The sequence below is a fragment of the Aulonocara stuartgranti genome, assembly GCF_965226115.1.
Source record: "Aulonocara stuartgranti genome assembly, chromosome: 17".
Lineage (NCBI taxonomy): Eukaryota > Metazoa > Chordata > Actinopteri > Cichliformes > Cichlidae > Aulonocara > Aulonocara stuartgranti.
Window position 1 is genome coordinate 31,414,910 of NC_138953.1, and position 124,672 is coordinate 31,539,581.

At 40.1% G+C, this 124,672-nt stretch overlaps 3 protein-coding genes across 8 annotated transcripts; all 3 read right to left on the minus strand.

Moving 5' to 3' along the window:
* Nucleotides 1-53,294: 53,294 nt before the first annotated feature.
* On the minus strand, nt 53,295-90,750 carry rassf8b (Ras association domain family member 8b). Of its 4 annotated transcripts, none has more exons than XM_082511332.1 (9): nt 90,626-90,750; nt 63,661-63,817; nt 60,075-60,425; nt 59,757-59,962; nt 59,405-59,608; nt 59,174-59,248; nt 58,262-58,384; nt 57,462-57,588; nt 53,295-56,958 (listed from the first exon to the last, which is right to left on the minus strand). In XM_082511332.1, the coding sequence occupies exons 2-9, from the start codon at nt 63,770-63,772 to the stop codon at nt 56,843-56,845; spliced, it is 1,314 nt and encodes a 437-aa protein (XP_082367458.1). In that variant the 5' UTR covers nt 63,773-63,817; nt 90,626-90,750; the 3' UTR covers nt 53,295-56,842. The 4 variants fall into 4 exon arrangements, with proteins under 4 accessions (XP_082367458.1, XP_082367459.1, XP_082367457.1 ...); XM_082511333.1 differs by lacking the exon at nt 90,626-90,750 and adding an exon at nt 83,853-83,933; XM_082511331.1 differs by lacking the exon at nt 90,626-90,750 and adding an exon at nt 77,776-78,128.
* Nucleotides 90,751-91,181: 431 nt separating this feature from the next.
* Nucleotides 91,182-105,867, minus strand: pkp2 (plakophilin 2). The gene is made up of 13 exons (XM_082511947.1): nt 105,483-105,867; nt 102,984-103,054; nt 100,716-101,335; nt 100,489-100,627; nt 100,171-100,378; nt 99,771-99,948; nt 97,673-97,790; nt 96,946-97,107; nt 94,792-94,974; nt 94,345-94,498; nt 94,048-94,240; nt 93,216-93,297; nt 91,182-92,459 (listed from the first exon to the last, which is right to left on the minus strand). Exons 1-13 carry the CDS (start codon nt 105,664-105,666, stop codon nt 92,400-92,402), a joined length of 2,352 nt encoding a protein of 783 aa, XP_082368073.1. The 5' UTR covers nt 105,667-105,867; the 3' UTR covers nt 91,182-92,399.
* Nucleotides 105,868-107,488: 1,621 nt separating this feature from the next.
* nudt4b (nudix (nucleoside diphosphate linked moiety X)-type motif 4b) lies at nt 107,489-120,592 on the minus strand. Of its 3 annotated transcripts, none has more exons than XM_082511384.1 (5): nt 120,090-120,592; nt 112,345-112,455; nt 111,459-111,503; nt 111,215-111,302; nt 107,489-110,514 (listed from the first exon to the last, which is right to left on the minus strand). In XM_082511384.1, exons 1-5 carry the CDS (start codon nt 120,186-120,188, stop codon nt 110,294-110,296), a joined length of 564 nt encoding a protein of 187 aa, XP_082367510.1. In that variant the 5' UTR covers nt 120,189-120,592; the 3' UTR covers nt 107,489-110,293. The 3 variants fall into 3 exon arrangements, with proteins under 3 accessions (XP_082367510.1, XP_082367512.1, XP_082367511.1); XM_082511386.1 differs by lacking the exon at nt 120,090-120,592 and adding an exon at nt 119,507-119,586; XM_082511385.1 differs by lacking the exon at nt 120,090-120,592 and adding an exon at nt 119,272-119,480.
* Nucleotides 120,593-124,672: the final 4,080 nt, after the last annotated feature.

Sequence of the window (124,672 nt, forward strand, 5' to 3'; positions counted from 1 at the left end):
CATGTAGTTGTACTGTTGGCATCATTTTGACTTTGTAAATAAAGATTTTAATAAAGCTGAAAATGATATTTTAAACATAGATGACACACAAAGAATAGCTTGGTTAATTACTCAGAGAAAGACTAGGAGGCCAGGAGATGAGAAAAAGCCCTCGGGCAGGATCAACTTTAGGCTGGAAACACAGACATTTTGACTTGTCATACTATGGAACAGCACAGGTGTTGCTGACAATAATGATGGCTCAATTCTATTTGAGCTTTCTAGTAACTCACAACAGTGTGTGACAATGAGGGAGCACCCACATCTTTATCATGACTCACAGCAGACATTTTTAGCAGTTTATGGAAAAAGCGCAGGGGTAATAGATAAAATGTATTTTGCCTAGTAGACTGCATTGCTCACTTAAAGCAGTGAGTTATTCTAAACTTGTTTCACCTGTACTTTCTTGCTGCTGCTGAGGACAAAATGTATGCCAAGTAAAGTCTGATAACAGAAAAATGAAATCTAAAGTAACTAAAATATTAAGTCACAAAAACCAAAATCACACTGCTCAAGAAATTGGTTTTCTTCTTTGTCGGTTTTGACAAATTGCCAACATTTGGAGGCGTTGGTGGATATGTTTAATGAATATCTAATATTGTATCACACGCTGGCAGTTTCGCCATCAAGAGAACTGTGCGCTCGTCTGGACACCTGCTGCAGCCATAAAGTAGATCTCACCGTAAGATGCCGAATCTGAAGCTAACGAGGTATCCTCTACAGGTGAGACGTGAAACGAAGTTCACCTGTGGGAATTCCTGCTACAGCTGCTCTGTGAGTTCCCCTCACTGCAGCCTGTGCATCCTCAGGCTAAACAAAGAGAGCGATAAATCTAAAATGGAAGGCTCAGCTCAGCTTGCCAGGCTTTGGGGGATCCACCCAGTTATAAACTATTGTTTGCTCCTTTTAATTAATTAATAAAGAAGACATCCACAAGAAGACATCAAATCTGAAGTTAATGAAGATTCCCCTGTAGGTGAGATGTGCCACTTCCTCAGCCAGCCAGCCAACTTACCTGTGGGAGTTTCTCCACAAGCCCCATTACCACAGCTGCTATATCCGCTGGCCAAACAAGGAGATTTTAAAATAGCTCAGGTAGCCAGGCCATTGGAGCGTCCAGCAATAAAACCTGCCAAACTGAGGCACTTTCTCAGCCAGCAGGCTTTGGGGCAGCAGAGTCTCCCCATACATTTGTTCCTTTCTTTTTTTTTTTTTTCATTAATATACTTTTGGATTTCAGTGCTCTTGCAAAATTTTGATTTACCGCCACATTTCGAACTCCTCAAACTTTGGTGATAGGCTCCAGGCGTCAGACCGCACCTTTAGGAAAGCAGATATTAATGACTGATACTTTAAGCAGCAAAAATGCATTGCTTGCAACTTCAATCTAATTTCAAGTCATGCAAAACATTATAGCCTGTAGACTCTTAACCTTCCACATAAGGAAATAATAAGTAAAATTTATGCACAACGGCCCTGAGACTGCCACTCTTACTTGGTCTCTGCGTCTCTACCTCTAGTTTTACCTCTCTAAAGCTCGCCTCATTCCCTCTAATGAAGGCGTCTTCTCCATCTACATCACTGCCTTGCCTCAACTTTTGTGCAGCCACTTCTTTGGCTTGCTCTGAGTTGAAGCAACTCTCCGCTGTGGCTGAGAACAAAACACTGGGATGTGATATGAAAGGCAGAAGAGTCCTCAGTGTCCACAGAGGAAGAAGCAGACTCAAACACATTCACTTTCTGATTTATTTCTGCAGATTCCTTTTAAAATTGTTCCCACACCTTATTTAAAGCAAAACCTGCATTTTTTTTTTTATCAACTCATATTTCGACTTATCTAAAAACTTTCACCATGTGCCTCGTTTTGTGCAATCTCATCCATTATAGCAAACTAGAAAGAACACAGAGGGCAGGGGAACAAGAGAATAGTGTTCCAGCACTCACCAGTGCATTGAAAAAGACAAAGTTTTTCCTCTGTGCTTTCCTCACTATCTAAATACTGAATCTTGGCAACCAACCTAAAACCACACACAAGTGTTCCTGAGCAAACTTCGGCTCAGAAGCTTCAACTCCATGCACTGAACTCAAGTTCCTGACTCTCGACATCTTCAACTTTCTACTGTTAAACAGAAAAAGCTCTCTGTTTAATCCAGTCTCCCGGCAAAACTATCTATTGTTCATGTTTGCGGACATGAATAGGGCTGTTTTTTCCTTTTCTTTTCTTTGTGTATGTGTGTGTCAGTCAGCATGTTTCTGTAACTGATAGGAAGTATGCATTTTGTTGTTTCTGCAGAGATATGCTCTGCAAGTTAACAAGTATTCCATAACCAAACCAGTCTTTTGACACAAAAGAAAACAAATGAAAAAAGCTATTCAGGCATTTTTAAAGCCTAAAAGTGTAACTGAGTACTTTCTAATGACAAGCATCTTGCAATAACACAAATGGAATGTATGTAGCGCTCTAACTGTGGTCTCTTGTGTGAGCAGCACACTGCGTTGCCAACATCCTGCAGACTTTTTTGCCCCTTAAAAGTGGAATATATGTATTTTGTTTACATGGACACCACAGAATGGAAAATTTGTATCCACAAATATAAATCAGTGGATTAAGTTGTGACTATTTTACAAACTGCTGTGCCACTTTGTTGAATTGAACTGAACAGCTAGCAGATCACTAGACCTCACTCAACAAGAATGAAAAATATTTGATTTTATTGATGTAAGGTTAAAACCTGAAGGTCATGAAGGTCAGTAGATGTGCTACTAAATGGCCTATGTGGACAGCAGGTTTTAATGACTGATGACCAAGGAATGGCATGTGGTGTGAATATGGCACAGACAAAAATGCATAAGAGTCCATGGGAAGGTGGAATGTAAATAGCCCTGCAGAACCCTTGTCCGGTGTTCTCTTTTATAGCTAAACCTCCTCAGCTCCACCCATTAAATCCCGCAGCAGGTGGACATGCACCACCACTGCATACCAGATTATTCTAAGTCCAATATTTATTTTACTTCTGTCTTTGGTGTTTTCCAGCTCCTGAGGGAAATACTGACTCCTTTGAAGCTGTGATCCACAGCAAGGCTGTGTCTGTGTTCTGGTGCTTAGAAAGGTGGAGCGCATTTGGATTTTAGAATTTTTTGTTGTTGTTGAGAAAAACAGTTGAAAGTGGTGAGAAAGAATAAATAGCTGGGCAGCTACACAAGCTGACAAAGAGCCAAAGAGAGCTCCGTTTTCACAGGAGACTCTTAAGTACAGTCATTGCTGTTATAACATTCTGTATCCACATGTTCATTAATACACTGTCAATCATAACAATGTTCTTCTTACTGGATTTTATTGAGACAGATCTGCCAATGATGATGACAAATTTCTGGTGCATGTTGTAAAGATATTTCTTATATCTCTGTGAATGAAAGCATATATAAATTTTATGCATTTTCTACAGAATTCCTTGTATGTATATGCTATAAGCTACAACTGGAGCACTGTGTAACATTCAACAGGTTAAAATAAAATTTTAATGGATTCTGTTTGGAAAAAACAAGATAAGAAACATGAGACTTCATTGTCATTGTGTCACTGCTCAAAGCATCTCAATGAAATGAATGCTGAAGAAAAAAAGCTGCTAAATAATTCAATTCAATACAATTTTTCTTTATATGGCACAAAATCAAAACCACAATCGTCTCAAGGCACTTTATATTGTAAGGTAAAGACCATCCGATAATACAGAGAAAACCCCAACAAACAGACAACCCCCGACTGAACAAGCACTTGGCGACAGTGGGAAAGAAAAACTTTCTTTTAACAGGAAGAAACCTGGAGGGAGATGGAGATATATATAATATAAATACAAATACTATATTCTTAAATACTGTGATTTATCAAACAAGTTAAGAAAAATACACACATTCAGTTTACTTTCACTTGTTTCAGACTATCAGTAAATGTCCTTCCTTTACCCTTTGTGCATTTTCATGTGTCTGCTTTTATCCAAGCAATTTAACTTGGAACATGCATGTATTAGTTGTTTTATTGTGTAGCTTGAGTGTATGTTGATTTCCAATCCTGTGCTGCAGTTTCACTTTCTAAATCGAAATCTACTTCCACAAATTTAGCTTATCGTGTTAACTGACCTGAACATGGTATACACGACTTATAATTTACGATGCCCTTTCTCAAACGGCCCTTTGCATCATATTTTTAGTAGGTGTTTTATGGCGGTATAGTGAGCGAAATATGTTGATGTGATTTTACAAAACTTCTCAGCTGGATATCTTTAAAAGATGCTTTCCACTGAGAGTGAATTCATGCCTCAGCTCTTCAAAGGACATGAAAGCATCAGTGTTTGGATGAAACAGATCTTGAATCGTTTAAGCTCTTTAGAGGCCCAAGGATTGAATGTAGCATCTGTTCTTTCTGGTTAAAATAAAAAAAAGGTTACTCATTACTGGAGAAAGAGATTTTAACCATACCTGTCTTCTGGTTTAAACACATAGGAAGAAGTAAAATAGAGCCAAGTAAATCCTAATGCCACTATAGACACTTGTTTTCTTGTCAAAATAGGCCTCCCCAATAACGACTGATTTGATTATGATCCTTGTGCTAAGCCACACTTACTTAAAATGAAAATTCAGCTATTTTAAGTACCAGCAGTTGCATATTTACCTCATTCCCTTAGGAAATGTGTGCATGATCTTAAACCTGAGAAACAGCTCAGGAGGATCTCTGTGTGCTTTTGCTTATTCTACGCAACAAGCCAAGCCATGCACATGTGTCAGATCAGCAGTATGGTTTCTGGCAGTCTGAAAAGTCCATTAATTTTCTGCAATCAAGATCATGGATCTTTTCATTGCTTATCAAGAGCAGACATCTTCTTGGATGGAAAAAGTTGTCCCCGTTGGTGGATTATTGAGCAACATTTCCCATCAGCTCATCATGTGATGAGCAGCGCACATGTATTACCTCATTTATTGCCTGGAGTCTGCAGCAACAATGCCTTATACAACTACCAGTTATCAGCTACCTCAAATCAGCCAGCGCATTGTACCAAATGTGAGCACTATTAGCCGTCTGCAGGAGAAGGTTACAGCGGATGTTGGTACAGAACAGCAGCCAGATAAAGTCGAGCAAATCTGGACAAATTGAACCCACAGCAACCTGAAGATAAAATTGTAAATTTTCGAAAATGACAGCATAATGAAGCTTTAAAATGCCCACCCAAAAGAAAGATCATCATATATATATATATATATATATATATATATATATATATATATATATATATGGCCTTCTTGTTAACTCTGAATGAAAAAACAAAAACTATCTAGGACTCTTCAGAAGTGTAACAGCCTTTAGGGCAGCAAAAATAATACAACTATAAATGTCAATAAAAATCCAGTCCTTAAAGCACAAACTCATCCCAGAACTTAAAATGAACTTCAAACTTTTGTGGAGTGTGCCTGCAGTGTACTGAAAATCAAATATTCATTATCTCACCATAAGAGAAACCTATGGATCAGTCACACTGATGCTAACAAGGGGGATATGAAGTAGATGTAACAGACGGATGGCGAAGCACAGTAAACACTGCGGCAGCAGCTGCTCTCTGCAGTACAACCATTAAGAGGAGGCGACACTCCTAGGAGGAGGCACGTAATGAATGTGCATTGGTGGCGCGCCTCAACATCTGTGCACCCCAAAGCCCCGCCATGCCTTCATCTACTCGTCTCTGACTCCATTTCGTTGTTTTAAACCACACCCTGCTTGTCTGTTTGTTCAATTTTCATCTTTATTCTGTTTGCTCTTAACTGCATTTTCCTGTGCAAAAGTGGCAGCGACAAGGGAAAGGTGGATGTGTTAAAAGGTAAGAGACATAGTGACACAGAGAGAGAGAGAGACCGGGGAATGGAAGGAGAGAGAGGAAACAGGAAGAGCATCCCCATCCCCCCCAAAGCCCTCCACCCCTCCTTACAACTTTTCTTTGGGGGCTTCTTATAAACCAACCATCTATCTCCATTATGCCCCCGAAATTGCTATTTGTCGCTTTGCGGGGAAGAAATAATCAATATGTCTTGTGGGGGCAGCGAGCGCATTAGAGGAAGCAAATTGATGTCTCTCGCCCCAGCGCTCCTCACCCAGCACACTGCACCACAGCTAATGGGAAGCCTCGCTGGCTGGCAGACAGGGAGCCACTGTGTGTGTGTGTGTGTGTGTGTCAGTGCACATGAGTGAATGAATGAGCGAGTGGTCAGGCAATGGGGAATTTGTTCATGCAAAGTGAATGCCAGTGTTGTGGCTGTGTGTTTGTGCATCTGTGTGCGTGTGTGTGCGTGGGCAAGTATGGCTGCATCCTGTCTCTGTGTGTGTGTGTCCTCTCTGTTTGTGTGTGTCCACTGCCGACAGAGCCTTATCTCTCCCAGCCATCCGGTTTTAGGTCTTTGGGCTGTCAGAGGCAGATAGCCCTGTCACTACCGCAGCATCCCCTTTCCCCGAGAGCCTTGAAGGCTTCCTATACCGACTGACACTTCCAGAAAATCCCCACCTGATAAGTGCATTGCAGACGGACGTGACTTGCCCAGTAGTCTATCTCCTCTGCCTGGCTTTTATTTCATTACACTTCTCTATCGTTCTCGATCACAGGCCAAAGAAAGTAAATGTCCTTTTCTCGATTTCAAAAAGACACCCCACCCCCCTCTCCCAAGGTTTCAGCTAAAAGTGCAAATTGTTCAATGTGCTCCGTTAATCTTGCCCATCATTAATATGATCTAATTTAGAAGTTTTGTGCAATGCAGAAGCTTCATTTTTTGCTTTATGTCATATTGTTGCATTATGCTTGAATACCTAGAGTTTTATTTGATCAGATGGCTGTATCACCTTATTTGAGTTTTGTTTCATTTGAATTTTCCTCTTTAGAGAAGGTATAAAGACAAGGTCACTGTTAGACTGAGGGATTTCCCTGGGATCTGCAGAAACCCCTACAGAAACTCGCTCTCATGCTAAAATAGTTTTATTTTTATTAGTGTTATATTTAAAACAAAAACAAATGAATGCATGTTTTTTTTTCCTTCCAGTCTTTAATATTCTGCACCTCAACAATGGATTAAAAAGAAAAAGAAATCCAGAAACAAGGAAAAGAAAAAGAAAATGAAAGATCAGATCAATAAGATTTAGAGCAACAACATGATTAATGCACAGAATCTAACCGCTAGTAATGTAATCTGTATATAAAGTTAATAAAGATTTCCAGTTTGTTGCTGGGCACTGTAAACTGTTTGACTACGATCTGCGTTGCAAGTCTCTCTAGTTTATTGACTCAGTCTATCTAACCATACGATCTTTCCAGTAGTAGTTTTTGGAGCATTCTATCATATTATGCAGTCTTCTTTGGCCAGGCTGGAATTGCACATCTGCAAATTTCCAATTTACCAAGAACCACAAGGGCAATAATACCAACTAGCACTCATTAGCTCCAAGTCCGATCCTGGAGAAGTTTTTCCTTCTCATCGTATCGGTTTGTGTCTGAGCGGGTAAGAGATAACACTGCGAGAGGTCTAAGCTTGACACGTGTCCCTGCCTGTTCATCAGAGGTCTGCAGTAAATGCAAAGCCGACAACATGGAGGCAGCAACAGAATAACATTGCTGTCACTGCATTATAATATGAGGAATGAATATGTAAATAGTGTGACTGACACTACAAAACTAGAATAAATTCATCTTTCTGTCACTCTCACGAACACACATGCAAAATCAATCTCTGGCTGTGTCACTGGAGTGCTCAGATGTCTGTGCGTCTCATCTCAGGCGCAGGACGGGGGGCGTCACAACAGGATTCTCGATTATCCATTCATTCGCTGCAGAGGGCATTAGGGGCCTGTCAGTCCTCATTTAGCCAAGGCTGCACTTGCACAGTGCTGGAACCGTGAAACATATTTGGCATTGCTACTTTTAGCACAAAACCCATGTGTCACTTTCATAAACCAGAGTATTTTGACTTTGACATGGACTGGATAGATAGAGCCAGATAATGCATTAAAAGTACAAATGCATCAACATTGTGAGTGTGTGCCTGTCTCTCAAGACTTTTTCTGTTATATTTGTGTTTGTAATCCTTAGTTCTTCTCACTTCTGCTATTTTTCCCTCCAATTTTCTGCACCTAATTAGTTAATCACTCCACCCAGTCCTCTGCTGTATCCTTCTGTCACTTACCAGGGCTTGTGGTAACTCGTGTTCTAATTTCTTGTTTGCATTTGTTGTGTTTTCTTTTCTTTCTTTCTTTTCTTTTGCCGAGCCCCTTTGCTGGTTTGTTGGCATCGTTGACTGCCTACCCGTGCATGACCTCGGCCTGGATTAAAGATTTGAATTTTAAACGTTTACATCCGCCTTCTGTGTCCTGCTTTTGGATTTGCTTTCCTTCTTCACCAGCGCTACTTGCAACACTATTGCACTCAGCCCTAAGCGTAAATCTTTTAAAACAACTACAAAAAAACCTGGGAAAAAACCTTTAAACACAAGGAAATATAGCATTTGTTGGACTATTTTCAGTCTCACACACATTACACTACAGTATTTACAGCCTCAGAACTGACTTTAAATAAAACATGTTCATTATAATGAAGGAACATGTCTCCAAGTGTCACAACAGTGTGATTTATTAATGGTGTTTTATTAGTGTGTACACTACAGTGAAACTCTTTGGCACAGTGGAGTAAGATAGGGCTGTTTAGTTTAGTTCATTTGGTGCCACATTTTAACAAGCAAATATGAAATTACTTTTGCTGCCATTAGTCGAAATGATTGACTGGAGTGTATTTTTTTGCCACCATTAGCTCAGTGACATCTAGCATCTTTCTTTGTTGCAACATTTTGGTTCTAACCGAATGCTTTTTGTGCTGTGTGCTCAGTGCACTTCCCAGACATCACCTGTCAGTCACACAGTGCCTCCACTACTGCGGTGTTTTCCTTTGGATTTTCCTTTGATGAACTTTCGGGTGTGAAATGTGTTGCTCTCCTCGCTTTGCTCCAGGTGCTCCAGTTTTCTCCTCACAGTCCAAACACATGCGGGTTGGCTTAATTACACACTCTAAAGCCTGCGAGTGTGAAAAGGCTTTTTTTCTTCCTCTTTTCCACAGGGGTTGCACAGGTGTTTCTAATAATATTAAAGGTGGTTTCATTCTTTTTAACTTTGTCATGACAGTACATCCAGGTACACAGTAACAGATCCCCGATTTTAAAGCAATATATATATTATATATATACCTGCTTTCAACTGTGCATTTGCTTTATGCATGAATAGATGCATCATGGTTCCAGGGTCAACGGGCACATGCATGAACAGTGACAAATGTTTTAAAGTCTGCAGTTTTCTCATGTGTGTGAGCACAACAACAGCAGCGCTGTTATAAAAAACCTCCAGTTATAAAAGGGTAACACGTCCGCTTATTGCTCGGTAACAATGTGGTAATAGTGGGGTAACAAGGCAGAAAGAGGAAGATAATAATATGGACATATTAAGTTATTACTACTTAATTCCAAAATAGTCAAATAATAACATTCTGTGGTTGAGCTAATTTTTTAAGCTAGAAGAAAGACACTATTGCCAAGAAATAAAACATATTAAATACAAACATTGCTTAAATACATTGAGTTAAAGCTTCACTCTTGGTTATATATCCTAATAATTTCACAATATTATTTTCTTATTTCAAGATGAATTGCCCTCCCACTAACAGTTAAGCAAAGATGTCATTAATAGGCTGATTAGAGTAGTGTTGAAAACCAACGATTATCATTAATGTGAAATCGGACTCATTTTTGGGGAACGTTTTCTTTATTAGCCAAAGGCAGCTACTGTAAACTTAAGTACCATGTGGTCAGGAGACACCTTATTTGTGCAAAAACACAATTTTATGCCTGCCAAACTGTATTATGAAAGAGCTAGAGAACTCTTCCCCAAGACCACTTTAAAAAAAGTTGGAAGAAAGTTTGGTCTTAGCAGCAAAAATACAAAGAAAAGACTGGGAGCTCAGGACTTTTGCACAATACTGTATTCTCCTGATATGTTAAGCTAGTATTTCTTTATTATCATGAAACTACCAGTGCTTTAGAGTCAATACGTAAAAATTTTAAATCACCAGATGTTACTATTTTAGTGCTTACAGATTATCATACTGTTACCTGTATATTACTATGCTATTACTAATTGGTTTTGTTTCATAGGCAAAAAATAATCAGGACATATAATCAAGTCTGAAATAAAGTTTTACTGAAGTGAATTAACCACATTTGAGCTTCAGTATGCTTCATTTTTTCTAGCTTACAAAATAAACTCACAAAATATTAGCTGGTTATTACTTGTATATTTGTTACCTTCTCGTTTCCACCTTATTACATCACCATTTCTGCATTAATATCGAGCTGTAACAGAAAGTGCGACCAAAAAAAATGGACAGAGTCTGAGACAGTTTTGTTTGTGCTTGGTGGAAGATGTTGGAAACAGTGGGAACGGTGCCAATGGTGTGTTTTGCTTCACTAGTCATTGGATGCATCTGTTTTGTCAATCACAAGTCTACTGTTGCCAGTCTAAAGCCAATCCCCAATCCCAGTCCACGAGGGCCGGTGTCCCTGCAGGTTTTAGATCTCACCTTGGGTCAACACACCTAAATCACATGACTAGTTCATTACCAGGCCTCTGGAGTACTTCAAGACATGTTGAGAAGGTAATTTATCCATTTAAATCAGCTGTGATGGATCAAGGACACATCTAAAACCTGCAGGGACACTGGCCCTCGTGGACTGGGATTGGGGACCCCTGGTCTAAAGAGTTGCCATTTTGCTGTTTATATCTAGAAGTTTTGTATGGTGTTTTTTTTTTTTTTTTTGGAATAAGCTCTTTAATGGAGTCTTCTAGGAGTACATGTTGTACACTGGTAAGTATGTGATCAATTCTGTTCACAACAGAGCCACTTGTCTATGAAGAAGCATGGTTAAAAAGCAAGTATATGTCCTTCCTAATGGCCTTTAGTGGAAACCGCATCGACTTGTTTGTGTACACATGTCTGTCCTATGAGAGACTGATAAGTTATCTAATACTATATATTTTTTGCCCTGTGAGAGCCCTGTGAGAGCCCTGTGTGTTCCCGCGCAACAGTACAACGTTGAGATAATTTAATGATACTGTAGACGAAGCTTTGATAATTTTGCGTGGGTGGATTTGAGTGTGTTTGTGTGGAACTTGTTTCTTGTTTCTTCCATTTAGGGCATGTTTTATTGGATGCTGTTTCCATATCTCTCTCCCCTAATTTCCTGTCATCTCTCCGCTGACTGCCATTTAATAAGGGCACATAATACAGCCGCGAAAAACACAAAATCTAAATTACTTAGGAGTCATCACTCATTTTTCAATGCAACATTGCGCTGCAACTAGTGGGCACAAACTCTTTCAATCACTTATGCATTTTTTATTTTTTGGGGAGGTGGAGATGGAAAAACCAAGGGTTTAAAAAATGTTGCCTGCATAATGTGTCAAGTCAGGTGCAAATGTACAAGAGGAAAAACATGAACGCCACCATTGTGTTGTAGGTCATGCATCCCTGGATCTGGATGCTTAATGCATGCTTCAAGAGACTATTTTCTGTGCTTGCTTTTAGTAAACTTTTGAAATTGATTTATGCAAAAATAACTCTTGGGATTGATGCAGTAAACTCCTGTTATTTATCCAAATATAGTGCTCTGTGTGACTCATCTCTGCAACAGGTGACAAGGGCAAAGAGAGCGTGACCTGTAAAATAATTATAGCTATATTAATTGTGAAATAAACTTCAATTATGCTTTAAGTGTGTCATCGTGTTTCGTTTTACCAGTTTGCAATGAAACCTTTCAGCTATTCTGTGCACAGGTGAAGAAAAACCTGCCTATTGTTCCGAATTTCTCCATCTCGCTGTAAAACTCTCAGCAGTGCCTCCCACAATGTAACACTACTGTGTCAGAAAAATAATTCCACTTCCAGCTGCATGTGACGAACAGAACAATTGCGCGGCGCCGCAGGTTAATTCACCGCTTTGATGGATGCTGAATCAAGGCTGTCGCTGCGAGCACAGAAGAAACCATGGCAATTAGGAAAGCCCTGTGTGTGAGAGTTGGCTGCTGCATGCACCGCTGGGCATAAATGAGTCTAGCAGCCCGGGCAACGTAGGCAGGGCTTTAACACAACACCACAGACACGCCTAAGACTCCCATTGTGCCTCTCGCTAATCCATTTCCACCCTAACAAGCTGCTGCCTTCGAACCCAGCCATCCAACCGCAAGCCTGTCCACCGTCTGCTGGGCTTGGTTCAGCGCCAGTATTCTGACTTTCAGCAGCCATTTTAAGCTCTCTTTGGCAACACTCGCCCTCCTCTGTGTTGAGACAAAGCTGCTTTTGCATTGAAGTGCTGTTACTGTACACGTTTGAATGTATGTGAGAAAAGGGGCTGTTGTTACCGTGTGTGTGTGTGTGTGTGTGTGTGTATTAATCTGTTTTTAACCTTTGCATGAAAATTGAAATCCTGGCTTCTGAAAGACGAAATCAGATTTATCCTCATGAAATGTACATCTTGAGATCGGCTGCTGTTGGAGAGACTAGAACTGGAAAGACAGCAAGGAGACACTATTATCTACTGACAATACACAGCTGTCCTCTGAATCACCCTGAAGTTTTATTATTTGGGGTGCATGTTGATTGCTTCTGCAACCAGGAGGCATTCGCAGTGTGAACGGAGCTCAAGAGACAGTTTCTTTTTTTTTTCACTGACAGAGGAATAAACAGAAGGGAAAAATGTGCCTTTAGTTCTTTGCTAATAAAGCAGCTTAGACACTGCCGAGAAATCAACAGTGCATTTTCTCTATTGAGCTGAAAATTGTAGAGGCACTTGAACAGCACTATTTATCGTCCCCGCAGCCGACATGGTTTCCTCAGGTGAAAGAGCTGAGTAGCCGACAAACAAACGAAATTAATAAGAGCATCCAAGCCCTTCCTTCGTCTGGCTTTAAATAACGCAAATCTCTGAAGAAATGAAAAACAAGTTTCCCCTCTCCCCCTCTCTCTCAGTTTAGCAGCATTAGCAACTTTCTGAACAAAATCTGCTTTTGCCTGAACGCACCTCTTATCCCACCTGTTTTCAAAGTGACAAACGTCCCTGTGAACATGATTACCGACACACACCCACACCGAGACAGTGGGTGTGATGAGATAAAATGATATAGGAGATAATACGGGGTGATTTCACAGGCGTGCAGGGGCGGGCAGCTTCCTGTGAGTCAGCTCCATGAGGTATAAATCCAAAGTCTTAGAAGCAAAAAGTTTTGTTGGTGTGTTTTTCTTTCTCGGGGCTGTTTCCCAGAGATGTTGTGTGCCTTACTAGGCATCTAATAAACTAAATTTAAACAAGATAAGAACTCCTTGTGTTGCGGTAATACACATTCTCTTGTATTATAACAGCAAGAGGATGGGTAAAGATTTAAAAGCACAATATAGCTATTATGTGTATGCTACACCCAAAAATATGAACATGAAGATTTCCCAGTAGTCATGACAATGATATGTTAGCTCCTTTTAAAAATGCTTGTAAAGTCTAGAGATGGTCCTAAAACAGCAAGATGTTAGCATGTTACATAAACAGGGGTAAGTGCAATCTTTGGGGACTATATTGATGAGCATATTTGGTGCTTAAGTGGATATGATGACCAGAAGGATGGTATTATTTAAAGCAGTTATCACAAAGGGTGAACCTTCACACTTTGTCATTATAAAAATGTTCATTTAAAATTTTGTCATTAAGTTTGAAATGTATATAAAACATCAGCTCATCCATTTTCTTATATGCTTATGTAACTTAATGGGAGAATGGAGCCTATCAGAGCTGTAGGGTGAAAGGTGGGCAGATTAAATATTTACATGTTTAAAAACTGATCAGAGGTAATTAAACAAAGCTTGGGATATTAATTACATATTATTCTTTGCTAACTCGATCTATTTTTGATCCAGAGCACATCTTACATTTTGTCACTGATGGGGAAAGTCAAAAATGAGCTGTGCCTGTCAGCTGGCAAGAAGAAGCTGTTAATAAGGAATCAACCAAAGCAAGTAAAACATGGGAGGAGATCAGAAAATTTTCCATTTCAAAATGATTGGCAATACTTTTGTTGTACACATGACTATAGAAGTATTTAATATAAAGAGTAATAAATGTCAGTATAAAAGTCAATGATATAAAGTTGCAAATGTTATCTCCTCCCCCTCCAGTGGCAGGCATCAGTTCAAACTGATGGGTGAGTGTGTAATTTTCAGTGTAATAGTAAAAAAGCCACCAGTGGCTTCAGATTTTTTACACTGAATGCCTTTCCCGACACAACCCCCCAAGGGAATTGTCCCTTTCTTGGAATTTTCACTTATTAAACAAACGTATGGCCCACTATGCTATGAAGCCACAAATTTCAGTGTAACAATATGTAGTGTAAATGTCTGTATATCTGCTTAGGTACAGATGGCTGTTGTAGTGTTTTAGCTAGAATAACTACACAATTACATTCTATCTGTGTTTAATAATTTCAAATACATTGTTTGCTTCTGCACCACTGTATCAATATAAGCACAAAAGCCTCGAGGCTGAAAATTAAGGGCCATTTGATTGCATTTTGGGTTGCACTTCATCAAAATGTGACTTTGCTGTAAGTAAAAATATAATAAATGAAAAATTAGCTGATAAAAGGAAGCAGGGTGGGGGTTTAAATTGCATTTTTTTTTTGGTTGTACTCATTTCTTAGTGCAGTTGTATCCAAATTAACTCAAAACTATAACTTCCAGAAAATGGAACATGAATAAATTCATTAAGGATTCACTGAGTAGGCACACAGCTGATCAGTGTAAGCTGCTGGGAAGCCGTTAGGTGTTTGCTGGTTTAAAGTCCCCTTTATCATGATTGGGTGTAATGTTCCTTTTCTAGCTGAAAATTCCCCTTTAATTTTGTTCTGTTCCACAAAATAAAGCATTAATATGTATTTGTGTCCTGAAACAATTGCATGAACTAATAAAAATGCTATCAGAGGATTAATGTGATTTCTGCAGCATATTTGTTGCCTGAAATTCCACAGCTGCCTGTGTGTCTCTGAGCCCCTCGGTGTCAGCCTGCTTAAAGTAACTGCTTCTTGGCACAAAGGCAGACACAGTGAATATGAACAGAATAAACTCCAGACAATAATAAGGCAGCACATCAATAACTACTAGGCTGGGCTTAGCAGGGGGGCTTATTGGTTTAATTCTCAAAATACACCAAGATGGGAGAGTATGTAAGAACAAACAACTGAAGGGGTTTTTTTATGTGTGTGAGGGTGTGCTCGAAATCCAATCCACCATATTTTTCAACACGTACAGCCGGCCTAGTGCAAATATTAGCACCACATCTATTGGGAAGCAATCTGGCTGTCACCATATTGTTGGGTGGGTGTTTTTTTTCTGTGCAGAAGAGTTTGCAAACAGCTGAACAGACACGAAATATTGCCTCAGTTGTTTTGCAGCTCCAGGAGAGGTTGTACTGGTAATGAGCAGTAAGTTCAATGGCTTCCATCCTTACCGCCGCAGTGCCTCAGCTGGCTTGTGCAGTGTACTGGAACAATAGCATTGCTTGTGTGCTGTTTCACTTGACTGTCATTTTGTTTACAATGTTATAACATGAGCAGAACAGAGTATGGGATGGCATGGCAGAGTTATCCCATTACTTCTGTGTGGCAGCTAGTTGCCTTTTGTGTTGGATTTTTAATTATAATTTAAATTGGACTATTATCGCTTCAACATGGTTTACGTTGAGCAAACAAATAGTATTATTCAGAACACTTGCGTTCAGTGTTAGCTTAGCTTCAAAACTTGGAAATGTTTACTGGTAGAAATGAAAAGGAAAAACTGAGGTTGTTCTTTGCAATTATGTTGCTAATGGAAAAAAAATTACAGTTTAGATTGTCTCATCTTGCATTATTATTGCCTGCAATTAAGTATTACATTATAATATTACTATGCACGTAACGGTGGAAGCTATAAAACCGACTGGAAATACAAAGTTATTGAGCAGACATCAATATAAAGACAGTTTAATAAATTAAACCTGTGTTCACGTAACCATCAACCATTCATTTCAGTTTAATTCTGTTTATATAGCGCCATATCACAACAACAGTTGGCTCAAGGAGCTTTAGTTTAAACCATCAGTTTCTTTGATACTGATAATTGGTCCCCAGTGGATGTTCCATGCTCTGGTTGCCTAGGTAATCCTCTGATGTATTTACTATCCTGCCATATGTCAGTCATTAGTATCATGCACCGACATTGATAATCACTTCAAAATGAGACAAGTTTATCTCGTGATCTTCCCACTTTAGAGTTGCCAATGGTCTTTTCACTAGTAGTTGCTTGAAAATGCCAAATGGCTTGAACCATTTGCTAAGAAGCTTAAGAAAGAAAATTGTGAAATTTCCCACTTTAGCTAGGTTGGTGGTCATTTTTTGTGTTGGTCTGAATGAGCTTGGATTTATGGTCTTAAAGCAAAAAGGACCTAGGTTCTAAACCAGGCTGGGGTTTTGAACCTCCCAGTGTTCATCCTAAAAATGCATGGGTTAGGCTAGGTGATCCCAGTTTGGCTAGGATTTGGAGAGGATCAGTTAACTTGTTCACTTCTTAAATTTTATATCTGTTGCTACTGGTGACTGTCATGAATAGGGATGGGTATCGTTTAGGTTTTATCCGATACCGGTGCCAAATCGGTACTTTTGAAACGGTGCTGGTGCTCAAACCGGTGCGTAAAGAATGGAGAACACAAAATTGGTCCAAAAACCTCTCATGTTCAGCTGGTTTTTTGTAAAAAGATAATAATGTTAGCCTTTTCTGCAGCTATGGGGCATATATGGTATCACTCTTGGCTGGAAGCAGTGCTTAATCAATGGAAAAAACACAAACTTTGTCCAAAACCTCTCATGTTTAGCTGTTTTCCACTTTTTCTTTGGTCATTTTAGCCTTTTTGGCCAGGGTGAAGGGAGTATCTGCCATCAAACAAGAAGACAGCCGCATGTAGCTATGATGATGTTTGCTAGTTCACCTTACATGCATTAATGTAATAACGTGGTTAGCCTACTCAACGTAAATTACACACAAACAACATTAAGCTACTCACGCAGAGAAGAACGGCTGCTGCTGCCATCATCATCCTCATCATTTCTGCTACACTGGCAGGGCTAGGGGCCAGGACTCTCCTCTTCGGGGTTTTTGGGGGATATTGCTAACTCCGGGTCAGATAACAGGCAACCCACGCACAGTAGATGCGCTCGGTGTGAGGTCTCGCAGCAAGCTATCATACGGCGCATTTCTGGGCTTTAAAAAAAAAACACGCTATGCGTCGCCAGGTGTTTCATCAGATTTGAGGTGTTACCTCCTTTGACAGTATCACAGTATCATCTTAAAGCACTTGTTGCAGGCTGCTGAGTTTGCATATTTTGCTGTGAAGTACAGCCAGACTTTTGACCGCTTCGCCTTGGGCATTTTTAATCTGTAGCTCTGCTCTAAAAGAACGTACGTACCTGGCCCCGCCTACTATCCTCGGAAACGTAAAATTATTGGCTAGAAGTGTATCACAGCTCAGGAAAAAAAAGCACCGAAATAAAGCACCGAAATGTGCGCTGCTTTTCGGTCTGGTTACTACCGTTTATGTCAGAACCGGTGCCATCATGGCACCGGACACGGTACCCATCCCTAGTCATGAAAGGGAAAGGTTTTGTTCCTAAGAGTCCAAAAAAAACCAAAACGTTTTGGTCGAAATGCATTTAAGTCTTTTAGAATAATCATGACCACTCCATACTTGAAAACTGACAGAAAGTAAGTGAATAAATTAAAATAAAACAGAGTTATTTGATGATTTAGTCTATGTAGTTGAATTGCTGAATGTTAAGGCTGTTATTTGTCCTCTAATTAGCTGTGCTTTGGCATCCAACAACTACATGGCTCTTTATCAACATTAGTGAATGTCCATCAGCTAGTCGCAAACTGATTGCTAGTTACTTCGAAATATGTAGTGTTAAAACCAAAACAGCAGTGAAGCCAGAAAACCAAAAGTGCACAGGTGAAAAGCTGGGTAATAACCAGTTGACGATACATGATGCCTTGAATCGCCCAATGATCTATTGTTGCATTGTATTGTTATATTGTATACAAACATAAACTATTTCCGCTCTTAAGATAAGGTATCTGTGCACACGCTGATGTCTTCATGCATTGAAGCATTAGCATGTCACACACACATACAAACACATGCAGAAACATCTAAGAAGCTGTCTCTGTATTGTTGCCCTCTTGAACGGATGACTTTCCTTCTGTGATAATGTGAAGGCTCTATCTTAGGCGGGAGCGCTGACGACTATTAGATCTATAAATCATGTTAGCTGAGGGGTTGGGGGGGGATGAGTGTGAGAGGGGTGCGCAGTGAGAGCTCAGGGTCGTAAATCTCATTACCTGAGACTGCTGCCGACCCCCCCGCCGCCTCACCCTGTCCTCAATCTCTCCCATTATCAGCTGACCTTGACCGCCAACGCAGACACTTTCACTCAATCAGAGCTGCAGAGAGAGAAAGAGCGAGAATGTGTGTGTGTGTTTACCTGACATATTTCTGCCTGGTGTTTGGAGCTCCACCCAACTCAAATGAGGTGCTGGGATTTTTCAAATTAAAATATCACTTTATTCTTGCGCCTGTCATCTTGCCATCGGCTTGTTTTTATCTAGACTGTCTGTCAGTGCTTCTTAAAGGTGAACGCCCACATTTCACTTTACAATGCCTGCATGTTATTGACAACACCTTTAAAACCAAAGAAAATTATTATTTTTTAAATGCAGAAACAACCTACATGTTGAACTTGAGCTGATGAATTTACTCATTGGTCAAATAGCTTCAATATCTCAGGAGAATAGGAGTGAACCTTACATTATAAATCAGATCTGTTTTATTTCTATAGTGATTAAACAGATTGCTTTGGTCCTTACTTCTGGTTAGCTGAGTCACTTTTGAAGCTGCTGTAAAACGGCCAATAAATGCACACCTGTAAGCACATCATGGCTCATTTGAAATCTACGAATCTAATGTTGGAACACAGACCTGTGGCTATGTAACACTCGCGCTTTAACGACTACCCATCTGTCAGATATGTGGAGCAGATTATGAGAGGTTTCTTGGAACACAAACATCTCAGGTGATTGGATTTTTATGTGTTGCCAACTGCTGTTAGAGAGGAAAAACAATTCCTATTGAATTACCTGTGTGATTCTACAGATAGCACTCTGGCTCAATCTGCTATTTTGGTTTAGTCTGAATACTATTAAAATTTAATTGTTCACCATAATGGCTCCCTCATGACTCTGTCAGTCCTTGGATTTGTTCTCTTAACACAGCAATAAAGTTGTCATTTGTATAGTTTTTTTGCTTTGTTTGTTTGACAAACATATCTCTACACTAATTGGACAGACAACTTGTTAAATACATTGCAAAAAAACTGCAATAACCTATGCTGCTGGCATCAGGAAGGGCAGGGTGGTTAGCACCCTCATTACAAAGCAATGGTTCAAATCCACTGACTGGCCTTCCTTTTAAAGTTTGACTATTCTCTTGAGGTGATTGGTGATTCTAAAATGTCCATAGATGTGACTGTGTGTGAGTCTGTCTCTCTGTGTTATGGGTCCATTATATTTGCCGGATTGGACGTGTTGCGAGCAAACACTGGTCCAAATCAGCGCCGGTATAGGAAGAGAAGAAGTCAAAGCTGAAGGCAAAGAAATTGCTTTTCAAACTGTTGCAACATCTCCCTCTGTATAATCTGATATAAACTGGCAGTAAGAACTGACACAGTCACATACTCATGCCTTTAACCTGGTGGAGGTTTGACCTGCACGAAGGGCCAAAACGACACAAAAGCACAGCTCGCATCACGTGTTTGCTGACGTCATATTTGCTGTTCATGACAGTGAGACGAGACCGCTCCTGGCTCTCATCCTAAGACAGCCCACAAGGGCCAATATGAATTGGCTAAATGGAATTAAATGGATGGACGTTTGCAGCCAAATACCTGAAAAATCAAAGATATTCTTATAATCTTTAACTCTGCTTTGTGCTAAAGTGTTAAGACTGCCTGTCAAATACTCTATTAGCATGCCAGCACTGTTCTTGTAAGTATATTAGCTGATGCAAGCCAAAGACTCTTAGTCATGTTGCATTTATTTATGGCATTAAAGTTTATTTATCAAGATAAAAACAGTGATATCAACAGGTCAGTTAATATATTGCAAAGGCATAACACAATACCTGCGCCATTTCCTATATTCTACCAGTTGTCAGCTTTATTCTTATGCATTCTTCTTGTGTAATGCACTTCCATAATGCTCCAGGCTCCAAAATAATTTGATTTTTAAGTGAAGAAAGGGAATGAGAGAGGAAACCACATTCACAGAAATGATATAATTACATGATTTGTGCTTTGCGAGCTGCGTGGTGCTGTTGTGTCTCGGTTTATTACTGTTGTTTATAAAGGCAATCACTGGGTTGAACTATTTTCTGCTCTGCGCAATGCCAAGTAACTCTTGACTCCTCTATAACGACAGACCTCAGTGTCTTTTTGCAGCTTAAGTAAAGTTCAAACTTCATGTACTTGTTGACAGAAGTTGGAGCTGCAATCAACACAGATGCAGCAAGAATAGATGGATGCAGCGGGGGCACAGCGGCCAACATTCACAGCTCGTTCTAGCGGAGTTTCCTTTTGGCAGCTGCAACTACATAAACTTGGCAAAACTTTGAGAAACAATGTTAAAGTCCTGTCCAGGTCACATAGGGTGAAATGTCTTTTTGTTGTGTAAATCAAGCCTCTGGCAGTGCCCTTGGTTCCTCTGCTGGCTGGCTGCGATCTCCTACTAAGCTCTGACTAACAGCACCAGTGAAACAGACATAATGAATGTTAGACTTCCAAACAGAGTCTGGCGCTGCATGCAGTCTCCATATTTCTCTGAGTTTGTCTTTTCTATTGCTTTCCGTCTTTTCTTAATGTTTTTCTATCTTTCTCTCTCTCTCTCAAAAGTAAAAATGCATATTGCAGCCATTAAAAAAATCATTCCACATAATTACATCTGTCACTTCAAGAACGTGGCAGTATGCCGTTATGTAATCAACATTGGTCTTGGAAAAAAAAACAAAACCCAGAAATGATTTGACTGCTGACAGAAAAATCGTTTAATTAGAATTAATGATATTAAAGGCAGCCTTGTGTAGAAGTGGTAATAATTCTGTCTGCTGCCTCCTCCTTACATCATTTCTTCAACTTTTCTGCAATGCATCTTAATGGGTTTTCGTGCCTGGAGCGGAATCAAGGCCAGAGCGGGAATGTGCTGCATTGTGGTATGTCTGGCTGGTTCAATAATAACTCATATGACAACACTCTCAGCTATCACACAACCCCCAAACTGTCACCGTTCCACCATTGCGCCTTTGGGTAGACGAGTTCACCCTGAATAATTTCACCACAGAAGCAGTGAGCGAGTTCACCCAGAGGAAGCTCCTGAAAAGTACATCATGTTTACCCCAAGGCACGATTCATGGGATGCTGACAGCTTCAGTCATGTTTGATAGCTGACGACGTGCACAGCACTAATCACTTGTAAATCCAGATATGTCACTCTATAATAGAGGACATGACCTGGGGCATCAGAGTCTAACACTAATAAGGAAGTGGATCCTGAAGTCATCACTCTCCTGCGACAGGACAGTTTGAGTACAGCTGACGGACATATACAGGTTTTATTTTTGACAATATGTTCTCACATTAGGGTGGAACTACAACTCCCACAAACAGATGCAAACGTCTTTGTGGCTCTATAGTGTTATGGATAACTGGGACTGACATTTTCCAAAATTTCAACCAGGCTGCTTACCATAAACTGTATATAAAAGATTGACATGGCTATTCTTAGCCCTTTTTTTAAAAGTTTTTTTTAATCCTGAATTGATTGTATTTGCCTTGAAGCAGGACCAGGACATAATAGAGAGATTATATCTGGCTTGGGAACACCTTGGTGTGCCCCTAGATGAGCTGCAGGAGGTGGCTGGGGAGAGGTGGGGCGCCTCTGCTTAAGCTGCAGAAAGGATGAAACTGACCCTTTATGGACATGTGCTAGAAAGGCTAATCTAGCAAATGAAATTTACACATGTAACGGCTCTTGAGTGCTAAGTAATACAAACAAATACTATAATTTCAGTCAAAAAGCATGAAAAATCTTTTTTTTTTAAATTTTCAAAAGATTAAATTTTCAAAAAATTGCAACACAATTCGCTGCCGTGCAGCCTAGCGGACTATGTTGTCACCCATCTTTTTCCTCCTCAGCTGCTCCCAATATTTCAGAACTCTATGCCTCAATATTTTTTGATTGAGGGCCTTTAACAAAAAATTCCCCCCACATAAAGTTGTTGTGTCATCATGACCATACATGGTTGTAAACATGATCATGGACTACTCAAGTTGTGCCTTTTAATATAGGAGTCATTGGGGATTGACCTACTCTTGGGAGTCAGCCTCAAGTGGCCAGTTGATGAACTGCAGTTTTTGGCTGCCCCTTGGCTAATTTTTCAGACTAATTTTCCTGCTTGGTCAGGTTTAATAAAACCAAAAATTACAACCTCCAAAAATTTGCAGATGTACTTTTGCTTGTTTGTCACTCTCTTTGCTTCCATAGCAACTAAATCCTGCCATTACACTCCTTGCAGTTCATAGCTACGTTTGTAGTTGCTTCTTTTACACTTTAAACCACCGTGTGTGGGATTTAAATTCTGCTTTCTGTAGCTTGCTTTATGAAATGTGAAATTTTTGAGAACATTAGTAAACTGTAGTTGTTCAGCACAGTGAATCGAATGCACAAAATCATTACAGATCTAATCAATGGCTTTTGAAAGTTGCTGTCAGCTCAGCTGTGATTCAGAGCATTTCGAACAATCACCAAGCCGATGACTCATTTGTAAGTGCTATTTTATGTACAGAGCTTGTAAGTACTGAGGTACCTCTGAATGTGATTTGCAATTTTAGAGTGATGCAATGGTTATGAGGAGGTGGGGGCTGGTTTACTATCTGTTACTTTCTCTGCACATATAGCAAACTCTGCTGTGATGGACTCTTAGGGGCACCTGAGGGTATTACAATGCAGCTTTGTTTTTCCTGTATCTGCTTCATCAGAGAATAGCGGGGCTCATTAGCGTGTGGCCCCTGTAGGGTCCTGAGGCCCCAGAACCCACCCAGCCAACCTCCAGCAGCCCCTTGGGCCCTGAGCCACAAACACAACAAATCATTGAAACAAAAACGCGTGCTAGCATCCCTAATGCCCGAATCTTTACACTTCAAAAACACAATTATGCTAATGCCAGGAATCATTTGCCATTCCAACTCTGATTTAATGCGGCCTTTTAGTACGGGAAGCTAATTAGAGGCTTTAATTAACATGTGCGACACAAACTGGAGAGAAGTGTGAAGGAGCCTGTCGATCACGGAGGAGCACAGCGAGAGCGATGAAACAGGGAGAGTGAGGAAGGGAAGTCTGAAAGCTATGCAAATGAGGCGAGGACGCACCGCAGGGAGGCGCGGATCTCTGCCGCTACAACGGTTTCTGTAAATATCACCGTGACCCGTAGACGGAGTGGAGTCATCTCATTAACACAGATTGGAAGGTGTTACCAGAGCTCAGCCCACGAGGGTCAGCGCTGATACGTCGCAACCTGAGCTTAGTGAGGGCACGATCATTAAAAATGTGACAAAACACAGCATTTAAGGCTGTGTCGGTAATGCGGATATTTTGCTCCACTTGCATCATCCTTTCCCGCGTAACTACCTCAGGGAGGATGAGCTCGCCGCACAGCTGGACATTCAGACATTCACTAGTGGCATACTCAGCGTCGAAAGCTGCATATATTCTATAATGCACACAATGACTGCACTGACCATCTTCATACCGGCAGCATGCAGGTTTCTGCAAATTAAACAGCAGCATATGGGTGCAGGAGTCATCTCATTAACACAGACTGGAAGGTGAACTCTGCATAACGCAGTGTTTTTGTTGCATCTTAAGCTCCAGATATCATCATCATCATCATTATTGGGAGATACAAACAGATACCGAAAGTAATCACCTCGGCTTTCTACACCGGTGCAGCTCCCCCCTGAAAATAGAAGATTGAATCTGAAAATAGAAAAAGTCAAGGAAATGTAGCTATTAACGTGTGTGCTTTCCACTTAGATTCACACCCTCACAAAGTTCTGCTGCACAGCCAGTGCACTTTAGAAAGCAATATAAAGATATTTCAGGACTTATTTCATTTCTCATTTTACTGCTTAAACTACCCTTTAAAGTTTAAAGTGGTTCTTTCTTAGAGTTTCATTAAAACACATTAGGCTGTCTTTTCATGCTTTCTAAAAGCGACAATAGTTCTTGCTAACTCTGTTTTCTCCTGATAAGTAGTTTATTGCTTGGCAAAGACTTCAGCACCATTGCCTTTGCAATACTTTCAATACCTTATAATAGTGTTTCATTATGCAGGGCAGCCACTGAGTCATTTCATTTACTTAATTTGATCATGTAACTTCTCATTTATTTATTTATGCCAGAGTTGGTTTGGTATGGGCACCTATGCATGGATTGTTTTATATATTCCGAGAAAATGTGCACTTTGCAAAAGGTATATGTCGTAGGAAGTAATCATTATTCTTACAGACTTTGTGTCTCTGCAGGCTGAATTCACTTTGTTCTCAGGGATAGACCTGATAATGGCTTCAGTGCAGTATGGGCACAACATGTTTTCCTTATGGAAGTGACTGCTGCAGGCGAAGGATATGGATAAATGGCGCAGCTTCTCTGATGGTTACACGTGTTTAACTTTAAAATTCATAGAAAGAAGAGTCCAGCTAACTCAAAGACAAGAATAGTTCGAGTATTGATCTCTGAGACTCGTCTTTTTCACTTATTTGATGTGTTTTTGCCCTGACGCCATGCAGACGTCTGTAAATGGCAAATGCATGATTGATTTTTAAATTTTAATCATGTTTCTGTTCCAGTAGATTACATGGAGGTGAATCAATGTAATAAAAATGTCAGATCCCTTCTGGTATAAAACACTATAAATATTCTGAGGGATTACTTGACTTATCATCCAGGCATTGCTCACACTTCACAATGTCTGATGTTAACTTCGTACTACCATCCATCATTTCAAGGATCCTTGTTATTAGGAGACAGCAAGAACAGTGAGACTCACCTGTGTGTTCAGGACGATCAGTCTTTTCAGGTTCAGTCACAAACTCTCTTAGTACATCGTGTACGCTTGACCTGCAAAAAAAATTGCAAGAAAATTCAACACCAAGTACACACTATTCTCATTCTCGTCAAACTAAATTATTATTTTTTTTTGGGTAGAAGCTTTTAGCCCGGAGGTTGAAATCTTTGCAAGGCTGGTGTTTCTGTTTAATAATTTTTAGGAAACAGTCTTCAGAGTTTAAGCAAACATGACAGGAAATCTTTAGGTAGACAGTGAGTTAGGCTTTTGCTACGTTTCTTCTGCGCCTATACAGTGTATGCAGTTCATCTTGGCTAATGAGGTGATTATATGCTTTGAACTAAAATATGAACTACACATAAACATCTTCTGGCAAAGAATGGCAAATTGCACAAATTCAAATAGTGTAACATTTTAACAAAAGCAGCTCTAAAGAGTGTTTTTATGACAACAAAGAATCAAATCATCCTATCTTGGTTTGCATTTTGGTTGAAGCAGGTAGCCGTTTGCATTGAACAGCTCCACTAAACCTGGTGTGCATTATTTACAGCAAGAAAACACAAAAGATTAACCTGCATGTACACTCTATATTTAGTTTCTTGGGAAACTAGTTTTGTATTACTCACAGTGCAAAATAATCCTTCTTTATCTTATCTTGGTTCTCCGATGAAGGCGCACATTAAAGATTAAAAGTCAAAGTCTGAAAGGCCACATTTGCAACATTTTTGCCGTGTTCTGTTAACAAAATCAACAGATCACCTTACTCGCAGGTCCTAGAAAATGCATGAATAATTACTGATGTTTCCTTGCTTGCTTGTCATTTGATGCCACGCTGAAGCACTTGGACACACATCTGCAATGTGTCAAACAAGGTGCTCTTGTTGAAACGGCGCCTGAATTACCAATGCAGCAGGGAAACATTCATATGCACTTCGCTTTCAAGGTCAGTGACTGTTAAGTGGTTCTACAATATGTTCTTTACTAATTTAATACAGCAGAAACTTATTTCCTCCGAGGACATCAAGAGGAGGCACAAGTGCTGAAAGTGCTTAAGAAGAGTTCAAACTGAGTGTGCGCAAAAAAAAAAAAAAAAAAAAAATATCAAGCATAATCACAGAATTACAATTACTAAAAATGCAATTTTGGAGTAATTTCACATTATAAATCATCTGAGAGTGTTTAAAAAGCTTTTCCAGGATTAGGATTTTCTCTTTTATTAAGATTGATCTGTTGGGCACTTTTTCAACTCCATATTTTTTATTCTTGAACTCTACTAGAGTGGACTTACATGGAGGGTAGTTCCAAATTTTTTAACTGTGCCTTGGCACAGTTCCTGAACAAGGCTGCTTTGGCTCCTTTCCCTTTGTGGCCTCCCCCTCATTTAACCAAATTTCTTCTAATTGTCTGACTGGTTTGAACAGCAGGTGGGTGGGGCAGTGAAAGCTACGTGCCTGAGATGACCATATAAGGCAGGGGTGGGGAACACCAGGCCTCAACGCCCAGTGTCCTGCAGGTTTTAGATATCACCCTGGGTCAACACACCTGAATCAGATGATTAGTTCGTTACCAGGACTCTGGAGATCTTCAAGACATGTCGAGGAGTTCATTTAGCCATTTAAATCAGCTATGTTGGATCTTTGATATCCACAGGTAAAAAACATCTATAAACTTGAACATTAAGATCAGCTTTTGGCTCAAATGGACTACTAGTGCATGCGGTGATTTCATAATTTAAAACATTTGCCCTGTTTAATGAGAGCATCCACCACTGAACCGGTGTATATGTGACAGATAATAAAGAAAAGTATGATAGATCCCCTTTAAAAACACATTAACTCATAAAATTCCACAATTATAGCACATTTAAAGTGTTTACATCTTTAATGATTCCACCAAGAAATTCCAAGAGTGATCTCCTCTGTAAACCTCTGTTTTAGGCCTGTTATCTGTTTTTTAAACAGTTATTTTTAGGCCAACCCGACCACATACAGCAATAAAATGGATACAGTTGCAGTTCTTTCAGTATCTCTTTAATTAACAGAGTCAAACATTTGCTGGTTTATTTATGGAAAATCTCTTCCACAGAATATTTTTAGGCTTCAGTAAATTTCAGTAGACTCAAATTTATTCTGCGCTTATAGACATTTTCAGAAAAGGTGATGAAAATAAGTGCTGCAGACCTTTAAAACTATTTCAAATTTGAAACCATCCAACAGCGCAACACCATTTGCATCTGTCCAGAAAGAGCAATAAACTCTGCAAATTCTCTTTCTGAGGTAAACAGCATTTCATATTGCTCATAAAGAAATCAATGGATGGAGCTGGGAAAAAACCCCAAAATGGTAGTGTTGCTCAGGTTGGCATCAGAGGGGCTTTTATAGTGAACTTGATTAAAAGAAAATTGCTTTCAAGTGCTCTCAGCAGGCTGGAGGTTGAGTGGGTGTGCTCTTGTGTGCAGCGACGGTGGTGTTTCACAAACTAGGCTCGCAGGGGGAGGAAACAAGATGAAGAAACACTCTGAAACTGCCCGAGGACAAAGAATATGGAAGCACTGGTGACATGGTGGCGCAATATTACTTCTATTATCAGTTTCAGTGCGTTGTCATTTACATGACTCGTCCATGGCCATCGAGATTGAATTCATTTTTCTGTAATGTGGGGACTGTTGTGTTGATGTGCTTTTCTTCAGACACTTAAAACTCATTTTAAATTGCACTTTTGATTACGCTTTAGCATCTGCTACCATAAATCAAATACGCATTTAAATTGGTGCAAGCTTTTGTCAAATAACCAAAGTGTGGAAAAAAAAAAAACACCTAATTGTAGATTTTATCTGGATAAGTGACAGGAGATCTGACAGGGAGAGGTGGAGGAATGGGCTTTTTAATTTTGGAATTTGTGTAATTTATTCCCTCTTGAATTCAAAATGACATCAGGAGATCAAATGCTGTCCCCGATTTCCATGAAACCTTCACCTAATTGGCTTTCAAAGAGTGAAAAGAGCGCTGGTGAATATTTTAACTACTTGGTTTTAAAGTAGTTTGACTTTGGTGAGAATACTATCGGAGATCCGTTGGTATACAATGTTATTTTTTAGGAGCACTGTTCATAAATTGAATTTGCATTTGATTGAACTTTGAAATTTTTCACCACAGCACTCATTGCAACATAATGTCATTCTCACCATGTACGAACTCCAGCAGGGGACATACCAAGAAAATAAAGATGTAGCCACAGCACAGAATCAATGAAGTCAGGGTGTTGCATCACCATGTCATTTTGTTTTAAGGCTTTCTTAGAGCATCATGAGCTTTGTTTACTTGCTTTACAGGTCAAATGGATCACAGAATCTGCACATAATGAGAATTATTCACGGTTTCACCCCTCTGCATCGGGTTCACTTTGATACACACTGTCTCAGCATAACATTCATTGGCGCCTGAACATCATCTGATATGCATTAACATATGCACTGTAGCATAGTAAACAGTGAATCCACAGGGGCTTTTTACTACAAATAGTTGTCTTAGTGAATAATTAATAGGTTTGCTTCTACAAACATGCTGTAAGTGCGTTCTTTCTTTTGACATTTGCATATTCATTAATTTTGTTGGTGTTTTCATTATTATATAGTTTAGAAACAGATTTAATGTAGAGAGTTTTTATGGTATCCTTGTTTAAGTATCAAGTTTTAGTTTAGCAAAGCCGATGGTTATCTCTTATGTAAGCTACACATCAGTAGGAACCATCACCAAGGAACATTTGATGAAACTTAACTGTCATAAAAAACTCACAAAAACACTTTCTTTCAATTCTAAGGCCATATCAAGACATAATAAAACTCATCCAGTTCTCACCAGGTTTTATATTCAGTAAATACAAAATGATATAGTACACAATGTCAATATTTATTTACCAAAAACTTAGGGAAAATTCAGAAGCCGTTTAGGAAATATTAGGTATATCCTATGATTCAAAAGCTGGTAGAATCACCTTTAGCAGCAATAACTTATACTACAGAGCACTATCATTCCCAGTGCTTAACATACCAACAATCTGTCACACCCCTAGGTGTCTCATAGTAAGGCAAAAAGTACCCTTCTACGTCCTTATGAAACGCTCTGGGTTATCAATTGAAACCAATAGAAAGCCACTCGTGGCATTAAGACACACCTAGAGCAGAGGCTCCAGCCCTAACCCTAACCTTAACTCTATCAAATAGTGTTTTCCAAAGCGATTCAAGATCCGAAAGTGAACTTATTTTAACGTACATAATGCTTTGTTAGGTTGATTTTCATGTCACACATAAAACACATTTATAGCTCTCATGCCTCCGAACACGTAGCATACTGACGATTTGTCACATTCGTCAGTTTGTTACACGTTGGGATGAGAATGTATACTAACAGTAGTCTAACAGTATTTTGTGTTCTGTATAACCCTCTCACATCACTGGGCAGGACTTTTGTTGCTTCAGTTCACTGAGGTTAGTGGGCTATCATTAATGCACGGCTCTCTGGACCTTGACTGGGTCATTGCAGCACCTTGATTATTTACTTTTTCAGCGATTCTCTTGTAGATTTATTGCTGTCTTGTTGTATGAGCCAATTCAGACCAAGCTTTAGCTGTTGGCTAGATGGCGTCACATTTGAATCTTTAATAATTTACTTTGGAGACTTAAAATTGTTTGGAAATGGTCTTTTAACCCTTCCAATATTGGTTGCTTCTTGCAGATACATTGCTGATATCTTTACCTCCGTGGTGTTGTGTTACACAGACCTGAATGCTCTCAGATCTTCTGCTTTTATAGAGCTGCTCACACAGTGATGATGTTGTTGAAGATTGATTAGTGGCACCTGGCTGATACTATTTCAGATACCTATTTTGTAGTTCATCTAAGGTTGTATTTACATAGTTTTAAGACCAAAAACCAGTAATAATTTTTGATCATGTGCTGATGAATAATTCCTGACAATTGAAACGTGTTGTGTATGTTCTTTTTTTTTCACCAGGTTTTACATTATCCACACAAAATGAATTAACAAAGTACATTAAAACTTAAAGCTAGGATGAATGTAAACTCCTCAGAGATCTTAAAATTGAGCAATAAATGAAGATTAAAACTTTAACATTAAAAGGTATATTAACAGTTAAAAAATGTTTTTTAAATGAGTTTTGTTGAATTTATCCTAAAAATATCAGGCTATAGCATGAAACTGTTTAGCTTAGCTGAGTTTAGTATAAAGTCTAACACAGTAGGCAGCAACATTTTTTATCTTGTAGTAACAAAAGCTGTTTAATAGCACCTCTAAAGGTCATTAAACAACATGATGCCAATTGTTTGTCCAATACAGTCTTGAAATTATTTCCTGAAATCTTGACCAGATGCCTGAAAAATAGTCCCAGCCCAAAGATTTCGGGATACCCATTTCATTTGAGTATCAATTTTAAAAAATCGTTGTTTTAAATAGCATTTTAATAATTTTTTTTCTTTAATTTGAATATTTAAAACAACAAAAAATAGTAATACATTAAATCTAAATTATTGCTTTGGGAGGAAAATGGAGAAATAAATAAATATTAAATACATACATAAAACGCTGTCATTGTAGCTTGTTTGCCAATCGTTGACTGAAAATATCCAGAGCTTCTTAAATTGGTGAGGTTATAGCTGGCTGCCGGCAGAGCCGGCCAGTGCAACCCCCTCTGGCTTCTGCTCCGTGGCTGCTGGGTGACCCCTCGTCTGGGGCTCTCCTCAGCTCTTCCCAGGAGGGTGGCACGGATGCCCCTCCGGTGGGCCTCCTTGGGCTCTCGCACTCTGGGGCCTCTGGATGTCTGGGGCCTGGATCTCCTCCATGCCTGCTTCATGCCCTGGGGCACAGGGCTATGGCTCCCTACACCCTCTAGCAGACCGTTACATGGGGAAAACTTTTGAATACAAGCGCGCTGATCCACACAGGTGTGCACACGGGTGTTCACTGTCCATAGACATAAACTACACCTTTCTTGGCTGCTACCTCAAAGCACATTGTGTGCTGTCGGTCCTGCGTGCTGCACCACAACATTCAATATTTAGCATTTACTGCTGTTTACACTTAGCTAGATTAATGTGATGGTGTTGTGTTTATTATGTTGCTCTCTTTTTTTTTTGCTTGTTTTCTCTTCTTTTTCTCTCAACAGGTGATCCAGGAGGTTTTTTTTCTCTCTCTTTCTCTTTTTAAGTGCCCTTTCTCACTGTCCCTCTTCCCCTCTGTTTTTCTTTTCCTTCATCTTTCTTTCTCCCTTTCCTTTCCCCTAGTCATGTCTGTCCCGTCTGTAACAACTGAAAATAAAATAAAATAAATAATAACAACAAAGGTCGATCGAATGGACCAATACGGCAAGGCCGTGATGATCCACTTGGTAAAGTAAATCCATTGGGTATCCTTGTTGGCCTTCAGACAACAATTCTGACGGCTAAAGAACCAAATGGGACAGGCAAAAAAAACCCCTTTTTTAAAAACTGGTGGGGTTAAAAGCAGAATTGCTTTGCCCAGACATAACAATCAGACAGCAGACTAAAGGATAAGATTAAACATAGAGGTACTGGTAAAACCAAACAATATCAAAAATATCTGCAAAATGCATGAAAGCAATCAAAAAAAAAAACAAGATGATTAGTAAAGTACATGTTAAGTATTAAAGTGCTAAGACTATCAAGGACCACCATTAAACCTCTTAAATATGTAAATTAGCAGCAGAGGAAGGTTCTTCTCTCTATAAAATCTCCCTTAACCACTAACATCAATGGTCAAAATGTCTAAAAGCAGTTTTTGCCACATACCTTTTACATAAGTACTGGTACTAGGCGTGGTATTGCACATAGTAAAGCTTTCCTAAGATATGAACCTCATATGAAGACGTAACGTTTATAAGTTTTAGAGGTGCCTGAAAACATTCAGGCTAGCTACTGCTAGTTTCCAGTGTGTACTATATGCTAAGGAATGCTAATTGACTAACTGCAACCCGAATGTGCAAAATGTATCTACAAATTCAATCAATAATCTTTAACCAGAAAGTGTTTGTGTAGCTGGATTTGTAGTGAGCTTGGGGTGGTGGTGTGGTTAGTACTGTTGGCTTGCAGCTCGGGCCTTTGTGTCCTCCTACAGCAATGAAACGCTTGTTAGGTTAACTGGTGATTCAGTGGTCGGTAGGTGTGTATGTGAGAGTGTTTGCTCCTTCTGCCTCTGTTGGCCTTGTGATGGACTGGCGCTCTGTCCAAGGCGTACCCTGCCTCCTTCCCTATTACAGCTGGGATTGGCTCCAGTGACCCTAAGTTAAATAAACAGTTAACAGATGATCTGAAATTGACCAGTAAACAGTTTGGCAGACAGCTGTGACGTGGCAATCATAAACAGTAACTGAATTATTTTTGTAAGCCCTCACCCTAAGCGGGCAATAATTTTTAAAAATATAGTGTTATTCTAACTTATTGTTACACGTCACATTAGCCTTCTGTAATATTAAATACACATAAATGGGTAAACACTAAAAACAAATAAAGAAGTTAAAAAAGAAATAAACAGCAAAGCTTTTTTACTTTTTTATCTGATTTCTGTCCACTTATTGCCATTAATGTATGCTATCTAATGCCAATGTAATTTTCCTATTTATTTATTCCTTCACTCCAAGCACTGTCTCCAGTGCTGCAAATCTACTCTTGCTTTGCTTGTTTGTTTGTTTGTTGGTTTTCTTTGCAGCCTAACATGATTTCTATCGAGGCTTGCTGCTGCTGGTGGTGATAAGAGTTGCTTTCCAGCCGTTTTAGCCACCGTTAGCAGTTCAGATAATGGGAATAACTGTCCTTCGCATATCTGCCTTTTCATCGGCATTTCTTATTCTGTTCTCTTGTTGGAGTGGACATCACACGGACATTACATCATCATGTTATTACACAAAAGTCTGCTCCATACAAAACCATTGTGCATAATACATTAATGTTTTTGACATAACATCATAGCAAATGTTTCTTATGCAATCTGCTGAAAGCAATAGGTATATCTGGAAGGCTGCAAACCATTTTAGTGGTTAAATTAGAACTCTTAACACTACTTGTTCTTGCTTTAAACTATTTTTTATTGTATATAAGTTTGGGGCTATTTGAGTCTGAAAGCAGATCAAATAGTTTGCCCCTAGCAGTCTATTGAAGTTTTAACAGACCGAGGAAAATATCTTTAAAAGGTCCAGTCTATAAAGCATTCTAATTTTATCACCCAAAACATCTGTAGTCCTTCTTTTTACTTTGCAGCTCACATTTTGGACCAAAACTGTGCGAGATTCAGCTGACAGGAGCTCGTAATGACTTGGCATTCGACAGAACATGTAGCCCGCAGACAGACAGAGACAAGACAGAACACTTCAGTGACCACGCTCAGATGGGTGAAATCCCCCGGTCCGACAAACTCATCCCACACGATCGATAGCTGCTGTGACAACAGCCCTTCCCGTCACAGGCTGGAGAACAAGCTGTTGTGAAGGTCTGAGAATGGGAGATAGGCCCCGGAGGGGAGAGCTGATTTACGACCCCAAGTCAAGATGGAAGCACAGTCGCCCACATACTGTAGACGGCCTTCCTGCTACATCACTCTCCCGCTCCCTGCCTGACTGCCTGCCTGCCTGCCTCTTTACTTGTCCTCCTTCCAGTGTCTATTTGCCTGCCTGCTGACAGCAGGAATGGTCTGAAGTGACATACCGGCAAGAAAAACATTTCATTGTGTTCTTTACCTTCACCTGGATTTAGTGGATGGCGAAAATCCTAAATGTCACCTTTGGCTTGTTTTAGTTATTTATTTTTTATAAACTTAGCCAGAGAGGGGGCGGGGGAAGATGTTCAGAAGGAGAATGCTGGAGAAGGACCTAATTTTAAAATGCCATGTAGCCATCGATCAGCAGGAGAAACAAAGGAATGACACTCAGGAGGTGCTGCTAGACAAATAACCACCCTGCAGTAAGAAACATGGAGGGAACATGTCACCTGCAGGCAGTGGTACACTGCACAACACAGTGGCATGTGTTGAAGCAACAGCTTTGCACAGGCAGAATGCTTTGGTCCACCACTCCAGCTACTTAGAGATGGATTTTTCATGTTATCTCAAGTAAAGAAAGCCAAAGGAGACTTTTTGGATTCGGTTTTAGATTATATATCTCGCTTGAGTTTTAAATATATATAACATCACTGATTTTTCTGGTGATATATTAGCAGTTCTTAGATTTGGTTGTTTCTATCGTGGGAGTTGTTGTAGGAGTTTAATGTTCTGCTCATTGAAATTCAAGTTAAAGTATTGATGGCTTTAGCAACACGAGCGTTTTACCCATTCTAGGGGAGGTTTGTCGTCAACCTCTTCAGCAGTCGTCCACCTATTCTAGCATGGTTTAAACCCCAAAGCATTTCCAATGTACATTTGGACCCCCCACTCGCTCCCCCACCCTCTTCTTGTTTTGTTTTTTTTTTCTTTTAAAAAAAAAAAACACTTTTCTGGATGCTGTTGAGCAAGGGAAGATACCCTGCCTCCCTCTCTCTCCCTCCTGAGCGGTATCAATATTCATGGGTCTGCCGGGTGCGTTTGTGCGATGGCTTTCTCATTAGCCTTTGATCCCCTTGCGCGAGGCCTGCCGGAGCGTTGCGGCGCCAACAACAGAGCAGCGTTTGAAGTGTAGAGAGAACAGCTGCTTGCATTGATCTCCATATACTTTCTTTGCCATCCACAAGCACGTCCACACATATGCAGATGCTGCCCACGGGCACATGAATACATGCATCTACTGTAGGACTACACTTGCAAGAGCGCGGATAGATGGAGCTGACAGCAATCGATAAGAAAATCAATCGTGAAAGTTGATAAGCCTTTTAAGCTCAGCGTCTTTGAGTTTTAACAGTCAACACAAACCGAGTTATCACCTTGGGTTGTGGAAACTTTAATGCCCATTTTTCAATATTTTATTTCCCACTGTTTAGACCAAAAGATTAATAGATTAAGTCAGAAAGAAATTACCAAGTTATAAACATGAGCAAATTAAAATTTTATTTATTTAGTGGGAAACGCTCCTATTTAAGGCTTATCAACAGGTATTATGCAACGCACACTCTATCTTCTCATAGAGGACAAAAGTGTTATTTTAAAACTGAGCTGACATGACGCAGAGAACATTATGATGCTCATTGAAAATTAATAATGAGGTACTTCTTCTAACAAAATAGGGATTCTAAGCCGCTAAATTATACAGCAAGCTGGAGCAAAGCAGCACAAAGCTTGGGGAATAGCTCTTATTTGCTACTGCGAGGCTGGGTAAATTATGATGATTACAGAATTATTTGCTAAAGCCAGGAATGCTTTGTTGGGAAAAAAGAAATGTACACACACAAATAATCAACTGGGGCTCTATTTTAAAGCATAATCCACCTTCTGGCTGTGAAATAGCATCAGCATTTTGCAGCCGAAAATAAATGACATCATCCCACATTAAGCCCTTTAGCACAATTTCTGCCATATCACAATGTCAAAAACACAGGCTCATGTCACAGGCTGTGTGGTCCATGATGAATCTTCAAACTACCACCCACCCCTCTTTTTTTGTTGTTTGACTTCTTTTTTGTTCCCTTTTGTTCATTAATGTGAAAACATGTTCTCCTGTACAGCCAGGAAGGACAAGGTCCAGCTACTATGACATCATAACATCTGCACAAAGACAATCCCTGCGCTATTGCACTCAATAACTCTCCCCTCTCCTCTGGTATCCGCTGCATAAAAAGCACAGTAAAAGATTAAGACTGGGAGCTCGTCTGGGCTATTGCTCCACTGGGAACGGGTCAGCAGATCAATACAGCCAATGTGTCTGATAACATTAGACCACCCTTAATGGCACTAATGAAGAGAGAGTTAGGTCAGGGAAAGAGTTACAGCAAAGATGGGTTCATTAGATACGATGTAGTTTTGCCACTTTGGGGTTTTTTTTTTTTGCACTTTGAATTTTGTTGTTACTTTTTAGCACAAATCAAACATGGCATTATATTAATTAAGTGTGAAAAATGATCAGCGTGACTCTTTTAAACCAATAAAGATTAACGCCTATCAAAAGAATAGCATTTAAAGCAAGCTTCACAAGAAATAGAGCCAACAAGCCTTTCCCCCCAGTTTTTGCTCAGTTGTGTGCCAGTAGAAAGAAGAAAAGATGAAAGCAGAAGCACCATCAGAGTCAAGTTTCTAAACTAACCAACTCTTGTCGGTGTCCTTTGTGACAATAGGTCACAGTGTGCCGAGAAGGACTCTGATTGAAGGGAGTGTTATCAGTGTTCAAATGTCAAGAGAAACTACATCTCAGCAGACTCGCCTCTGACATTATAATAAATCACACCCCATTGTGCTCCATGTAGTCTCACTCACACACAGGCACACACATAGACACATATAAAGAGAGAGAGAGCAACCTGCTGCTGAAAAAGCCTTGTACTTGGCAGGATCTCTGCACACACACACACACACACACACACACTACTTAACATCACCAGCGCCTGACTGCTGCTGCTGGCTCACAGTTTTGATAAAGATGAAAGGAGGTGATGCACAAAAGGAGGCAGTGAGAGGCAACGTACCTCACAACGGATGTCTCGGTTTTAACTTCAGGAGCTGCAGGAGACGCGCCGGTGAGGCGGGACTGTCGACTTCTCTCTGTCTTCTCCCTCTCTGTCTTCTCTGGGATGGAGGCTCAGGAGGAGAGCTGCTCCTTCGCTGCCTCCTCCCTGCCTCTGGCTCACTCTGCTACTGTCTCAACCCCTCTCACTATCATACCTCCCCTCCCTCCCGCCCATGCGGCTGCCCCCACCCCATCCTTTTCCCCCTCCTCTTTCAACTCCTCCCCTTTTCTAACCTGCTCCTTTCTGTCTTTCCTTTCTCCTACACCACCCTCAAACTCAAGGGTGACAAAAGAAATCAAGGCTTTTATCATTACTTTCAGCTTTGCTGCAAAGTATGTTGCCTTGGAACTGAAATTGCATCCAAAACTCATCGGCTAAGGTGAGTTTTCTGTACTCCAAGGTTAAGAAAATCCAATTTCTGAAACTCATGAGGCTGATTTTAACAATCTGATTATTTAAGAACGGACTAATGCTTAAAACTAACTAATAAAAATGTTTTTAAAAAAGGCACTATGGTTCCCCTGAATCAAACTTTACACAATTTTAAAAAACTATCCAGTCAATCAAATATATTTAATTTGCAGTATTCACCAAAGAAAGGATAGATTTCAGGAACAACATTTTTCATTCATTTTCTGCCCATCAACATATCTTTTAATCAATTCAACTCCATATTTTATTGATGCTCCAGTGTAACATTGGTGAATGACTTTATCATTTATTGATCGGTATCTTTTTAATAAGGGAAATCAATCCCAGAAGAGACAGGGGAGGATTAAAAATTGGTTGAGGGGATATTTAAGGATTCGAGAATGTCTGACTGTGAAGAGAAACTGCTAAAGTAGTGGACTGAAATAAGAAAGGTTGGTACTTATTGCACAAAGAATTAAAAAAATCCAACAAAGATTTGCATCTGGATTTTCCACATCAAAAATACAAAGAATCATTTGCTCCCTGCTTTTTATTTGAATATCTGCATCTGAAGACCACTCCTGGATTCCTCAGCACCGACCAGTTCTTAGTCTTTTTTGTCTCCTTTTCCCCTCTCTCACATCGACAGCCCTTCGCTGCCTCGGCCCCTGTTTCCATAGTGACACTTTCCCCGACTCTGGCTCGACATAATCAAGTGAACGGGATGGGGGTGGAGGTGGGGGCTGGGGGTGAGAGAGGGAACTGTGAGCAGGGTGCGGGCGTGAGAGGTTGAAGTAATGGCCAAGATGAAAAAGATTGGAAAAAAGAACATCCCCAAAAAACTGGCAAATAGCGAGAGAGATAAAGGAGCAAATAATGAATTAAGAGAATGTCAATAAAGAGAGTTTGTCAATGGCAAACAGTGTCTTTGCCTCGAGTCCATCTCCGCCTGATGTTGGGTTCTGATCAGGTGCTTTGCAAAGCCTTGGCATATGGCTAAAATAATTATCATGCTCATCAAACATCTAGATGGCCACTTGTTCTCTGTCACAATGCTCCCACCAGAGCAGAAATGAATTATGGGAGGGTTGATCCATCTGAATTTTAATGGGAGAGGTGCTCAGCAGGGGTTTACCGCATGATGCCAGGGAGAGATAGTGTGAACCCACTTGAATGTCAGAATAAAATTATGTACACCATGCAGACTAAATGTGAGAAAACTAAACTAGAGTTTTAGCCATGCTATCGATGTAGTATAGCAGGGCTAACTCGTGGCACATCAATATTTTTGCTGGCTTTTTTGGACATTTGTGTCGCTGTAACGACAAATCTGGTTTGGTTATCCACTAACTTTTCCCGTTGCTCAAAAATGAAGTTAACATTTCTGGTTTGCAGTGAAATGTGTCAGCAAGATGGACTGCCATGAAATGTTGTGCAGACTGGACGAAAATATCCAAGTTTCTACTGGATCACAGACTTAATATAAATATAGATGCTGAGTCACTACTTTCTGTGACTGTGCAAAAGTTAAGGGAGAATTTTGTAGAAACAGGTCATACTTTTCTCGGTCATTTGCAACTGGAGCATTGGTGAAGTAAGCCCATTAGGGCTGCCATGATGACTGGTGTTTTTAGGCCTCTAGTCAAAAATGCTGCCCCTTGTCACCTCTGAATTTTTCAACTGGGCATGACAAGCCTCTGATTGAGGAGACTGTATGCTCATACGGGGACCAGGCCCTACCCTGATGCTATTGACTTTTTTCTCTAAATGGGACCATTATTTACAAAATAGACTTAACTCTGTTTAAAATAAATTTCTGGCTCTCACTGGGTGAAATCAGGTGCTGTAGGCCTGGCTGGGGCTTTCTCAGTCATTTTCCCAGTCACCGTCATCAAACTAGCGACCACTCACAACTGGTCAGGGAATATATATTCATCCTCATGGTTGTGATAGTTGTGGGCTCATCTCTAGGCCTTATTCACTTAATCCTATATTGTCACCATGGTTGTCACACATCCACAATGGGGGACAAGTTAACATTACATAGTTAGTCTGCAAAACCTCAGCAGACATCTACATCATTCCAATCAGAGCTTTTTAGGCGAACCAGGAATCACCCCCTGCTGGCCAATACAAAGAATGCACATTTAAGTCACTTGCACATTGCCTGCAAATTTCTGGAGACTGGATGGTGTAGAAAGGTGTACGTTAATGTTTAACTGTGCTTTATGTTTTAGATTGTAAAACAAATGCAGCCACTGTCACTTTGCGTTTTGAAGCCTTAATGTTCGTGTTTCTAGTGCCTCCCATTTTGGTTTTGTGGAGCCAGAAGTGACCTTACATGGAAAAAAGAGTGGCAGGATAATTTATCAGCTAGCGCTAACAGGCATGGTCAGCAAACTGCATTCATGAACTCCATGAGGACCAAAGCCAGAGACACATATATGCTAATTAGTCCTCGGTAACAGACCAGTAAAATACAAGAAAGAGAAAAAAAATCAGACTGCTTAGATGGGCTGTACCACTCAGGTGTTACTTTCAGAAGGACCAGCACCTCAAACGCTGAGGAGTTTAATGACTCCAGCTGCCTGTTTCAGGACACCTGTCAATCAGAGGGCCACACTCTTAACTATATTATCCAAATGGATGAGTTAATTAAAAAAAAAAGAATTTGTAATTAAAGTTGTTTTTTGTTTTTTTTACCATGCTGTAAACACATTTTTTTTTATAAGTAATGTTAAAACTGTTAAAACTGGACTTCACTGGAATAACAGTGCTTTTAGATTCAGCTTTAAGTGGCCACTGTAAGATCCGCAATTTTTGCCAGTTCCACATCATTTTTTACCCTGGATGTTGCAGCTTGGCCCCAACTGCTAATATAAAAGGGGAGTAGTTTATTACCTATCAGTAATAAAACAGAGACGCATCCTTATTAAAACACACAGCTTCCACTGTCTTCTTTACTGTGATTCTGCTCATTGCAGGGACAAATGCTTAACAAATCTGTGCAAATAGCACAAATACACAAGTATATGTGTGCTATAATTACTATTGTTTACTTTACAAACATCAGTGAATGTCCCCAAGAGGGATAAGAGAAGATTGTGTCGCTGCAGATTGTCATTTTGCAGGATTAATAACAATTGAAAGGGATTACTGTCAACTGCCATCCTTCCTGTGTGATCAAGGAGCAGAAGCAATATGGCTTGTGAATCTTCTAATTCTCTATCGATCCCCGAGCTGCTGTGTTAATGCCTGCCTCCCCCCACGACGAAGGTCAGGTGGCAGGGTCAGCCACTCATGGACCCAGAACAGATTTAGAGCTGTGATTAAAAGGACACTTCTGCTGGCAGGATGCTAAGGGTCACGGAGATCAAAGGTGAAACTTTATAGCTTACATGATGCTTTTTTTTTTACAGCACAGTTTTTCTGCTGCTGTTTTCCTCAAGGGAAACCAGCACTTTGAACACAAAAAGAAAATAAATTACACTTTATTACTGGTTTGAAAAGCAGAGCTGGTTATTATGCTACCACTTTGGAGCATATCGTCCTTTAACAAACAGCCAACCAGAAATTTTAAAAAAAAGAAGAGAAAACCCCCTTTTTTTCTCACCCTTTTGTAAAAATAAATTACATGTTTATCCACACTTTCATTTAGAAAGCATAACTGTGAGTGTGTCGGCAGAAAAAACAAAAGGGAAAATATCTGGGGTATGTTGGTAATATCTTGCTTGTTGACAATTACCTCATAGGGTATAGATAATATTAGCTAATGTTAAGCCACATACCTGAATTCACAACCATTTATAACAAGTCTTTGTTTCATTACTGTTTGGATTATTATCAAGAATCTTTATGACGATATAATGAAAACAATACGTTTTTCCTTTAAAACAAACTCTTTGTTATTAAGCATATTCAAAGTTCCCTTGAGAGTAGAGGGCTTAAGCATTTGTTGATAGCATATTTATTTTAAGAATAAGTAGTTTATGATCTGAGGGTGCTATATACGTTCACTGACCACTTAATCAGGTATGCCTGTTAACTGCTTGTTAACACAAATATCTAATTAGCCAATCATATGGCAGCAGCTCGGTGAAAATACATATGTAGACATGTTCCACATGGCGATTGTGGCTCAAGAGTTGGGAGTTCGCCTTGTAATCAGAAGGTTGCCGGTTTGAGCCCCAGCTTGGACAGTCTTGGTCGTTGTGTCCTTGGGTAAGACACTTCACCTGTTGCCTACTGGTGGTGGCGCCAGTGTCCGGCAGCCTCGCCTCTGTCAGTGCGCCCCAGGGTGGCTGTGGCTACAATGTAGCTTGCCATCACCAGTGTGTGAATGTGTGTGTGAATGGGTGGATGACTGGATATGTAAAGCGCTTTGGGGTCCTTAGGGACTAGTAAAGCGCTATACAAATACAGGCCATTTACCAGGCCATTTTACTGAAGTTCTAAAGCATCCGAATGGGGAAGATAGGTGATTCAAGTCACTTTGAATGTTCTGTTCCACTCCTTTATAACGAAGAACAGGAAACTGAGGCAACATCAAAATTTGGAAAAATGTTGCTTTATTTGGATGGTAAGGTCAGAATTTGGCATGAACAACATAAAAGCATGACTCCATCTTGCTTTGTATCAGTTGTTCAATGGTAGTAGTGAGTGGCTCCCCCTTCTGTCCATGAAGCCAGGTAACACACACCAATTAGTTAAACTGCAGGAATGTCTTAAAGACATAAAGACCTGGATGGCCGCTAACTTTCTGCTTCTTAATTCAGATAAAACTGAGGTTATTGTACTCGGCCCTGAAAATCTTAGAAATATGGTATCTAACCAGATTCTTACTCTAGATGGCATTACCTTGGCCTCCAGTAACGCTGTGAGGAACCTTGGAGTCATTTTTGACCAAGACATGTCCTTCAATGCACATATTAAACAAGTATGTAAGACTGCTTTCTTCCATTTGCGCAACATCTCTAAAATTAGAAATATCCTGTCTCAGAGTGACGCTGAAAAACTAGATCATGCATTTATTACTTCTAGGCTGGACGACTGTAATTCATTATTATCAGGAAGTCCTAAAAACTCCCTGAAAAGCCTTCAGCTAATCCAAAATGCTGCAGCAAGAGTACTAACAGGGACTAGAATGAGAGAGCATATTTCTCCCGTTTTGGCTTCCCTTCATTGGCTTCCTGTTAAATCTATAATTGAATTCAAAATCCTGCTCCTCACATACAAGGTGTTAAATAATCAGGCCCCATCTTATCTTAATGACCTTGTAGTACCATATCACCCTATTAGAGCACTTCGCTCTTGCACTGCAGGCCTACTTGTTGTTCCTAGAGTATTTAAAAGTAGAATGGGAGGGAGAGCCTTCAGTTTTCAGGCCCCTCTTCTGTGGAACCAGCTTCCAGTTTGGATTCAGGAGACAGACACTAGCTCTACTTTCAAGATTAGGCTTAAAACTTTCCTCTTTGGTAAAGCATATATTTAGGGCTGGACCAGGTGACCCTGAATCCTCCCTTAGTTATGCTGCAATAGACGTTGGCTGCCGGAGGATTTCCATGATGCATTGAGTTTTTCCTTTCCAGTCACCTTTCTCACTCACTATGTGTTAATAGACCTCTCTGCATTGAATCATATCTGTTATTAACCTCTGTCTCTCTTCCACAGCATGTTTTTATCCTGTTTTCCTTCTCTCACCCCAACCGGTCGTAGCAGATGGCCCCGCCCCTCCCTGAGTCTGGTTCTGCCAGAGGTTTTCTTCCTGTTAAAAGGGAGTTTTTCCTTCCCACTGTCGCCAAAGTGCTTGCTCATAGGGGGTCATATGATTGTTGGGTTTTTCTCTGTATCTATTATTGTACGATCTACTGTACAATATAAAACACCTTGTGGCGACTGCTGTTGTGATGTGGCGCTATATAAATAAAACTGAATTGAATTGGCGCACTAGTCTGGGGGAGATTTTCTTGGTACAGTGGAGCCATTAGTACCAAATGAGCATGCCATAGCCCACCTGGGTATTGGCCATCCCTTTATAACCACAGTGTACCCATATTCTGATGGCTGTTTCCAGAAGAATAACTCACCATGTCAAAAAGCTCAGATCATTTCACACTGGTGTCTTGAACATGGCAGTGAGTTCGCTGTACTCAAATTGCTTCCAGTCGAGATCTCAATCCAACAGAGCACCTTTGGGAGGCGGTGGGACAGGAAATTCACATTATAGTTGCTGCCACCAAATCTGCATCAAGTGTTTGATGCTGTCATGTCAATATGGACCAAAATCTCAGAGGAATGTTTCCAACACCTTGTTAAATCTATGACATGAAGAATTAAGGCAGCTCTCAAGGTACTAGGGGTCCAGCCTGTTAGTAACAAGGTGTAAATAAGAATGTGGCTACTGAATGTATCAGATATATTTGGTTTCTTTTAAATCAGGACACTTTTTATTTTAATGGCTGGTGGAGAAAGTTCAAAAACATGTAACACAAAGTTAGAGTTTGATTTCTATTAATTGGCAGCAACGTTTTAATAATGTATTTGGTATATATATATATATATATATATATATATATATATATATATATATATATATGTATATATATGTGTGTGTGTGTGCTCTATACCAAAAAGGCTGAGACGGAGCTGAAAATGAAGTGTTTATGTAAATGTTTAGGCCTCCCTATTGGAGCTAAATGCCCATTCAGTCTTACTTCGGCTGTCTTGTTGTTGTCACCTTTACATATTTGTAAAAAGAAAATTGCAAACCCACTTACTGTGAAAAAAAAATTATCTGTTGGGCTTTCCCCTAACGACCATGTTGGCAACATCCGTATCATCTAATTTGGTGATACCTCTGCCTCTAAGAGTGCTACCTGGCCAAGCACAAAGTTGTCGGAAAGATTTATGTCTCTCTAACTCTAAATTCCAATCTCAGCCTGTTAGTTATCCCCGGCTTTAGTTTAGTTGGCAGAATGATTGACAGCCAGCTGATTGGGGAGCTGCGGATTTCTGTGCCCTCAAGTCAGATTCTGGGGGGATTCAACCAATTACCGCTCAAGGGCATCAAGACAAGGTGCAGAGGGTTGACGCCAGTGCAGGTTCTACTCTAACCTCTAATGGCGTTTGTGCACGCCAGAGGGTACAGTAGGATGCAGAGAAATGTAGCAGCAGATATTACGGTAACACAATGAGACCTGGCAGGTTATGTTTCTTGTAATTGGAAGAAAGAAATTGTTTCAAGGTTTCTTTCCCAGGCTTTAGAAACAAAGAGGCAAGAGGTGAACGATGAGCATGTGTCATTGTTGTTTACTATACAGTGTGCACTGTATCTGCTGGAAGCAAGCAATGAGCAAATGCATGCAAATTTGCAAATTCTTAATCATTTCCTTGTAATTTCAGTGTAAATTGTCCAGGGGGTACCCCGCCTTTCTTCCTCATCCAACCTTGAATTGGATAAGCAGAGAAAGATGGATGGATGGTTGGAATATGGGCATAGAGCCGTTTTCAGTTGCTTTTTGGTTGGATTTAGGTTTAATGTGGTTTGGTTTAGCAAAATCTCTTGGTTTAAACTGAAATGCATCCTTTCCCACCAACAACTTTAAACATGCAAAAAGCTTCACCTTCTTTTTCTTTATCACCAGGGTGACACTCCATTATACCCACCCACTCCAACCAACTCATCCTAATATATGCTCCTGAAAAGGAGGCACCAGTTTTATATGCCATTTTTTGCACAACTGCAAGAGATCACCAGTATCACTATTGCACATACACTGTGCAATGACTTAAAGACTCTTAATATGCAAGCAATTAATTGGAGGTTAGGTAGCTGAGTAGTCACTGTCCCCAACATCCAAGTAAAGTTCTTTGAAGGAAACTTGATTGGGAAAGTTCAAAAGAATCTCAGATATTGCATTACTAATATGTCAGTATGGGAATTTTATAGCAAAATATAAAGACTGTCCTCACTCAGCTAAAATGTTAAATCCCATCTTTAGGAAATTTATGAATCTGTTATAAAAAGCTACAGCAAAACAGTATAAATATAGAGCATCTATATTATATTAACACCTCTGGAGCAACTATTTAATGGCAGTGTGGACTTCTATGTTCTATTAAAAGGTGTAACTCAGCTTGTGCCAACTTGAGTTATTAGAGCATCTGTCTTTACACCCAGTTAGTACATTTGGCTTTCATGCTGGAGATTTACAATTAAAAATTAACTGCAACAGAAAAGTAAAAAAAAAAAAACATAAATAAAATCAATAAAAATAGTTTTACGAAGGATTCACGTTGATTTAAAGCGACCACAGTAACAAAATGTCACTGAATATGTGACAGAGACTGAAAATGTTCATTCTTTGATATCATCGCGTATTAGAGATGCCGTGGTCTGCTGCTGCATAGGGTGTGTGCACACATGTGTGTGAAAAATGGAGCACAGAGGGAGAGCAGACACCAACTTGTAAATGATGTCTTTCATCTCTTGACTTCAGATGTGGCTGTCATCCACTTCCATTATACGGCAGGATGAAGTGGGACACACACGACAGACTGTAAGACTGGAGTGTGAGAACAAAGGAAGCTGAGACGTGTGTGCATATGTACACACACACACACCTTCTTGGTTTGGTTATGCGCGTCATAATCACAGATACTGGAAGGAATTCTTCTTCTTACTTGAACTTGCAATAGAAGATTTCAGAGCAGATAATCTCAGGGATGTCTAGGTGTGGAAAATGAATGAGCAATACTCTCAACACCCTCGGCAAACACCACTGTGGTGCCCTTGAGGAAGCCACTTAAACCCCAAATCGCTCCAGTGGAGCTGCTCTTTGGCCAGCAGCAGCAGACTGTGGCTGCACTGAGTGAATGTCTGCATGAAGTTGAAGAAGGCTGAAAAGGAGCCAGCAAAAACCCTCCTAGGATATATATATATATATATATATATATATATATATATATATATATATATATATATATATATTATAAGGAATCTCAATTGGGGCATTACTCAGAAATGGCAATTCATTCAAGGCAAAGCCACAAGGTGTAAAATAAAAGTCCCTCTGGGAAATTAAAGTCTGATAAAACAGGACATTCCCATATTACAGTAATACAGCCATCTGTGTTCACCTTAGGTATCCCGGATCTCTGGGAAATTCCTTTCACTCTGTGCTATCTGAATATTTTCAGCGGTGGCTTGGACAGCTGTCAGCAGGAACCACCTGGAAACTAGTGTCTTGAAAATCCAATTTACAAGAAAATTTCCATTTGACTGAGTAAATGGCTGCTCTACAGGTGGAAAAATACAGCACAGTATATCCAAATACAACATTTAACATTGAGTTTTTCCTTTCCAGTCACCTTTCTCACTCACTATGTGTTAATAGACCTCTCTGCATTTAATCATATCTGTTATTAATCTCTGTCTCTCTTCCACAGCATGTCTTTATCCTGTCTTCCTTCTCTCACCACAACCGGTCGCAGCAGATGGCCCCCCCCCCTCCCTGAGCCTGGTTCCGCTGGAGGTTTCTTCCTGTTAAAAGGAAGTTTTTCCTTCTCACTGTCACCAAAGTGCTTGCTCATAGGGGGTCATATAATCGTTGGGTTTTTCTCTGTATCTATTATTGTACGATCTACTATACAATATAAAGCACCTTGAGGCGACTGCTGTTGTGATTTGGTGCTATATAAATACAATTGAATTGAATTGAATTGAATTGAACAAATGTAATAAGTGCTCAGAGCGCATGCTGGCAATGTCTTTGATACTTTACCAAGCGTGTGAACTCCTATAATAACAGTCTGACATTTCTCTTCTGATATGTCAGGTCATTGTAGAGATATGTTCCCAAAGACACACATATAATACCTAAAATCAGCACACACAAAAAAAACAAAAGTGCAAGAATGACATTGAAAAGCTGACATATTTCCATAATTTTGAAATATGCTTTTCGATTAGAAATGATTCAAATTAAGTAAAGAATTAAAAATGTATCCACATAAGAGAGATTACTTATATAAATAAAAAGAACAGGAAGGAACTTCAGTTAGTTATTAATAATTTCAAATACTTATATTAGCAAAACATTATATTCAAATTCGTAAATTAAAGAATTAGTGACATTAGAGCTCACCTATAGTACCTGGGTCAAAGTCCAGCAAATCTGTCATGGATAGTATTGGTTAATAATAATACTAAGCTTCATGAAGCTTATAATAATAAGCTTCATGATATACTACCCTACCTCTTGGTTAACACATTGTCATGGCATAAAAAGTTTCTGGTTTGATTAACATGCTTTGGATGGTTCATGGGTGTAGAAACTACTAGTTGTCTCAAAATAACCAAGATATAACAGATCTGGGTTTATAAGTACTTTAGAAATGCCTTAAAGCCCCTTAATCCAATAATTCAATGGATAATAAGTTGATAGATTCATCTCTTTTACTCTTTTTCTTTAGGAACAGATGAGCGTCCGGTGATCTAATGTGACATTCCGACTAGTTATTTTTTTAAATGGATGAGAAGTTTTGGTGGGGGGGGGGCTTTTTCTGGGTGTTTGTTCAGCTTTGTTTGATAAAAGAAAAATCCTATTTCCTAAGGCAGTCTCTTATTCTGGTTTAATCTGAGCTGAAAACACAATTAGATAAACCAAAATACTTACAATTTACAGAGCATCAGGGCGACAGTGTTAAATAAGTTTCGTAGACATGAGCTTGAGGAAAGAGACAGAGGAGAAGGGGGGCTGCAAAACTGATCTTAATGAGAGCTGCAGAAGAGGATAAGCAGCACTCTTCACCTTACATACCAAGACCCTGGCTGCTGAGACGGCTTCATTAAGCCCACCAGACTATGGACTGTCACTCTTGAAAACGGCCAAGGCGGCTAAAGGAATGGGAAACAACAACACAGTAATAACGTTGACATTTACAATAGGCGTTGGATATCATATCCAATTTCTCCCTGCACACCCTTAATTCCTTTTTAATTGCTTTTCCGTGTTGGTTCCGGGATAAGGCTGTCTCTCTTCATTTGTGAAAGTTGAGAGATGGGGACAGTGGTGTGTATATGAACAGCTGATGATGGTGTGGTGGCGTGCATGTGTGTGCAGTAGTGGGTGAGGGGCTGGGGTATCAGATGCTAAAGCGGGGCTGTTGCAGAGAAAGCTGAGATAATTGCGAGCGGTTTCAAACAAATCAAATACTGTTTAAAAGAGTTTTGATTTAACGCTCCAAATCTAACTCTGTAAAAACGTAAGAATTAAACGATTATCATACAGTCTGCATGATTAATTATCAGGCAGCATGCTACTGAACACTCATCCTTAAAGGATGAATTATGGTGCTAAGGAGAACCAAGAGCCAAATACTTCTTATATTCATAGTATACTCCCAGAACAGAGCCCACAGGACCGTTAATAACCTGCATAAATCAATATAATTTGACCAGAAAGTAAGTCTGGATCTAGCAGTGAATTTAACGTGGTTGAACCCTGCACTTCAAGGAATAGTTCAACATTTTGGGAAACGTGCATTTTCAATTCATACAGCAGGCTCCATGCCACTTTCGTGTTTGTACATTATGAAGCTGGAAGCAGTGGACAGTTAGCTCATATCCACAAACACTGGAGGGAGACAGCTAGCCTGGCTCTGCCCGAGCCAAGTGGAGCAAAGTGTTTGTCAACCAGCAGCTCCACGACTCAACAATAAAACCAGCTTATTTTATGTGTCAAAAATAAATAAATACATAAAGCAAACCAACAAATTAAAAAAAATAAATAAAAATGATGTAGTTTTTTGTGTGATTATCATTTGAAAGTGCGTCTGGCTTTGTCTAGTATGTAAATCTAAACAAGGTGTTATTTACGGTGCTTATGGGAGAGGTTTAAATCTTCTGTTTCAGCAACAAATGCATTTCCCCCCAAAACCTATAATAATAATAATAATAATAATAATGTTTTTTTTTTAAAAAAAATCATTCTAATAATTTGGCGGACATAGTGTAGTGTTATAACAAAGTTCCATAAAACCACAACTTGTTTTTGACAAGAGAAACACAGGTTAACTGTTAGCAGTGAACTTCTTCTTGTACATCCTCACATTTTCTGCACACATATCCGATTTTTCCACCAAAGTTAGGTACCCAATTCCACCAAAAAGTGCCTGCAAAGCTCCAGCAAAGGATTGAAACCATCAAAATTTGGAAGTGCATTTTCCCTTGGACAAAACCTAACAGGAAGCATAGTATGAACAAAGCGTCCGTTTTACTTTATGTTCTTTTAAACACTGAACAGTAAACAACATCAATCAAGCATCAGGTCCATCACGCTGCTGAGTGACTGACGGCACAGCCCACTGCACCACATAACTTGGCAACCCTGGAGTTACTTTTATCCAGCAGAGTGTGTGGTGGTTAATCAAAGCCCATAATTTCCATAATTCATGGATGCCCATCTGTTTGCCACCTACTCCCATGCCCAGTGCAGAATAAACAAATTCAGGAGCGGGGCCAGGGGGCTATTTAATGACAGCATCAGCCGTGGCTTGTGCAAATATCCACACATACACACACGGCAGGGAACGCGCGCTCGCCACGCGCACACGCAGCATAGCCTAATCAATCTTCCGGCATGAACTATAATTTATTCTCAACACAACTGTTCAATCTATCTAAGGTGTGATATCTGCATTGTAATTTACAAAGTGAGGTTAAATAATTAGGCTTCACCAGACTACCACTCATCCCATTCACACTGTGCCTTTACAACGTTCTCTCGCAACCGATCTCCGCCCAGACGATTTCTCACAGAAGTCTTGTCATAGTTCGTCACTGTGCAGAGTTTCTTCTGATAAAACACTTGATGTTTTTGCAACCCTGTGGAGAGCTCTGCTTTTGAATCCAGAGAGCTCAAGATAGAGAAATACGTCGATGTGGGAGGAGGATTTGTTGTGTGATTTAGAGATAAATACCCCTCTAAGCTGACATGTTAGTGGTAATAAAGCCTAAATCTGACTATATCTGACTATAACTGACTGGGATGATTCAACTTTTCTTATTTTACAACATTTTGTAGAGTGTAATCAGTTTTTTATATTCACTGAGTAGCACTAATAACAAGGTAACATAACATACAAACAGTGGTGTTGTTAGGATAAAACAATGCACCTATTTATATGCTCACTGGCCAGTTTATTAGGTACACCTTCCTAGTACTTAGCAAGGTGTAACCTTTGATCAACTGTACTGCAGCTTAACTCAAGATTCATCCGACCAGGAAATGTTTTTCCAGTCTTCTGTTCACCAATTTTGCCAACCCACTGTGGTCTTCTGCTGCCTTGGCCCATCTGCTTCAAGGTGTCATGTGTTATGCATTAAGAGATGCTCTTCTGCATACCTTGATTGTAAGGAACAGTTATTTGAGTTGCTGTTGCCTTCTTGTCAGGTCTAGCATCAACAAAACATCTTATTTCATTGTTATCAGACCATTACCTTCTTTGTAAACCTGAGATGTTGTTGTTTCTGCAGTTTCTGAAATACTTAGATCAGCCTGTGTGGCACCAACAACTGTGCCACATTCAAAGTCACTTAAATCACCTTATTTTCCCCCATTCTCATGCTCATGTTGAACTTCAGGAGGTCTTCTTAACCATGTCTACATGTCTAAATGCACACTGAGCCATGATGTTTGCTGATTACATATTTGCATTAAGAAGCAGTTTAGCAGGTATAGCTAATGCTGTGGCCGGTGAGTGTATGTTTGAGGTATATAGGTTGCAAAATTAAGTCATCTTTGATAATCCCTTTAAATGAAGTGTAGGTTTCCGTTAGCACTTACCTTGCACAAAATGTTTACACTGGAGTTTGTGAGCTGCAATCTAAACTCTAATCCCATTTTCTCCTCAAGCGTCCATTAAAAATCACTCACACTAAACATGTTCTAAAAATAGTTTTAACTGAAGAAGATGGTCGTGTTTTAATGGCTGGAGGCTTAGCTGGTGCCTGCGTGCTCAGGGCTGCTGTCATTTACTTATGAGATTTATTCCCTAATGATATATACAGTATGGCACAGTAAAAATAGCAAACTGGTGAATGTAATGATGGTACCTGATAAACAATAGGAGACAAGTGGGGTTTAGAAGTAATCAGGTCAGATAAAGTTAACAGCATTTAAGGCTACAAATCTTCAAGTATCTTCTGGTGTGAGAAGGTCACCAATGTAATCAGAGCCCCTCTGACCCAGCTGTTGAGCTCCATTTGAAGTATTAAAGTTATATTACAGTGGTGAGAGCGGGAGAAAGGACTTCTGCTAAAAACACCTGGTGCGATAACCCAAGTTTGCTAACTTTGTAAAGTATCAAAAGTATGCCTCCAAAGTTGAAAACAACCCTTTGAAATTGGGTCCTTTTGGAGAAACTTTTATTCCAGTCGATCTCAACTCTCTGTCTCCAAAACAAAGCCTGCTGGCCAGAAAGCTCAGAATGATTCTGACAGTTACTCGATTTGCGGAGTGAAAAATAAGGAGACTACTGCGGCTGTGCTTCCTACAATTCAGAAACATATTAAAAATTAAGTTGTTTTTATCCTTCACAGATTTAGAGAAGGTCATCGCGCTTGTATCTTATCTTGTTTAACTGCACGAGTTGCCCACGCATCTGCAGCTTGGTCAGGAGGACTTTTTTTCTGCTGGAAAACTGAGTGCTAAATATTCAGAAGTAGACCTGGCACACACAAATGTAAATGTACCATTCCTCAGATGAAAAGTCACTTTGTTTTTGCTTTTTTCATTTATTTTTAAGCTCATACTACCAGGATTGGGAATGTTGGTTGCAATTTAAACTTTTGGGAATGATGCTAGCAGCACACATTTCTTCTCTCTTAAGTAATCTCTGTCCATCAAATACTGAATTGCCACCTAGGCAGTTGCCCCAGGATGCTACTTCAGCCTCCAACCCCCCCACGTTTGCAGCGTGTCACTTGGGTTTCAGTAATTGACCAGTTGCTAAATCCCTCCCCACATGGCTACAACAGCTGTCGTGTAACTATTAGATTTCTTCACATGGTGAAGCTGTGTTCACTGTATGCAGCCTTGTTTTGTTTTAACAAAGAATACAGTAAAAGTTTAAAAAATGATTACATTTCCTCTTTTTTCTGCACTAAAATTCACCTTCAGCAGTTAAAATAGTAAGCTAACAAGCTTGCTAGCTTAGCAATAAAAATGCAATTACATGTGTCATTTTATATGATCTATCATTTAAAAGAAGCCAGTTGGAAATAATAAAAATCTACCAGAAAAACCATTCAAACCAATTCTTGGCAGTAACATGAGCTATATTGATATATTAGCCAATAAACATGTTTGCTTATTGCATTTCTTCTATTGGTCACATGCAACAAAAGATGCAGAAGTGCTTTTTGAGCTTTCTCAGACCGGAGTCCAAGTACCAAATTTGTTTTTTGCAGACCATTGTGTTTCTAAGACGTGGCCTCCACCAGTTTTGATTGGCTATAATGGACAAAATATTGTAAACATTAAAAGTACAATAAATAGTTTACTCCTGCGAGCCTTGGTCTATTTTTTTTCTCAAGATTGGTGAAAATTGTGCCACCTGTGAACTGGATCCTAATAACATACCATCCTATAGTGCAATAATCTCATTGTGGTCCAAGTAACACAATGACCCATCATCTTTCAAAAACATTTTTTTCCCTGTCCACTTCCACATTCTCTGGCAGAATGTGAAATTTCCAGCTTTTTCTCGTCAAAAATGAAAGAAAAAAATGGAGAAAAGTTAGCACAATAGTAGCACGGCATAGAAGTTTATTGATTTCTGGCATCTTGTTACAGTAGATAATAATTTCTTTATATATTTTACATTGTTCTCGATAGTTTTTATTTCTTCCATAAATAGTGGCTTAACAGTGACCCAAAGACTAAAACAGAATCAGTTCTAGTTCTGACAAAAATATTATTAATGATTTCATAGTTAAAGAATACAAAACCATAACATTTTGAATATACAATTTGTCATGATGTTAGCCAAGCACAGTCCATCCAACAGTGTTTTGTAAATGCTTTAAGATGCGTTTCAAAAGCACGATTGCACTGCAAAATCATCGGCTTGAACGAAACCCCGGATTATGCCTCTTATTCTTGCCTCGTCTGGTGTATGTCTCCATAATACATGAGATACAAATTGCACTATATTCCATGTGAATCACCAGGCAACAGAAACACTTCACTTTGAGTACATCTCTTACTTTGGGGATGTGTGTTGTGTCGTATCTAGGACCCCGTGCTACACGTTATACTTGTCAAACAGCTGTTGAAGTCCCCGAGAGACCAAACAACCACTTTAACTTGTCAAATGGCTCGAGACATCGTGAACGGCGTTTATCCATAATTACTTTCAGTCCATTCTTGTCTGGGTAATTCTGTGTATCCCTGAGCCACAACATTTTTTTTTTTTAAATAGCTTTCAAAACCTCTTGATGGCTGTTTCCATAATGGCTCCATCATCTCATTTGTATATGCACTTTTGATAGCATTATAGACACCAATTATTGGCAATGTCTCTAAACATGAAAACAAGGAAAAGAAAAAAAGAGCAATGCAGGTAAACGTATTGCCATCTCTCTTTTACATTCGTGAATGTTATTGTTTGTTTGTTTTTTGCCAAAGTTAAATGAAAAGGCATGAAAACGCCATTTTTTGACTAAGCTCATTCGTCATCTACGAGGCAGAAGGGACAGTGCAAACCAAAACCAAAATGAGTCACGGCTTGCTGGGAAACCAGTGAAACCAGTCGCACATTATTGCATGCACACGCTGCCTATTGAGCTACAGCATTATAATCTAACATCTTAAGCACTCTGCATTTATCTGACTTCAATCTACTTTAGAAACAGTCCGTAGATTGATGTGATATGTAGAAATGTACAGTTTTTGTTCTCTTTATAAGGCATGCCATTGTGATTCCTTTCTCAGCAGGTCACAGCGTCTGTGTCACAGCTGGAGTTGCTGATAATGCTGCAATCCTCTGTAAGTGTCCCCGGACAGTTTCAGAAGGCCACGGGTCGCCTTTGCACAGCAAAGCAAACAGTCAAGCGAGGCTCTTCACACCGGAGGGAGGGTTTCACTTTATTATACACCTGCAGCTTCTTCACATGGGTTCAAATAATAGTCGATAAGATTTGGAGCCTGCGAAATGAAGTTAGCTACACAGAGAACACAGCGAGGGAAATTCAGGTTTGTAAATGAGTGGAAAAGATTTGTTGTCGCCCAAATTAAATCAGCTCGAAAAACAGAGGGAACGTGCTTCTTCTGAAGACGGGATTCAAAGCATTAAACTGCGAGTGATATTCTCGGCTCTGAAACTTTAGTTATATTTGCCCACACACTTTTGCAATAAGCACCCGCAAGTTGCAAGTGGGAAATTTTGGCTCCCATCTTTGGTCTGGGGGACAAAAAACACACACACACCAAAAAAAAAACAAAAACAAAAAAAACAGGGCCAATATTGATTTTTTATTTAACATCTGCAATTTTTTGCAGTTTTCTGAGCCCATACTGAGGATCCACAAGCAGTTTGGGTTTCTCCAATTCAGCTGGCAAAGGTTCATACTAACATCTTCTATCTCAGACTTCTAATACTGTCTTTTGTGATATAAATGTCGTCTTTCTGCGTGAAAGAGCTGACCGTAAAATATAAAATATGTATGGTGTGCAGCGCAGCCACCATTTGAATGAAGCTGGTATTTTTATTAAGCACAAGCTGCACATACACAAAAAAATACATTCATTTAACCATCTGTTGTGTGACACTAACTTTGGTTCATAGAAGACATCTTAAGTTTGTTAGAAATCATAGGATGGTGTGTTGATATGTGTGCGTGTGTGTTCCTGAACACAGTACACAGTGAAACATATCAAACACTCTCACCTTAACACAATTAAAGCTAAAGTGCAGAGGCTTTGTTACAACAACAACAACAACAACAACAACAGGCATACAGTAAGTGACTCCTAAACACGCACTAATCAGATGACTTAAAGAGCCTTTCGCCTACCTGAATAAAATATGTTTTGCTGCCACCTGGTGGTCACAGTGATAAATTATTTGAGCCTGGATTTACACCCAAGTGTGGAACTTTGTTTGCACCGCCGTTTTTTTGTTTGTTTTTTAAATTCTTTTGTTTTTTGCACAAGTCATCTGTAAGGAAAAAAAATCTGGTTCTTATCTCAAAACTGTAACATGCTTAAACTTCTTAGAAAATAACTGAGATAAAAAGCTGAAATTCTGACTTACAGATGACAAAAAAACCCTTTTTTCAGTGGCAGAAACAAGCTTCCATACTAAAGACATTTTCATTATGAGAAAAACAACAGATGCATGCCTACTGCACAACACATAATACTTAAATTGGACCACATTACAGCCACCATGTTCTACTTAAAATATCACTTCATTGGCCTCTTTAGTCGCCCTCTTTTAACTCTGACATACATTTTATGAGAAATGTTTTCAATCGCCGTCTAAACATACACACGAAGCAAACTCACTAGTTAATTAAAACAAAAAGAAAAGTTCAAACTCTTTTAGAAAAAAAAGACTAACCCCACATGGAGTTGTACTGACATCAGTTACCGTGACAAGGAGTCACCTGAATTGGAGCATTTTATCAAATTCACACTGCGCACAGTACTCAGTAGCTACCTTGAGTTCTGTTTCAATATTACATTTACTAACATCTAGTTTTAAGGCAATCAGATATGGCTATGCTTATAGCACAGGAGTCACTGTTTGTGCATGCTCATGCATCTGTCTCTTTTTTTGGATGGAGACGAGTACGCGTGTCAAACTACTGCACTGTGAAATTCTCTCATGATTTACTGCACGTGTTATAGTTTTTTTGCCGGGAATCGCTTGACTAATAAATGATTGTGTATTCAGAGTGTGTCCGGAAGTGCTAAAAAACCCCAAACAAACAAAAATAAAAACACAGTAGCTGGTATGTAGAGAAAAATGGTGCTGTTGCACTTATCCTTACTCACTCATGGGAGCTCAGACTGTGCATTAAACGGCAGATGATGACATCAGTTTAAGTTTAAGTTCAATTCTAGTGAAGAGGAGGCAGTGCAGTTTTCTTGTCACACTCTTTTTTTTTTTTTTTTTTTTTTTGGGCAAAAACCCTCCATATTGAAGTGCCACTCTGACACTCTGTTGCCTTGTAAGAAAAACATCTATTTGTGGAGTCATTTCTTTGCTTTTCTGTGTGTGGAAATAGTTTCAGTAGCATAAAGCTGCCTTGCTGCCGCCACAAAAGAATATGCCTCCTGGACATTTAGGGTCAAACGTAGATGCCTTCAGGGTTGAGGGTGGACGAGACGGCGCTCTGAAGGGCACGAAGGTCACTGGGTAAGAGACGGGAGGAGCCGAGTCGTTTCAGGGAACCGCACTCCGTCTCTGCAGCACACAAAAAAGAGATGGTCATTTAGCTGTGAGGGGTACGAACATCACTGATATATGATTCTGATCTGACATCCCACAAGTGATTAAGTATCAAATGAGAAAAAAAACAAACTATGTTACAGCAACCCAGAAAGAGGAAGATGCAAGGAAAGAAGACGACGATGCTAAGGAGCAGCCAAAATAAATAAAGAAGACAAAGAGAATGGAGAAAGTTTTTTTATGTAAAAAATGATGTGATTAAAATAAAAACAGAGGATTTTTCTTTGGCTTTATATTGAGAATTCCATTGCTGGTCCATGTAATGGGGCAGTCCTGCCTCACGTAGTCTAACAGGTCATTCTCAGTATGACCATAAGGTGGCACTGTGTCCATACACATCTAAAAGCAATACAGTATGTAGAATGCCTCAGCTGCAATCAGCATTTACAGTAAACTAAATGCTTTCAAGAAGGTGGTGATCTTGTAGAGTTTCTGTCAGTGTGTACGTGTATTTATACCGCTGCTGATGTCTTCTGATGGTTCAGCCGGCAGCACAGTGACCTTGGTACCAGTCTGCTGAATGAACTGCTGTAGGTTGACCTGTCGAAGCTCTTTTGTCAGCTGCTCCAGCTCCTGCTCTTTCTCCTATAAAGGAAAAAAAACACCAGGATAATAAAATGAACTGTATGCCTAGTCTGATAAAAGTACTGCACATGAACAAATCCACAGCTTACCAAAGCTTTCGAGTGCAGGAAGTTACTCTAATGGAGGTGAATTTATTAGGTCAAAATGAAAAAAAGATTGATGTTCTGCTCAGGATCTCTCCAGAGTCATAGTGTAGTTAAGCCAGCCAAAGAAAAGTATCAGCTCACAGATGATTACACAACTTCAGGCAGGGGATTGCGTACTTATTCAGGCCCCTCTCTAATCAGGCAAAGAATGCTGCTAATTCCCTCCCTCCCATTCCCTTCTCGTTACCTCACGCTTCCCACATCTTACTGGACTTCACCCGACTTCATACTAGGATGCATGCAGGCAAAGATCCATCGCACATTGCTGCGAGCCAGAGATAAGGCTTTGCTTCACTGCCCACAACTTAATGAGCTTAGATTTCTATGGTTCCACCTGTGTGCTGAGGACTAAATTTTTAAACCAGCGTCAGCGGAGCCAAAGTTTTCCGACTTCTTAATAAGATTTTTTAAAACACTTTCTTGAAATCTGAATTCTTCAGCCTCTTCCAAAGTTAATGGGAACACAATATTTTAAGCAAAATGCCAGGATGGGCCTCTAAAATAAACAACTAAACAGTTGAGCTGACCTGTAATCTCTTGCCTGACTGGCTGAGCGAGCGTTCCAATGCCCTGCAGCTGTTCTCCAGCCGTGCTGTTTGTTGGCTCTGCATTTCCAACTCTGCCCTCACTTTCTCCAGCTGGGCTTGTACCTGAAAGCCAGAGTGGAAGGGAAGTCAGGAAGCCAGCGCTCATCGCAATTTTCCAGGAGAAATATGCAAAAGAAACTCAACCATGTAGGAAGACTTTTTCATGCTTTGACATGTTTTGAACTTGAATAAAAAGTTTTTTAGCTCTGCAAAACTATTCATCCAAGTTTAGAACACATGTGTCGGTTTAACAAAACATTTTTCTCAACACAACTTTATTTAAATAGCATCAAAACACAGCAGCAGTTGCCTCAATGTGCTTTATATTGTAAGGTAAAGACAATAATACAGGACAAAGATATGGTGTGGAAGAAAGACCGATTAATAAAAACTAATGACTAAATGCAAAGTGGTGTATTAAAACATAGTAAGTGACAAAGGTGACCGAAGAAGAAACGCTCAGTGCATCATGGGAATCCCCCAGCAGGCTAGACTAACTGCACCATAAGTAAGAGAGGATTCAGGGTCACCTGATCCAACCCTATATGCTTTATCAAAAAGTTTCAGAGTAACATTTGAGAGTGAAGTGCTCTGTTGGAGTGATACGGTACTATCAGGTCATTAAGATAAGATAGGGCCTGATTATTCAAGACCTGTATGTGAGGAGCAGGGTTTTAAATTCGATTCTGGATTTAACTGGGAGCCAGTAAAGGGGAGCCAATATAGGAGAAATATGCTCTCTCTTTCTAGTCCTCACAGTGTTACTGGAGGCCAGGGTAATGCCATCCACAGTAAGTATCTGTTTATGAGATCGGTAGAATGTCCCAAATGTTAATTTTTCAATGACTGCACCTCTTCCTCATTGACCCTTTGTTTCAGCTCAGCCTCCTGCTGCAGTCGCTCCTGCTCCACACCTGCCTCCATGCTCTGGAAAGTAAATAAAAATCTCATTTTTCCCAGCTTCCTTCTTCAGTTAAAGCAGCGTGTTTGTGTTTTACTGACATTTATAGATAAGAGGTTTAACTCGTAAAACCATCAAAACAGGATCTGGTGAAATCAGGCAGCTCGTGATGCTAAGTTCACCTGTATGCGAGCTAGATACTCCGAAAGCTTGGCTTCACAGTCGCGTACGCGGCCCTGCAGCTCGGCTAGCTGTTGCCGCAGCTGCCACTCGCTCTCCTGCTCTATCTGCAACTCGTTCTGCCAGAATTCCTCCTCCTCCATCTCGGCGTCATTCCTCCTCACCTGCTGCTCTAAAAGCAGCAGCTCTTCCTCCAGGTTTCCTTCCTGTAAGGCATGGGATTAAAATATGATGTAGGGATGTAAAAATAAAGATATTGGAAGACATGAAAGTTTAGGGTGCAGACGATCTGAAGATCAGCACATATGCAAAGTTTCTCTCAGTGACTGCACTGGCAGCTGTGGTTTTACTCACATCGCTGGCCTCGCCTGTGGCCTCCTCCCAGTCTCGCAGCTCAGCCTCGCAGCCCAGCAGGCGGCTTTCCAGGGCCTGGAGTTTGTTTCTCTGCAGCTGCACCAGTCGGCTCAGCTCTCTGGCCGGACTCCCAGGTACAGATGCTATTCCACCTCCTCCAACTCTGCTGAGGTTTAAACTCACACCGCGCTGCTGGAACTGTTTGACTAGATGCACAGACAAAAAGGGAAGACTAAGATTAAAAGAAGGAAACTGAACCATTGAAGCTAGCAAAGAAATGACTGGTAAGATCATGGCTAATATTTCAGCTATACACACCATCAGTATCTCTGCTTTTTCCAAATATTTCCCGCAGACCCTTGGTGCTTCCTGTGAAGGTCAAAGATTTGCGTTTGGGTTCCTTTCGTTTGAGCGACCTGTCTGTCCCCGATGGACGGAGCTTGGCCAGAGGTGGAAGGCTCTGGCGGTATAGACCTCGTTCTGGGACACGAGCCAGCCCTTCAGAGGTTGGCCGCTCGCTGACAGACGGGCCGGTCCGCTGGAGGATGAGCTGCACGTCACTGGCATACTGGCCCCACTTGTTCAGGGACACTACAGGGTTTTCATTTGGAGCCAGGTGGCGCTCTGTCTCCCGCCATTTCTCGATCAAAGTGTATCTGCCCGTCCGTCCTGGGACAAAACAAGAAGTAGTTGAAAGGTCCTGACATTTTATGACAGCTTTTCACAATCAGTGGAAGGGAATCCTACACGAAGGGTTTGTTTTTCTGGGCTCTTTTCATTGCAATGGAAGGGGTTCTGCTGGAAGAAGGAGATGTGATGTTAATTTACCCCTCCTTCCCTTGATGTTCAACAGGTTTCAGTTGAAACAACCTTTATATGGTGCAAGCATTTAAAAAGTTTTCAATTTGTGGGTGAAAATTAAGTTTTACTTGCAAAGTATGTATAATGCATAATACTGGAAGTTTGCCCCACTCTTCTTTAATTTGAGTCAGTTCTGTCAGAGGCTGGGTGTGTGACCCAGTGCTTTCAGTTGGTTTTGATCACTTTTGTTATATTTTGAAGATCATGTGGAGTTTTGGATTATTATTAATTGGCTGTGAATTGTAGTCTGTTTCACCCTGGCCTTCTGTTCTAGTTGTTATGTATTTCCTGTCTGCGTGTTTCATGTTGTCAAGTCTGTGTTGTCTACGTCTCACCATGTTTCCTGTTTTATTTTGAAAGTCTTGTATTTCTTTGTTCGATGCATTTAGTTTAAATCTTCTCCTGTGACGTCGTTATTTTCATTTGTGTCAGCTGTTTCCATATGTGTTTCCGCTTCCCCTGATCACCTCCTGTGTGTATTTAGTCTGTGCGTTTCACTCAGTCGTGGTTAGGTAGACTGTTTACCCTCCCACCATGTCAGTTCCTCGTCCGGCATGAGTCAGCTCAGGTCGTGTTCATGCCTCATGTTCTTGCTTCTTCATAGTTTTCTGCACGTTCCTGCTCTGAATCATATTTATGTTAGTTAAGACAGTTTTGTCATAGTTATCATTTTTCAGTTTTCCCAGTGTAGGTTTTAGTTTACGCCCTTTATTCTTTATCCATGTTCAACCAGCCTGTAATAAACTGCTCGCTTTTTGTTTAAAACTTCAGTTCCTCTCTTCAGTGTCTGCTTTTGGGTCTTCTTCCTCTCTTCTCATGGTCTGACAGTGCAAACCACGACAAGTTCAATGATGTTTGCAGGCATTTGTTTATGCACCGCTCTCTTAAGGTCGTGCTACAGCATTTCAGTCACCTTGAGATCTGGACTTTGACAGGCTTTGATTCTTTTCTTTTTCAGTCATTCTGTTTTAAATTAGCAACAGATTTTGCCGCAGATTTGCTGCTACGCTCAATATCATTGTCCTGAGGTATGACCCAGCCCAAGCTTTAGCTGTTGAATAGATGTCCTCACATTTCTCTAGAGTATTTTGATATACAGATGAGTTCACGCTCGAGTTGGTGATCTCATACACTTGATATGAGGTGTTTGGGTTTTCTCCAAACATGGAGCTGTGTATTATGGCCAAATATCTCCATTTTAGTCTCATCTGTCTAAGGGACAGAAGTTAAAAGTTACAGAAGTGGTTTTCTCTCGGCAGCCCTCCCAAACAAGCCTAGTTTGTTCTGTAACTTTCTAATTGTGCTGTCATGAATATTTCACATGCTAACCAAGGCCTGTGGAGTCTGAGATGTAGCTCTTAGGTTCTCGCAGCCTCTCTAAAAAAAATTGCATGGTCTGACCTTGGGGTGAATATCCTGGGATGTCCACTCCTGAGAACATTAGCATTATCCAAACGCATACCTTTATGCTCAGACCATCAAATTGCCAAATCTTATGCTTTTAAATAAGTGCTCACACTTGCGATTAATCCGTTAATCAAGTGAATTTGATTAGTAGCACCTGGCTACTACTTGCTTAACTCTTGTGGAACCAATACAACTTTTCCACAAGACTATAAGAAAGTTTGGTGCAAACTTTCTTTTTGACATGACCACACTAGCTGTGATGTCCCCAAACTAACTTGTTTAAAGATGATAAAAAAAGAAATAAAATGTTGTCTAGTCTTTCTGGAAATGTAAGTGAACATCAGTTTTCATGTTGACAATTTCTTTTCTGAAGTAAAAACAATCACAGTGTTAACACATTCAAATCTGGGTTCACATTACTTTAGAGGGAAAACTATTCACTTAAATTCCACAGTGAGTGATAAAGAGAGTCATTTATCTGTGCTCTCTTTAAATCTTTTACCAGATCACAGTTTTGCCTTTGTCCGTGTCATCCCTCAGCTTTAAACATTTGCTGAGTAACATCAACAAGGGCTGAGAATGATTCAGCTCACAGATATCCATTAAACACCCTTCTGTATCTGGTTGTGCACCCTGAGATGTTTCAAAAATCACATTGCATGCTGTCAGAGTAAACACCCCGTGGAACCTGTGAAAAAAATCAATCCAGCCTTGTTAAAATGATCAAAATAAAGTTCAATGTGTTTTTGCAAAAAACGACAGACGAAACAATGACAAAAGGCTTTTTCACAGCTCTCCCACAGGCTGCACCACTGGCAGATATAAAGGACTTTACCACGGTGTCTAATGCAGTGGGAAAATTCAAGTCAACAAACAGCGTTTGTGTTAGCCAAAGAACGGGGTTCAGTGGTTCAGGGCCTTTTGTGTGTGTCTCCTGTATTTGTATCTGTACACATAAAGATAAGAGAAAACACTGCCAACTGCACAGCCAACCCCCTTCTTCCACAGTAAGGGTCCTTATAAAAAGAGCTGCATTCATCACTACAGCCATTCAGACTTCAAAGCAGCTTGGCCAGGACAAAAGGCACAGCGAGCACAAAGGACCGTGCCATAACTCTTCCTCTGCTGTCACTGTGAAAGACCCCCACATTTTAACTCTAACCACTGGGGCTACTGAAAAATCAAATATTGAATGTGTTCCTCTAAAAAATGTGTACACATGACTAAATGTCATGATGCCAGTCTTAAATTCACAAATGCAAACGAAGAGGCTGAGCCTGAACTTATTTCTATCAACTGTCAACAAAGGAAAGACTGCAGTATGACTCATCGTGTTTCACAGAGTCCCGTTATGGTGAAAATCTATTTGTGCCCTCTAGTCACTTTTCATTTTCAAGCCACTTATTTCCTCAAGTGTCTGCATGTATGTGGCCTGCCAAATACTGGATGCAACCCACATAACAGAACATCCCAGCATTGATTTATGCAGGACAAAATATAATTTGCACTGCTTTTCCTGGACTTAAGCAGTAAGCAATATTATTTTACTTTCTAGAGACACAGGAAGTAACATAATGTTTCTAAGCATTTGCTACCTGTGAACAGGTTATGTTGTAGTGAGTAATTTGTAGCTTACCAATGGCTTGTGCCAAAGCGATGACCACTTCCTGGCATGTGGTGAACTCCGTGACCCCGCACACAATGCGCTGCACTCCGTCCACCCACACTTTTAGCTCCATGGCCTTCATTCCTCCACACCACAGGGAGCCGCTAGAGATTCTTTATTTTGCATCCTGGAGAGCGAAAAAATAAAAAGTTCGGTAAAATAAATCATGTTTAACTGTTAAGCATCACTTAACCACTATTCACTCCTACACAAGACCCTTAAAGGTTCGATTATAAATATTTTTAGTGGTGGATCCAACCTGATATTACACGCAAAGTGTGTAATAGACAAACTTTGCTTCTCTTAGGTGTGAAATGGACGTGCATGCTTAAGTTGCAGTATATAAGCCAACACTACTGACCAAGGAAAGTATGAAGTACATTCCAGGCTCTTTCTATGCCAGGTAAGATGACGTTTCTTTAAAAGTTTGACTGTTTTAATGTTTCCTTTAAATAAATAAGTGTATGTGTGTGTGTAGGACTATTGTACAGCTTCACCTTATTAACTAGAGATAGTTTATCTGAATTTCAGGAGCAGGACCACACCCCAAACACTCCTCTTCCAGTTATACGTCTATAAATAACTACTTGTGCCACACACACACACACACACACACACACACACACACACACACACACACACACGTTCTGTTGACTCTTCTATGGAGGCATAAGTGGTCAAGAGATCGAATTATACTTATACAGACAAGCCAACCTTTTTCACACGATCAACTAAGATGGAAGCAAATCCCATCTTTGGCTTCAGCTAATGTGGCTAATTTAAAAACCTTTCACTTCTTTTCATTCCACTTTTCAAAATGCCTTTTCTGCTTCCACAATCTGTTGTCACTGCTAATCAGTGTTGGGACTAACGCGTTATTAAGTAACGCGTTACAGTAACTACGTTATTATTGTGGTAACGAGCACAGTAACTAGTTATTATGCCAAAACCGGGAACGCGTTACTCGTTACTGGGATTTAAATAGGCTCGTTATTCGTTACTTCGTGTGGTGGCTATCGCGGAGCTTCCACAGATTCAATAACATTAGCAAGTGGTGGAGGCCAGCAGGTGGATGAAGGAAAAGGGAGGCAAGAGGAGAGACCCGAAGCGGCCGCTGGTCCGAGAGTGTCAGGTGAACTGAACTTCAGGTAAGAAGTTATGACCTGCAGTCCATCTGGGTCAGATATGAACCAAGTTTAGGTGGAGTTTATTTTCATTGTGCTGACTTTTTCGTACTGCGTGCTAGCTAGCATGACGGAGTTTCTATACAGCTGGGTGGGTGCTATGTTACTGATGTTGAACTTTATTTTGTTCATAAGGTTAATTATTAGAGTTGCCAACCGTCCCGTAAAAAACGGAATCATCTCGTATTCAGAGAAAATATTACGTGTTTCGTATTGAGGTGAAAAGGAACAGTTTGTCCCGGACTTCAGCTACAATGAAAAAGACACAAAGCTGGAGTTACTCTGTGTCTTTGCTGCACAGCTGCCTCTTCTTCTCTCATCCTCTTACCCTCCCTCTCCTGTTTCTACTTCAATCATGAAACTGATCAATGATCAGCTGATCGGCTTTTCTCTCTTGTTTATTTATTGCCCACTTTGCGCCAGAAAGAGGAAACCAGCGGATGTCGCGGTAAACAACAGCAGCACTTTTAAGCTTGATCAGCTGTTGCTAGAATTTATTTAATATTAATTTCTAGTATCAGCTTATGTTTGCTGGAGCCACAGCTGTAAAGCTGCTGGTCATGATATCGGTTTGGTTATGTGGTGAGAGGGAAACATGAAGATGAAACCAGGAGATGTCCTTATTGAATCATCAGAGCTGTGATGGAGAAACAGGTTTACCTTTTAGGTGACATGAATGAGTTGAAGGGAAGTTATGAACTGTTTCTGAGAGACAAATAACACCAGGATCCTTTTCCAAGTAGCTGACAGCTGGTAACTGTGCAGGGGCGGGTCTAGCAAAGTGTTGCCAGGGGTCCATGTAGGGCATTAAAAGGGAAAGGGGGGCACAAGGAAATACTTTCTTATTCTCATTTAAAATGTCTCACTTTTAAAAAAATAATTATCTGAGTCTTACAACAAACGATTGATAGATTGATAGATATATACCATCAGAACAGTGTACATCACTGTCACAACAGTGTTTATTTTCATTCAAAGTCTTTATGATTTTTCCTGTAATGGTGGGCCGGTCTCTAGTCAAAATGCCCGGGACGATTTTTTTGTCCCAGTCCAGCTCTGTATGCAGCTCATCTTCAGTCTGGTCTACATCTTCCTATTCAGAAGGCAGAATTTCCGAGTTCTGAGTACAATCGAAAGCACCACGACTGCAGTTTTTGTGTTGATGTAAAAAGCAGGCTAGGATAGAATCAGGCGTGGGATTTCTCCCGTGGAAATGTGCACATTATTTTTTCCTTTCTATTGGTAGGTGGCACAGTGCACTTGTGGCAAGTAAGCAAGCTAGAAGACTGGCAAACTTGCTGGGTATCCAGTTACGGAAGCAACACATTAACAAGAGAATTCTGAGTTAAACCAAACTTACTTTCCCTAGTAACTAGTTACTCTGAAAGTAACGAGTAACTTGAAGTAACTGAGTTACTTTTGATAGAAGTAACTAGTAATGTAACTAAGTTACTAATTTAAAGTAACTTACCCAACACTGCTGCTAATTATGTATGAATAAATCCATTCTGTTACTGGGAGTATGTCTGTGAAGGTTCTCAGTCATCCAGGTCATCATAGTCTAAGGAGCTTGGGAAGAAAAGCGTCTGGTCTTCTTTTCAAGCAACTTAAAGAAGTCCAGATGCTTTTCTTTCCAAGCTCCTTAGACTGTTACTGGGAGGCTTTCTGTGGGGATCTGACAGGCCTGGAAGAGCCTGGAAGAGGCCTTCCCCAAACTGCAGCTTCTGGTCTAAAGCTACAACTTAATTTAAGGGCTAAAAATCTAACATAAAAAAAAACCCCTGTAATAACTCAAGGCCTCTTATGAGTTATCTGCACCAGTCAGCTACCTATATTAAGAATTTGGAAATTCAGACACCAAAAGCCAATTTTCTACAGCTGGGATAACTCAGACATGGACCCATGTAGGTGCACTATCCAAACCTTAGGCTATTCTTCGTATACATGGGCCAGACTGTCACAGATGTTCCAGCAAATTGAGCAGTAACTGCACTGAATTGGGATGGGAAAGTGACCAACACATCTTCAGCTGTGCAGAACGCAGCACTTGACCAGACCGTAAGTGAATGTCCTGCCATGCCAACAAAAAGGATTCATGCCCTAAAAATTGAAAATCTCAACAGCTAGTTTTGACTTGTCACAAATACCTGAAACACTGGAGCATAGATAAGTTGTTGGGTTGTCAGGGCTTGGAGAAATATTACAGACTACACACAGAAACAGCGATGCCCTCCTCAGTCACTTCAGCATCCCTGAGGCGTACACCAAATGTGAGTTATACAGCAGCGCTGTGAGAAACAACACCATGCTGCAATTGTAAATGATGCACAGGCTGCAGGTATTCAGACATACACAAGGCAGTAGCAAAAGTCTTCTGCTTGATATTCATATCAGGCTGGAAAAAGTACAGCTTGAAATATGCAGATGCCACCAGAGTGACAGTTATGACACAGGTGTGCAACCCACACTGCACGGTGCCAGCCACTCACACCAAATGGAGTGTCAAGCACGAGATGGAAGCTTAAAAAGCCACCCTTTGAAGCACAGCTCCCATCACAGAAATCTACAAGTTGAACAGTGTGGGGGTTTTTTAATAATTAACATCAGCTCAGAATTCTGAGCCGCTAATGATGGAGTAGCATGTGATTTCTTTCCTTTTAAATACAGAACACGTAGCATCCAGACGTCTTTGGAAACAAAAACAAAAAAAAAGTATTTCTGCTTTCAGTTGTGCAATGATGCTCTTGAAGTGCATCATTGAATGATACATTGTCTCCACACATAAGGATAATTATATATAACCTGTTATGCAGAGATGGATGTAGCCATACAGATGTGTAAGAGAGCCAGAGCCAGAGATTTCTGGCTCTCTTCCACAGCATGTCTCTCATCCTGTCTTCCTTCTCTCACCCCAACCGATCACAGCAGATGGCTGCCCCTCCCTGAGCCTGGTTCAGGGAGGGGGTTCAAGGGAGTTTTTTCTTTCCACTGTCGCCAAAGTGCTTGCTCAAAGGGGGTCATATGATTGTTGGGTTTTTCTCTGAATGTATTATTGTAGGGTCTACCCTACAATATAAAGTGCCTCGAGGCGACTGTTGTTATGATTTGGCGCTATATAAATAAACTTGAATTGAATTGAATGTGTAAAACCCCCCAAAAAACTACACTCTTAAAGGCAAGTTCCCGAGATCTGCAACATGCATTTGGTTGAGTTTACAGAGGTTGCACACTGAGTGAGAAGTGGGGTCATTTTCTCAAACTCCTGTACAGTTTGACTTCTTTTTTTCTTACCTCCTGCTGACAGAAATAATGCAGTTTTCAGGCACTTCTGCATTGGCTTCACTTTTCAAAACCTTCAGGCTTTGTCTGTTTTTTATATAATGTCTATAATTTTAACGGTCTCTCAGGTTATTGATTGACAGAGCCGGCGAATAACTTCAGTTAAATGGCTCTACCAGCTGAATATAATGGAGCGCATAGCAGCTAAAGAGATCTCCCAACATTCATTACATGTACTCTATCAGGTGAACACAACAGTGATTCAGAAGTGGTGCTAATTCTGGAGCTGCACCACCTTTGAGCATTTAACAAATGTGACTAACATTTCTTCTGCAGCAGGTAGATTCAGGTGGAACAACATGATATTATGACCAAATTATCCAGTCAACTTAATCACCCTTGTTTTAGTTAAGTGTTTCCTAAATGGGTTAAGGGCCACTAAAGAGCTAAAACCTGATGCTCCCAACAACAACACACAACACTAGTTCTCTGTAAGAGATTTCATGTAACGCTGCTGGTGAAATGTTGTACCATCAAATGCCTGTGGTAATGTAATTGTGTTGTGATCGAACTCTTCCGATATATTTTTCATTTCCTGGTGTTCAGTGCAGAAAAGCTTACAGGCACACAGAATGAGAGTCATTTCAAACTGCTGACACAAGCGCCTCAGCAGCGAGGCAGTCATTATGGCCCTTGCAAGCCTGAGCAACAGAGCAGTGAAAGAGCAGGTGGCTAATACTCAGTCTTGCAACCATACTGGGCAGCATTGCTTCCTGTCTCCTGACTGGGCCATCAGCTCAGCTCTGATCCTTGACTTGCCTATCGCTTGAGGCGATAACAATTTAAGCACCTTGCATCTTCGTCACAGCTGGAATGGGAATCCCATCTCTCCTCCAATTTAACTACTGGCCCCCCCTGGAGGCCTTTTTCTACAGAGACCGCATTATGCTGCACACTCCTCTGCGCTGAAGGCATCTGTTATGGGCAAGGTGTGCATTTGGAGTGAAACTGGGCGATTTGTTAAACGAGACAGTATGCATTCGAATTGAGATAGATCCAGCAAATGAGATTATTCTCAAAGGAGCTCAGCGGCTTGGGGAATAGAAAGGAGACAATAAGAAAACAAAGAGGCACAGTGAAGGTGAAAGAGTAGGGGTGCAGATGAATAAACAAAACCAAGCAGGATAAAATTAAAAGGAAAAGGTTGGATCGTTTGAAGAAGGAGTGCAAACCCTTTTGAGATGAATACCTTGCGTTCTCCTGAACAGGTCAACTGTTCTGAACTGGATTGACTGCAAAGAGTGTGCTGCACCATTAACCTACTTGTGTTTGCTTTGGTCACCTGGAGATTAAAACAGTCGTAAGACGCCGACTTGTCTGCAAACACTCAGCATTTACTCTCCGAGATATAGTAAAACTTGAAAAAGTGTGATGCAAAGCAAAAATAGTTTGGAATGGATAATATGGCCTTAACTCTACTGAAAATTTGTGGACTACACTTAAAATGCAGCTCCATCCCAGGAAACCAACCAACTTAAATGAATTCTACTAATTCTGCCAAGAAGAGTTGTCAAATATCCGATCAGAATTATACCAGAAGCTTGTTGATTGCTACAAAAAGCATCTGGTTGAGGTTCAACATGTTGATGGACATTTAACCAGATATGACTGGGGATGTATGTACATATTTGAACCTGCATTGATTACAGAAAATGAAAAATAAACTTGTGCACCCAATTATTGTTTTTAAAGTCATTAAAGATGCATGCTGCACAATTAATTCACTGTGGAAAAACATTAAAAAAAAAATTTGAATTTAGACATTTGATCACACCTGTATCTTTAATACAAGGTTTAAGACAGAAGCCAGGTGAGGCTGAAATGTTGTCACTGAATTTTTATTATGATGAGTAACATCCACTGAAGTTTAACCCACATATGTGGTAATCTTTCGCACACTTTTATGATACTCTGCTCACACTAATGTGCATACTCACACTTTCTATGAGCACTTCTATGTGAGACATTTGGATTTCATTTACTCCACTGTGATGCATTTATTATAAATATATCAAAACAGAGCAGAGGGTTAACGTTGAGACGGTCGACTTTCTCGTGAGGCTTTACTTTGCAATGCTCATATTGAAAGTGAAGGAGTTATTTTGGGGCAGTTAACACTTGATAAATGTATTTTTATGTAAATGTAAAGATGGGAAATGTTGACATAAAACTGGCACAGCAGTGAGTGGTTGCAGCACCTTTTCAGCACTGCAACATGTTTTCCACTAAACTAGCAGTTATGTTCAATTAGAAGATGATTTGCATAAACACTTTAAGGCCACATGTGCAGACAGAGTTGTGAAAAATATCAAATAAGATATCAAACTGCCTAAAACATATTAGATTCAAACTGACCTCGCTAACATGGTTCCTGGGTTTTTTTTCCTTTTGATGAATTTTCATTCCTTTACTCATAGAGCTCTTACGGTTCCCTTGACACAAACAGCATATGCTGATAGATGTTTGCTTTTATCAGGAGCGACACACAGGACCACAGGAGCAGGCGGCTGTGCAGAAGCAGATGTTCAGATCATTTTTAGTCAAAACTTTATGCCCTATAGTTTTGATCCAAAAACAATCAAATTGCAACAACTTAGATGCTCCAAGTAGGTCAAACTCATTTTACATGCATACTTTTTGATCTTAAGTGGGACAGACCAGTGAAGCATGAAAAATGTGTCCAACTTGTGACGGTGGACACTTTCCACCCAAATCACATGCAAAAAACTTTATTTTACTGTTTCTACATTTTGCACAGGCTCACAGTGCTGGATATTTTTCCACATGGACAGTTAATAAAGAATCAATCAGGGAACCAATAAAGAATTAAACCGTATGACCAGAATCAATAATAGCATTGGTGTCAGTATACTCTCATTAGTCTCTATCCTAAATCACCATCATTCAGTTCTGAGCTGAACTTAACAGGTTATTGAAGGTCTAAACTGGAAACCTGAAGGTCAGAACAACAAACTGTCGACAGAGTCAATAACTAATTGAATTCTCTGCTCAACTGCTCCAACAACATGGCCTGTGAAGCCCGTCACCTTGTGCAAAGTAGCTTTGATTTTCTTTTCCTCCTTGCTGATAAGTTCCACCAATTCCTCCAGAGACTTACCTCAGCCACACCGATCACTTTCTCTCTCTCGCTCTCTCCTTTTTTACAGCTATTGCTATTACTGCTCTGAATTTGCATCATGCAATTTCCCTTTCCTCCCTGGTTATGACTTTAATCTAAATCACATTTACTTTGATGATCCCGCTGCCAGCGTGTGAATTAATAAATCATACAGGCGGGTATAAACTAATTAGTATGCGGCGACACTGGTTTCTATTTTGATTCGGCTTCATTGTAAATGTATACTTCCATATTTAGATGTGTTCAGTGAGCCACAAGTCCGCACAGTCATAGTTTCTAGAAAAGGAAGTGCAGGTGCAGGATATTCTTAATAACAACAGCCTGGACCAGAGCAGGTTTTGAAATCAGATAAATAAAACCTCAGATGAACTCCAGATGTGACATTACACTGTGTCATTGTTTAACACAAACTAAGCTAAAATGCAGTAGCAGTGTGTGAAACAGTAAGTACACTCTTACCGTTTCAATAGGAATTAAAAGGATAAGTAACAGCCAGGAGTTGGTAATCAAATGTGCTTGATTAAGGAGTCATCAACAAGTATGAGCACCTCTATCAAAGCAGGAGTTTTGGCAGTTTACAGGCCTGGAGCATTCAGGTGTGCGTTAACACAAAGCCAAGGAGGAAAGGCATCAGCTGTGATCTCTCAGAAGTGATTGTTGCTCAGTCTGGGAAAGGTTATAAGGCCATTTCCCCCCAAAATTAAGTCCATCATTCCACAGTGAGAAAGATTATTCACAAGCAGAAAATATTCAAGACAACTGCCTATCTTTCCCAGAATTGATATCCCACCAAATCACCCCTAACGGTGAAGGCTAAGAGCTACATCTCAGATTCCTCAGTTAACATGTTAAATGTTTACGTTCATGACAGTCAAAATTAGAAAAAGGACTCAACACGGATGACTTGTTTGGAAGAGAAAGACTCTTCTCTCTAAAAAGAACATGGTAGCATGGCTTAGGTTTACAAAGTGGCATCTAAACAAACCACAAGACTTCTGGAACAATATCCTGTAGACCAGCGGTCCCCAACCTTTTTTGCGCCACTGACCGGTTTATGTCCAACAATATTTTCACGGACTGGCCTTTAAGGTGTTGTGGATAAATACAACAAAATAAAACCAGTATCGGTACCAAAAAGAAAAAGAAGATTTATTCATAACACACGGGAAAAGACCTAGGGAAAGAGAGTTAACGATAAAAAAAATTTATGCTAAAAACCGATCAGAACCATGAAAACCATAAATTTCACACCCGAGCCTCAACTCTTCCGACCCGGTACCAAACGACTCACAGACCGGTACCGGTCCATGGCCCGGGGGTTGGGGACCGCTGCTATATACAGAAGAGATGTCCACGTTTGGAGAACGAGACACTAACAACTCATACCCACGGTCAAGCATGGTGGATGATGGCTGATAATTTGGGTGTGTTTTGCAGCCACAGGACCTGGGCACCTTGCAGTCATTGAGTTGACCATGAATGCCAAAGTATTCAAGGGTCTAATGTGAGGCCATCTGGGCGACAGCACAGCAACAAATCTACAACAGCATAGCTAAGAAGGAATCAAGGTGTTGCAATGCCCAGATCTGAGCCTTATTGAAATGGACCTTAAGAGATTCGTGCATTAGTCACTGTTGTAAAGAAGAGTGGAGCAAAATTCCTCCACAATGATGTGAGCGACTGATAAAGTGAATCAGAAAACAATTACTTCAAGTTAGTGCTAAACCTGCTTCCACAAGCTACTGAATGACGGTGTGCACTTAGTTCTTCCACACACTCGTCATGCATTTATTCCATTCATCCATCTTCTTCCGCTTATCCGGGGCTGGGGTCGCGGGGGCAGAGCCTAAGCACAGAAGCCCAGACCTCCATCTTCTCAGCCACCTCCTCCAGCTTGTCCGGGGGAACATGAAGGCATTCCCAGTCCAGCCAAGAGATATAATCTCTCCAGCGTGTCCTGGGTTTGCATTTATTTATTTATTTGTAATGATGTCCCAGTATGTAAAACCTTTGAACTGAAAAACTGTGTCTGTATACTGTTAGAGTTGTGGCTGATCACATTAACACGCGATTTTCTACTGTTGGCTCAGAGAAATCCAAAATATGGTTTCTTTCTTTTTTTTATGCATTCTTGGCAAATTGATTTAGCATTTAACTACCATGGAATTTATTTATTTGACCTGTTTTATGACTAAACACTGAAATAACTGTGCTTTTATTTAGATCTATTTCTGATGCTACATATAATATGCTTTCTACTTATTGTTAGAGTTTCTAATGTTTTTTTTTTAAATCTTAAACAGTTGTATTACTGGAGCTTGCTGTGTTTGCATTCATGTATATTTTCCTTCAACGAGCAGAAAAACACGTTGCATAAGAGACAGAATAAACAAATATAAACAACACAATGATCCGAAGGGAGATCGAACCACGAAGACAGAACATGCTCGATATAGGAGATGTTACACTCATGCGAGTCATAATCTCAGGAAATGCTTGAAAAGATTGAAAACGACTGATGTGGGAAGGAAAGGCTGCAGCTATCAGTACAAATCCTTGCTGTCAGACAACTTCTGCCACAGCCATTTGGTTTCAGACATGAAAAATATTGTGTTGTCTGGGCTGTGAACCGTTGAGCTAAACTTAGTTATGACTCCAGTCTAACTCCCCTGAAGTTTCATTCTCAGGATGCCAGAGGAAGGCAGAGTTAGGGAGGGGACGCAGCGCGAGAAGTCCAGGCTTCTTATTTATATTTCCTCAAACATGGATAGCAGCTCATGAGAGGGATCAGCACAAAAATGAAGCTAAAAGCTCCTTTAATAAGCCGTGGATGAGCATTGAAGGAACAGACTGAGAAATGTTAACTAAAAGCTTTTCATTTCACACCGACTTAAAGGTGGAATTTAAATCCAATATACAAACCTAATAGTTAATCTCCAAAAGTTGATTCTGTTTATCTGGACGTAGCGTTTTGTGGGAGAAACGTTTCGTCACTCATCCAAGTGACTTCTTCAGTCTCGATAATAGTTAATAGTTAATAGTTCATTTCCTGCCTTGGTCAGCTCTGTGCCATCTCAGCCTCTTGCTAAATTACAGTTTAATAGACTCAATGCCAATCTTGTTGCTGTGTGTACCCTCAAACATCTGATTAAACAGACACATTTGCTTTGAAAAATCAAAACTCGATCATATTTTTTTTTTTAAAAACACGACTGTCAGTCAAAAATCTAATTACTAATGGAGACATGGCACTCAGTAGATGAGACTTATAGCAGTTCAAAAAACAGACGATGCCAATTTTTTTTATACGCAACAAGGAGGTTGTGGAAGCTGGAGGGGATCCACTGAAAAACAACAAGTGGTGCACAAACAAAAGAGCACGCTGTAATGTGCATGCGTGAGTCCACATGGCCAGCAGCATGACTGGATGCAAACAATCCCTCACCATGGTGACGCAGCTCAGGCTTTGTCCCGACCTTACACAGCTGACCGGAGTGATTGGAGGGTACGGTCTGGGAAAGTAGACCACACAATCGGCAACAATTAAGAAGCAGTCCGTGCTTTCCTGTCACTTCCTCTTTGTTTCCTTTGAATGTGGGCTGCGAGAAAACATGAAGGTGTGCTCTGCAGTGGGGGTTCTTGTTGGAGATGTAGTGGAGTTTTGCTGGAACATCTCAGAGTTGGCCTTATGGTGGATATTGTCTAGTTTTAGCTGGAGCGGTCATGCCAAACAGATAAACTCTATCCTCTATGTTAAGAGGTCAATGGCCTGCATACAATTTAAAAACTTACTCCTAATAAAAATGTCCAGGCTCTATGAGCTTGCTAAAAATCACTGGATAAAAGAAATCTTCTGCTGAGAGTTTTTACTTCACAATTGTGTAAGCTGCCTAAAATGATCCACAATGACTCCCAAACTAGTTGTGAGACTACAATAGTAGCTCACAGACACATAGCTTTAGCTCAGATTTTAGCTGTGTTAGTTAGCTCATTCAAAGCTCAACGTCAGAAGGTTACTAATGTTCAGATGATCAACCCTCTGGCACCTAAAACTTCCCTACTAATATCTTGCCACAGTTGTAAAGACTAAAGCCTGCAGCCGTCATACAGTGACCCACATTTGCATCCAATTTAGCAATTTAGAATGAACAATTAAGCTAATGTGCATGTCTTTGGATTGTTGGAGAAAACCCACGCAATCACGGGTAGAACGTGCAAACTTCATGCAAGAAATGTACCAGCCAACCATATTCAAACCCAAGATCTTCTTGCTTTGAACAACAGGAAGGCTAAAATGCTAACGTCAGCAGGTAATCCAAATATAAACCCTAAATGAAATTACATTTCGACCTCTGTGCTCACACAAGATGTCACTGTTCTTGATGGAACATCCTGGAGGTTCACAGGCCCTTCAATACAGCAATAAACTCATGACTCTGCTTTTAAGTTGGCACACAGCCTTCATATTATACACCAATTTCCCACTCCCCCTGCCTGTTTCTCTTTACTTATATACTAATATAATGTAATGCTTTTAAGAGTCCATGAGAACACAGCGGTCCTCCTAAAACTGATAATGCATATTGCAATCTATAAATGAAACCTCCACCTTCTAGCCTCCTGTGCAGCTTAATGCTGCACAGGAGGCTTGATGTGAAGATTACCTCCACATCAATTTTGTCAGCTGAAGACAGTGAGATGGCTGCATATTCAGCAAAAGCTTGCATAAGCTGAGTGAAAAGCTTGAGAACAGCTTTGCAATCAGATACTATCAATCATCTATTGTGTCATAAACAGTGTAAGAGTTCCCTGTTATTAAGCAAGCAGTGGTATTCACACGAATGCAACATGCAGTCCTTTGTGGGTAACAATTTAAAGGCAGCTGCAGGTTTTTGTCACAACTGCTGGTGTCATGGGTAACAAAGCAGTGTACTCACATTCACACTTCAGCTGTATCACTGGATGTTATTATTTTTTACTGTTACAGGAAAAAAAAATCACTATGTTGAAGCAGAGTGACCAAAGTGCCCTCTTGCAGTTTCAAAAGTTAAAACTAATCAGCTTGCTGAAGACAATAAGCCTTTAACCCGGTAAGACCTGCAGCTTAACTGACCGCAAGGTGCTGGGAGGGGGAGTCTGCTGAAAGATAAACTGGACTGGATTTACACTGCAAAGTCTGTTACGAGTCTTCCCACTTGGGTAGCATGGTTCTGACATCTCAGGCAAATGCAGACACAGTGTGAATGAATATCAATAATGCAAAAATATTGGTGCTTAGCTGGCATGGGAACTTGTGTGAACGGGGAGATTTTTTTTGGTCAGGATCTCTTTGTCTTATGATGGTAAACTGAATCCGTGGACAAAATTGTAGCTTTTAAGTAGATGTGGGCAGATTGATCCAAATATTGAAATTATCCATACCAATGCTGGTATTGGTATTGGATCTATACTGTTTACATTGCAGGTCTTCAAAAAAGAAAAGAAAAAACTGTTTCAAAATACATGAAAAGCTGAAAGGTGTGTTTTGCTAACTAAGTATAGTGGAAAGTAAAAGTCACAGTCATTTAGTAATCATTAAAATGTATTCATTTTGTAAACTGATGATGATTGATCTTATAAATCACGAACCACTACTCTTCCCTATAAGCTGCCTTTATAGGCTAAAAGTATTGTATCAGTATAAATACTCTGTATCTGATCATACCAAAAGTTGCAATATGGCACTACTTTTTAGAAATAATGACAGGAATTTTTAAAAATAATAATAATAATTACTGACACACTGAAAAAGGCACAAGATTCACTGATAATGAAGATATCTGTAACAGTTTCTCAAAAGGTTTAACCGTTACCAATATATCAGGAAACAACAGTTTAGTAGCAGAGTATACTTCTCAGAGCAAAGTATTCCTACTACAAACAGTTTACCCTTGCGTCCGCCACACGTGTGCTTCAAGGACTTCTTCCTGTGTGCTGTAGCTGCATGACTCAGTTGAAGGAACTTGATTAAAAAACCACTGCTGAGTGCGCGCTTACAGCCCAACTCTATAAATTGCATTGCAGGGCTCAGCAGACAGATCCCACTCACGCACTGACCACTAACTCACTTCCTGGATGGCTCATGGATCTGGTATTTTGTGTCAGGAACACTGACCGAGGATGTGGGTTAGATTTCTTTGAAAGGGAGGACGAGAAGGGCGTGAATAAATCTGTCAAATAAAGTTACGCAACTGCAGTTGATCGGTCATTTTAGTCTCTCTTCTGCGTTTGTCCTCCTCACAGGCTTTAACACAAAACTGCCAACAGTGAACTTATTAGCCCATAACAGTCTACAAGCTTGTCTAAAGGACAGCAGCTTTTAAATGTTGGCGTGACTGACGCATTCACTGCGTTCAATCCAGTGCAACAAACACGACAACATACCTCTTTCCAGCCGCAGCTCACTGTGTCTTAGACGATTAAGAACTCTCTTGTTCTGTAGCCACCGAATATCTCTCTGGGATAAAATCCAGTACTTTCTTCGTCATGGTATGCGGGCCACTTGAGGGAGATCCCTGTTTATTCTGTGCCGATCGGCGCCTGCATCACAGTTAACGGTGTGCGCGCATCCCCGCCTCTTCTAGAAACCGAGTGGATATAAACACGAGTCCGTCCACTCATCGGACATCCTACAAGGGGGCTTGTAGGCTTGCTATCAGTGAAGGAGACCTCACGTGTAAATCACGATCGGAACAGAACTAGGACACCGCAAGGCATGACGGACCGGTTAAAGCTGCACCGCACTGGCGACGCAAATGGACCGAGACCCGCGCAGTTACACGGAGGGTTCTGATGGAAATAACAGGCTTTGCACGTGTTTATAGTGCTGAACAAACCCTTAGCGTTACACATCTGCAGCATATGTTTACATGAAGCCCCGTATTTGCATGACAGCAGCTTGTAAAGCCCAAAACAGACTAAAAATGCCTTAATCAAAATAAAAAGTGGAGTGACTTTACCTTCTACAATGCCATTTAGTAAAGAAAAAATAAATAATAACATAAAATGACACTGAAATATATTTGACAATACACTGAAGAGCAACATGTGCTAGTACAACTATGTAGTTTTAATCCTTGGTCCCCTCCAGCAGTACTTGAAGCCTTAAAACAGTCTGCTTTTAATGCCTGCGTGCCTGCCTGTGATAAAAAAAAAAACTGATTGTCTTACATTGAAATGTAATGTAGGCTTTCCTGCAGAGCAGAGATCAAGATCGAGAACCAGGTTTTAGTGCACTTATTAAATTAAATTCTATTGGACAAGCACAAGGTACAGTTTTTTGTGTAGGTTTGGTTAATGTATGCCTATACATATTGACCTTGAACACTGACCTTGATATACCAGGTGCACTGCTCCTGCTTTAGTTGGAACAATTTTCAGAGGCTCAAATGTTCAAGATTAAAAACCACTAAACCAGTACGGCTGTTATGTTTAGCTCCCCATGCAAGTCTTGCCTTTGCTTATCTTTGACGTATAATTGATCTCCACCGTGCCAAAACAACAACCTGCATGTCATCTCAGGGAAGAAGCTGGAGTCACAGCAAGACTAGTAAGTAAGGTGTGTGAAGGTCAAAGGTTGTGTTTGTGTACGCCAAATAAAGTAGATGGGTGCACAATGGCATGAACTACAGTTCAGACCTTATCTGCCAACACTTTTCCTTCAAGAGCAGGAAAAGTGTATTGCATACATTAGCCTGGGTGACAGATTTATGGTGCACAATGAGCGTTAGAAAATAAGCAGAATGCTCCCAGCCTTTTGGCTTGGACACTGTGGGCAATTCCACTGAAAACAGTCGTTTGGTCTGTGGTTTGGAGATCCGGCTCTCATGACCAGTAAAAATCCTCAGTATGAAGTTCACATCAGCTTGACACTGAAGTCTGTACAAGTTTGACATCCTTCCCTTTCAAATACTTGAATGGGAGTTTGGCCATATTTAAATCATGTACAATTTTGCTTCTTTTAAGCAGAACTCCTGATAAAACAAACAGCTTTTTAAATCTCAAACTCTGCACATGCACATTGAATGTTATGTGTGTGCAAAAATGCACGTGCAGGGGGCTTAACAAAAATGTTTGAGTATCTTAAGAAGAATCAACCTCCTTAATGTATCGTTCCCATAATTGTATTAATGTTCTAAACATAACTGATTTGAAGTACGTCACTACTGAAATTAACTTATTAAATTAAAAAAAGAAACATAATTTCAAAGCACATATTTAAACTATACTTTTATTTAATTGCCAAATAAATGATTGACTTATATATTTGAATCAGTTTAGAGGCTGTCCCACATTGTCAGATGATCTGGAATGACTATCTCAAATATCATGTTGCAAATGTCACACATGTATGTAAAAGTAGAAAGGAGGCAGAGCCTACAGGCCCCTCTTCTGTGGGGCCAGCTTCCAGTTTGTCAAAAAAGACAAGTTTTAGGCACGATGGTAAAGGCAGAGAGGGTATCTGTCTCCCCAGTCCAAAGCATATAGTTTGGGATATGCTCCCCCTCCCTCAGCCGGTTTCTGCTGGAGCTTGCTTCCTATTAACAGGGAGTTTTTCCCTTCCCACATGTCGCCAAAGCACTCGCTCATAGGTGGTGGTGATGGTGATTAGGGACAGGTGTAATATGACTGTTGGGGCTGTCTCTGTTTTCTGTGGATAATTGTATGGCTGTACTTTACAACAGAAAGCACCTTCAGGCAACTGTTGTTGTGATTTGCCTCTTTATACACAACACAAGCGCCAGTCTTTCGGCTCACAATGCACAAACTACAGGCGCAACATTAGAGACAAAGTTCTGGTTGCTCATGACCCATGACTCCTTTACTCAAGTGTGCTGTGCGTGGCTGTGGAGGAGCTCTGTAAGCTGTGGAACGGAAAAAAAATCCAGTGAAAAGTCCCACATTTATGCATCCCTTCTCAGTTTTAGGTGGGCCAGACTGGAATCTGTGATGGGCCTGTTCTGGCCCCTGGGTCTGATGTTTGACTCTCTGGTCTAACTTGTCATGAATGCGGCAGAGTTCGTTACGCTGCCTTCCCACTGTTGTCAGAAGAACGTCAACTCTCTGCATTTGCTTTTTGTTGTTGTTTTTGTTGTTATGTTTTTGTTTCCTTTGCCTTCTCTTTGCAAACTGTGTGTCTAAGTGTGTGTAAGTGTGTGAGAGAGAGATCAGTGGTTACAATAGGTATTCCCTCACAGGTCACCGTGGCTTTGGAATTACGGCAGACTGGGGCACATTGAAGTAGAACATGGCAGACAGCTAACAAGAGGACTGAGCTTTCAGATTGGTTGTTGGTGATTTTAGTCAAAGGAAGGCAAATACAGTCAGAGCTCAGGAAAACATGGCCATGCTGATTCCGATACTTTGGGAGGTCATTTCAGCCCACGCAATCCCATATTCACCTGCAAGGGGAGGAAAGCCCGTAAGGCGCACGGATGGGATAGGGTTGGGTCTCCCGGGCTCCCCCTGCATTTGTGTGTGTGTGTGTGTGTGTGTGTGTGTGTGTGTGTGTGTGTGTGTGTGTGTGTGTGTGTGTGTGTGTGTGTGTGTGTGTGTGTGTGTGTATTTGCACAGGGATGGACACATTGCATTCACAGGGTAGACATCCAGCAGACGGCTTAAATGACTTAAATGACTGAGCCCTGGTACCACTGGAAACCCCTGCACACGCAAACGGCACCAGCGGTGTGATGGCAGCGAGAGCATTCAGACGTGTGCCACAGGCAGATGCTGGCAAGCTCATGATGAACCTGATTGGTGGGGGTCTTTGTCCATTTCCCCTGGTTGAACACGCTGCTTTTCGAGAACTTTTATTCACACTGAATCCTCAATGGCAGCTCATTGCCAGACCCAAATACAGCCAGTCCCCATTCGGGCAAAGAAGACTTCAGCGTCACATCTCAGTCCGGTCTCTGTGAATGCAGCGTACACATGCTGAGCTGTTTAGTGAATCCTACAGGAGACGGGCGAAGACTTCAGCGTCAACGTCTGAGTGTCAAAGCATGACGTGGCAATGAGGAGCGCAAAGCAGTGCCTGAGCCTCAGACGCTTACTTATTTGTTTGATACTCGCGTGAAACGGTCACAATTTCCACACTCTGCCACACGTTCAGCACATATTTGTGCATGACATTTGCCAACGTCTCTTTGTGTCTGCTTCCTGTAAACAGGCCGAGTCCAGCTGACACTGCTTTCCTGATTAGCTGCTGCACTGAGACCAAGCCCGCGGCCACGGCTCTCCGAAGCAAGGAGAAAAAAAAAAGAAGAAGGATGCTCTACAGAATCCAGTCGATGCCTCATTTGTGTGGTTTGTGACACCCAGTTTTGTGGGATTGCGTGCACTGAAATGACCTTCCAAAGTATTGCAAGTGTCCTGCATGGCCGTGTATTCCCGAGTTCCTACACTGAAATTTCCAGTCCTTTGATAAAATTCACAAACAACCAATCTGACATTCACATGCTCTCCCCCCACAACTTCTCCTGTTTAAAAAAGGCAATACTTTGAGTACAGTTGAATTAAACTACTTTTTCCGTTTGCTGAAGCCCATTTATAAGAGCACTGATTGTTCTTAACCTCTTAGGACCTGACGTCCACATATGTAGACAACACATTTTGGGTTGTCTTGACCAAAATGCTAAATTTTGCTCTACAAGAGCCTGATTTCCACTTATGAGGACATTATACTGCCACTGTTCTCTAGAAATTTAAAATGAATGTCTTCATTTGTGGATCTCTTTTTTCCACAAAACAAAAATCATGTATAAAAAAATCTGGTAATTCTTAGTTTTTACACTCATCAGGTCCCAATCAGCTCAAATAGCAAAGAGAAATTAAAAATGCATGCCATGAAAGAGTTCGGGTCTTAGGAGGTTAATGTTGGAGTAATAGTGCTTCTACTGGAGTAGAATACTTTTGTCTTTCCACCTCTGCTGTTCAGATAAAATGTCCTGAGGCCAAAGGTGATTGAGTGACTGACAGCACGTGAACGACAACAACAGCAAATACACTTCAGGTCAGCAACCACGCAAAGCGCTGAAGCCAAACGCAGATCTTGCGGTGACAGTTCCGATTGAGGCTCCAATTGACTTGAGATGATTCGAATGCCAGAAAGCCATCGGAAGATGTTCACGAGCGTTGACACAACAACAGCCGATGGAGTCCTTTGAGAAAGGTCCAAGTGAGAGTCAGGTGGGCAGAAGTAAGGACTCTGCAGGGCTGCATGGACTCATCTTAGAAGACTGTTTCTGCTCACTCAGTGCAAAACTTGCAGTTGCAAAAAGCGGCCATTGAGAAGAATGGAATAGAATAGAATAGAATAGAATAGCCCTTTACTGTCCTTGTGCAAGCACAGCAACATTACGGATGGTGCAGGAGTAAAATACAAAGAGTAAGACAGCAGGAATAAATAACAAACAGTATTGATTCAAGGGGACTACTTTCTACTGGAACGTAAATGCATGTGTGTTTTAGCAATGCTATAATGCACAGCAGATGGACTCACTGAAGGTTTGTAGACAAATGTAGAAGATATACCACCAAATGAGTTCTGTTTTCCTTTCAGTATGCACCCTATCAACAGAATTAAAATAATGCAAAAAGGGCATTTATATCACATACATGCTCCTTGAAATGTTAAATAATTGAAGCATTAAGTGTTATTTTTCCCCCTTGTCCTGTCCATGCAGCAACTTGTTTCATTTACAGAACATTTTCTTTTGAACACTTTGTATGTGTCCTTATTTAAAATTCTACTGAGCACTCAAGCATTCATGTCTCACAGTGTTAATCATGACAGCTGCCTGTTGTGCTGATCAGGCAGAAACACAAATGACCTTCAGTATAGTGTAATTTAATTGTGGTTCTGCTGCTGATGGTCCCAACTGGAAGAAAAGCAGTTTTTTTTCTTTTTTTGCTCTTCTTCCTACATAATCTGTATTTCCCATTCATTTTCTCCACTGTTGTAGGTCTGTATATCCATTTAGAGCCAAACTCTGCAATTAATCCCCAACACGAGCTTCAGCTGTAGCAGTGATTTGTTTTCTTCCAGGCAGTGGTGTCGAGATTTGACAGATGCTTTCAAGATTTAAAGCCCATCTTCAAACACCATGCAGGGTACAGCCAGAGTGCCACTGATAGAGTCATAGCTCTGATTTAGACGCAAACTGGGCTTAGTTAATTAGAGAGTTGGAGCATCCCCTGGCATGAATTTGTTATGAAGAAAAAGGATTTGAGTTAGATTCTGGATAGAGATGTTTAAGCCCAAAACACCTTGTTTCCATGAGGAAAACACGTGTTGATGCAATAATTTCTTCTAAGTAGCTTGTTTCAGATCGGATATAAACAAAGGGGGTGCAGCAAGTCTCAAATATAAATTGGATTGTTTTGAATGTAATCATGTAAAGCTACTACAGTAAAGTCCAAGAATAAAAGCATGGAGGGGGACATGAGGACAGTGGACTCACCCACACACAAGTTCTCGTTTCTCTTCAGCACTCTGACAAATTCTTGAAATTTCTTTCTGGCACAACCAGCTACTTTCTCCAACAGCATCCCCTTCATCAGACCACTGCCGCTGACCTTCTGTCCTTCCCTATATCTGTGAGGGAGCGCTTTGTTTGCAATCAGGCCAAGAAGCCAGCTCCTGACCCCTCTGCTGTCAGGCCTACATACCAAAATCCAACTCTTTTTCTCAAACTCTTCAGCATGCCTTCTTCTAACCAGCCTTCTGTGTACCAGCCACAACACAACCTCCTTGACCCCAAATCAGTTAGGAGTCAAGCAAGCACTCGCACTTGCTGAATTTCAAAAGCGCTCCACTCTTCTCGCACTGCCTCCCTTTTCCTGGTCTTCATCCTTGTTGACCTGTCTGCTGTGTGTGGCTCAGCCAGCCACCAATTACTTCTTGTTGCAGTGACATGTGCATGAAAGCAGACCTTGAGGTTTGAGGACTTAAAAGAATATGGTCTCTCTCTACCTGGCTGACTCCTATCGGGTTGGGCTCCCTCAAGTGCTCAGTCCTCAGCTCTCCCTCCTGCCCTCACAGGAGTATTGAGCTGATCTTTTCTTCTTAGGTAAAAATTTCATATTATGTCTCAGAGTGGAAACGTTTAAACTGACATGTCTGTGAAGGTTCTCAGTCATCCTCTCAGTTTAAACTGACAGATTATACTAGGCCCAGGTTTTTCACATGCAGAGGTGTTTGCACACAAATAAATAAAAGCAGCACAAGAGTGACCAAAAACCAGTCACAGGGGCCACGGCATAGCAGAAAATTCTACGAGATATAAATACCACTGCACGTGTAAAAGTGGCTGAATGTTCAATGAGTAATAATGATTGTGACCGTACCTGCTGCCTCCATAAAAATGCATTTGGATACGTGGCTGTCCTGTAACAATAAGTCTGCTACTATTTGGACGTTACGGTTTGTATCTGGAGTGGAAATGAGATTTACATAGGGTTTAAAGTGACTTTTTAAATCTTAAATTAGGAGTCTGCATAGTTTCAATATGTCCCCATAATTCACTATTATCATTCACCTTTAAAGACTGACATACACACACGTTCACCTTTTTTCTTTGTGTAATTTGAACAAAGCTTACGCACAAAGCTTGCATTCTGGTGGAATCAACAAAGTCACAGATGTAGTTTTTCCCCCCTGTTGGCCTCTGCATCTAAAATCTCACATTTTAAGAACATTTTTTGCTCAAGCACCTCTGATTTTCATGAAAATTGTTATTGTTATGCCTTTTTTGTTATATTTTATCTATATCTACTGATTCATTTTCATATTAAGAAAAGCCAGTGAAAATTTCAGGCTTTTATCTTTAATAGTTTTTGAAATATTCACATTAAAACATTTTCTCAGCAAAAAAAGATGCTGGAGGTTAGTTGACAGACCATTAAAAAAGGCATTCTGAAAAGTATTTGATAAAAGGAGCCAAAATTTCACAACTGCCACATATATATCCACATCTTATACTTTAAAATGTTTAGGCAAACTGGAGATGGTTAAGCAGAAGATCCACATTGATTTGAGATTGCATATATTTGAAATCAACTCAGGGATATCTTAGAGTAGATTTTGCTTTGGGCTTTATACCTTGGGCCTTGAAGATGATGCAAATGCACCAGTTATACTTAGGTTAGTTGACGAGTTCAACTAAACTGATTTTATTAGTAACTGGATAAATTATCCTCCCCCCACAGGAAAAACTGTGATGGGTAAATCTGCAGCTTTACAGCTAAGACCACATTTTCTACATCACACTTTTTTTTTTTATTCCTAGCTTCAATTCAGGTGAGCTGGTGTCTGCACAGACTTGAGAAGCTCTGCTTTGTCTGAGACGTGTCTTTGTCCCACTTTTATAAGATCTCTCTGTTCTGCCTCAAGACAAGTGTGTGCACACACAACACACCCTTTCAGCCTAAGAACAAGTGCCCATGTGTTCAAGCAGGATGAAGATCTTCAAAAGCTAAGCACAGCTGCAGGTTATACCACCTAATGAGCAGGTAGTGCCTCCAGCATAGCTTGTTAACAATAGCTGCCTCTAAAACCAACACGAGTTAAGTTTTTGATGAATTACTCCTTTTATACCAGTCGAAACAGGATAAGCTGTCGCTCAACAGTCAGGTATCATTTAAAATTTAACAGACCAATTATGATCTAAACTAAATTTTACTGTAAACGTGATTAGATATGCCTCGGAAGATCCGATGTAACTTTAGTGGTTTCTTAATAAAGGTTACAATTATAGATTTAATTCATAGTTTACTCAAGGGGTCAAAGCATAAACTATATGTTGAAAGCAAGATCAGCTCAGGTTTCTCATGCTGCTTTGGACATGTGAATTTTTTAAGCTCTGTTGCATCATCTAGCTGTTATTGACGTTTTTCACAGAAGCTGTTTTAACATAAATTAGCAGGCAAACACAGGTGTTACTAATTACAATAATATCTGTTTATGCACAGAGTGTTCATTAATGTGTTTAGCAACACCTGTGTTTACCTGGTATTTGTCAAAACAGCTTCTGTGGAAAACGTCAATAACGGGTAGATTATGCAGAACAGAACTTATAAAATTCACATGTGCATTTACAGAAGATACTTGCTAATCACCTGAACTACATCAATAAAGCAGCCATTAAAACAAAGATTTCCTTTCAGATCAAGAGCAATGACTCCGAACACTTAGGCCATTTATTACTCCACTCCTAAGAGATAACGAGACATAAACAATGTGTGCATATAAAGAAGAAATAATCACTAGAACACCTTTGCATTCACTCATTCCAAATGTAGCATGTCAGATAATTGTTTTGATGCTAAATTCTGCAGTTACACCCAACAACCTTTGCTACACCTTTTAAGCCAGGGTGTAAGGACTATCCAAACGAAAGACGCTAACATTGATTTCATTTTGTATTTTAAGATCAAAGTCAAACCAGTTTAAATCATGTCAAGGTCATGTTTTGACTTATCTAAAAATTTCAACTGATCTCAGAATTCTGAGTTGAACTTTTGAGACTACTTAGTAAGTCAAAATTTAGATATCAACTCTAAATTTCTCATTATTATATCAACATTTTTAGATAGGCAACTTGGAATTTTGAGTTATTATATAAGAATATTTAGATATTAGCCCCCCAAAAAACAAATGCCAAGCAAAATCAGTATCAGTAACAAGCTTTCATACAACTTCAGCCTAGGTTAAAAACAAAGGACTTCCTTCAGACTTAAAGCAGTGATTCAGTTTGGCAGCTAGGGTTGCCAACCGTCCCTTAAAATACGGAATCGTCCCGTATTTCGAAACAAAAGCACACGTCCCGTATTGAGCTAATAAGGGACGCACTTTGTCCCGTAATACAGTGAGAATCAAAAGTAGTCTATAAATGTTAATGGAATTAACGCTTTGTTTGAAAACATAATTCCCAGCCCCTCTCCTGCTTTGTGACCAATGAGCTGACAGCACACTTATGACAATTCGAGTATGACAATTCAGATTACCGCTCATCTCATTGGTCGAGGAAAGGTCGCTTACGGAGAAAATACCGGAAGACAACAGATGACCACAACAAGAAGCATGGCCAACAGGGAAACAAACGCCGTCACTGCGGTGCAAGTCTCGGACGACAGTACACCTAAAGCTGGGCAGACACTGTGCGATTTTTTCAGTCGCGTTATTCAGCTCCTGCTCAAACTGCACGATTGACTCGCAGGGGTTAGAAGTTGGTAGGTCACGATGCAGGTCTCACACTATACCGCCCGATGCTCTGATGCGACTTGAGTGCTCATACTGTGCCTCCATAACATGAAGGTTATAACAGAAAATCTGTCGCTCTCTCTCTGTCTCTCACTCACACAGACACACCACCACCATCAACTTTGCTAAATTGCTAATGAAAAACATGATCAGGCAGCTGTGATTTAGCAGCGATGTAGATCCAACTATTTTCACGGTTGTTGTGGTCGTGATAATTTTGTGAGGCCACATCGAAAAGGCTCGGATGAGCTTTTCAAAGTTCTACAAGTTGTGCCTTCATCGCTTGTGTCCAGATCACACGCTGCACAGCCGTGCTGCTCCGTCTTTTTCACGGCGTTTACGTGTTTGCGCGCGAGCAATGTGAGCGGCTCACGAGCGATTGATGATCGGGAGCTGGTCGTGAGGTGTTAATCACTTCTCGTTACCCCACGTATACTACACGACGCACGATGAAGGCCAAAATCGGTCCGATCACTCAAAAATCGGCTCAAAATGGGCCTAAAACCGCACAGTGTAAGCCCAGCATTAGAGCAGCAATGTTTGTTCCCCTCAGAGAAAGGGAAGAATGGGAAAAGGAAAACACCTGGCTGGAAAAAGTTAATATGGGCATGTGCAGTGAATATCAGCGCTATGTGGCCAGAAGTGTGATAATATAATTTATTTTGTGTAATAAACAACTGCAAGAATAGATGATTACAACAAATAGATGACTAATACATAAAAGTAATACATAGATGAATAATGATGATGAGTTAAGATGCGTAATCATGGGAACAAGCGGGTTTTCAAACGGGAGCAGCTGATTAGCATTAGAAAAGCTGAAATAATACCTCAGCTGAAGCCAATTGTACTAAATGCACTAAATGTGCACTGTTACAAGAATATTTTTCTTTCTATTGTTTTCTATTATTTTAAGTTAAGCAGGACAGAGTGCTTTTAAAGAAAGATTTACTTATATTCTCAAAAGTTAAGCATGACAGGCTTCTGTTTAAGAAAGAGACCTGTTTTACTGTGTTAATGTTGTCATTTTGAGCTAAAAATAAATGGCTAAATGATCATTTGTTTCACATGTGTTCATATCACAAAGAATACACATCTACTTAAATCAAATTCAAGTCAAAGGGTTAAAAAAAATAATTTCACACACAAAAAAAGAGCTAGAAAATTCACCACACTGGGAAGGGTGAAGACAACTGGGTCGCCCGGCCCTGGCCACGAGGTGTCCCTTATTTATTTTTCAGGGAGTTGGCAACCCTATTGGCAGCTAACGTAACATTTTCATTTCTCTCAAAATGTTACCTTACTTCTGAGTAAGTTAATTTTCTTAAATATTAGGCCTATTACCTAATTCGAAAGTTTCTGTTATTAAGTCTAAAATTTGAGATGCTAAAGAGTGAGAAGGAAAAATAGTGGCAAATGTAGCATGCTAATGCCATCAACTGAAGGTGTTAGCATGCTCACGATGCTATTCTTGGTATGAAAAGAGCCTGAAGACTTAAAGCTTAATTTTCACTATATCTTATTGGGCAGTAAACACTGCATCATTTTCGTGCTTTTCATTGCCAAGTGAGGTTGTAGCAAATAAGCTGCTAATCTAAAACATCTAGCATACTCAGCATTTACTATAACACTGCCTTTCTTGCTGTGTACTTTATTCCAGACATTATTAAAAGATCTGAGGGGTAAAGAAATTTCTAGTTTCAGTAAAGCATGAACTTCTGGTTTATTCACGCCAGTGGATAGGAGTTTCCCCTGGCTGCTGACATCCCTGACAATAGCCTCAGTGTAAAGCAAAAGCTGGCCTCTCTTGTGCCTGTTTACCACTGCTGCAGCTCTGTGAATAAATCCTTTCTTTCTCTGTGTATTAAACATGTTCAGTTGAGATGTGTCAGTGTGGCCCACTTCCCTGCTCTACTCCAGCAGCAAACAAACCTCATGTTTCTTGGCACCTGTTCCTGTTGGTTATTTAGACATATATTATTTCTCTGCTGGTCTATAAATAACATGGGCTTCTTGTATTATCCATCATTATGACATCATTTTTGAGTCTGCTCACCATTAGCTAAGTCATGAGGAAGATGTAAGAAACTAGATCATTTCTCAAAAGCGCATAAGCTGTGAACAGACAAGGAAGCTATTGTTGAAAGGATCTGGATCTTACTTAGCTTTTTCAACTCCTGTTAAAACCAGGGCTTGGAAATTGTGGTATTTGTCACCAAAACAGTTCAAAGAGCTGGTGAATTAGGGGTGATTAGCAAAAAGAGACGATAGTATTGAAATGTATTTAATATGAGAGCTAATCCATTTTAAAACGTGCATGATGACGAATTTTATATTTATTAAAAGACAAAGTCAACTTGAGTACAGTGTTTGAGCTTTAGCCACGTAACTAAAGCTTTTATGGTACACCACTGCCCCCTGGAGGATAACAGCCTGACTTCATTTTCATGCCCTAAAAATGGGCTTCTAGCTCTGAAATTAGCATATTGCTATTTGACAAGTAGACTCATTAAATTATTAAGTATGTTTTGAGGTGATGGATTTTCTGTCTTATGTTACATGTTACCAACAAGCTTGGATCATAAGATATGCTCTTTAAATCTGGTCTCTGCTTAAGATATGTAGAACGTGTACAAAACCTCAGCACTGAACAAGAAAAATACATTCATATTAGTCCTCAAAGCAGGCATATCGTGGCTACATTATATCTTATGCACTTGCAGAAGCACACTATGTGTCTTTTCTTTGCTGTGTCCAGGGTGGTTTTGTAGATGTAGACGGAACCGTTGTCACTGAGCTTTAATTGCTTTGTGGGTTATTGTTAATTAGATTTTAAAAAATGTAACCACCGCCTGAAATCACGTGGGGCTTTGATAGATTTCCCAGTGAATCCCTAAAGGAATTTTGCTCTCAAATATAGTCTGAATAAGATCACCATTTCTCTGAAAAAATGGTTTGACAGGGTTTTCTTACCTCTGAGTTTTAACTCTCTCTCTCCTCTATATTTAACGCACCATCTCCTTCTTCTCATTTCTGATCTGTTTCATAAGGCAGAATATTGAGAACTGAATGATGTGCAAAAGCTGTGCACGTACCCCCTGCAGTTTTGACCTTAAAATCCTTGTCCGGGAGGGCTGATGTTGATTGGCACTCAACCTCCCAACTCCTCCCCCTTTTAGCTGTACCGCAGTGCAGCTCGTGCTGGCAGGCCCCTGCAAGGTTACCGCTGCTTCACCGAGAGGGCTGACAAATGAACATAGAAGGCAAACATCTGAGTATTTCCTCCCACTAGCACTTGCCCCATCTTGCACAATTTATTAGCGAATGATGGAGCGGACCATTTACTGTGGTGCTAATCTTCCTTTGTTTACTGTCTGCAGTTTTCTCATAGGGAAATGAAAGCTTAGGGAATACATAGCAGACTGTGGTCATTTGTCATTCTGTAATGCAAAGCTATAGTGAGTCATATAAATATTGTATGAGCTGTAATATTCTGATATGTTCTTAAATAAATGAGGGAGACAACGAGTAGTAGATTTGATATATTTCTGGTGACAACTCAAACTAGTTTTCTTTTCTTTTTGTACATAACAGTTTAAAAGTGGCCCAAACAATCTTATAAACTAATACTGGAAAATCAAAACTATGTCAGTGTGTGTTGTAATATATCTACCAAGCTACATGCACAATTTCTAACACAGCATAATGTAGAAACTACTATAGAACAATCTGCAAAGCAAATTCAAGGCATTTCTTTGTGACCAGTTTCTGACCGTACTCTAAAACACATTCATAAGAAGTTGGTCTCTCATTTTAGCTCTAAAATAACCACATATCAGCTCCATAAATTGGTATCAGAATTCTTTATGATGTACACCTTGCTAGTACCAGGTTGGAACCCCTTTTGCCTTCAGAGATGCCCGTGCAGGACAGCATGTGCAAATTGTAGCCTCAGTTTCCTATTCTTAGGTGACGGATGCGGCCTCCTGGTGCAGGTCGAAGCAGTCTATCCGTTCTCCTCAGACATCAACAAGGCATTTTCACATAGAGAACAGGTTAACAATCATTTGAGCCACGGTAATGAGTCTTTGAGCGCATTCTGTATTCTTTAATGTACAGCTTCATTTGGTTTGTCTTAAAAAAAGAACTTCTTCATTTTAAAGATTTCATTTGTCTTACAACATCGACTATTATAAACTGACAAGCTGCCGTTATAGAAAGGAGGGGGAAAAAACCCATACAACATAAACAGAAAGAAATACTTCAAATTTCAATAGGTGTCTTATGATTAGTGTAATTTCTGCTATAAAAAACATTCTACATTCATCTGTCATTTTTATCATAAGGCACTATAACAATGATATGCTACACAAGGATTATTAACAACTAAAAGGTGCTTTAAAGGTCACAAAAAGTGTGGTACAGTTCTTCATGAATCAGCAGGTTTACCTCTTTTTAAATAAAACATCTCATTCATTTTGTGGTATCAGAAACATAAATTTGAGAACATGAATCCAACTAATGCAAACATTAGGGCAAATAGCTGGAGAGAGATTTCCAAATATATAACAAACAACCAAAAAAAGTCTATCCTTTTTTAAAAAAAGAGTTTCAGTGTTGTTTCCAATGTTTGGTTGTAGCATGACAAAAAACCCCAACAAAACAAAAACAACAGCAATAAAAAAAAAAACCAAACAGTCGCTACATACAGATGAGATGAGATTTATGAATCCACGGCTGAGTTTCATCAGGAGCTCAAAGCTCTTTTTGTCCTTGCATTGACGAAATCGTATTTCTTGAACCCCCGCTGATGAAAAAGTGTAGGTTAGCGTGCTGTATTTCAGACGTTCAAAAAACATAATGTATGTCTTCTCGCTGCACCGAACTAAAAACTTAAATATCAAAAAGTTATTTAACGAACTGAATGATGCAAATGTGCAGTTTAGTGCTGTGGAATACTACAAATTTTGATATCGATCTGATACTAATAAATATAGGGGCAGTATTGCCGATATCAATACAGACAGCGATACTTTTAATCTATAATGGTGGCTTATATAAGAGAGAGCAGTGCGGCATGAGTTATGAGATGAGTCATGACCAATTTGCCAATTCTGAACACACTAAAAATACTACATGTTTTACTTTTCTCAATAATTAGTTAATAGAAACATTTCAGCATGTTCAAGCTAGTGCATGTCTGACCTATATTTTTCACTTGGCTACGTACTTAACATAGAAACAAAGTATCAGTCCTGTCATGCTAGTATTGATCTGATACCAATATCAGCTTTGGTATCGATACTATGGATATTTAGATCAATCCTCTGAAAGACACAGCTGAATAATGTAACATGCAGCAATGTATCAATAACTAGCAGCTCAGTTCTTTGTTTAAATTAAACAACTTAAAGAGGAAAAGAAGCCATTTCAACCCTCTAAGCCTAAAACACATTTTTAAGTGCTGAGACAGCAACTTAAAGTGCTCATAATGAAGTGTAAAGACATGAAGAAAATCATGTGCAACATGATATGATAGGATGCGATGTGTGCAGGAACTCACTTTCTTGAGGGTCTCATGGACTTCATTGTTTTTCCATATTTCGTGCAGCAGAAGGCACGCTGCCTTTTGCATACGACTGGGTCTGTAACGAGGAGAAGGAAAAGGTAAAAATAATACATGCTGTTTTTCTGAACCGTGAGTACTTTTACTTTTTATGCTTATGGTGAACTTTGGATTGACTCCAAAAGTGAAGCAATCCTCATAGATTCCTTTGCTAAAATTACACAATTTATATATTATATTATTGAATTATATTTTGGGCTCTGTACTTAACTTCCACCTTCATAACAACTAACCTTCACAACCATGCCTGTTTGGATTTTGTCAAGACTCTAAAATAAATCGAGGGGCAGCATTAATTGCTTCCTGTCTTCTTGGCATCACTTCAGACAAAATTGAATCTTGTTGTGTGTGTGCCCCTTTTCCACGCTTTTTAAAAACTTCCAGTTGCATGAATTCTGGGCTTTACCTTTTCCCGCTAGTACGATTCTAGCATTTGTTAGTATGTTAATTAGGCATGTGGAATGTGGCATGCACCCATACAACCTACGAAAGCAGTTCCCTCATAACTTTGCGCTAGCCTGTTCATAACTTTGCATGGCTATAGCATTTATTCACATCAGTTTTTTAATTATTCACTTTTATCTGAAGTACCGAGACTCTGAAGAAGTTACTTTATGTTATTGCTACTTAAAGGAACTAAATACAATGGATTAGGTAAATAATGACATAAAAATAAACTAAACAAAATAATGGCACATATATCATTATCTTGCATTGGACATACAACTTCTCATGTCTTGTATCTGAGTGGTTTAGTAATGTAACTAACCCTTTGTCTGTCTTGCTGATGTTGATGATCTTTGGGATGCCGCGGTTTTCGATTATTGCGTCAGCATTCTTCGCATCACTCAGGCACAGGTAAGTCAGGATTTCACATAAAGAAATCGTCACCTCACTAGTCTGGTTGACGTCGGTGCTGTCAAAGGGCAGCATTTTCACCATCTCTGACAACACCTGGTTTGCTTTAGGAGTAAAACAAGTCATGTAAAAGAGCCGTTCAAAAGTGCGGTTTGTGGTCGTGGTGGAACGATAATGGGAAAAGCTTAGAGGAGACATCAAAAGTTACCAATGGCAGGACGAAGTTGATCGTAGCGTGAGATGTTTTTGATTAGAGATACAGCAGGTATCTTTAGATTACTACTTTCACCGTTTAAAATTTCCTTAATCTTCTCAAGACCATTTTCCCGCTGAACAATGATAACGGCGATGCCTCTGTTTATCTGCAGACCACAGAAAAAACATTTTAAATATGTCTTACATGTATGACTTTAAAATACATATACATGTAAATATAAATGTGCTAAACAATACTAATGCATAATGATCAGGTGGCCAAAACAAAAGCTGTTAAATCTGTTAAGCTGTCAAACAGTATTCCAGATTAATCTACCCTTCATTTGACTCATACATACATCTAATAAAGTGCCAGAGATACAGTAGACACACTTGCCTCTTTTCTGCTTACACATCGAACCTATAATTAGATTAAGAGCTGAAGTCCTTCCCATCTTACCTCGTGTTTTCCAGCTGTGATGTTCTGCAGAGCACCAATGGCAGCCTCCTTGATGGTGTCATTTGTACTGCAGGCCATCAGTGATATGTACATCCGCACAGTGATCGTGTCCCACAGCCACTCTATGCCATGGGGGTTGGGGTTGGGCTCGGGCTCCAGCAGGGGGTGCTGATGCACTGCATACTGAGAAGAAGGAGTTTACGAGACAGACTCCAGGTATGTGGGTCCAGTCGGTTCAAATTTACAACAAGAGGTGGCTAACCGTGTTAGCAATTGATTTTATTCAGTATGGACATCTAAAGACTGGTGGTGCATCCATTTTTCCACATTTTCATATTGGAAGTTTAACTTCCTGGCAACAGTTTTAGTGCAAAAGACATACTTATACAGCTTTAGGAAACCAAATCCACGCATCCAGATTTAATTCTTGTAGGAGGCAGAATAACAATCACTGTTAGAGCATCATATTGAAGCCCATAGTTTTCAAAAACTATGCAGTCAGTAGTTACAACTTCTCATTACAGCAAATACCTAACCAACCAGTCACATGGCAGCAACCCTGTATATTTAGGCATATAGACATAGTTTAAATGATGTGCTGAAGTTCAAATTGAGCTTAGGAATGAAAAAGATAGATGATTTAAATGTCTTTGAATGAGCACAGTTGTAGCTGCCAAACTGGGCTGGTCTGACTACTTCAGCAATTACTGATCTTCTAGGATTTTCCCACACAACCATGGTTTACAGAGAATGGACCAAAATAGAAAAAAAATATCCAGTGAGCGGCAGTTCTCGAGGCTAAAATGCCTTGTTGAGCCAGGACTTGTTGATCTCAGAGGAGAATGGACAGACTGCTTCCAGCTGATGGAAAGGCAAAAGTAATTTTTTTTTGTAAATTTTAAATAACCGCTCATTACAGCTTAGGGTGCAGAAGAGCATCTCTGAAAACGCAGCATGTTGAATCTGTTGGCTGCAGAAGCCCACACTCCTGTCAGATAGGAACAGGAAACTAAAACTACATTTCACATAGGCTCATTAAGATTGGACAACAAAAGCCTGGAATAATGTTGTCTGGTCTGATGAGTCTGAATTCAACTCAGATTATAGTGTAAGAAATTGGCGCAAGAAACATCTACACTCTCTTGCATAAAACGTTCAGGCTGCTGGTGGTGAATGTTTCCTGACACACCTCAGATCTCTTAGTAACAACTGAGCATTTTTTAAATGCCAACATAGACAAAAGGTTAAAGAGGCTTAGTGTTATTTAAGATAACACTAAGTGTTTCCTTAAATAAGGACCAGACACATGTTTTGATTTAGTAATTTTTTATCTGATCAGCAGCCATTAACCCAGTTATTTCCACATTAATGTAGGATTCAGAGCACATAAAAGCTGCCTGAGAGTTCAGAGGTCTTATAAAGACTTCTATAACTGTGTAACTGCTACTCATAAGCTGGACCTTGTATGGCATTTTTACTCTGACTTGTTTTGTTTTTGCTTTGTTCTGATGTTAAATGTGATTTTGTACCACTAACAGCATGTCTTCGTGGCCAGGTTTCCCTTGGAAAAGAGATGTTAATCTCAAGGGACTTCCTAACTAAATAAAGGCTCATTAAAAAATGTCAGCAAATATCAACAAGAATTTAACTGATAGCTCAGGATGTGTGTGTTTTAAGCCGCTTTAGCTTGTCTACCAGATGTAAAATTGCAATCCACCTCCTCACCACTTCCCCCTTTAATGCTGCATTTGACTTCATTAATGTCATGTCCATTGTCACTGATGACTGCTTTGTTGCTACACACATGCAACTGCACGGAGGTGTCAGACCAGAACCGTAGCATCAAATAAAATTACTGCAGATGGAAAAAACAATCATCTTTTGAGAATTGTGCTTCTGATTGTCATGCTATGTAGAGCTATGGCTAACTTACATAGATAATAGCATAACAGCAGCAACACTGGCGCACCTGGTAAAGCAGTAATGTATAATGCATGATTTGTTTGGATGTTTCTCACCACCAATATAATACAAGAGAAAGCTAAATGAGCATGTTCTAGTAAAGATGATTAAAGATGTTCTCTCACACTCGGATATTAAACCATAAGAACGTCTTTTGTGTTGTCAGGGTCCATTAATGTGTAAAGAGATTACCTCTGTGATCTTGGCACTGCGATAAGAAAAACAGCCCAAAGTCTTTGGCTGCGAATCCAAGTCTTGGCGAGACTCTGTGAGAACCTGGTCGTTTTTCTTCGGAAGCTCTGACTCAATCTGATAAGACAGGTTGTGCAGGATACAGACGCAGTTCTCCGTGCTCTTCAGAGTAGATGAAGAAAGAAAGTAAAAATTGTCTGGCAAACAATTTAATAACATATGGGGACACAACAGAAACATAGAAGGGAATTCTAAGAATTCAGGCAAAGTTTACATCTGTTTGAAAGTTGTGGAGCTGAAGTCCTTCCCAAGAGAGCATCCGGCAGTGACAGGAAGTACCGGCCATGAAGATAGAAGACAACGTTCCTTTAAACTGTGTTAAAAGTCATTGTGGTTTTGATTTGACGTGTGTATACATTCTGTCTGTGACGTATGAAGGGGCGTCGTTAATTCAAACCCTGATGCTATAAAAATCTGTGTATGCTTTGATTAAGTCGAAGATTAATTCCTGTCTGCATACAGAATGGTCTTCCCACGCGTGTATTCATTAAAATCAATTGTTTGACCAAGATCATCTGGACCTGGTTGTTTGTACTCTCCTTCCTCAATTATGTGAACCTTAACAAAGTACAAGTAAAAATCATTTGTGAACATGTAACAAAAGTGTTGTAAATCAAAGCAGTTTGCCGTGACGCAGACACAGTGAGGACAAATGTTTTCACTTCACCTTGTCATCCATCTTACGGTTAGCTACGGTTCCCCGGATGTAGTAGATCAAAGAATCGATGAGATTGTCACAATTCCTCATTGCTTCCCTGACATATCGGCCTGCGGAACTCAGATTTCTAGAAACAAAAATGTGCCAATTAGATAAGCCCATTTTAATAAAGTCAAAAGTGCTATAAAATATTTTTCTGTCATCTACACAGTTGTGCAAATTAATGGTTGCACTATTTTGGACATCTTTCCGATGCCCGTGGCAATCACAGAAAAATTATATCACAGACTAGTAAGACTAGCCTGTTCTTATGCAGCCCAACAACAGAGGGAAATAAATATGAAAATTAACATTCAGAATCCCCACAAGAGGCTCTTTGTGCAGCCATGGGGAACTCCCTTATTTCATCCACTGGGTGCTCAAAAGGCTTTAGAACATGATAAGGAGAACTCGATAACACTGGGTCAGAGAGGACTGAATGATTTCAGTTCAGCAAAGCCGGGGAAAGAGAGAACTCGATGAATAATTGAGTCTTTCACTCTTTTCATCTGGCTATAGTTGCCAGGGGAGCAGTGGCTCTTATATCTCCTGCTTTGCAAACAGAGAGATGATGTGTGTCTAAATAAGTCCAAAGCAGAAGTACGAGGCATAATCTCAGACCCCAGTATATAAACTGTGGTTTGACATAATCACATGATAGTAAAGAAACTGTATAAAAATGGATGGTAGTTACTCTCTTGCTTATTATAATTTTAGTGACTAGGCAGTTCCAGACACTTTCACAGAGCTGCTAGATGAACCCCAGATGTTTCTTAAATCAACCATCATATGGTTCTTCTGCCCTTTGCACGCTCCTTCAAATTCTTGTACTGTTCACCTTTCTCCATCGGGGTCTCTACACATACCCCTCTAATCTACACCAATGAGAAAATTGACAATAGCATTAGTTCAGGTAGACCAGAGAGCCAAGCCTAGTGTCCTATCCTGGTAGATCAGCAGTTTACTTTGTCTGATGGATCAGCTGATACTCTTTGTTTAGGTTGCTTTTGCATCTTCAGTCATTTCCATCCCACATTGTAAACAAACAGTAAAAAACAGAAAATGTGCTGGTAATTTTCTGCTAATGCATTACCTATTTTGCTTGTTTGTTTCGCACAGAAATTAATTTTCATATATGGTGAAATGGAAAAAACACTGCATAATGGAAAAAACCACAACAACCTCTTCCAACCACCAGTTTCTGACTTAGTCACTGTCATCTTAGTTGTCACTGATACCCAGGGTCAGTGCCAAAGCTTATAGAGCAGATGGAGAAATAACTTTTATCTGAAGACATTTGGCTCAGTTTACTTTTAGATTTCATGAAGATTGAAGCCAAAAGTACATTGATACTGTTAAATGAGCACAGGTACCCTTGCACTCACATATGCTATATACAAAAGACAAATATATATATATATATATATATATATATATATATATATATATATATATATATATATGCAATAGCTTACTGGCAATGTGAGAGTTTAGCCAGATCCAAAAAAAAGCTGGAAAGCATTTTAAAAACACAATGTAACTATGGGCAGATCTAACAAACACAAGCCCCTGGGGTTACTAAACAATACTACACCAGGTTTTCCATTTATGCCGATCCATCTGGAGGCCCCAGATCAAATCTATGTCACACAGTACATAGACTGGTTTCGGTCATTATGCAAATGGAGGAGTTTAAATTACATCGTATATATAAGATTGGGGAAACCTGCAGTCAGCTGAGATTGAAGAAGTCACTTGGATGAGTGACAAAACGTTTCTCCCACAAAACGCTTCGTCCAGATGAACAGAATCGACTTTTGGAGGGTCACACAGTATAAATCCCTGGAGTTTGAGGATGTAGGTGATAAATTCAGAAGCAGAAGAACTTTTTGTCCTTCAGAAATTAAATGCTATGATCCCAAACAATATCTTCTGATCTGCTGAAATCTTCGACCTCTTCTGTTTATAATCAGCAGATTAAGTGACACCTACAGTAGTTTTTGGTTTATCCCAATGAAAAACATCCCAGCAAGTACAGTTTTTTCGCAGCTAACAAAAGAGAACCTACCGCAGGCAGCCGGTGGCATTGATGAAAGTTTCATCATCCACTAGCAGTTCATCTTTCGGATTCTCGCCTTCAAAAATGCCAGAACTGGGAACAAGAACGGAGCGGCTGAGAGTGGATAAGGCATGATGTGGAAAAGCCTCCTTCAACATGTCATGAGAGGAGAGGTTCCACAAAAGACCTGTGGGAGAGATTGAGATTTAGTTTTTTGCAAGGAGATAAATCACAAAAATATAAATAAGCTAGTGCTGCATTGCATATATGAGTCTCAGAGCATGATTTCATATGTATCAAAGGCAATGTTTATTTAAAGCGAGCAAAACCAGTTTTGACGAGAGCTTGAAATTTGCAAACCTAATCAGATTAAAATTAGGACATGTAGTGTGTTTAAACACAAACTAACCCGTAAGATGCCGCCTGGTCTCCTTATCGCGGCTGCTATTCAGTACAGTAGGAATCAAAGACAAGCCTGCGTTTTCCTTAACATTAAGCTTATTTCTATCGTTCTCATAAACAGCATTACGCAGCGCCCCGGCAGTGGCACGCTGCACTTCTTCGCTGTCATTGTTAAGTAGAAACATGAGCTTCTCAATCCCGTTCACATGGCAAATCTGGAGAAAATAGAGAAAGCAAGAATGGACCAACGATTGACGAATTCATGTATCAGGATTTATAATCGCTCTGCATCCTTAACACATAAAATACCTGTGATTAAACATACCTTGCCTCTAGCAATGGCATTCTTGAAACATTGATTTTGTATGAAACTGGTTGCACAGATCAGTTTTTCCTCTTCATTCTGGGTCAAAAGCTGCACAGCCTTCTCCATTGTCATCGTCGGAGTCTTGCTTACTGACATCCTGTGTGAAAATCCACAAATGTTTCAAAATGTAGATTGTCAATACAGGATCATATTGAAATAATGAATGTACAGAACAAAGGTCTTACAGTTTTGTGACATTCTGCACGTGCATCTGCTTAATGGGTAACTGCGTTGCTGCCCGCCTGCCAGCATCCGTCTCCACACTGCTGACAGAGGGCGGGTATGAGTTCACTCTAAGGGATTTATAGTGGCCCCTTTCCCTCTTCTGTTTTAGCCCGAACATGCTATCCTTAGGCTGGATAGAACTAAACATGGTGTCACCATTTCTTCTCTGCATTTTTTCTGTGAAAGTTGGTTTCACAGTACTTTGTCTGTAAGTCCACTTAGAACCATATTCTCCATTTTTCCGAAATGCAGCATTTGCAGGTACAGATTGCAATCCTAAGGTCTGTCTAAACGTCCTTTGCTGGACGTTCCCTCGTGCAGGTGTGTATGCACATCTCTGTGTGCTATGAGGTAAATCTGAAAAAACATGGTGGTGAAAGGAAGCTGACTTTGCCAAGTGAGTGCCAACTTTGGGTGAATGACTTGATACAGAGGGGGTGGGCATCCCAGAATAAGTACTGCATTTAAAGTGCCTATGAGGTTGCTCTGGGCTTGACTGAGGGGACACTTCCAGCCTCCTGGATGGTTTGCGGTCATGGTCGCCAGAGAAGGAGTGACTGGAGAAGGACGATCTATTTACCTGTGAGAAGGAAAAACAAAAACAGCTTTAATGCACTGGCCTGGTTACCCTGCTCTTTCACTGTATGGGACTTTGTACTTCCATTTATATACTTGGATGTCATTATAGTCAGAAATACACAGCACAGCAACTACTTGTGCAAAAGGTCATTATGATGTCTTGGTAACCCCACCCCAATGCTTTATCACTGTGCACGAGTGAACAGAACAAACTTCAGCACAAAGAAATACTGATGCGGTTTAAAATATATGACTTATTCCTTTAATGCATTATTGTCAGAAACAGCTCCATATGTTGTCTATAAAGAGAAACATTATAGTTCACAATTAAAATCTATAGTAACTGCCTATTTACGCAAGCTGCTGCTACTTGTTTTTCTTTATAATAGGTTGAGAATACAGAAGTCACTACCCATAGACTTTAAACAAGACATAAGGATGTTCATAGATTCTTGGATTCATTTATTATTTTAATTTGTTTGTTTGTTTGTTTGTTTGTTTGTTTGTTTGTTTGTTTGTTTGTTTGTTTGTTTGTTTGTTTGTTTGTTTGTTTGTTTGTTTGTTTAATTTTAGCTCAGCTTTTTAAATTGTATGAGTGACAAAGTTGGTATTTGGGGTATGGCCTCGATGACTCACAGTGTCACTCATCAGCTAGGATTTATCTCACTGAACTGGAACTCTGATGTTAGAGTCACACAAGACTCACAAACTAGTACAAGTATAATCGAGACTTTACATTCAGAGTTCAGCTAGAAACTTACAGATCTGAAACAGAAATTTTAAAATTCCTCCACAAATCATGACGTCCATCTGTGACATGACAATCAAACAATTCAACTGGTCTTCTTTTGCTAGTTTCCAAGTCTTTTTAATACCCTGAGCCATAATGCGGTTTATGTGACAAGTAATATGTTTTGATGTGCAGTTAATTAAACTAATAGTCTGTTCAGGAAGTCTGTGCTCCAGTTCTGGTGAGTAAAATGCTAATATTTTATTTGCATGACACTTAGCATTGGTGTGTAACGTAGCACTTGCTCTTGTTCAAATACACTCACTTTTGGCTCCAACAACCAAAGATGCCGATGGCTGTAACGCTTAATGCTTGTCAACAACTGGGCACGTCCATGTTTTTATACATAATCTATCCTTTTACCCTTCTTTTACTTTCTAAGGCAAAAAGAGCTTTTTATTTTTTCAGTATTAAATTGCTTTTTTTTTTCCTTCAAGCATCCACGCACATAAAGTAAACACTGTTGCATAACAGATAAGATACGAAAAGAATACAATGATTTATTATTCAACAGACTTGGGTTCTGTGAGCATGCATAAAGCAGCAGCAGGATACCACAGAGAACCATTTGCCTGTATTCAAATTATGGAGTACAATATTTAAAGTGCAGTACAGTATGAGGCCACAAGTTCAAGTAGTTTGTCCTTTTATAATCATTCTGTACAGGGACGACTAAAGCAAGCATGCTGAGCTGAATGCGCTTAATATCTGTGGAGGAATCTGCATACTTCAGATCTGTATTAGCTCTAAAAAAACAGAAGCGAGATGAATATTCTAGTGATCGATTAGGATGACAAATGTCCCCAAAATGTTTGAGTGCATGTGGCGGTGCATAAGAATAAATAAAGGAGAGTCTTACCTTCGTGTTCGTTAAAAGTCCATCTGCATCATTTAAGCTCGCTGTTTCATATTTCTGTGAACAGACACCACCTGAAACAAGTCAAAGAGGTTTGGTTAGTCCGTATGATAATTCCCGCCATGCCTGTTAGTGTTCTCATATCTGGATCGTGATTCCGACTCTGGTTTCCTCAGCTTTGAAAGGACAGTGCACACTCACGGTGCACAGCAGACATCTGTGCAACCTGCAAAATAAATGGCATCTAATTTAAAAAGAAGATGGAAGAGAGATGGCAAAGCAGTGAGATTAAATGGATCGGACATTAAATGCTATCTGTTAAATAATGTTTCATGACACATTAGGCACATTTGTATTATGTATCATTGAAAAAGTCCTTGAACTCTGAGCAGGTATAACATCTGGTTTCCAGTTGGTGACTATCACAGCAGTAGAGCATGATTCACTTATCATTATCAGTGACCACTTGTGCCCTGTGCATGGGATTATTGTGATTCTGGGAGAGAAAATTCCTAGACATATTATTACAATGCAGCAGATATGTCAGCAGTACAGTGTACATTTTAGGACATCGTCAGGTCTCAGGAAAAAAGTCGTAAGGTATCAGGAAAAAAGTCGGGTCTCAGGTCTCAGACATTGAGACCCGACGTTTTTCCTGAGAACTGAGACCTTGCATTTTTTTTGTCTGAGACCTGACAACTTTTTTCCTGAGAACTGAGACCTAACATTTTTTTGTCTGATACCTGGCGACTTTTTTTCCCGAGAACTGAGACCTGACAACTTTTTTCCTGAGACCTGACGATGTCCTAAAATGTACACCGTACAGCAGACTTATTATAGGTTTGTATTTTCTAATTAGTTTGGTTTTTGTTTTTAATTTGGTTTAGTTCAAGTTGGGATGGATTTTCTTGTTTAGTTTAGTTTTTAATTGTTGGAAAATGTTTAGTTTTAGTTGGGTTTTTTCGTTAAGTATTATAAGGGAACATTTTAAAAGCAGTTGACTCTCAGTCTTCTAGACATTCGGAGTAATAGTAACTTTGAAATAATAATGTGAAAATTCTGAGCATATTTTAATGATGAATAAATGTGTGAATTTTACCTTCCACAATACTTAGTTAAAATGCACACACAGACACACACTTTTCATGTATTTTGAAAGTTGTTTTTTGGAGAGCTGGAATGTCAATGTGCCTGTCTCTAAATCACTTTGGATAAACTTCTGTTGTTTAAATATTTTCTAGTCTATAAATAAAATAAACAAGACAGCAGACACAAAACAGTTCAGAGATTTTCCTTTTTTTTTAAAAACAAACAAACATGTAATCCATCCATCTTTTTCTTCTTATCAAATTCAGGGTTGTGGTGGTGCTCACCCTGAACCCATCACCAGGCTATCACAGGGCGCATACACAGAGACAACCATTCAGTCACATTAACGCCTGCAGCAAATTTAGAATTGCCTGTTAACCTAACATGAATGTCTTTGGACCGTGGGAACACCTAACACAGCCACAGGGAGAACACACAAACTCGAGAAGAAAGGACTCGGCCGGCCGGTGAATCCAAACCCAGGACCTTTTTGCAGTGAGTTGACAGTGCATTATAACAACGAAATATTTTAGGGAGAAGAAGTCACAAAATAAATAATGCAAATAATAAAAAGTCTTGTAATCCCCTTTAATAGCACTCTGCAATCTGTAAAGACTTGAGGGGAAGCCAGTAAAAAAATTCTTTCATTTTTATTTACAGGGTAGTGTTGACTCATGTGGTTAACCATCCGTCTAAACACACCTAACAAACCTTTTAATAGTCAGTGATGCTTCATAAATTCAACCAAACCTGTCCAGATACAGGCAATATTACTTTTAATTTTTTATAGTTGTCAAAATTGAATAGAAGACCTCTTTATTTTTGGCTACCAATACTTAATAAATAAGGTCATCAGTGGATGACATAGTAAAATTAGGTTCTGGCAGTTATCACTTTTAGGGAACTGCAGAAACCTGTTAGACAAGAGGATTAACTAGGAAGTGTGCATTCCACTTACAGAAATGTCTGTGTTTACACTAACTAGACTTCTAGTAAGCTCCCCTTAATGCAGAGCACAGCCTCAGGACAGACAAAGCAGGGTCTGGCAAAGGAAAGGGGTTTCATAGTTTACTTTAGGGGTTTCCAGCTTGGACCCTTTTGAAAGGGTAACATAGCCACCAGGGTGGGAAAGGAGGAAAAACTCTGTACTTCTATTATTATTATTCATATTAATATTGTTTGTGGTTATTATTATTCAGTAAAACAGTTGATAGTTCACTAATCTACCTGTACATGTCCCTGACATCCTAAAGTTTAAATATTAGATTTGGAAAGTGGGAGGAAGTTATTTTTGCTACCACTCTCATTCACTTCATTCATTAGTACTACTTCATTAGCTTGGCTTACAGTGCACCCGGTTTCTCCCAAATGCGTCAAAGTATGATGCTGATTCGTTTTCAAAATGAACATTACCATTTGACTGAGTCTTTTTAGACTTCCTGGACATTGTGAGCTGAACCTGCCGGTGAACCCGCTGATTCCGGTCCTCATCGGGCTGCGTTGAGGATCGCAGATAGGCCGGCAAAGCCAGGCTGGTGTCATCCAGCACAGAGGAGTCGTGCGCAGGTAACGCCGACTTAAAAAACGGATCGTCCATTGTGAACAACAAATGAGAGCAAAAGAAAAAAAAAACTCGCCAAGAGTCGAGAGGTCAGTTTTTCCTTTTAACCATATAGATAGGGATCCTGGAATAATAGTCGACGCTGCTTTGTTTCTCCCACTTTCCCTCAGCTAGGTACAGCCAGGAGGGCGGGGCTAAAGGCGCACCTGAGGTGTCAGGTGTCACCACGAGGACACGTCAGGTAACAATGTGTGAATGTAGCTGTGTGCTTTAATTATTTACTATTTATTTCCCTGCAGACTTTTTTTTTTTTTAAAGTTTAACGGCCGTTTTGAAATTGTGAACTAAATTACTCAACACCAATCAACATTTTTAAAGATTCAGCTAACACTACTTGGGAAAACTGATATATTTGTCCAGCAAAAGTTTTGCCTATGTACACCACCATGATGGATTTTAAATCAGTCGATCAAGATGTGATTATATGACTTTCAGCTTGAACTCAAGAATAAATGTCTGCATTAACTGTGCAGGAAGTGCAGTCATTTTCTTCAGACGTTCGGGAGTAATTCGAGAGACTCAGGTCAAGTGCGTCATATTTGACACCCTTTTGGGTGAGTTTTATATCTCTACATCATCAGTGTGATAAATTGCACTCTAAATTGCAAGGTTCAATAAACACTTGAAATAGCTGAATAAGCTACAAACACTTTTTTTAAACAAAAAATTGGATTTTCTGGCCATTATTTCATGGTTCAGACTTCACAAGGATAATTTTAAATATGGAGCTTTTTTAAATAGTTGGATGAAAATCCTTTGTCATCAATAACTGCCTGAAGTCTAGAATCGATCAGATCAGGTGACCAGGCCATAGAAGAGCATCCTACTTCTTTGCCTTGGCACAAAATTCATCCTGCTTCTTCCATCAGCAAACACTAGTGGCCCACTTCTTTCATCCATGTCAGTGCCATCACACTGCTTTCACCATGTTTGACAGATAAGGTGTTATGCTATACTTTTCTCTTATTCTTTTTTTCTCCAAGATGGAAAAAATCCTGTCACCATCCACTTTTATTAGCTGAAAGCGCATAATAATCCTAATGAAGGCCATCTTCTCATGCACAGACATCTCTTTGGGTAACTTATTTAAAAAGCTTTAGAACACAAATTCGGTTTTGTACTTTTGTTAAAACTCTTGAATTAATTTTGACGTATTTTTTACTCCTCTGTGATAGTGTAGAGAGTCAAAAAACACAACAAAACTGTTAGTATAGTGGGGACTTTGTCAGCAGATCTGTGTGATCTGCACTGCGCTGTTGTGTTCAAAGGAAACTGCTGATGGATACGAGGAACTGGGTCCAGCAGGTATGCCCTTCCAGACAAAGGAGCCGGCGTTTGATTTTCACAAGTTGTAAATTACGGCTACTAAAAAAACTTTTACAGCCTTGACTTTGATCAGTGAGAGCTCCGTCACAATCATAAAAAGCCTGAGATTTTATTCTGTGTGAGGCTGACTCGATTCTCAGAGACATTAGCCTGTATTCAGCTGTGTTAAACCTTATGGTAAAGCTGCACTCAAGGCTCAGGTACTTTGATAAAATGTGGATTTGCTGTACTCTCCAGACTGAGGGGCTCTGTAATAGTCACTCCATCGTGAAACTTTTGCTAAAGGTAATTTTTCAGCTCCTGTCACTGTGAAAACTGTCCTACTCTAGTATATCAGCTAGCAAACACACATACATACATATATAAACACAAACACTATGGCTTAATTTGACAAATAATTCTTACATATAAAAACATTTAAAAAACAGTATATGCTGCAATCAGTTAAATAAATCCTCAACAACTGTTGAAATAAGATTTTTCCTCTTTAATGCACTCTTCTCCAAAGGTCTTTCCTCTCCAATTCTTTAACCCACTTTCACATGAAACATTGCTGTGCATATTAAGATAAACAATAACAAATCTTTAGTTTGCCTTGTTTACAGTAAGACCAATCACAGATCAGCAAAGATCCGAGCATCCAACAGCATCTCAACAAGCGGAGGGAGATGTGACTGGGAGCTGTAGAACATCAGGATTAATGGATTCAAGTTGGGCTCACGTTCAGATTGTGGTCTGACACAGTCGCATGTGTTCAACTTCAAAACGGCGCGTGGTAAAGAATCACCGCCTCATGAGAATCTGAACAATGTAGGGTGCAGTTTGGATTTAGAAAGAGATTTTTCACATTATAAAACAATCATATTCTGAAATAAAACAAAGATTTTAATCAAACAGTGTTTGAGATGTTTTTTTCCACCCTCTCGCTCTACGATATAGACGATTAAAACACTAACATCAAGTTCTTTTACCTCCCATAAGGATACAAACTGTTTTCCTTTAATTTGGCACATATTTCTGTCCAGACACACATAGAAACAGGCCGAGACTGTACGCGAGCTGAACCGCTGTATTATTTTACGATACTGCAGATAAGGTTTTGTGAAAGAGCAGCATCTACTGGGAAGATAAAGTGAGACGTGGCATGAAATCTGAAGATGACTGAACTCCTACAAAAGAATGAGAAATGCCTGGATTGTACCACCGTTTTCATTTCCAAATGCATTCATCTGATCTTTGATGTTCGCACCAGCCCTCTGCATGTCCCATACATCTGCATTAAAAAATAATAATAATAAAAATAAATCCTTGTTTACTCTGGGTCAATACTCGTGTGACGTCTGTGTCTGTTAAAAAGGTTTTCATCTTAAAGTTTCAGATTATCATCCATATAATCTCATTCTCTGCTGTCAGTCATTTTAATACAACTATTACATGATGCACCCCCCTCCATCACCTCAACACAAACACCAGCCGACCTTCACATCCTAAACCTGTGGCACGTCACTATGTTGTGATACAAATACCCTGTAGTGTGCGTACTCAGTGGGGGGGTCAGGGAGAGTTCCTACAGGTCTTCTTTTTCTGCCATTTGTACATTGTTAAAAAAAATATATAAAACATTAAAGAGAGAAATTACAGCTTCATTTCGGTTAAAAACACATTGTCAGCGGTTCTCCTCAAAGCTATTTACAAATCGGCGTGTGGTAACTAGTCGTCATTCAGCCGTCAAAGCAGGAGAGAGTGGGAGTCTGTTTTCAGGGAGGAAATGTGACATTTAAAAGCTGGGGTGAGCCACTTTTCTTTGGCTTTTGAAAAGGAAGATGGATTTCTTTTTTTTGTGTGTGTGTGTGTGTGTGTGTGTGTGTGTGTGTGTGTGTGTGTGTGTGTGTGTGTATATATAAATAATTTTTTTAGGCCAAAGGTTGTGTTGGAAATGGTAAGAATTATCAAAGATTAAAAATGCACTGTTTCTTTCTTTGAATCAAACTGTCACTGGATCATTTTACCTTTGCTTTGCATCACTTAACTCACTGATCCAGTAGATATTCCCCCCTCCCCCGGCAGCATTGAATAAACCAAGACATTAACAGATCAACAGGGAAAAAAACAGGAAAAAAAAAAAAGTCATTGTCAAGTCATTTGATGCATTAATTGCAGCCCTATGCAAACACAGGACAAAGCAATCATAGTTTATGTGGAAATGTAATTAGTGGACAGATTCTTCAAACAGCACCACGAGACAAGAGAGAGAAAACTGCTGCTGGTTAAAGGAAAAGCAGACAATCATTCAATTGTTTTCATTCAGCATAAATCACAGCAATGCACTTCCCTCCCTCCAAGCATCTCAAGTTGAGCCCGGCCACACGACCCCAGCAAGGTCGTAATTTGCACTTCTGAATACTTTTCAGTGGGGAAACACTGAGCACTGATAAAAGGGTATGTGGTCATAAACTGACATCAGAGCAGTGTTTGATCAGTCAAGGTTGGCTGACACTCAACTTCGCAGACACTGGCTCATGTTTAACTATAAACACAGCAGTGCTATCATTCTGTGACATGACCATGGCGATCATCATATCCAGTTTAGGCTCACTGAGGTAGAAACTTTTTTTTTTTTGTTTTGTTTTGTTTTACAGGTTAATGGTTAACTGAAATACTCCAGTACCTTCACTCCAGCTGCATTTGTTAACACCAACATCCAAGTTTAAGTGAAAATACTAATTTAGATCAATTAACTGTATTTTGTCATTAGTTAATGGTTAACATGGTGGAAAGGAAATCACGCTTTTACATTAAAATGCAACGTGTCCGTCTCTTACCAATTAACACTGTCGACTACGCTTTATTAGAATTCACGCAGCATATTCGTTCAAATAAAACGACATAAAAAGGACCATCAGTGAAACAAAACAACCCCAATACCACATTCATACAAAGTTTCTGTAAGGCATTCCTTCACGAGGTCACTCGTACCAGCAGAGTCTGCAGCTTCTTCGTCCCAAACTTCAGCTCCTCATTCTGACGTTTGCCAGCAAAAGAAAAGTGTTCGATTTAGCCACAATCACAGTTTCTCTGCCAGAGTGTTCCCAGCTTCTCCTGCTCAGTCTTTAACACGGCTCTGGCAATGGCTTTGGTCTGTCCTGCAGCTAAGATTAGAAACTATACATACAAGAAGAGCCACAACTCTGAAAAAGTCTTTAGATTCATGCACGAGACTGTACAGACTTTAGGTGAACTGTCTCAGCTAGACAGGACAGGAGGTTGAGTTGCAGTCCTATCTGCAGGAGGAGCCCAGCACGCTGCCCGTCGAGGGTGTGGTGGGTGTAGCGCTGTAATGGGGGTAGTTGTCGTTTGATGAGGGGCTCGGGAGGATGGAGTTTCCATTGGTGGGAGAGCAGCTGAGCTGGAGCCTCCGCAGGTACTCGGCGTGAACGGGTTTGTGGCTCTGCAGCACTTTGATGGCTTCTTCCACGGTGAACCACTCCCGCTTACGACCTGCAGAGGGAGACAGAGAACTGAAGATCAGGTTTTCTTAATCACCAGCAAAGTGCACTGTCACACAAACTGTAACTTTTGTGCAGAACAAGCCACGTAACCCCTTCTTTCCCTTTTCCACAAGCTGATTTGACTTCATATCAAAAGACAAAGTGGACTGTGAGCTTTAATAGCTTCTGCAGGTTACCCCATTTTCACTTGTTAGAAGAAAAAAAATAAAAAACAGTGACACTGGATTGAAACATTTCACAGAATGTCACAATGAGGCAAACTTGCATTCTTAATAAGATGCATTAAAGTAGGGTGAAGATACAGTATCCATCTATATCTATAGTATCTTGAAACTCAAATATATATATACCTGAAAACCTTCAAATATGCATGTACAGACCAAACTGACGTATGCAAGGTTTTCAGAGTTCAAAGCAAGAACAGAGGGGATACATTAGGCTTTGGATTACACAGACTGGATACTGACGTCCGCCGCACTGACAGCTGTAATATACCGTACTGCAGCTAAGTACCACTGCAGTAATGATCAGTGGCCTAGATTTATAGGCACCTGTTGTAACTGCCAGTGTGGTTTCTGTGCAGTACTCTAGTCTTCACATAAATAAAAAATACAGAGTATGGTGTAAGCAGCAGCACTCAAAACCGCAAGTATTGATGCTTAAGGGGAGGACATGAAGCAAAACTTTACCTATGTTGACAGAGTCTTCCCAGTCCTCGAGGGTTTCCGTCACAGTCAACACGTACACGTACGTTCGGTGCTTACGATCTTGGTTTTGCTTTAAGGATCAGAGACAGATGTATATTTAATTACAATGCAGCGATGCAATAAATCATGCAATTCACACCTACATTTATTTGCCAATTTTAAAGTTAAAAAAAATTGCAGATTTTATACAATTTGCACATTTTGTCCTGTCCTGTGAAAAGCTTACCTCAAATACACCAAGCAAGCGTCCTAGTTTGCCCTTCACACCGGCCTGAGGAAAAGATAAAGGAGAAAAGAAAATCATTCATTTCTACTGGCTGTAGTGTTTGGGAAGCACAGAGTATACTTCTTTGTTGGAAGGCTCAAGTAGCTATGGCCTCTGTAGAAGATCAGTCACAGAGATGAATAGAAAGTGAAAACAACAGAAAAGCATCAACACAGTGGGAACTGTGTTGCGTTTCAACATTCAGGACAGTCCAACAAATAACTGCCCACAAATAAAGAATACATATATCAGGACTGAACAAATTAAACCCCTATGACAGTTTTTGCAGAAACTAGTAGCAAAGCTACGAGCTACAGAGTTAAAGGTCGACATATAACATCAATATAAAAGATTTCACTGTCATTTATACTGTACTGGGTCATCACCTGGGTAAGAATACAATAATAAAAAGAAACTTGCTTGAATTCTGCAGATTGTTATTACAGTAATATGAGAGAGTCCCTTTCATAACAGTCATTTTATTAATTCAGATGTACTGAGTTCTGTTCACAGGCCTCAAATTACTGTTAAGACATATGTCATCTGCTCAAGTGTCAGTCTGCCCCACTGATGTGTCCTGAGGGAAAGGCTACAGGGTTTGTGAATGCACAGGAATCTAGTGAAGGGCCAAGTTTAGACCACTGACGTTGCTGAGAACACAAGGTTCTCAACCAGGGGGAACTCTGAAATACCATCAGGCTCCTCATTCACCCAGCTGCCGACACTGTACCCCTTCAAAAACCTCTCACCCTTACCTATAGACTTCAAACCTATTTCACTTTATAGACTTCAAACTTGACTTATATACGGTAACATTAAAACAAAGTCAGGGCACAGATTTATTTACCTCCTCAAACACTTCTCGCACTGCTGCGCCACATGGCTCCTCCTCTGGCTCCATCCCTCCTCCGGGGACGATCCACTGGTCTGGATGCCGACTGCTGCTGACCAGCAGAACCTGTCAAAGAAAAAGAAAAACTTTAGGAAATGCAGACTGAGTTATTATTTTTACTTTAAACCCCAATAAACCAAAGGAGTTAAAGCACGCAGGAGCATACAGAGTTTCAGTGGCCTATATTGCAACTTGAGGACATGAACCATGACCCTTGGGACTCAAAACATAAAAAAAAAAAAAAAAAAAAATGACTGATGGTTGGAGTTGGCTTAGCGTCGCTCACAAGATGCCAAAGACAGGATTACACTCACTCACAGAACTGAACGCAGACAGCTGTGGACTGTAGAGAGACACAGGTGGTCTTATTTCACTACTTTCTGATCTCTTTAAGAGGATCCATGCACATTTAATGCTCTTAGTGGAGTGACTCCATGCTCCATGGTGCATGCTTTTTTCTTACGAATGCGAAACACCAGATTTAAGACCACGAGACAACACAAACCAAGGCTCGGGAGCTACAAGCTAGTTCATAGATGGGATGATTGCTTTGTACCAAATTAATCAATCCAGTGTGGACTGATCCATTGTGGCCGCCATTTAAATAAGGGACCAGGTGAAAGTACTTTCAGTGTAGTCCATATCCCCTTGACTTTATACAAAAGGGTTTTTTTTTGTCACACAGACAAATTGAGTTGCATAAAGATGCTACACACATTTAGATAAATATATATTTCTTTGAGCAAATAATCCAGTTTTTACTCCTTTATTTACTCTTTTTTTTTTTTTCCCCCACCACTTCATGTGGATGCCCATTCTTGAAAATACTCAACCCTAATTAATACCAGTGTCCATGTGGTCCCGACACAACATGAACTCAGCGGACAATGCTTGTAAACTCAGCTGGGGGCCCCTAAAATTCTGCCGGTGCTCCCGAGCGCCCCGCTGGGGTTTGAATTACACGACAGTTGCAGTGTCCACTGATACGTACAGATCAGATGTGCCTGTGTGTGCGGTTTGCGGCAGTATCCACATAGCAATCGAAAGAAACATGAGCATTATCGCATTTAGCATGAAGCTGTGTCATCATCATTAACACATACAGCCAACAAGTGTGTTTAAAAAAAATAAACAAAGCAGGATTCTGTCACAGTCTGATGGTTCATTTAAGCGTGATTCTAGCACATTTTAGCATTTTTCCTTTTTCTGTCATAATCCAGCATCGACAAACAAGCGGGGGCGCCGGTCAGGGCAAAGGGGCCACACAGTGAACGTCCATGAATTAGTGTGAGAAATCTGTGAGCATGTGCATGTGCAACAGATGGTGAACAACGCAACCTAACTGACTTCATATGCAGTAATCTGTGAGAGAAGTCAGCCTGTCGCTTAATCCCACCTCAGCTTTCGTATGGCTTCCCTTACGTTCTCTAATGGGATTGTGGCCGCGGCTACACGAGGCTTTCTGAGGCTCTTCTAAATTGCCTGGGCTGAAGACCAGACTGTCTGACTGATACGGCACATGACTGGAGCCCTATCTATCAGTTGCCGGCTGGTGTCTTGCTCACATGCCTGACTCAACCACCTGCTTATTCCCGGATTGCAGGTTAGGGTGGGGGTGATGGGGAACCGATGTTAAGTGCATGCGTGCAAAGATTTCCCTAGTGATGATGTTAAGAAGAAGCATCACACAACAGATGTTTATGTTATGTGACAGGTGTACAGCTTAGATAATAGTACAAGCAGCACTGGTGCAGGGCATGCCGTTCTCTCAGGAGGGTGCAAACTATAAGAAATGTGCAAAGCTGAACCTGGTAACCTGCCTCGGTAAGCTCCCTCAACAACAGGAGGGCTTTTGCCAGTGAGATCTTTTATTTTGTTTGTCAGTGTGCAGCAGTGATTTTATTTTTCCTCCTTTACAAATGTGAATGTCACCTGCCAGAAGTCATTACTGTGCCATGAGGTTCCACGCAGGCTCACCGACTTGGCGACTTCACGGGTGTGCCAAATGGTCCTCACGTCTTAACAGTGCGTGTGTGCTGAACTGCAGCCGGCGAGGATTAAGGGGAGATCGCTAAGCAGTGAGTGCGCGATGTATACAAAACACGGTGTTTCCGGGGCAGCAACAACGAAGCTCATTTTAGCGTTTAGTTGTAGTTGTTGAAGAGGAAATATTATTCATCCACCCTAAGAAAAGAGGGGTTGGGTCAATTTTGGAATGTAGAGACTGGAATCTACATTTTACAAACCATCTTTAATTAAAGAGGTTTGCTTCTTCACACTGCTCCATATTTCATACAGAAGTGCAGCAGTAGGGCACAATTTCACCTGTCCAATGCCAAATATGGACCTGCAACCTCTTTAGGCCATTCACCTACATTCAAGAATTTAGAGAATTTCCCAAACACAAGTCCTTTTGATCACAATAAAAAGAAACCATGTTACATGTTGTAAAAGAACTGCCAAAATATGTCCATTTCCTTTATATAATTATCATTATTACACTTTTATTTGAACCGTTTGTTCATTTATTTTCAGTAACTTGAACAGTCACGTGAACTGGTATTCCCGTTATCAACTAAAAAAAAAAAAAATTATTATAGTATAGATTAACTAAGCTCCGCCTTCTGAGCTGTATAGCAACCCACCGAACAAAAAGACCAGTTAGTACAAAAACAGCACACAAGCTACAATTTAAAGAGGCCAAAAAAACCCAAAAACAAAATAACTCACACCTGGATGGCAGGTCAACAGTCAGCTGATGGTGAACTCTGAGCACTGAAAACCCACTTATGTTCAGAAAGAAGGTCGGGCTAGAGGAGAGGCCTCTGGGCAGAGTTATTACAGTTCCTCCAATTTGATTTTTTTGTAATTATAAAAAATAACAAGCAAAACTAGACCGATTTTTCCAGGGTTAAGAAGTCAAAAACAGGCAGGGTATTTTAAGCCATCAAATGACTATATAAATAAACTTTACTTACTTAAAATGGGTCTTTAGGGGCAGAATAAGCACGTAACCAAGATTGGTCAACATACAGTTCAAGCAGGGAGTCTTTCTTACCTTAGTTAACAGAAGCTGTTATTTTGCATAACATAAAAAACTGGAAGACTAAGACTGAAAACATTTCCTTCATGTTTGTATTTTATTATAGTTTTTTCCACCAATATGTATTTTTACTAACCTTTCCTTACACTGTTTACATTATTTGGTTTACATATATGTTTACTCTCTAGCCATAAAAAAAGAAGAGAAAAATTGCCTTGGGGGAGGGACTGTTTACTGCTTTTTTCCTCCTTTGACAACGTAAGAAATCATAAAAGCATATTCCAAGTTTTAATTCTTTTATAGGAGAAGGAAGATTGACAAACCTCCCTAAAGGTGGCAGGGCAACATTATTGATAATTGATGTACCACATGCATGTTAGTAGCAAAAAGAAAGTATTGTTTGGTAAATATATGCCAATGGTGACACTACAAACAACAACTACAAAACCCTTGTGAAACCTTACAGTGTAATCTGGCGTGCATCTACCTGGAAATGTAAATAAATGAAAATGGAACAAATGGAACTATTGTGACTGGCCTGTTCAAGCCTATACATTTCCATTTGCTTTTTCGCCACAGTCTTTGATCAATGAGATACGATTTTCCGCCCTAGCATGAGGAATAATAATCAAGCTTCGATATAAGGACTCACATATGAGGGACATCGCCAAACCAAAATCACTGAAATGGATGTGAGAGAATTTACAAAGAGGCAAAACATGAGAGACAAATACGTTAGGGAAGGGAAAAAAAAAAAAAAAGAGAGAGAGAAAGAAACAGAAAAGTCCTAGGATTTTATTTGTTTCTATCGTGGCTGGCATCACATATAAAACAGTGGGATATGACCACAAGGTAATTAACGCCATGCACAAGCATGAATGGTTATATAGCTTACGACATAACCCCTACAAAGATTCACCACAGAAATCCAAATCAGCCATAAGACATGAACTGTTTGGGCACTTTGTAACTTTTTGCATGGTGGATGCAAATTTAGCAGCAACTTGCTCAGAGGTTTTACCATGTACATATAACACTGCATGTTTACCAGTGGCATACCACTTAGACAGGGTGTGTGTCTATAAGCCTCCTCTGGATAGCGAAATACACAATGAAATACACATGAGTCATCTTTAAAGACTTCAATGTAAAGACGTGTATGCTGTAGAGCCCAGAAGTCACTGATTACACAACCTCTCTGAACACTAGTTAACTTCATGAATAGGCAAAAGATTTTCAGAACCACTATTAGTTAAAAACAGAGTCGGTCTTCTGGCATGGCCTCAAAACGGAGACAGCAGGGAGGAATATTCTGGAGGACATAAACACCTCCTCCCCATGGAGAACTGCCTGTAGCTGTCAAATAAAGAAGGCTCCACATGCCAGGCAGGCAACCGGAGGACAGAATGATGTAAAGTCACAGACACCAAAGAAGAGGAGCGCAGGAGACATGATTGATGGTGCTGAGAAATTAATATAGTGGCTGCATTATACGACAACTAATTAGAGTCATAAACAAGCAACTTCGGAGGAAAACAGCACAAAATGCAAATGCAGAGAACACATGCGACTTCATTCTTGATGTTAAGATGTAGCGTCTTCTCAAACTGGTAACCGGCCACCACCATTTCCATGATGACAGCATTTGTTACTTGCTGGGATACTTTCAATATCAAACCATGGGGTAAAATCTGAGAAACACAGAGGTTACTGCTAAAACTGTTATCCTGATAACGCTTATGGCATTAAAATTCACTGTGTTAAAAGCCTCTGACGGCAACTGCTAGATTTGACATGGGGGTGGTGGCTTTCAAGCAAGAATACCATGTGACATCATCACCTTATAAAACTGCTTTGCATTTATATGGAATCATAGTTTGTGACACTCAGGTGAATGCAAGAATATATTCTTCAGTCTAAAGCGTTGATACTACTCCATTGCGCACACCTTTGAGTAGCTGTAGCTCAGGGCCAAACAGCCAAGTAGTTATTCCTGTTATATTTCTGAGATGTTAGCTTAAACTTCACCACCTGGGACGCACTGTAATGTAAATTATCTGCAAACAAGTCAGCGCGGTCATGGAGAACCCCCAAAACTGACCGAAGAGACCCTGGTGCTAACCATGAGATAATGGTAGGTCACTGGAACCCAAGAACTGAATTCTGGCTTAGACAAAAGGGTCGACAGAGCAGGTAGCTCCCCTTGTTTGATTCGCCACCAGTTTTACTTCCCGACACAACCCCTGAAGAGATTTTTGTCTGCGTCTGGAAACAAACAAGTGACCCTTCGCTCACCGAGTGAATGTGTTAAACACTAAACCACTGGAAGCACATTAAGAAGGTAGACAACTAAATTAGCAAATCTGAGCAACTGTAGCTCTAGTAGTTGAAGATTTTATGGCCCAGCTAGAAAGTATTGTACAGGCCTTTCTGTTAGACCAACAGCGGCAGACAAAAGGCTGAAGAAGGAGGGAGGACCAAAGCAAAGCAAAACAATGAAAATTTCAGGCTGGAAAGCCAAAACGAACTGAAGGTGACTGTAAAATAGCCATATTGCAGCTTTGAGGCAGCACGGACATTACATAATTCAGTGAGCACACAATTTGATTGAATTATACCAAGCGACGACCACTGGGGAAAATAGTGCTGAAATTCTTTTACTATGATGCATCACATTAACCACATATGTTAGCACACTAACATATGTGGCTTTCCTATTACTGACATGTTTAGACTTAAAGTAGACACACATAAAAACACTGGCTCTTTTTGCTTGATTATTCGTTGTGACAACTTAGCACTGTGGTGATGAAATGTAATTCCACCAGCTCAACCAACTTGTCTGTCTCTTTGAATTGTCAGCTTCCCATTTTTCACTGTTCGAAGTTAAACTATTGCTATCACAGAGTCTCTGGCCTTATGGGCCCTGCTTTCTCCTTTCCCTTCCAAAACAAAAACAGCTGAGCAGATCTAGAGCTCCTGTTCCACCAGAGTTAGGTATCCAATGTCTACATGTCTATATGTAGTGCATATGTGTTACTACAAAGCTTACACTACATGTGAATAGTCTTCAAAAATCACCATTAGTGCCAACCCAGTTACAGTAAGAGCATCACATCAGTTCTCTTACTTAAAGCTGAGTCATGTTTGTGGTTGCAAACCCAGACATGCTTGTTAAAGTCCTGAGGGTAGTAGTCACCTACATCCTTCTGTTGTCACAATATTACAGTACACTAATGCAAGTAAAAATGGCCAAACCAAAACAATTCTAAAGAAAGCAAAACTGCATCTCTGCACAGTATCTCCATTTCTTTTATGGCTACGCATTTAAAAACAAAAAAAAATCTTACATAACAACAGCATACCACGTCCACATGTGCAAACAAGCAGATATACTGTTTGCATGCTTGTAAAATTCCTGATATGGTGTGTTTAACAGCCAAACACTGGAGAGCCTAGGCAGAGCTCTTAGTGGCTGTCTAGTGACAGCAGACAGTGATGTCTTTACTGCACATTGTGTAACACTTTGTTTATGCCAGGCCAAAAAACGGCTAAATATAGTCAAGCCAGAATATGCAGGGGACAGCCTTGACTTTTGTCACTTACTGGTGAAACATTCATGCACGTAAACCAGTTAACCAGACCAGTTAGCAGACAGAGACATTATATAAGGTCCATTTTTACAGCTTTTGATAATTAGGGGGGGGGGTTGAAGTTACAAAAAAATATTGCAAAAAAGGGGGAGGAAACAGTCACCCCACAAAATAAAAAAATAAAATAGAAAACTATGGTAGTTTAAAATCTGGCGGACGTCTCACTAAAGCCCTGCCTTAGGTTACCTTAAATCTCCTTTGAGGTGGGTCTAAAGCACTGCCCATCAGAGCCTGTCACATCCATTCATTATTTACATGTGATGGTCCCTTTAAATCCTAATCAACAGTATTGCTACGCAGCAGCCCGCCCAAGGCCGGCGGGATGCAGCATAACCGTGAATGAAGCTGCTCGGTCATGGACGTTTACATTATTGTCATATTAAAATGACCTTACATCTGACAAATATATTTAGCAGTATACCTGTGGCATATATTGTTACCCCCCCGCTCAGCCCACGCCACTGTTAAACCCTCTACTAAAGGAAACGTACAAGTGAGCGCCTCGCCCCCCTTCTGCTCGTTGCTTCAAGCTAGCGAAAAGCTAACGGGAAGTTACTTTCAAAATAAGAGCCCCGCCTTACTTGAGAGGGCAGTTTCACATTGCGCTGCTGCCCGTGTGTTTTATTTTGAAACAAACGTACTATTAGTCGTATGATGCTAGGTGAAGGTGGCTCGACAGCACCGCTTTTCCCCCCTTTTCTCTACGTGCTCCTCAAACTAGCCTAAACTGGATGGCCCAAGGCACATCAGCAGCACGCAAACACAAACCAAAAAGACAGTGGCTTTGCCAGCAAACACGTAACTACACCTAGTAGGCAACACCATAAATCAAAGCCCGTGTGTCTTATTACGGATCGTTGTGCGTTTTGAAAAAGAGCATCCCTGTGCACTTTGAATGGCTGCTAGATGCAGATTGATTAGGCCACAAAGTCACAGCACACAAACGCTGCATATTGTTGATAAGATGCAGGAAAACAGCGTCACACTGGGATAACCTTTCTTACCTCTTCTTCGCGTTCATTCTTGAAACACAGACAAGCCGCTCTCTTCTTGAAACCGTCGCCATCGTATGTCCTGGTCTGGTTTGGTTTGAGCTTCATCATTGATTTGGAAATGTGCCTCCTTGAGTAAGAACCGGCAAAAAAAAAAGCAAAATAAAAGAAGAAAAAAAGGTGGAGGGGGTGTCCAATTAGTCAACAGCACAGCCGCCGCATTGTACTGCTCTATGCACCCGATGGGCAGATCAGGAACGGAGGATGTATGAAAGATCTCGTCAGACAATCCTGGATTTAAGCTTGTCCTTGTGAAAATAAGCACAAATCAGAGCCTCTGATGTGTAAGTCAAGCCCCCAGATGCTACCTGCGATCTCCAGTCGGCAGTATGTGCGCGCAGTCCCGCAGGTTGAGAGCTTATGTAGAGTGCAGCCTACACAGCACAGCCCTCCTCTGGATCCATTTGCGTATGGCCGCTGACTCAGTACAATGAACAAGCAGCCCGGAGTTTCGGAAATACAGATCACTCCTCTGAGGAGGGGATGAGCTAATTGGATGGGTTTGTGTAAAGTGGGCGGGGCTAGGCGTCTACTAAAACATAGATTGATACGTAAGTTTATTATTTTGTTTCCAGTAGTACAAGAGGGAGCTTTTTATCAAACATCCAGTGTGTGGTTCCTGATAAGAATTTTAGCAGGTCCTGGGGATCATTTTGTTGCAGTGAAAAAGAAAAAAATCATGCTGATTAGGACTGCCCCATATCCTAATCCAACAAAAACAAATCTTGACCAGGCACAGGTATATCTACATATTTTCTGGCACCTTCCACAGACGTTTCGTTTTTTTCTTTCTTAAAGCCCAACACAGACACAAATGCAGATGACATGACCTCAGTGTCCGCAGTAGCTACAGCCTTGATGTTGGTGTGGCGGAATTTCAAAAGGAACGGGGGGGAGAGAGACAAATCTGTCAGAAGACAAGATAACAATATTTATGCTCTGGTGGCAGTTTTACAGTCCATCGCAGACATAAGGTAAACAGTATTATATACTCAGACTCGTGTGCGAATGAGAACCGAGGAGGAAGTAAAACTACTGTTTAAAATCTAACTGAATTAATGGATGACTTGTCATTGACAGAATCTAATTCTAATAAAGTGAAATGACATTTTTGATCTTTTGAAGTATGATATTTTGATAGAGGACATTACTGATTTCTGGCCTTTACATTTTCCTGGTATTGTTCACTGACTCGCTGATTTCTGATCTGGGATATAAAAGACAGACTGAAAGTTTAAAAGACCATCTTTTAAGGAAACACTCAAATTGTGAAATCCCAGTTTTAAATCCCCCAGATATGTGCTAATCATATTAGTACCAGACCCACCAGACCTGGAGCTCTCCTTGAATTATCATGGCTCGGCTGAGCAATACCACCTCTCAGATCCCACAAAGAGAATGGATTTACAAAGCATTTTCCATGATATAGTCAGCTGTGTCAGTTTTATTGAATTGGATTTTATGGGTTTTCTTTTACAGGTTCCACCTTTTGTACATCCACATGTAAGAAGTAGACATTCTGTCTACTTCTATGTGCCTTACACAGTCTTCTTGCTGTAGTAAGTTGTTTTTCTAGTTCAAATGAACCAGCTGCTTAAAAACCTCTTAGATTTCTGCTTTTTGACAAAAGTGTGCACACGATCACGTACAACACATTCTGTCCAGTGTTGGGAAATCACTGAGATACTCCCTGCTTTCACTGACTTTATGTCATTACAGAGGTCATATTCTGAGTGTGTTATTCCCACTCAGCAGGAAAACAAACATGTAGGTATCAGAAGTATTTTTCTGAGTTTCTTCTGAAAACTAGAATTAGGCATCTTGATGTTGCAACTGTTTTTTTGTCAGAGGTTGTGACAACAAACTCCTGACCTGTTCTTCCTGGGAAGACTATCAAATAGCAGTTGCTCTCGTGTACCTGTGGGAAGTGCTAAGTTATCAGCTAAGTAAATGTAGTCATTGTTTAAATGATGTCTTTTAAACTCACTCCAGATAATCAAATTGCAGTCTAATGGTGACAGAGTAGAGCACGTGTGCTGATGGCACACATTAACTGAGTGGGAGCCTGGCCTCGGTTTACCTTTGACCTGCAGGCCAGCATGCTGTACGCCTGCAAATAACAACATCAAAAGCAAAGTCAGCTCCAGAAGATAAAAATCCATAAATTAATGAAATTGATCAAAGGGGAACCGGCACTGTGATATCCGACTTGTTTGTGAAGATTTGTGGAGATAGTCAAGTGAATCTTTATTCTGTCTTTAAAGTTTCAGGAGATAAATGCTGGCAAAATGAAATTGTGTATCATAGATCCCTTTGACTCTCAGTTTTCTGGCAGTTAGGCCTTTGTGTAGTCATTAGGTCAAATACTTTGGCATTAAAGGAAATGCTACTTTAGCTTTCACGTGGCTTGCCATTCAAGATTTCCTTCACTCCTGTACTTTCCCTCAAGATGTAACTTATGGATGCAATGCCAAAACATTGGCCTCATACATTCTTGTATCCCTCAGGTTGCACTTTGAGAAGCATTTTATTTGTTAGAAACAGTTGGAGAAGGCTTAAGTTCTGCATCCACTAAGATTGCAAACAGGCTAAATACTACTTCTGATGAACACTTTTATATTTAGCTTTTTAGGTTTGTCCATGGACGTCCTGATGTAGAATGATGTAGTAGAACGTGAGGCAGAGCTCTGAGATATCAGACCTCCAGACTGGATTCAGGAGACATACACTCTCTCTACTTCTGCACTCACATATTTTCACTTCCCATGTGTTTATAAACTACTACTGCATCACATTAAGATGTACCTCCTCTCTCTTATAATGTGTGTCAGAGGGTTCTTCCTGTTAAAAGTGAGTTCTTTCTTCTCACTGTTGTCCAGCGCTCTCCTCATAGGGGACGGTGCGATTTTTGGGGTTTTCTCTCAAATATGGTATGGCCTTAACCTTACAATATACAATCCCAATTTTTTTTAAAGTTAAAATGCTATATGAAAGTGTCAATAAAATCTCTTAAACTCATATTCTATTCACAACAAAAGATAACAAATCTTTACACTGAGAAAATGTAATGTAATGCTCAACTTTCCTGGCAGGCAGGTTAGTTCAGCACACAGACTCTTCTACTAAGCAGTGCTGTTGAAATACAATAGACAATAATGCACCCCCTTTTCATTGGAGATGAAGGTCTTTGAATTGAATGCTTAAAACGAGCCAAATGGTCCTCTGGAGGATGTGGCATCCATGTTTTCCAAATAATGTCCAATTTCAAATTATCTGACCACAGAACAATTTTCCTCTTTAACTCAGTCGATTCTAAACTAGCTTTGGCCCACAGAAGTTTCTGAATCATGCTCACATGTGGCTTCTTCTTTGCATGACGGAGTTCCAATCTGCACATGTGGATGGCACGGCATTGTATTATGTACTTTAGATAATGAGATATTCAAAGTCGTTACAATTTTGTTCACAGTCTTCAGTGACCTTTGTCAAGAATCTCCGCCTCTCTAAGATGCTCTTTTTTGATACCCAGTCATGTTTCTGAGCTGTTTCAAATGAACCTAATTAGCTGCAAAATGTTCCTTCAGCTGTTTTGTTTTAGTACCACTTGCTTTTATAGCCTTTTGTTGCCCCAGCTTAACTTTCTTGAAACATGTTGCTGCCATCAAATTCAAAATGAGCTAATATTTTTCATGACATAGTCAAATGTTTCAGGTTGAATAGTTAATATGTTTTCTGTGTTCTATTGTGAATCATTGCATTATATTTATATTTTTGACTTTTTGGAGGGAGTAAAGCAACTTGAGGTGATAGTTGGGAAATGGTGCAGCATAACCACTATTCAGTTTCTTTCAGTTTGCTGATTTACAGAAAATCATTGGGTGTAGTTTTGAGATTGTGCAGAACTAACTGATGAGCTCACTAGTGTCATGAGACTGATACTCAGTGAAACAGGCTAATCGTGATGATCCCAGTGACCCCCTTTCACACGTTTTCCCCCATGAAATTGGGAGGGGTGTGGGGACAGAGAACTCTTGACTCCCCCTTCCATTTAACCTAGAAACTTCTGTGTGGAAAAAAAAACAGGTAAACCCCAGTCATATTATCATTCAAATCACTGTTGTCATCAGTTGCTTCAGATGTAAATAAAGCATCAAATGCAGGTCATCGTGTTACTGCAAGTCAGACAGCATCATCATCTTGTTTTAGCAATGGTTTCCTGGCTTTGCACTGATCTGATCTCCTAGACCATAATTGCAGAGCAATTCCAACATAACCTATAAATAATTTAAAAGATAATCATTTATTTGCAATATGCTATTTAAAGTAATGGCTACAAAGGGGAAAAGCATTGTAGGGAGTGTGTATATTTCTTCAAATAGTCCAGATAACTGCATATCCAATGGCTTAAGTGGTCATCTTAAGTTTACAAATGACTACAGAGTTTCTGCAGGTTGTCATTTGTATCCATACCATCAGGGTAAAGGAGATGTGCTAGAAAATTTATGTATTTATAGACTCTTGATGTCATTTGCATG

Coding starts and splice junctions, on each gene's coding strand:
- rassf8b (XM_082511332.1), bottom strand. CDS start 63,772: ATGAAGGCCATGGAGCTAAAAGTGTGGGTGGACGGAGTGCAGCGCATT. Junction 59,249..59,404: donor AGTATCTAGCTCGCATACAG/GTGAACTTAGCA, acceptor TTTACTTTCCAG/AGCATGGAGGCAGGTGTGGA. Junction 58,385..59,173: donor AAAGGGTCAATGAGGAAGAG/GTGCAGTCATTG, acceptor TCTGGCTTTCAG/GTACAAGCCCAGCTGGAGAA.
- pkp2 (XM_082511947.1), bottom strand. CDS start 105,666: ATGGACGATCCGTTTTTTAAGTCGGCGTTACCTGCGCACGACTCCTCT. Junction 99,949..100,170: donor GACCAGGCGGCATCTTACGG/GTTAGTTTGTGT, acceptor TCTCTCCCACAG/GTCTTTTGTGGAACCTCTCC. Junction 97,791..99,770: donor AATGCCACCGGCTGCCTGCG/GTAGGTTCTCTT, acceptor TTTTGTTTCTAG/AAATCTGAGTTCCGCAGGCC.
- nudt4b (XM_082511384.1), bottom strand. CDS start 120,188: ATGATGAAGCTCAAACCAAACCAGACCAGGACATACGATGGCGACGGT. Junction 111,504..112,344: donor TGCGAGAAGTGTTTGAGGAG/GTAAATAAATCT, acceptor TCTTTTCCTCAG/GCCGGTGTGAAGGGCAAACT. Junction 110,515..111,214: donor GGAAGACTCTGTCAACATAG/GTAAAGTTTTGC, acceptor CTCCCTCTGCAG/GTCGTAAGCGGGAGTGGTTC.